This window comes from Syzygium oleosum, unplaced genomic scaffold, assembly GCF_021117445.2.
Source record: "Syzygium oleosum isolate NSW1041296 unplaced genomic scaffold, Sole_v2.1 Sole_v2.01, whole genome shotgun sequence".
Taxonomy (NCBI): domain Eukaryota; kingdom Viridiplantae; phylum Streptophyta; class Magnoliopsida; order Myrtales; family Myrtaceae; genus Syzygium; species Syzygium oleosum.
In genome coordinates, this window is record NW_026607485.1 from 21,753,714 (window position 1) to 21,896,096 (window position 142,383).

Below are 142,383 nucleotides of genomic sequence, written 5' to 3' on the forward strand. Positions count from 1 at the left end.
AAAATAAGAACAAACTAAGTTTAGTAATGTAGAAAAATCCACATGACAAAGCATTGTCGCCAATAAATGACATGAAAAATATGAATTGAGCGTAACATGACGTGATAGCTCGTATTTAACAAGCAAATACTTTTATTAAGGAAAATAATTACTTTAGAGGGATCCATGACACGATGGTGCAAACGTTATAAATACATGATGTTCGAGGATCATTAGAAAAGAGATACAACATGATACTCTCTATTTATAAAAAAAAATAAATGACATCAGAGAGGATCAATAAAAAAAATTCATCACTAAAGAATGACATATCACTTACAGCAGATAAGTGAATATTGCAGATTAAATGAGTTGTTATTAACTAAATAAAAGAATCCATCATCACAGAAAGTTTACAATATATTTTTTTAGAGGGTCGTACGACACTATTGTCATAGATCCCTCTCATTTGCTTCACTAGACAAGTCCTGGAGCCCCATCTTTGCCGTCAAAAATCCTCCAACAAAAGAAATGTGCTTAAGCCAAAAATCACAGAGCGATTAAGATCGCTCTTCAGTCATATGAAGTTGGGTCATCTCGGAGCACTCATACTACATCTTTTCGCCAACTCTGTCTTTTGGCACGTTTAGTATCGACTTTTCTCCAACACACCCGCAACTTTTTCTTTAACCTTTTCTCAGTTGAGTGTCACGGACTTCTTTGATTACTTTGTGGCATTTTGAAAGAAATTTCCATGCAAATGACATGTAATCTTTTTTAGGTTGAAGGATCTATGTTTCTTATTGGTGGGTTATAAGTTATGGGCATTATCTACGAACAAATTTAATTATATCTAAATGTGAGTGATTTTCATGTACGTAATGAACCAGTTAGCTCAATGGTTTATCCAATCCTCAAATCAGATATTGGTCAAAAGATGGTCTATGTGTAAATATGTACACAATTTCGGGCGATAATTTAGCACTGCGCAAACGAGTGTCCTTTTGAAATAAGTTATGTTGGATCACCTAACTTATTGCAAAGTATGGGCCTTAGGCCCCCAGAAACATGGTCCTTGGGCGTTTTCCACTCCAGATCAGTAGATCACTTCTATTCTCATGATAGGCATTAGGCGTCCTGTACACTTTTCTTTTGCAAAACCTTTTTTCCCTTCCTGTCTTGTCTGTATAGAACCAAGTCATCAGTTTCCCAAACTCCTGGCTTCGGGGTAATGCATCTCTAATGTTAGGGAAGTAACACTGTAGTCATTGTTAGTTGCTTTCTTTACATTAGCTGTAAACCTTTGTGCATTTGCAATTCCGGGTGCACAGTAAGCTGCCTTCTTGTTTGTATATAGTCGCATTGAACAGAACGAGCTGAAATTTAGAAAACGAGCCTTAGTCAGACCCCCTTTGTCACAAGGTTTTGCCACACTGATGATTCCTGTATGCTTTGTGGACATTGCTGTTGAAATGCTACTACTTGTCCTTCGTGTTTCAAGTTTGAGTGGTTTTTCCGCCACATGCCAAGTATCTTGTATAATTAGTAGTCCGTCAGGATATGAACCAATGCTACTGAACTCCAGATCTTGTTACATCTAGGAGTCCATTTAAAAAAGAAAATTACGATTAGGATATGGAATTCATTTACCTCCTCTTTGATTCTCCTCAAACCCTTATCTTTTCACGTGGAGCTTGAACGTAGATATACGTACGCAAGCTGCCTCAGGCAGCAGCAGCACATCAAACTCTGGACACATTCAGTGATTTTCATTGTCCTGCTATTGTTAATATTCTTGTCCTAATCATCTCTTCCGTCTGACTACTGCATGATATCTGATGATGGGCTTGCTTGTTTTCTTTGTAAGTAGGTTAGATCGACTACTTTGGATACATGGCTATTAGAACAGGTTGCTTTTATGCAGTGTAAGAAAATTTGCCATCAACTTGGTTTTTCGATATGCTCTATGACATTGTCGGACTCCTCCTGTCAAACTTGAGAAAATATGGATAGCAGCAAAATCACGTGATTTTCTCAAGGAGCAAGAGTAAATATGAAATGGGCCATTACTTTTTACAATTCAAGGGGTCAGTGAAAAGCGTCTTCTTTCGCTGCTAGCTTGTAAGTAACGCAACTATATTCTTCATTAAGTTAATCATATTTACAGACTAGTTCCATTATCTAATCGCGCAGTTAAGTTGCTTTCCATATTTATGATTTCTTATCTGTATATTCCGTTTCGATTTTCTTATGCTTTATATACATAAACATTTATAGCTCCATATGTTGTGAACTACCGCGAAAGGTATGGGAAACAAGGAGTCCAACAAAAACTGGGAAGCAGAACTTCCACCAGATTATGACAGAAGCGAGATTCAGAAGTTCATTCATACCAAGTACATATCCTGCTCGGCCTTATGATGAATTTAACAAAATGATATGATTTCCTGTGTCTGTTTTGTTTACAACCTGCTTGCTTGTTATAAGGTATCAGGAGAAAAGACGGGTCGTGAAAGATGCACCTCAGCCAGGTTTTGAAGACATCAGTTTGTGCCATATCTCCAATGAGCCTGTGGAAGGTGGGTCAAAAGCTTGCATACCAAGAGGATGAGAAACTTTTCTCTGGAAGAAGAGATTCTAACGTCGCACATGGCACAAGCAGCTCCACCTCCAACAAGACAGCGACTCTCTGAAGAGATTCACTTGCTAGTTTTTCCATGTACAGTAGCACCTTCCGTGCTTCACCTGACCTTGGGCTGATGGCCCCAGTGGTCAACGGGGCAAGGGGAACAACATAGAGAACAGGAAATTCAGAAAAGAGTTAGATCAAATCGGGAACAACCAAAGAATGAAGAGATGAAAAATCTTGCTTGCGGTTGTTTCTTTTAACAGGGTCGTCCATGTGGGAGTCGAGGGATTATCAATTGGACAAGGGACACATCTTCTGCGGATGGTGTAAAACAAAATTTTCATCTTTCTTTTTATGTTTTACATACCAAATCATGAGAAGTAGGAGGTATAGTAGTGAGTAAATATGTTTCTCTTCTAGGCTGTGTCCATCCATACTTGATTGATCACTATCAGTAAGTACTCGTGCATCACCTTAGAGCCCCGATTGCACATTTCGAATTCGGGTTACTCATGCTATCCGAGGACAGTATCCCGTACAGGGAGTCGTTAGTTGATTGCGTTTGTAGATAGATTCCTGCAAATCTACATGACTTAATATATGATTGAGTATATTCTTTCTGGCTTGCTTCATTTCACAGACATGTTTAAATACGAATTTTTCATACCGGACATGGCTAACACAGTGGATCCTTCATTATGTTCCTTTCTGTACAGCTCCCTCTTGACGACTGGTACTTAGGAGAAAAGATAGATATCTCGCTTGCTGACGACTCGGGGTGACAGAGAAAGTATACTCTATGAAAATTTAGATGACTTACATTCGACTCCACATAATGTGGATTTCAATTGCGCCGCTTTTCATGTTCCCGAGTTTATGTTACTAAGTTTTTGGCTATGGTGCATGGAAGGTGGATTAGTTTTATTTTGATGATGCCTTGGCATGCAGAATCAGCTTATGTCAGAAAGATTAACGCTCTGTTCATGTAGAAAACTTTGCCTCTTTAACTCATTGGAATAAACTCTGGAGCACGAAATCGTACTTTTTTTTTTTTGGTCAAATGATACCGTACTTCAACTGTAAGTACTTACTCGTGGGCTGGAATGCGAGCGGCACCTTCATGGCAAGGTTCACTAAATCAATTGTCATCACTCATTCACCAGTAAGTGAAAAGCATAACTGCTACATGGCGTATGAAAAGGTAGTAACTTGCAAGTAATTGACACTTATTTACTAATAACGAAATAGCATTTACTCACAAACTGAATTTCATATATTGTTACATTTGAGATTATACATACAAATTGTAGGAATACAGATAGAATATATATATATATATATATATATATATATATATATATATATATATCATGTCCTCCCCTTGGAAATTGACCTATTAATAATTGACATAATTTATGCAAAAAATCCTCCTTCTATTATAGCACTATAGATTCAATTTCTAGCAACAACAAAAAAAGTCAGCACAAAAACGACGTTACCTGATTTAGCAATGGTTACATAGAAACGATGTCGTTTCAGGAATTAAACGTTCTCAAATATTAAGGAGTCGTGGATGTGTTTAAGGAGGAATTATTGAGATTTCTCATTTATTCCGTGCAATAATTTCTACTTTTTTCTCATGTTGTGTGCACCCAAAACATAATAAATTAAATTTACAAAAAAATTTGTGGCAGAAAAATTTGTATATTATATATTAAACACGAATGTGTATTTCTGATAGCACACTGCATCATATTGTGACCTAGCATCACAAAAACATCGACACAAAAAAAAGGCAGAACGTCGGTCTGATTCTCCCATATCAAGTGCATGTTATATTTATAATGTGATCCCACATTTAGGGATATAGTTTTTGAAATAAAAACTTATCCATTGGGTTTGACCCACGTTTTCTCTTTTAAGTGACGGTTATCCACATACGGTTTTTCCACGCTTCGTACCCCTTCGGTGACAACCGCCCTCTTCAGTAACCGCCTTGATGAGAAGCGGTTTATAAAGATGAACGTTCATTCCATAAGGGTAGACACAAGGTCTAACGCAAGTCCTCTCATTCGGTAATACACCATCAGTACGCGAGGGGATTGGGTTAGTAGAGTGCGCCCGTAATCGCTGTCAAATTAACGTCGAACTACCGTGGATTTTCGACGAACGTAAAGTTGAACAATGGCTGGAGGTCAGTTTATTTTCGATCCTGTTTTCCGCATTTGATTCTAATTGTGCTTGAATTTTGTTCTTCTATGCATGATTAGAATCCTTCAATTTTAGTCTCACATTTGGTATCAGAGCATGATTAGTGTCTCTGCCTTGTTCTTGTTGAATTTTGGTGTATTTTTCGGGACTTTTTGAGATGAATAGTAATTCAGCATTTTGGGGCTAAGAGGGAAATTGCCGATTCCGGCCAAATTCCGGCGACCCACCTCTCGACTTCGGACCGGCACGGTCGCACCGCCATGGAGAAGAATAGCCCTAAGTTAATCTGGCATATCGGTAATCGCTGGAGGCTGTTTGAGCGGCGGAAGTTGCGGGTTAGGGTTTGTGCGTTTTGACGGAATTTTGCTTGATTCGAGCCAATTTCTTGGTTGTTTTCGCCGAATTTTGGGTCCATGTGGTCACGCCGACGTGGTCTCCGAAACCCATAAATTATTTTGGTGTAATATGGGCTACCGGAGGAGACCCATTCGGTCGAAGGCGCGGTAGAACGGCGAAGAACGTCGGAAATTTGGGTCTGATTGCGCTGAGGAAGAAGGCGAGTGCGCGCCACGCGCGCGCAACTGCCAGGCGCGTGGGATTCACGCGGGCGGCAGTTGAAGGCGCGTGCGCCGCACGCGCCCACGCTGAAAGGAAGGCGTGTGCGCGCCACGCGCCCGCGCATAGGGCAGGCGCGTGCCGCTCACACGCCCTGGGAACCGGACCCCCCTTCATTTTTACTCTTCTGCCCCCGCTTTTTACCCATTATTACGATTATGCCCCTTGCCGAATTAAGTTTATTGTTTTGTCCCTCATGCATTTTATGAGTATTTTTTATGCATGCAATTAAATATCCAGTGATCCATATATTTTAATTAATTGGGGAGTAGCCACAGCATCTTTAATTAATTAAATTATATATTAAGAGCATTCGGATCACATTTGAAAATGGACATTGATTGTAATTAATCTTATTAATATGATGAATTTAATCCCACATGAATTTTCATTATATTAATTTGATTAATTAGGTTGAAATATCATATTATTTTCTTAATTTACCCACAGGGATTAAGGAAAGGAATATAATATGATAGTTTCTTCAAGAAGAATTTATGAATCTATTTAAATTAAAAACTTAGCCCACAGGCAGTTTTTATGTTATGTGATTCATATTTTGTGACATGTCTTACATTGGTAGAACATGATATATGTTGATTTTGCCTCAAATTTTGTGACATAAGCATGATTATTTGATATGCAGTTTTGGTACCTGTGAATTTCTCTGAATTTAAGAGTGATGTTCCCATACTGAATGGTGAAAACTATAAAGTTTAGAAGGAGTCAATTCTTCTTTAATTGGGGTGCATGGACATTGACTATGTTATAAGGAAAGACGAACCACTTGCTCCTACTGACACGAGCACTGCAGCTGAGATAGCCATTTATGAACAGTGGGAGAGGTCCAACCGCCTTAGTGTGATGTTCATAAGAACTAAAGTATCTCCTAGTATCCGTGGTTCAGTCGCTCAGCATAGTAATGCTAAGGCTTTATTGGAGGCCATTGATGCGCAGTTTGAGACTTCAGAAAAGGCGCATGCCATGACCCTGATAATGAAGTTTTCATCTCTAAAGCTCACAAGTGTTAGAGGTGTGCGTGAGCACATCATGAAGATGAGGGACATTGCAGCTCAGCTGAAAAACCTTGAGGTTGAGATATCTGAATCATTTCTTGTGTACTACATTCTGAACACTCTCCCACAATAGCATGCACCTTTCAAGATCTCTTACAACACACATAAGAATAAATGGTCAATTAATGAACTTATGACCATGTGTGTTCAAGAGGAAGAGAGGCTGACTATGGAATTGGGAGAAAGTGCTCATTTGGCAACACAAGAAAGGAATAAGGGTCACGGCAAGCAGAAGGGGAAAGGTAAAATACCTCCCCAAGCTGACATTAAGAAGGAATCCAAATGTTTCTTCTGTAAAAAGAAGGGGCATATGAAGAAGGATTGTGTCAGATTTAAGGCCTGGCTCGAGAAGAAAGGTAATCCAACCTCTTATGTTTGTTATGAATCTAATATGGCTGATGTGAGTCACAACACTTGGTGGATTGATTCTGGTTCTACAATCCATATTTCGAATTCCTTGCAGGGTTTTCAAAACCACAGGAAGCCAGTGGGAAGTGAACAAAGCATCTATTCGGGAAACAAGATGCGTTCGCATGTAGAAGCTATTGGGACATGTAGATTAGTTCTAAATAGTGGCTTTGTTTTGAATTTGGAAAGGACCTTTTATGTTCCAAGTTTCTCTAGAAACTTAATTTCAGTTTCAAGACTTGTACCTTTGGGTTACTCTTTTAACTTTTCAGATTCAAACTTCAGTTTATTGTTTAAATCTGAAATTGTTGGGAGTGGTATTTTGTCTGATGGTCTTTTTCGAATTAATTTACAAGACAATGCCTATTATAATGCGATGCATGTTCATGACAATGCTGGTATAAAACGATGTGTTGTGAATGAAGATTCCTCCATGTTGTGGCACCGGAGATTGGGACATATCTCCATAGATAGAATTAAGCGATTAGTAAATGATGGAGTACTCGGTACTTTGGATTTTACTGATTATGATATTTGCGTGGACTGCATAAAGGGAAAGCAGACCAACAAGATAAAGAAAGGTGCCAAGAGGAGTACAGACATATTAGAAATCATACGTACGGACATTTGTAGTCCTGATATGGACTCGTATGGTCAGAAATACTTGATCTCCTTCATTGATGATTACTCACGTTACATGTATCTCTACTTGCTTCATAATAAGCATGAAGTGTTGGATGCCTTTAAGGTTTTTAAGGCGGAAGTAGAGAAACAATGCGGCAAGCAAATTAAGATCGTGAGATCAGATAGAGGTGGAGAATTTTATGGTAGATATACTGAAGATGGACAAGCACCTGGTCCATTTGCAAAGTTTCTTCAAGAGAATGGGATAGTTGCCCAATACACTATGCCAGGTTCTCCGGACCAAAATGACGTAGCCAAAAGAAGAAACCGAACTTTATTGGACATGGTGCGGAGTATGCTTAGTAGCTCCAAACTTCTTAAGTCCTTGTGGACTGAAGCTCTTAAGACGGCAGTGTACATATTAAATCGAGTTCCAACCAAGGCTATCCCAAAGACGCCTTTTGAGTTATTCAAAGGTTGGAAGCCAAGTTTGCGACATGTACGCGTTTGGGGATGCCCGTCTGAAGTAAGAGTCTATAATCCACAGGAAAAGAAGTTGGACCTAAGGACTGTAAGTGGGTATTTCATTGGATATGCTGAAAAGTCCAAGGGATAGATATTTTATTGTCCATCTCGCACTACTAGGATTGTGGAATCAAGAAATGCTAAGTTTCTTGAAAGTGACTTGATTAGTGGGAGTGATCGATTGAAGGACATTGTTTCTGAGAAAGATCATTCAGATACTCAACCTTCCACTTCAAGTACTAGGTTGGTTGTTGTTCATAACGCCCATTCAGTTCAGCCGGCTATTGAACGACAAACTATTGAAATTCCACAACTTGCTGATAATGATCCGGTAGATCCAGTTGTTCAACAATTACCAGAAGCTGTTGAACAACCAGTTGAACAACACGCTCCTCCAGAGAATGTTGATACAACATTAAGAAGATCTACTAGAATGAGGAAATCAGCAATTCCTAGTGATTATATTGTGTATCTACAAGAGTCTGACTACAATATTGGAGCTGAGAATGATCCTGAAACGTTTTCACAAGCCATGAGCAGTGATGAATCCAATTTGTGGTACAATGCCATGAATGATGAGATGAGTTCTATGGCATCAAATAAAGTCTGGGATTTGGTTGAGTTGCCTAATGGTGCAAAAGCCATTGGTTGTAAATGGGTCTTCAAAACTAAGAAGGACTCGTTGGGCAACATTGAGAGATATAAAGCTAGACTCGTTGCCAAAGGATTCACTCAAAAGGAAGGAATCGATTACACGGAGACCTTTTCTCCTGTATCTAAGAAAGATTCTCTTCGTATTGTTTTGGCCTTGGTTGCCCATTTTGATATGGAATTACATCAAATGGATGTGAAAACGGCGTTCCTCAATGGGGAACTAGAGGAGGAGGTATACATGAAACAACCTGAAGGATTCTCCTCTAGTAAAGGTGAGCAATTGGTGTGCAAGCTTAAGAAATCTATATATGGCTTGAAACAAGCATCCTGTCAATGGTACTTAAGGTTCCATGATGTCATCTCTTCATTCGATTTTGTAGAGAATATCATGGATCAATGCATATACCAGAAAGTCAATGGGAGAAAAATTTGTTTTCTTGTGCTATATGTGGATGATATTTTACTTGCAGCCAATGATAAGGGGTTGTTGCATGAGGTGAAACAATTCCTCTCTAAGAGTTTTGACATGAAGGATATGGGTGAGGCATCTTATGTCATTGGCATAAAGATCCATAGAGATAGAACTCGAGGAGTTTTAGGACTATCTCAAGAAACCTATATCAATAAGGTCTTGGAGAGATTTCGGATGAAAGATTGTTCACCAAGTATAGGACCCATTGTGAAGGGTGATAGGTTCAATTTGAACCAGTGCCCGAAGAACGATCCGGAAAGGGAACAAATGAAGAACATCCCATATGCTTCTGCTGTCGGAAGCTTGATGTATGCTCAGGTTTGCACTCGACCTGACATCGCTTTTGCTGTGGGAATGTTGGGAAGATATCAGAGTAATCCAGGGATAGACCACTGGAAAGCTGCAAAGAAAGTGATGAGATACCTTCAAGGTACTAAATGCTACATGCTTATGTATAGACGGACTCACAACTTGGAAGTAGTTGGTTATTCGGGTGTGGATTACGCTGGTTGCATTGATTCTCTAAAATCAACATCATGATACATTTTTATGTTAGCTGGCGGAGCCGTGTCATGGAGGAGTGCGAAGCAGACTTTGACTGCTACTTCTACTATGGAGGCTGAGTTCGTTTCTTGTTTTGAGGCTATCTCACATGGTGTATGGTTGAAGAGTTTCATTTCAGGGCTTAGAATTGTTGATTCTATTTCTAGGCCATTAAGAATATATTGTGACAATTCAGCTGCGGTTTTTACGGCTAAAAATGCTAGAAGTGGCAGTCGAAGTAAGCACATCGACATTAAGTATTTAGCCATAAAGGAACGTGTTAAGGAGAATAAAGTGGTCATTGAACACGTTCGCACTGAATTGATGATAGCTGATCCTTTAACTAAAGGCATGCCACCAATGAAGTATAAGGATCATGTGGCCAGTATGGGAATAGTTCCCATGATGTGATTTATCGTCGTACGGACGACTTTTGTTGTTTGAAACTCTTATTCAATTGTAATGTTATTCTCAATTTCTGGTGTACACATTCAGTTGTTTATGAGAATAACAATTATCCTTGGTTTTGGAATAAACATAGGGTTTATTCATTAAGATGTGTTGTCACGTATGGGTTAACATTAAAAGAATAAGATGCATTGTGATACATGGAAGATATTACTCGCTCTTAGAAGACGTGTTGCCATGATTCATGTGTCTTGTTTCTTTTCTTAAGCATATGATTTTCGTGGATTTGGTTGGGTAATCTGTATGATGAAAATGTTGGGATCAAGTGGGAGAATGTTATATTTATAATGTGATCCCACATTTAGGGATATAGTTTTTGAAATAAAAACTTATCCATTGGGTTTGACCCACGTTTTCTCTTTTAAGTGACGGTTATCCACATACGGTTTTTCCACGCTTCGTACCCCTTCGGTGACAACCGCCCTCTTCAGTAACCGCCTTGATGGGAAGCGGTTTATAAAGATGAACGTTCATTCCATAAGGGTAGACACAAGGTCTACCGCAAGCTCTCTCATTCGGTAATACACTATCAGTACGCGAGGGGATTGGGTTAGTAGAGTGCGCCCGTAATCGCTATCAAATTAACGTCGAACTACCGTGGATTTCTGACGAACGTAAAGTTGAACAATAGCTAGAGGTCAGTTTATTTTCGATCCTGTTTTCCGCATTTAATTCTAATTGTGCTTGAATTTTGTTCTTCTATGCATGATTAGAATCCTTCAGTTTTAGTCTCACAGTGCAGTCTATTGAGTTTCAAAAGTGAAGAGGCTTTCTTCTCTAGCATTAAATAGATTGGAGACAGTTAATAAAGGAAACTCACTTTGTTACGCAATTTGTCAAAACTAGTCGTCCGGTTCAACCATCGAGTAGTGGATCTGTCTGAGTTCCAGTTCGGTTCACGGCACTAAATTGTACTTCAAATCAAACCACATTTGAACGAGTGAACCAATCAAAGCAAGCTTTTCCACCAGGTAGAAAGCTGGTTCAACCCAGTTCTGCTGGAGAAGGATTCAAAAAATCGTGCAGGTGGTGTTCTTAACCCAGGCCTCAACCTTGGGAACGCAATACAGAAAACAGAGACGTGCAATTTTTCGATGATATGATGCTTAATTTAATGATACTTGATTTTATGTACTTAACATAATCAGTAAAAAAATGCAAAACAAGATGATGCAAGATGAGATTCAGACAAAGCATTGGCACAAGGGGGCATACAAGAAGCCACGCCGTGTTAGCTTGGATCTTGGAGATCAGACTGATGCGGAGCAACATAGCGGTTAAGCCAGTTGTTGCATGCAAATCAGTCACTCAAGTGGTTTGTTCAATGGTCCAGTGTTAAAAACATTGGGTTACAAGCTAATTCTAGAGTCTTACATTTGCTGAAGGAATCAAACTGAATAATATCTTCAGCAAATCGGACAACAGAAGACCTACCTGTAATTCACAAAGCTGAATCCAAGTGAAGACAGAAAAGCCTCAGACTTTGAAAAACTTGAAGTGCAGACAGGATGTGGCCCCACCATGAAGGATCACGGTTAGTGGATCAGGCACGTCGTTTTTCAATTTTGATGATACAAAAATTGCCTCAAAGTCGTTTGTAGCACCTGTAATATATCAAGTACACGGAGCATGAAAAGCAGTACTTTACTATAGTCGTAAGATGAGATCTTAGACATCTGAAATGGGAATGAAAAAGCTACTGGTTACCACATTTAAAGAACTCATTTGGCCTCTGGCATGCTATACACAAGGAACAAGCTGAACCGAAGTATGAGATACGAATTAACTAAGTTCTATTAAGATTTTTCACTTCTTCTGACACACAATTCAACTCGAGATACTACTATAGAAAAGTCAGTTTCCCCATCCAGTAGCCTTTCTGATCCCCAAGGCCCCCAGGTACCATATCTAGAGTTCCCTAAGCCCATCTCGAAAAAGACACTAACTCATCTTGCAATCTTGCTCCGCTGATTTCTTACTCTTTCCATTTAACTCTAGCTCTTTCTGTGCATATGATCAACAGATCATCCAAGCCTTCGTTCGACTATAAGAAATTAGCTAGCATTATGAACGGGTTCCGTCGCACTTGCTTCATGCTCCTCACCAATCATTTTATTCGAACTTTCAAGTGGTCCTCGAAATCTTTTCTGTTTTTGTCAAAATCCTTGAGAACCTACTCGAGCAAGGACAACTCCATCACTTTGTACATGAACCAATAACAACATTACAGCGAAAACGGGAATTACAATAAAAAGAAGCAACCTCGGATGCTAGTGTCACGGCTCGAAGAATTGGATCGTTCCTGATGTTTTCTGGACGATGGACCGTGATCGACCCTTGGACGAGAAGGCAGGCCCCGAGTGTTCTAGTACTAGGGTTTTCTTGATGTCTTCTAGAATACTCCTGGGGGCGGGCGATACGGTAATTGTACCCTTCCGTAATAAATGCAGTAGGTGGGGTAGTTGGGGGAGTACGATCTCGACCGTTGAGATCTGGGAGAGATCTACGGATATGGTCAGCCCGATACTTGTATATAATAGGGTCTCCTCCCCTCATTTTATCATCTCTCATTTCTAAGAAGCAATACAAAGTTCAGAGCTTCTCTCTTTAGAGTTTCTCTCTCTAAAGTTCTTGCGAGTGTGAGTGTGGGAAGGCTTACTTGGGGAGAAATTCCTAAGGCCGCACGGGTGTGGGAACGCTAGATCGATCGACCCGTGACACTAGGATATGTAAATGAGCAGCAACAATTAAGCTGCACAACTGCAAATATTAACGTATGAAGCTTGTCAACACAAGAAAATGCATGTAAGAAGGAGACTGATCCTTGTCCAATCTACCACATTGCTTACAAAGGAAGACCACGTCTGGCAGAAACTTCTAAAGATGCACAAATGCACTTATTTATCAAGTTGACATGAAAAGGAAGAAGCAGGGGAATGTATCAACGAAAGGACACACATACATAAGCGCCAACCAAACTAATAACGTAGAACTACTACGATTAGCAACAAGCAAAAAAAAGAAAGGTAACCGTGACGCTTTTATTCGAATTTGTCGAGACAGAGGAACCTTCCCAATTACAACAATGCAAAACTGCTACTATGATCAGATGATCAGCCAAAATAGGGCTTTTATTCGACAGATCTGTCCAGAGACAACATGCTACAACAACGTAGCGAGAGGAACTCTAGAACTACTGTGATCACAGCAAAAAAAAAGTAACCGTAACACAGCATGCAACAATGTAGCGACGAACCGTCGCATGTACAACAATCTACTATGATCAACTATATAGGTAAGACCAGAAAGAATCAAATCCGTCCTCCAAGCCTCCTCCGGCAAGGCAGAGAGCTTCATCTGCAGCACGATCAGAAACGGAGGAGGAACGAGCATCAAAGAACCGGATGATGAAGCAAAATCAAAGAGGAAAAGAAGGCACGGATCCAACGCACCTCTAGGTAGAAGTAGAAGCGGCAGGAGGAGGAGGATCATTGTCCTCTTTCCACTTCCTCTCCTTTCCCGGATGCTTCAGGTCAGCGCAAGCTCCATCGGCGTAAGCTTCCTCGTGAGCTTTCAATTGCTGAAGGTTGCGGAAGAGGCTTCCGCAAGCAGGACACTGGCGCTTGGAGCTACGGTGGACTATGGAGTTGTGGCTTCGGAAGCCACCGTCCGTCAGCCATTTACGGCAGGCGAAGCAATATTTTGTGAGCTCCTGGCCTTTCCCCATTTTTTGATTCAGAGAAAATGGCGGGACTGATTTGATGGGACAAGATCGTGGGTTTCTATTTCTTTATTTATATTTAGGGATAAGTGCACTACAAGTCCTAAAACTTGTCACAAAAGTGCATTTGAGTCCTAAAACTTACAAAAAGTGTAATTGAGTCCTAAAATTTGTCAAATTGATTCAATCGAGTCCTAAACTTAACACCGTTAAATTTACTAACGGAAAATGCTGACGTGGCGCTGATGTGTTATATTTTAATACTTTTATTGAGACACGTGGCGTCCAACAAGAGCCACGTCAGAAAAAGTTAAAAAAATGTAAATTAAATTAGAAAAAGCTATAAAAAAAGCAAAAAAAAATGGAAAAAAAACCCTAAACCAGCAGCTGCCAAGCCCTCGCCGGGAAGCCGCCGCCACAGCCGCCGGGAAGGACCGGCGGAGGTCGCCTGGGCCTTCCCGAAGCCCGGCGACCCTCGCCGGCTCTCGCCTGGGGCCGGCGCGGACCAGCGAGGCCTCGCCCAGGGTGGGCGACCCCAGGCGAGGCCTCGCCGGCCTCCGGCGACCCTCGATCATATCTGAGGCGAAGGTCGCGCCCTCCCCCAGATCGGGGGCTTCATGCTGTCGCCGGGGACCGGTGGGGCCTTGCTCGGGGCTGGCGAGGGTCGCCGGGCTTCGGGAAGGCCCAGGCAACCTCCGCCGGCCCTTCCCGGCAGCTGTGGCGGCGGCCACCGGCGAGGGCTTGGCCACCGCCGCAGCTGCCGGTTGGGGTCTCCTTTTTTTTTTTTTATAGCTTTTTTCTATTTTTATTTTTATTTTTATTTTTGCTGACGTGGCGCTTATTAGACGCCACATCATTGCCACGTGTCCCAATAAAAGTAATAAAATATGACATGTCAGCGTTTTCTGTTAGTAAATTTAACAGTGTTAAGTTTAGGACTCAATTGAATTAATTTGACAAGTTTTAGGACTCAATTGCATTTTTTGTAAGTTTTAGGACTCAAATACACTTTTGTGATAAGTTTTAGGACTTGTAGTGCACTTATTCGTTATATTTATATATTGAGTCGGTGTAGTAGTCTTTTCCCGTTGGGTGGTGGGGTGCACCCGACCCGATCCGAGCGAAGAAAAGGCGAAGGCCAAACAGTGGCGCTCTGCCTTCTCTCCGCGTACTCTCGGTGCCCGTCGATGTCGCGCGAGACCGTCTCGAGCTGCGGGGACGGAGCTTCGTCCGCTTCGGCCTCGGCCTCGGCCTCCGCGTTCGCCGACCGAACGCCGCCGGATTGGCCGAGATCGAACCGGACGTGAACGAAGAAGAAGGACCCGGTGGACCGGTTGGGCCACGATGCAGTAAGCTCTTCAGCTTCTCTATCCCGTTCTTCGTTTGGTGAAATAGAGAAGAATCGAACATGTTCTCTGGGTTTCCTTTCTCACGAATACAATGCTTCCTCCGACAGACAACTCCCTGTTTTAATTTGTGGACGTAGAGCATGTGCATGTTGGTGGTGGAGACGTGATCTGAAGCTCTGTTGGTTGGTGCTGATCGCAGGAGGATTTTTTAAGTGTGCAGAGAGAGTTCGATGGCCACCGCACTTGTCAAGAAGGGGATGAAAAAGGTGATAATATTGCGTCGCAAGTTGTCTTCTTCTTCTTCTTTTGTTCCCTTTCTGTCTTTTGCTCTTTTGTGGGCTCGTTTTACTCGGGGTTAGAAAACTGTGGGGTTCATCAATTTGCGAGCAATATCAATTGATTCCAGAATGAAACTTTTAAATGAAAGAGACGATTTATTGTGTGATTGAATGGAATTTTAATATCATAACATGAATTCCAGTATAACTGGAGAACTTAGTCCATACATACTGATTGAAAGGCAGGTGAATTGCAGATTTGCTAAGTACTAAATAGTTACATTTGCGGTACAATAGTGGGATAGTCTTTTGAGTTTAAAATGTGGAGCCTAATAGTGGCTTGTTTGCAGTAACTTTGCTTTTAACCGTAGAATGATGCCTGCGATTTATGATGCTGACTGCCCACTAGGAAATTGCCCGTGCTGTAAGAAGAATCATCTTGTCCTTTCAACTTTCGGTTGACTCTTGCTGCTTTTCGATCTAGGAACTTTCTGGGGAGCAATTGCGGAAGATATCGCTGCAGTTGAACCGCCGACTGGCTTTCAGGGTACAAATAGTTATGTCAAGCATCCTTTTGCATTTGATTTACAGCTAATCACAGGGATGAGGATGAACAACTGATTGGTGCAATCGCTAATTGCAGGGCTTATCTCATGGCTTTTCCTTCCAGTGGTCGCTGCAGGAATGTACTTAGATGTTCCGGTAATACAAAGGAATATTTAGCTCTGTTAAGCATAGGACAATCCAATCTGCTATGTCTCCCTCTGTTAACCTATCAAATGACTAAGGATAGCCTTGGCTTCCTTTTCCTTCAGGTAGAGTACTTGTACATTGGAGCAGCTCTCTTTACTGTTGTCTTTTGCATCATTGAGATTGATAAGCCTGACAAGCCCCACAACTTTGAGCCCCATATATACACCATGGAAAGAGGAGCCCGTGATAAGTTAATTGCCGACTACAATACCATGGACATATGGGATTTCAATGAGAAATATGGAGATCTGTGGGACTTCACCGTTGTAAGAGATGATATAACCAAAAGATGACTGTTCCTAAAGTAAAGATGGTAATTGTTCTTTAACGATCTCTGTATATGAGGAAATTACAGGTTTATGTCTTTCCTTTCTAGATTGCCTGCTCTGTATTTTCCAGTTTTGCCTTTCGCTCCCATAAAGCTAAAGCGAGATATGAAGGAAGAGAAAGCTTGCAGAAGCAGCTGTTTATAAGCCCTGTGATGATGATGCATGCCGGTGCAAAACTTGCACTGTTAGTTTCATTACTTCAATTTCACATTATTATCCCGGACCAAAAGTAAACTTAACTGCATTGCACGGTCGACTTTAGGTAATGTCTTTCTGTTCGGCGGGATATACACACACTTGGATAGTTTCCTTGTAGAAAAGTTCCGGTTCCTTTGACCATTGGTGGAATGGGCAAGTACGTTTGATGCTAGGTGAATACGCCTTATTACAAGTCATAGCATGAAAAGACTGAGGCTAGTGATTTCTGCTGAAGAGTGAAATAACTATCAAGGATATCCAGTTTCTTTTCCCTTTCTCTTTCTTTTTAGTTTACTGTGGTCTTGGAAAAATGGATAAGCAGCGGCATATATGTCTTTGACCTCCAGCAGTGTAGCGTGCAAAGCTTCTTTGGAAGGCCTAAGTGCTTCATTTGAGCTGCTTTTCAGGTGCCCCAAGATTAAGACTTTTAGTAGCCCGCTTCTTGTTATGCCTCTATCGCTCTGTCCATGCTCGATGAGGACTCTTGCTCACAGTGCAGTCCAAGTGATATGGTGAATTGACGTGCTAAAGATTACTCCACCGAGTTATTCTCATGGTACTATAGATATGTACATAGTTGCAGCTTGTCCAAAAAGAGGCCATGTTCTGGTTATGAATTTCGTTGACCCCAAACTCATAATTGCTTGCTTATCCCCTCCCTAGCATTGATCTTTGTTCGTTAAATTTTGTGCTTATTCTCGGACATTCATGTTTTCGATATGCTTGCTCTGAAAATGTACTATCAGTCATCTGCATCTGATGCATGTAGTGCTTTCAAATGTTGTTCCTTAAACGATGGTTATTACCATGTACCCTTTTTGGAAAACATATGGTAGTTGGAAATTGCGGGTATGCAGGTAGTTGCTTTCCATTATTATCATCATCCGAGACCATTTCAGCTTGCTCTTTTGAGGTGCTCAAGGACCATTCAGATTGAAAAAGAACATGTTTCCATGAGGGGCTAACATTATATCCATAAGTCCAGCAAAACCATGGACTCAAAAGGATAAAGTTTCTCTTTCCTAAGTGAACAAATGGACAAGCATGCTCGGCCAGAAACACCGTGGAAGAGAAACGCCCAGTCGCTGATGGTGACCTCCCCATCGATCCCAATGAACTTGGCCGCATCTACATCCAGCTGTTGTTGTCTAGTGATAATTTCTCAAAAACAGTTCATAGATTTGTCGAGGATTGGCTGCAGAAGTCCAGGGAATAGAGTTAATGTTCAAATTTCTTGGCGTGATTTCATCATGACGTTTTCTGAAGAACGGGAACCATTTCTAAGCTGGGTGAATGTCATTCAGACAGGAGGACAATGCATTCTACTTATCAACTTAGCATGGTGATTTTGCTCCTCCTCCGCTCATGGACATAGGTCAATGGACAAACGATGCAATTCATCGCCTTACTTCATTTATATATTTACTTATGTACGTTCGACCTTTAATATGTTGTACCGTTTTGCACAAGCAAGTATACGATCTTGTCTCATTTCTTTTTCAACATTCCATATGGTCCCAGGAAAATTTAATTTCAAGATTTCATACACAACATGGACTTCGAGAGTTGCTGTAGGTCTGATGCATGCTCTTTGACACGAATTAGGCTGCAAAATGTTTTGTTCAGACAAGATGCTGATTGCGCTGCACCATGCAACTTCACCCCGATATACATTTTGCGGGTGGAATTTAATTCCGTCGTAGAATAACAAAGAACTCCTCGAGCTTGCATTGTCCCCCATGCCAATGCAAGTTTCCCAATTCCCATAGCAGATTTAGTTCATCTTGGACAGTGCTGGCCTGGCTTAGAAAAACGTGTCTTCGACTAGGGAAAACTGATCTCTACCGCATTTTAATGTGGTAGGTTGGAAGAGAAAAGCAACACGTGTGATTCTTAGGATGTTGTAGTAAAAACTTGTTTCTAGCTTTGTGCTGCAGTATAGTAGAGGGTTTTGGAGGTTTTCTATACGCAGTTTCTTGACATCTTCTTTTCCTTTTAGAGAATTTCAACATAATTTGCTCTTATATCTTAAGAATAATAACTAATGAAGAGACTTCTTTTATACATTTTACGAACATGCACTGACTGGGTGAAAGGAGCAATTGTTTTTTTGGGGGTTGTGCTGAGGCGAAGCACAGTGTGGAAATTTAGTTAGATGGTGGTTTTCTCGATACAAGAACAATCTATGTGTATGATATCGTAAATAGACATTTTTTAAGATCAATTTCATTGTATACATATTAAATTTCATTAATTAACAAAAGCGTGACGTTATAGACCGCAGATTTTTCATCATGGACGTATTGGTTTTTCCATAATAATAATCGATTTAGGATATCACAGAGTCGCGAGCACCATAAATGCACACGATTGTGTATTTTTTTTGGTCGAAAGTTATGAATACGAGGTTTTCCGATCACATCACTGTTTGATTCCGAAATCGAAATGTCAAATTCACATCGTTGTTTTGTAGAATTTTGGATGATATTCTTCACAAAACAGGCCAAAAAAGGCCCCAAAAAAAAAAAAAACCGACCACGCGAGGGAGAAAGACGCCCAAATGACCCGATTCTCATTTGACCCGGAAAGAATTATACTAGTTGACTTTCATTAATTATTTTTAGTCAAACTGTTCTATCCATGTGTACGTGTTGGAAGAGTGAAGCCGAGTTGACTTAAAGATGCAACAACGACGTATTTCTTTTTATTGTGCATTTTTCCATCGCTAGAAAGGGCGTAAGGAATTATTAAAATTTTATTTTCTTCAATTCCTAATGTAGTGGAGCAGAAGATTTAGGCCTTTTGTCTTTTTCTAAGGAGAAATGTTACTTACTGATTTTCTTTTATTATAAATAATTTAAATCTCTTATGTGTTTTAAAATATGTCGATATTATGGAGGGCGATACCATCCATACTACTAGCGAAAGAGTACACACACGTGTGCGCGCAACGAAAAAAACGAATTTCCTTTTTTTTTCTTTTACAAAAGAAGATGAAGATTGGATTATTTTCCAATAATATATACTCGTGCTCGCTTTAGGATGAACGACAGCATACCCTTTATTAACACCACCCAAAACATAAGTATGGCATAGTGCCATAGTCAAATATTAGTTCGAGGACGGAGGTCAATGGGAGTCGCTGAGTCCATTCAGGAGCGGCTTAAGTGGCGTGAGCCATGATTAGTAGCTGATCTGTACTTGTCTGCAAATCACGATATCGATCCTGCAAACAGATTATACGCACAACTTGTAGGAATATAAATACAATATATATATATATATATATATCATATATATATTATGTCCTCTTGGAAATTGACCTCTTAATAATTGACATAATTAATGCAATGAAGAAAGAACTCTCTTTCTATCAAAGCACTAACACAAATTAGATAAGAAAAAGGTTAATGATTTTACTACAAGTTGATCGAAGATGTTAGTCCGTGTTAAATATGTCTTGAATTTTATGTACTCGGTCCGGTTCATCACCCGACCCGACATATTTTTTGTGCGACCCAAAAGTGGAGAAAAAAATTGAGATTTGGTTCGTGATACGGAGGGTTGAGCCGATAGGCCCAACTCGGAGCAAGCGAACAAATCTCTATGGTGGTCTGCCTGAGCTGGAGTAAGCGAACAAATGTCTCAGGGGGTTCGGGGGCGTAGCCCCTGAGGAAATTATTTGGGGAGCCCTATTTATACCGTGGCTAGGTTTTCTCATTGACACTGATAGAGAATTTTGTTTTCGGAGAGATTTTTGTGAGCCGTGAGGTTTTGTTAAGTCGTTGTTTCGACTTCTGAAAACCGTACTCTCTTTGATTATAATGGAATCTTGTCTTGCCTCGCCCGTGAACGTAGATCACCTTGTGATCGAACCACGTAAATTCTTGTGTTCTGTATTTGTTTTTCCGCGTTTGTTTCCAACAGTCCGGATAAACTTTACATAAAGTAAAAGAAGCCGGCCTCAGTAAAGTGAATGGGACTAAACCCCTGCGCCATACCAATATCAAGGATCACCACAAGCTTGAAAACGCCAGAGGAAATCCTGAAAGACTATCCAGAGAAGCTGAAAGGACATCATAAATTTGGTTAAAGAAGCATACTTGATTTACGAGCATCCAGTGTCGATCATAATACTTCAAACCGAGGACCGGCTTGGCCGAAAAGTAGAAGTGGAATAGCGCAATGCGGGTCCATATAACATGAGTTGAGGATTCTAGAAATTGTCATGCCATGAGCCTCATTAGCACTTACAGATATGTCAAATTTGAAAGTACAGAGTTAGAGATTTGGATCGCACAAACTGCACGAGTTGAAGGACTGAAATATTCATTTATCCAAAATTTGAAAATATAGCGCTTGTGGAAATAATAAATGACGAGGTGTGTTATATTTTTCGATCACCGAAATGCCTTGATTCATCAAATTGTAAATAACGCTTAAATGTCGTCGATGACAACGTCTTAAGGTCAATGAAAATAGCATGAAGCTGAAGCATTTGATGAAAGGACAAGGTAAATAGTACAATTTTCACAATGATTAATAAGTTCTTTAGCCTCTTGACTCTAAATCCTGGCTTCAAATTACGGCTTACAAGGCAGGTTGGGCTTCTAATTACCAGCATGTTCTCTAACCATCGTGCAGATATTTACTTTTGTGCTTGCATCCGCCGAGTTATTACATAATATTCCAGAAGCAATCTAATCTTGCATTCCATCGTCTAGCTCGGCAATCTGAAAGGTGCAAGAGCCGATATGCCGTCGAGCCCCTTCGAGTAATAGTGCGTCATGAACTCTCCGAGTGTAATTTCGCGGTACAAAGCCGGCCTATCTTCCAACACCAGCTCCTTTATCGGCCCGTACATCTTCGACGCCGGATCTTCATAAAGAGTGAAGAAGCAGGCGATGGATAGCCTCGGGCCGACATCTTTCGACAGCACTCGGTGCTCGACGCTTTTGAAAACGTCGTTCGACATAAGCTGCCAGGAAACAAACAAACAAAGCACATGTAAGTGGACCAATAGAACCTCTTTCATCTATGTCTTGCAGTTTCTTTCTAATTCTAGCCTAAAATCAATATAAGGCAAATCCCGGAAGAAACGGGCTACGGTAGTGTTAGGAGCGGGATCAAGAGCATGCCTGGAGGAGATCTCCAATGTTGACGACTAGAGCGCCCGCGACAGGAGGGACATCAACCCATTGATCCTGGTAATAAACTTGAAGCCCGCCGATATCATCTTGTAGAAGGATCGTGAGGAAGTCGGGATCTGAATGATTGGCAGTGCCCATGGTCAGATCGGGCTCGGGGCAAGCCGGGTAATAGTGATAGAGAAGAGCATGCCCTTTAGCACAGTCCATGTTGCCAAGGTAGTCCGGCTTGAGGCCTAGCGCTTCCGAGAGCAATTCGAGCAGAGTGGTACCGACCGCCTTCACTTGCTTGGAGTATTCCATTATCGCGTCCCTAGATAAGTTTCAGGTACCAAAATTCGAAAATAGGTTGGATAATACAAGACGGACTCTATATCAGTCCACGGTACGAGGCGCGGAGATAAAATCTGTAGCGAGATATCGAGTGGTTTACCTGCAAACAGGAGGCAAGTCTTCAGGATCGAGCGGCTTGGGTTCCATGAGGCAGAATAAAGTGTCCCTCCATTGCGCATACGTCGACTTGTACAAGTCAAAATTACACCAGAAATTCACCCTCCTCTTGCCCTCCCGATCATAGTACTCGGCCTTCACCTCCTTCGGCAGCTCGTGGAAGGCACGCGCCGCCCCAAACGCCCCTTCCAATATGCTGTCCGGTACCCCGTGGTTCACCACCTGGAAGAAGCCAACCTCACGCGCTGCCTCCAGGACTTGCTCCACTGCCCCCGGCCAATTCGTGGCGAGGTTGTTGAGGTCGATGACAGGGATTTGGAGTTCGGTCGCTCCAGATTTGGATCGGTCACGGGCGATCTCTTCGGCTGGCCGGACGAAGATTCTCGGGATTTTAGCGAGGCCGGAATCAGAGAGGCCTTTCACGCCCGATTTTGTCTCGTCGAATTCTCTTAGCTCTTGGTAGCGGTTGTAGGTCGATGGAGTGATGTCGGTTGAATCAGCTGTCACCTCCATTTTCGCACCTTGTTTCGGTCAGTTATCAAGCAAGAGGGATAAGTTACCAGTGATAAGAGGTTGAGGATACCCTTATGTAATGTGTCCCTGATATTTATATAGAGCGAGAAAGAGAAACTAATTCCCTGTGCATGATGCTGTTGTATCTGCACCCTTTGCATCTAGACCGATCTTATGCGTGTCCCAAGTGGGAATCCAAGTACGATCTGCCAAAGTCAATGATCTTGATATACATCCGAATACGTAAGCCATATTTGCAATTATTCCCATTTTACTTTCCATCTGCCAAAGTCAATGATCTTGATATACATCCGAATACGTAAGCCAGATTTGTAATTATTCCCATTTTACTTTCCAAATACCAACAAAACAGATCTGACATCTCTTTCGAATCCTCTTGTAAAATTTGGACGGATCATCAATAGACACGTCATTATACGGATTGCATTTGATACCCTGCACAGTTCATAAATGTAGTTCGATACGGACGTAACTCCACCCGGCCAATTTCCAGCTGAAGTCATTCCTCCTTTGAAAACCTACTAGCGAGAAGGTAGTTGTGATGATCCATTAATGTAGCCAAGAAGGTGTCTTTCGCTACAGAAATGGTGGTCCGAGCCTGAGCTACAAGCAAGCGCAGATAATTCATGCTAGCCCTGTTTAGATTTTCCAACGCAACTATAAAGTAATACATAGCCGACTCTTATTGGGTCGTTGAATAAAGCGCGCTACCAGTTTGTCACGTCACTTAACTGCAAATGACTTTGCTGGACCAGACTTATCGGGCTTGCTCAAGTATATATATATTGAGCACGTGTTTCATTTTACTTTCATGACATTTAATTATTGGTCTGAATTTTGTAAGCATTCAAATATGCCTTCCTCTCACTGAAAACCCGAGTTCCACAATCATACATGCCCATTATCCTTATAAATCACCGGAGAAATTATTCAAAAAATCTTAAACCTATTGTATGGTGATCAATTTAATTCTAAACATGTCAATTATACAAAATTAATCATAAAACTTTTAATGATTTACCAATGTAATCCTTTCGATCAATTTACAAATATCCCAAATCACCACCAAGAGCATATGGACCTGTGAGCTACAGTGAGTGCCCAATGTGTATGGGAGGGGAGGTTTTTACGACCAAATATCCCATTATTAGCCAAAAATTTAAATTGTGGTGATTCGAATAAAAATTGCCACATCTAATTTAAGCCCGTAATCACTCAGCCATCTCCTTGATATTGTTTATTTTCTGATTAGGCTACCATGATACCAATATTTGTTTATGTCTAATGGCAAGACTCGATCCAAACCATTTCAAGTACGGTTTTAAAATGAAATTTCCAGATGATAAGTTAAGTGTTGAAATATCCAACATCACTTATCTATGGGTTTATATGCTCTTTATATATGTGATATTCTTTTCACCTATTAATTTAAGCTTTTGGATGAAACTTTTTAGTACGGTATTAGAGCCAATTTTTGTCCCAATTTACCATTTGTCAAATTTCACGTGTTATTCCTAAACTAACGGGAGTCTTTTTTCGCTTGTTGTGGTGAATAAATCTACTTGCAACTGAAAATTTTGTGAGAACGTTGCCATCGATCTAGCAAGCAAAATGTCCAAGATATGATTCTATGACATCTCCGAGATTCAACGGAAGCTCTCCCCTCCCGATTTAGGTATAGATCTAAATCTGAGAGCTTTTCTCTCTCAATCTAAATCTAGAATTAGAAGTTTCTTAGAGGCATTTGATATATGGTGGTTCAACATGTTGTGTTCGCATGGCAATGGTGTTAAAGACACAGAACCTAGGCGCACACTGCAAATCGTAGTATCTAGAGGGGAAGATCTCGGCGTGTGTCCATCACTAACGGTTTCGATCATTGGCCGTCGATTATTCTTTTATGCTATGACATATCTGGTCTTTGGGATGAGATTGTGCTATAGTTGCAAACTGTACTCTTTGTTTTCTGGGTTTTGTTTTGTTTTGTAGTTCTTTTAGAATTTGCTTTGCTTAGAAGCTTTCTATGTTCCTCTCATGTTTGATTATGATAAATGAATTCAATAAAAAAAAAAACTGGTAAGTTCCATGCATTGCACGGGGTCTGAGTGCATAAACTTTTATATGCAGCTAAAATGGATTTCCTTAAAACACAATATCAATAAAAGCAATGAGCACATCTAGCGCACAATTACAAAAAAAGTACTAAATCTATTACAATTGTGTCAATTTAGTCATAAATATTTCAATTGTGTCAATTGAGTCATAAAGTTTTTTACATTTTACCAATTGAGTTTATTCGGTCAATTTTGGCTGAAAATCACCAACTCGGATACCAACCGTCTCGACATTAACGTGAAATTTTTTAATAATATTTTAATTGTTATGAAATACATGAATGAATATTCATTATGTTCAATGTATCTATTATGGCACATTCGTAATCTACATACATGAATGAATATTCAATGTACCTATTATGGCACATTCGTAACCTACATTCTACGTATGAATGCCCATCTCCCTATTCAATGTATATATTCAATACATTGACATTAATGATATGTGCATCCTTGTTTCCTTATAAATAGGAGCTTATTTTTGGTCATTGGGTAAGAAATCAGATCAGAAGAAGAGAATGAAAGAGGAAAATATACAGTGAAAATAAAATTTCTCCTCTGACTTTCTCTACCATCTTTAGTGTTTATCTACTTCTCTACTTAATCTCTCTCTATTCTCTCTATTATATTCTTGCAGCGCAATATTTTACAACACGTTATCAGCACGAAGATCTACCAATTGAGTAAATAATTTTTGCAAGGTAAGTATATATTCTCTTTTTTTATTAATCAACTTATACTTCATCTTCTTCTATCAATTTTTTTTTCTTTTGCTTGGCCTGAAGCCAAATTTCCAACCTAAAAGTATCCTTCTACTCCTGAAGTGGCGGTGGATATTTGGAAATCCTTCTAATTAATTTAAGGATTCATTTGTTTTGCAAGAATTATGGCAAATATTAAAAAGCCCAAATTCCACATCCTCGAAGTGAGTGGAAATAATTATCTATCTTGGTGCCTTGACATGGAAATGCACCTCCAAGGGCAAGATCTTGCTAACGCAATTACAGAAGATGGAACCTCAAATGCAAAAGATAAAGCAAATGCACTCATTTTTATTCATCATCATTTGCATGAGAGCCTGCAGACTCAATATTTATCCGTTCGAGACCCTCAGACCTTGTGGAAGAGGTTGAAGGATAGGTATGATCATACCAAGACTGTTATCCTTCCTCAAGCACAATATGACTGGCAAAATCTCAGACTACAAGATTTTAAATCAGTGTCTGACTATAACTCCGCTTTATTTGATCTTGTTTCTCGGCTTGAGTTATGCGGTATCAAGCTCACTGATGCGGAAATGTTAGAGAAAACTTTCTCCACCTTCCATGCTTCGAATATTGTATTGCAACAGCAATACCGGCAGCGTCAATTTGACACATACTCTGAATTAATTTCTGTGCTCCTCACTGCTGAGCAAACTAATGAATTGCTGCTCAAAAATCATGATCTTAGACCTGCTGGCTCAAAAGCATTGCCTGAAGCACATGCTAACTCTGAGAAAATTACTGGCCATTTTAAGGGCTACAAGCGCAGGCAAGAATATAATCCTTGAAGGGGTGGCAGAAAATTTAACCGCCCTAGGAAATCTAACTTTGGCCCGAATCATGATAAAGAAAAGAAGCCAAAGAAGGTGACTAATGAAAGTATTTGCCATCGTTGTGGCATGACTGGGCACTGGTCACGTACTTGTCGTACGCCAAAGCACTTTGTTGATCTATACCAGACATCTTTAAAAAATACGGGCAAACGTGGTGAATCTCACGCCATTGAAATTAATCCTGCTGCCATAACCACTGTTGAGGCCAACAATATCTCTGTTGGTGGGACTCCTCTTGCTCCTGAAGTAGCAAATGCATCCCTGGATGTCTCTGATTTCTTTGAGGACCTCTGATTACTTTGATGAAGCATCACACTGGTGGATGACATCTTAGACTTCGAATTTTATGATTCTAATAATTTCTTTTCTAGTTGTTTTTCTTTAAATGTATTACCTTTTATTGTTCTTTAATATGGTTATGCAATGAAATGCTTATGAACTTGACATAATATTTATTATTTTGAAATTTTATTTGACCCTATAACTAATATGAAAATTTTATGATACTTGACACCTGAAGTTGTCAACATAAATGCAAATGGAAAACACCGAGAAAAAGGAAGATGTTTGTTTGCTTGATAGTGCATCAACGCATACCATATTTCGTAGTAAACACTTTTTCTCGAGTATGACATTGCGTAAGACACATGTCCATACAATATCTGGTCCTATTCCGATTATTGATGGTTTCGGGAATGCCACAATTGTTTTGCCAAAAGGCACCATCCTGCATATTGAGAATGCATTTCTAAGAAGTAGATCAAAAAGGAATCTGCTTAGCTTCAAAGATGTACGCCGTAATGGGTACCATGTTGAGACTATTTATGAGCAAAATAAAGAATATATTGGCATTACCTCTTATAAGATGGGCTTGAAGACCATCCATGAGAAGCTAGAAGCTTCTTCTATGGGTTTGTATTGTGTCATGATTAAGGCCGTTGAAACCTACTCCACCATATCCTGGAGATTGGTAAACCCTGATCAGTTTGGATTATGGCATGATCGCCTTGGTCACCCTGGCGCTTCAATGATGCGTAGAATAATTCAAAATACAAAAGGGCACCCTTTAAAGGATACAAAGGTATTATTGTCCAAAGATTATAATCGTGAAGCTTGTTCACAAGGAAAACTCATTATGAAACCTTCTATAACAAAGATTGATCTTGAATCCCCTTTATTCCTGCAAAGAATTCATGGTGATATTTGTGGACCAATACAACCACCAAGTTGACCGTTTCGATATTTTATGGTACTAGTGGACGCATCCTGTAGATGGTCCCATGTTTGTCTATTATCTACGCGCAATGTCACCTTTGCACGTTTACTTGCGCAGATTATAAAGCTCCGGGCACAATTCCCTGATTATCCAATTAAAAGCATAAGGATGGATAATGCTGGTGAATTTACATCAAAGAGTTTTCATACGTATTGTACTTCACTCGGAATCGAGGTCGAGCACCCGGTCGCATATGTTCATACTCAAAATGGATTGGCAGAATCATTGATTAAACATATCCAAATCATTGCCCGCACTCTATTATTGAGAACGAATCTCAACGATACAGCATGGGGTCATGCAGTTTTGCATGCGGCAGCCCTAATAAGATTGCGCCCCACTACTAGTCTCTTACAATCTCCCCTTCAAATGGTTCTTGATTATGAACATGATATTTCACATTTACGCACCTTTGGTTGTGCAGTGCAGGTGCCTGTAGCACCGCCAAAAAGAATGAAAATGGATCCCCAATGCCGTTTGGGCATTTATGTTGGGTATAATTCACCGTCCATCATTAGGTTCTTGGAACCAACTACTGGTGATCTTTTTACTGCCAGATTTGCAGATTGTCATTTCAATGAGACTATGTTTCCATCGATTGGGATACCTAAAACTGACATGGCTGCGAAGCAAAAACCAGTTAAGGTTTTCTCCTGGAATGAGAAAAAATTATCTCAATTAGACCCAAGAACTCCTGAGTATGAAAACGAGGTGCAACGCATAATCCATTTACAGGCTATAGCCAATAGACTTCCTGACGCATTTAATGATGCTACTAAGGTAACGAAGTCTCATATTCCAGCTGCAAATGCTCCAGCTAGGATAGCTGTTCCCGAAGGACAAGCTAAAATGGATCAAAATCCCCCACATTTGAAGCGTGGTAGATCGATAGGATCAAAAGACACTGTTCCTCGAAAACGAAGGGGAAAGAATCAGGAATCCGCTCCAAAAGAGCCCGGTGTTGTGCTTACTCCTAAAGAGCTTAATGCCCCTGAAGAGGCACAAACCCATGAAAAGATCACCAACCCTAGGAATACTGAGAATTCCATTACATATTGTAATGAGATTTGGGATCAGAATGAAATCATCATTGATGATGTTTTTGCATTCTCAGTTGCTCATAAAATTATGGATGATGATTGTGAGCCGCAATCTATTATTGAATGCCGTCAAAGCACGATTGGTCTAAGTGGGAGGAAGCAATTAAGGCTGAATTAGCTTCCTTAGCTAAACGAGAGGTTTTTGGACCCATAACTCGCATCCCCGATAATGTAAAGCCCGTTGGATATAAATGGGTATTTATCCGAAAACGAAATGAGAAAAATGAGGTTGTCAGGTATAAAGCCCGACTTGTTGCCCAAGGATTCTCCCAGAGACCTGGGATTGATTATGATGAGACATATTCACCTGTGATGGATATGATTACATTTCGTTTTCTCATTAGTCTGGTACTCTCTGAAAGATTGGAAATGCGTCTTATGAACGTTGTGACGGCATATCTATATGGCTCATTAGACTCGGATATTTATATGAAAATTCCTGAGGGATTCAAAATGCCTGATGCATGCACTCCCCGCAACTTATTCTCAATAAAATTGCAAAGATCTTTGTACGGGTTAAAGCAATCCGGTCGCATGTGGTATCAACGCCTAAGTGAGTACCTAATTAAGGAAATGTACAAGAATGATCCTATCTGCCCATGCGTGTTTATTAAGAAATCAGAAACCGGATTTGCTATTGTAGCAGTTTATGTCGACGATATAAATTTAATTGGAACTCCAGAAGAGTTAGCTAAAACTGCTGAGTATTTGAAAAAGGAATTTGAAGTTAAAGATTTGGGTAAAACCAAACTTTGTCTTGGTCTAGAGCTTGAGCATAAAGCAAATGGAATAATCGTCCATCAATCAGCATACATTGAAAGATTACTTAAACGCTTCAACATGGACAATGCTCACCCATTGAGCACTCCTATGGTTGTAAGGTCTCTAGATCCTCAAAAGGATCCGTTTCGTCCTAGAGAATCTGATGAAGAGATACTTGGTCCTGAAGTACCATATCTCAATGCAATTGGGGCTTTGATGTACTTGGCACAATGTACGAGACCAGATATCGCTTTTGCGGTAAATTTATTGGCACGTTTTAGTTCTGAGCCAACTCGGAGACACTGGAATGGAGTTAAACATATTTTTCGTTATCTCCGAGGAATCATAGATTTGGGATTATATTATTCCAAGGATTCCACTACCTCTGGTTTAGTTGGATATGCTAATGCTGGATATAAATCTGATCCATATAAAGCTCGCTCTCAAATTGGTTATTTATTTTGTTATAATGGCACAGCCATTTCTTGGCGTTCTACGAAGCAATCGCTAGTAGCTACATCTTCCAACCACTTTGAGATTATTGCTTTATATGAAGCTGGAAGAGAGTGTGTTTGGTTAAGATCCGTTATAACACATATTCACAATTCTTGTTGCTTAACACCGGTTACAAATTCTCCCACTATAATTTATGAAGATAATGCTGCTTGTGTTGCACAAGTTAGGGGAGGATATATCAAAGGTGATAGGACCAAGCATATCTCGCCGAAATTTTTCTATACTCACGAATTCCAAGAAAGTCGACAAATTGATGTTAAGCAGATTCAATCCATAAACAATCTTGCAGATCTTTTTACCAAATCATTACCAACGTCAACTTTTGAGAAATTAGTATATGGCATTGGTATGCGGCGAGTTCATAAGATGCAAGATTAACTAGCCCCAGCAGTGGCTATATAGCTCAAATTGAGGGGGAGATATTGTGAACTATGCATTGCACTCTTTTTCCCTTTTGTCCGGTTTTTGTCCCATTGGGTTTTTCCGACTTAAGGTTTTTAATGAGGCAATTAATGCATCCATAAAAGGGAGAGATCATAAAATTTGTGCCCTGTACTCTTTTTCCCTTTTGTTCGGTTTTTGTCCCATTGGGTTTTTCCGGCTTAAGGTTTTTAATGAGGCAGTATCATTCAATGCACATTCATGAATACAATGAATATTCAAGGGGGAGTGTTATGAAATACATGAATGAATATTCATTATATTCAATGTACCTATTATGGCACATTCGTAACCTACATACATGAATGAATATTCAATGTACCTATTATGGCATATTCATAACCTACATTCTACGTATGAATGCCCATCTCCCTATTCAATGTATATATTCAATACATTGACATTAATGATATGTGCATCCTTGTTTCCTTATAAATAGGAGCTTATTTTTTGTCATTGGGTAAGAAATCAGATCAGAAGAAGATAATGAAAGAGGAAAATGTACAGTGAAAATAAAATTTCTCCTCTGACTTTCTCTACCATCTTTGGTGTTTATCTACTTTCTCTACTTAATCTCTCTCTATTCTCTCTATTATATTCTTGCAGCGCAATATTTTACAACATTAATAACTTTTTTATTCTTTTATTTTTCTTTTTTGCTTTTTTGTACTAAGGACCGGCATGCCCTCGTTGTGGCCGATGAGGGCCTAGGCGAGGGCCACGACGCCCTCATTGGCTAAAGCGAGGGCTGCACCCAATTTGAGCAAGGCCGCGATGCCCACGTCAGCACCGATCTTGCACGTATGGCACGTCGTTATTGGTTGATACTTCCACGTCACGGCGCATGCACATACATATTGTGCCACATGTTGCAACCGCACTTGTTCACACCAACTTTACAAGGATGTATTAGATAAGATTATAGATTCCTTCACCAGCTTAAAAATGTATGATTTTTGTCCTAAACCATGTATATGTATATAAAGATAAATCGATATGACGCTACTCAATTTGCATAACTCTTATTCAATCAATTTTTAGTATCCATGCAATTAATTTGCCTAACCAACCAATATGCTAAATGGTGTCCGTGTTCGATGCAGCAGAAGATATTGTTATATCAGCCATAACGAACCGATCAACCTAATAATATGGAACTATACGCTAAAAAATGTATATGCAGAAACAGTAGTGTACAAAAGAGGGGCAGGCACATTGACAATACATACATTTGTGTACAAAGAGGCATATAACGATCAACAGCTATGCCCTCAAATATCAGTACAGTCCTAATCATTCCATCCTCCTTCATTCTACAGAAATTTTGTGGATTTATCCACCACTGATTATTTGCTTAAAATTGAAGCAATCCAACATTATAGTCCAATGGCTATTGAACCAACCTGAAATGTGTCAAAGCTGAAGTACCGTCGAGTCCTTTTGAGTCATTGTATGTTATGAACTCGCAAAGGGAGGTTTCCCGATACAAAGCCGGCGTCCCGTCTTCTAACAATATTTCCTTTATCGGGCCGTACATTCTCGTCGTTGGATATAGATGAAGAGTGAAATAGCAAGCCACGGATAATCTAGGGCCAACACGGTTTTCCAACACTCGATGCCAAACACTTTTGAAAATGTCCTTTGACACATAAGCTGTACGAAAGTAAAAGAGTACAGTGAATATCCTCATTTGTTAGGTGCTAGCATTATAGCTATGTAAAACTTGGCCACAATAGACAATGATCTTGCCGATTCCTAAGACCTTTAGAATCTAACTAAGGTTTATAAATTCAGACCGTGCAAACCTACCATTGACACTATTTCTCTAACTACATTCATTTAACCAGTAGTGCTGAAGGTACTCTAGACTGTAGTGTTACCAAATCTTCATATGCAATGGTGCTATACCACACATGAAAAATATGACTACTACCATATTGTGGGTCCAAGAGACATTGTTTTGAATGATCAACGAAAATCAGTGGAAGTTTGCCCCAAAACTCAGTGATAAGGAAGATTCGATAAGTGATAAGGAAAGTTTATAAATAGTTTCAGCACATCTAGCAAGTTATTTCAATTAAGCGGATTGACAAAGTTGAGTTGTTAAGCCACAAAACACAGGAAATATTTTATAGTTTGCGTATGTCCGTTTGATTTACTATGATACCATAAAATTGGTTTTCAAGAGTTCGGAACTACCGAGATGCGAGAACAAGAATTAGGAGGTGAGCTCTCAAATCAACTTAGCGGTCAAATTTGATAGAAAAATTTAAACGTACTAGGAACAGGGTCAAAGCTTGACTGAAGGAGATCTCCAATGTTGACAACTAAAGCTCCAGCCACAGGCAGAACATCAACCGATTGATCTCGATAATAAACTTGAAGTCCACCGATATGGTCTTGGAGAAGGATAGTAAGAAAGTCAGGGTCAGAATGCTTGGTGGTGCCCATAGTCAGATCAGGCTCCGGGCAAGCTGGATAGTAGTGACTGAGAAGAGCATGCCCTTTTGCGCGGTCCATATTTACAAGATGGTTGGGTTTCAGACCAAGCGCCTCTGATAGCAATTCAAACAGAGCGATCCCTAATGCCTTAACTTGCTTGGAATACTCCATCATCATGTCTCTGCAATATATATGCCAAATTAGACCGAGACGAGGATCAGCTTGCTCTATTATTTCAATTAACAAACTTGTTTCAATAGTAAAAGCATAGAACTGCATCGATTTATAAAGGTTTCACAACCTAAGAGGTCTCCAACAAACCATTTTCACAGGCATATTGATTTTGCAGTGAACCCACGATTAGATTACTTTGAAGCAGTCAGATACTGAACAGTTCGCCAACGATGTTAAGCCCGTGTACTCCATTTAACTTTCTTTTAAGCAAACCAAACAGAATTCTCTCTATTGCACACCTCAGGTGCAGTTCCAAGTAGAAGATTAATCAGCAATTTATATGACAGTTCTGCCCAAACCACGGGTGCTAGGAATAGATGAGTACACAAAACTCGAACCAACAAAAAAAAAAAGAATTACCCTCTTTTGAATCCCTTACATAACGGACCTATATTCCCGCGAAATTACCATCTTTCTTCCTTTTCTTCTCAAGATTGCTAGAGCATGATCCAGACCGGAGAGTTCTAGGGAGTTGTAAGGCTAAACCCTGACGGAGAAACCAATGCAGACACTCCATTCCATAATCAAAATGTCATCCATGAAAGCAGCCGAGGAAGAACTTAGAACCCCAAATCTAAGTTGGCCAGTGGCAATTCTACACTGCAGACAATGACAGTCTATAGGATAATTACATCTTCTGAAGCATATCTAACCCAGACGAAGAAGCGTCTTCAAAAGTCAAGTGAGCTTTGAAGTAAGAGCACAATGAAATGACAACACTCTCGTCCTCAATCAACAATGGTACTGAGATTCTGGAGGAACTAGTACCTACAGACCAGAGGCAACTCCAGAGGATCGAGTGGCTCAGGCCCCATGACTTAGAACAGATGTCCCTCCAATTCGCGTGCTTCGACTTGTACAGATTGAAGTTGCTCATGAACTTTCACCTTCCTCTCTGCCTCCCTGCTGTAGTACCCCGCCTTCGCCTCCCCCGGCAGCTTGTGGAACGTGCAAGCCGCCGCCAGCGCCCCCGCCAGCGCGCTCTCCGGTGTCCCATGGTTCACCACCTGGAAGAACCCGACCTCACGCACCACACCGCCAGGACCCACGCCGCAGCCACCGGTCAGCCCGCCGCGAGGCTCCCGAGGTCAATCACCGGGATCTCGAGCCTGGCGGGCGTGGCCGGCCCGGAGGAGCCGCTGGGCCGGTTGGCGGCAATGTCCTCTGGTGGGCAGACGAAGAAGCGGGGGAGCGTGGCGATGCCAGAGTCGGCAAGGCCCTTGACGCCCGATTTGGAATCGTCGATTGTGCCCCTAGATCAAACATTTATCAAATCCTACAAGAAAATATTATTTTTAACCCCACCCTTCTCCACTAATGCCGCCACCGCCGCCACCCTGACCACCGCCTGCCAAACATGTGGTAATAGTGACAGTCGTGAAGTTGGGAGCGGTGAACAGTATTGACTGGATACAAGTTCAGCAGCTCTCTCTAAGCTGCAATTAATACACATCTGGGACAAAAGAAAACCATAGCTTGGGCTTATGGCCTAATTTTTTATATCCATGCCATTCTGCACAGGAACTAACTTCAAATCAATTCCTCTTCACAACTTTAAATGATCTATTGCAGGAACTCCGTCAAGACCTTTTGAGTACGTGTACTCACAGATGTTTCTCGATAGACTGGAGGGTTCTGTTCCGATAACAACTCCTTAATTGGCCCATATTTTTTGGGAGAGTTCCCTTGCTCAAAATGTGTTCTGAAGAAACAAGCCACAGAGATTCTCGGCCGTACATTCTTTGCCAATACTCTGTGATAGACGCTTTTGAACTTACCATTGGTGATTAGCTGCACAAAAGATAGCCAAATCTATTAGCTAATCAATCTTCTCGTCATGAGAATTTCAAATGCATAGATACAGGTAGTTTACTGAAGACTACACTTTCAAGAACAATACTAATAACATGCAATAACGAGTCACGCTAATGATATATCTTCATCGTTCAAGCCATTAAGAAGATTGCATTAGTACAAGCACCTTTTGTCATGGATTTGAAACCCTACAACTTATCAGGAAATTGAGCTCGGATATACTGATCCAGTAAGTGACAAAATTGCCTGAACATTCCCTACTCCGACAAGCATAAGCAAGTTGTACAATAACAGTATGCCCATATCATTGAAAAGACCAATGTTGAACTCGAAACTTATTTTCAAGCAGGCAACAGAAAAATTCTTTTATCAGAAAAAAGTGAAGAATGGACAGTTTTCTAGCATATCTCACATCAGCATGCTTCCTTCAGCATAAAAACCGACTTTTTGAAGGGAGAGAACATTTTTGGGACTTCCATTCTCCATATCTTTCGGAAGAAATACTTCTAAACCGCTCCACACAAAGCACCAAGTCCTCTTACTCCTACCACAGTTACACGTCAGAAAATTTTATGAAACACGATAAATGCCGTGATTGGCACAAGCAGAGAACTATTCCAGTATTTCTCAAGTGTTTTTGGAAATATCAATCAATCCATATTCAGTTCTTGGTTAACTTAGTCCAAATAAATCTCTTAAATGTGAAGGCCGAAAGATAGCGAGTTATCACAGGTCATCAAATGCAATAAGAAAGGAATTGAGTACGAGGGAGTTGAGTTCTAGTTGCTGAGCAGTCGCCTCATGCTGAAATGTTGGAAGAAGTACATGCAAACAATCAAACATAGGAAGCCCATTAAGCAAAGAACCTTGTCGAACCAGCTTACCTGCAACATGTCGCCCAGGTTCACCACGAGTGCACCATGAATGGGGTCAACATCCACCCAGTGATCTTCATGGAGGACTTGGAGGCCACCAATTTGGTCTTGCAACACCACCGTGAGCAAGGCGCTAATCCGTGTGCTTGCTTAGACTTTGAGTCAAGTCTGGCTCAGGACATGTTGGATAGTAGTGTCCCATGAAGTACAGTCCTTCGGCACAACCCATGTCTTCAAGATGCTTGGGATCCAGTCCCAGAGCTTCTGAGAGCAGTTCGAAGATGGTAAGCCCCAGTCTCCTTAGTTGATTTGAATATTTCCATTATCACGTCTCTGCAAGCAGAGCACCGTGGAAAATTGATCAAACATCTTACATACACGAATAACTCTGTACGTACGAATCGATCATATTGATAGTCGCAATATGGTGCACCGGCATTTTCGCGAACAGGTTACCTGCAAACCTGAGGAAGCTCTTCCGGACCCGACGGGTGTGGCGCCGTCGCACAGCACAGCGAATCCCTCCAATTTGCGACCGGCGCTCCGGAGAAATCGAAGTTGGTGTTACAGATTCACCTTCTTCGACTCGTCCCTGGAATAGAACTCCTTCTTGAACCCGCGCCATCCTGCTCGTGGAACCTCCTCACGCCGTCGAGGATTCCGCTCAGTACGCCATCTCCGATCCCGTGATTCACCACCTGGAAGAAGCCCCAGTCCTCGCATGCCCGGCCGACTCTGCGGATCATCTCCCCGCGCTTGCCGGGATCTTCGTGAACGCCTTCCAAGTCCACGATCGGGATGCCAAAGCTCGCCCCGGCGAGATCGGAGCGGCCCGGCGATCGGGGCCGGCGGTCGACGAAGATGCGAGGGAGAGCTTGGAGACGCCGGCGTCGACGAGGCCTTTCACGCCGGTCCTCGAGGCGTCGAAGGCTTTCAATTCGCTCTCGCCGTCGTAGCTGGGCTCTGCTCTCGACGAAAATATATTCTTAAAAATAATCACTTTAATATTTTTTGAAATGATTAATTAATAAAAAATATTTTTATCATTGAAAACAATTTGTATTCAAATATTTTTCGCGAACGATGAAAATATTTTTGCGATTCTCTCATTTTTATAAGTGATACAGGCAGTTAATTTTATAAAAATGATTTTCAAAGCATTTACTTTTCGTGAAACAAACGCATCTATAAATTAGAAGCCTCATCCTCTCAATTTGACCTCCATCTCTCTCATAAGAATTCGTGCTGCTTAACAAATTCTTGCTTCAAATACATGATTTCTCTCGTCATTTTCGATTTTAAAATTAACCATAAACACCATGTCACCCCTTTTTGGAAAAAAAAAATATGATTTTATGGCTTATGCTAGTGCTCTTGTTAGTATTTGGCTATTAACGTTCAAGGCAACATTGTTACTTACGTTGCATTTTAGTATGAGTATCAATTTTCAAGCGATGAAGAAGGAAAATTGAAAAGGAAAATTTCTTAAACACATTGATTCACGACAGCTTAGTACGACAAAAGTATTTATTATATTGTGAGTCTCGCAAGTCGAAAAGATAGGATAATATTTGAGCCGGAATTCGTATGGGTGTAAGAAGGGTGTGTGCTTGTGAAGAGTGCGAGAAACGGCAAAAGTTAACTCGATGGAATATGAAGTTAAAACAATAATTGCTAAAGGGAAAATTGGAGTTTTCTACCTAACACGTACTTCAAAAGAAATAAAGGGCACCTTTTTTTTTGGTAAAAAAAAGGGTTAATATCACGAAAAATCCTAAACTGGTACACTTGTGACACATTTACCTCAAACTATTTTTTTGACCATAAAAATTTCCAAACTGGTACACCTGTGACAATTTTACCCTGAACTATTTTTTTGACCACCAAAAACCCCAAACTGGTACACCTGTGACAATTTTACCTTGAACTTACCACAAAAAACTCCAAACTGGTACATATGTGACAATTTTACCATGAATTAAAATTTTAATATTATTTTTTATTTTTTTCGAATTTTTATTTATTTTTTATTCTTTTCTTTTTTTCATCTTCAGACCCTGGCCGGTCGCTGGTCCGGCAACCGGCCAGAGGCGGAAGCCGGCGAGGGCCGCCCTCGCCGGCGTCGGGCGATGGCCGTCCTCGCACGCCCGGGGCAAGGGCGACCCTCGCTCGACGCAGCGAGGGCGACCCTCGCCGAGATCGGCAAGGGTCGCCCTCGTCGGATCTCGGCAAGGGCGACTCGCTCGAGTCGGGCGAGGGTCGCCCTTGCCCGGGCGAGAGAGGACGGCCCTCGCCCGACGCAGCGAGGGCGGCCGACGCCGCGGAGGCGGCCCTCGCCCGACGCAGCGAGGGTCGCCCGACGCAGCGAGGTCGCCCTCGCCAGATCCGGCGTCCGGGCGAGGGGCGCTGGCGCCGGCGAGGGCGGCCCTCGCCGATACGGCGAGGGTCGCCCTCGTTGATCCGGCGAGGCGCCCTCCCGCCGGCTTCACGCCGCTGGCCGGTCCGTCTGGCGGCCAGGCGGAGGTTGAAGGTGAAGGAAAAAAAAAGAAAAGAAAAGAAAAGAAAAAATTCAAAAAAATTCAAAAAAATAAAAATAATAATATTAAAAATTAGTTCGGAGTAAAATTGTCACATGTGTACCAGTTTAGGATTTTTTGTGGTATGTTTGGGGTAAAATTGTCACAGGTGTACCAGTTTAGGATTGTTTATGGTCAAAAAAATAGTTTGGGGTAAATGTGTCACAAGTGTACCAGTTTAGGGTTTTTCGTGGTATTAACCCTAAAAAAGAAGGGCACTTTCAATATATATAAGCATCTATTTGACTTTTCCTTTTTCTTTTTTCAATATTTTAATATCTTAAACAAAGAACAAAGTTTGAAAAATTCGCCATGATTAAAAAAAACTTTTTAGCTGAGATTAAATGTTATGTATGATAAGAAAGGTTCCTAATCAACAAAAAAATGTTTACGTATTTAAATTTAAAGTAAACTATAATATCGAGAATACCAATAAATTTATGTTGTAATAGCATAATAAGTAAAATTATTACCAACTCTTTAATTTCATGCTATATAATGACAAAATTAAAAAGAGGCGACTTAATTCCACATGAAAAAGTTAATCAGAACTGTAATTTATTATTAAATTTTGTAACGTAATCTGTTGGAGGTAACGGCTCTATTTCGAAATAAAAAATAATCTTATTAAAAATACGACCGTTGGAAGACCCACGTGACCGTGGGGAGACCAATGTGACCGTTGGGAGACCGTTGTGACCGTTGGGAGCTCCTTCCTCTACAACCCCATCGTCCTTCCTCCGCTCTTCAGACGCTCCTCTTGACCGTTGGGAGACCGTTGTGACCGTTGTGACCGTTGGGAGCTCCTTCCTCTATAAACCCCTCGTCCTTCCTCTGCTCCTCAGACGCTCCTCTCTCTCTCTCTCTCTCTCTCTCTCTCTCTCTCTCTCTCTCTCTCTCTCTCTCTCTCTGCCGTTTGTCCTCTCTCGCATGATGGGTCTCTGCGAAATCCCTCTCCGGAGAAGATCAATCTCTTCTTTCGTTTCCGTCTTCGATAGATTGCTTTCTCTCGGTCTGATCTTGTGAAGCATCTGGTTTGCAGAGAGACTTGGTTCACTTGCGTTGCGGAGATTCCTGAGTGGTTTCGCTTGGCCTCGACCGATCGGCCTTTTCTCCTCTTCGTTTGGGGATGTCTCTGGTTCAGCTCCTCCTCTGAATTTTTATGGGTTTATCCAACGTTGATTTTTTTTTTCCGTTTGATTGTTTTACGAGCTGCTTCTGAATTTTGTTGTTTGATGAATTCGCAGTGGATTCTTTTTACCTTGGAGCGAGCTGCTTGTCCGAGGATGTTGTCTAAGGGCGATGAATGGGGAGAGACAGGTCAGTTTTTTGTTCCATAAAACAGAGCGTTTGGGCTTTTTTGGAGGACTGAGGATCTTGTTTTGCTGTCTTTTCTTGGTAGAGATGATGAACTCGCGTCTTTTGATAACCTTCTGGGTATTTATTGGTTTTGATTGAAATTTGGTCTCCGGCCTTTTATCTTTGGCAGATGATCATGGGTCTAGTTCCAATTCTTTTACATGTTGCGATTTTGCGGGGCTTGAGAAGTGGTGATCTGTTGCGTTATCTTTGCGATTTCGAGTTGATGATCTTTGACAATTGGATAAGCTACCGCTTTTCAAGGCAGCTAATGGTTTGAATGGAGTTTGTGTCTCCAGTCTTGTTATTTTCCGATTGGTGCGAAAACCAATTCTCTTTCTTTCCGAGGTCAGAGTTTGGCCGATGTGTGAACTGTCATGGTTCTTTCCATGCAACGTGTACGCTCACTTCAGATCATTGCTATTGAAAATCTAAAGCCGGGTGTCCTTCCTAGAAATTCTCCCTCCCTTGTGTCCTCATCCTTCAGTCTCGCGCTGCGTCTTTGATTGTGAATGCAGTTCCTCTCTTGTTTGCTCTTTGCTTGACATCCTCTGCCGAGTACTCTTCAGAGGAGACATGGTTCCTGAATCGCGCGCTCTTGATCCTTCTCCTTTTCTTTCTGTTTGTCATATTTTGTGTGTTTTTTAGTTGAGTGAAATTGAATTTAGCGGACCATTTATTTTGGTTTGAGGTTTTCACACATTTGGTGAGCATGGAGTTCAGTCTTCTTTTTGTAAGCTTTTGATTCTTATCATATTTTGATCGGATGACCAACTTCTACGTCATTTCTATTCTATTTTATTGGTGACGACACTTGCTCAAGTGGAAAAGTCGAGCAGGAAAGTTTCTACTTTTCCTTCTGATTTCGTATGATATTGCAATATTTGGATGGTGATATTAATTCGTATACATAATTTATTTTTACACGTCGAGCATATCTGTTGAATCTATTTATATATAACATCTCCATTTGCAACGTGATCCTTGGTCGTTGATGATTTGTCTGCCAGATATCCTAACTTATGGTTCTAAATGCATCTTTTCCTCAACCGCTATACAAGGGGGAATCTCGTTCATTTTCCTTCTAATTAAAATTATCAAACAGTCTCGTTTGAATTGTTATTGCCCTTTAAGGCACGGATTTTGCAGTATCTGGGTGGTCTATTGCGAGAACAGAATTGGTTTAGGTCCTGATTGAATCTGTATGAATGTCTTCAGGTTCATCATTTTTATTCAGGTTCAAGTTTCCCGCTGATTATTTTAATTAATAAAATTGCTCGAATGAAACGTATGGATTTATTCAGGAGTTGACAGGTGCTTGGTCCAGTCATTATCAAGCTAACTTCTCTTTCATTCATGCCTTACATTCTAATCCTTTCTACTGCTTTTTGTTAAAACTTTCAATATTGCTTTCTCCTTACATTTTCATTATCAAGCAGTCTTTATTCATTGTTCCTAAACGTTCTTGTCAATAAGGGTTTCCTTGGCATCCCTATAAACTAGGAAAAGCAGCATCTGTGTTAGTACAGTCACTCACTGTGCAGTACCTTTTACCATTTATCGTGACTGCATAATTAGAATGTCTTTTGGCAGTAGGTGCCTGCTGTCCAAATAAAGAAGCCAATGACTGTGATATGGTGGACTTTACTTGATCAAACCAAATGCTGCCTATGCTTGTCCATCTTGGCTAAGTAAATGTTGTTCACCGCATCCTCTAGTTTGTCCTTTTTGGTAATTATTGCTGCCTCGATGGTGTGATCTCAACGGTGTTGCACGTAAATGACATCAGTAGCATTCTTGAAACGATAGTCATGTCTTTTTAGAGAAGTCAATGTGGATCGCTATTTAATCAATGCATGATTACTTTGTTGGATGAATTTAGAGAAGTGAACTGTGTCTTTTTAGTTTACTTTTTGGTATGTTTTCGATTGTAGATAGCACTGTGTGATCTTTTCTGCTGGTAGAGATTCCTGGCTTGGAACATTGATCTGGCGACTGGACAGATACACTTTGGGTTCTCAGCTGTTTGGCAGAGTGCCTCTGTCACTTTGATCATCTACGAGGTGACGACAGTTTGCAGCCATCAAATGATGGGATTGCATCTACACTTTGCAGTATCCGTTGGATGCTGATCGAATACATTTTATGGTGGCTTGTTTCTTCCCTCGCTCTTTTACAATTTTGCGGAACAAATACTTTACCTGAGATGTGCACATCACGTGTTGCAGGATAAAATTGGTATACAGCTACAGCAATTGCAATTGAAGCCTTGCTCAGAGTTTCAACTATGTGGTGTATGCTGTATGAATCAATCTAACACGACTATCTTCTATAATAAGCTCTCTAGGATCAAATTCTTCAAATATTTTCTTTATCGTCTCTTTCCTGATCTTTTTTGGGTCTTCCTTCGTACACACACTTCATAAAGAAGTTTGTGCTCCAATGGAAGATGGTTCAAATTGTTGCCAATCTTTCATGGGGCTGCCATCTTTGATTTTTTACTAAGAGAATCATACCTGTAGATACTCGTAATGCAATAATTGTCGCAGGGTGACAACTGTGATATATGGTGAACTAACTTGATCAAATTGTTGTCTATGCTTGCTCTGTCCGTGGTTAAATCAAGAATTTTTAATTTTTGACCATCCTTCTAGTTGTCCTATTTTTATATATTATTATTTCATTGGTGCGATCTTGTTTTAAAAGTGCTCCATTGTCCTGGTCTTATCTGGACTGCTGTCTTTACTTTGAAAGTCGTGGATCTACTCGATCGATGGATGGCTACCTTGTTGGATAAATTTGCAGAAACGTGAATTATTTGTCATGTTCAGTGTTTAATGCTACTCGCTTGTTTCAAATCCAAATTTTGCACTTTTGTGATCTTTTCTTTTGTTAGAGATTCTTCACCAAGAACTTTGAAGTCGGCTTGATATCACTCCTACTAGAGGGGATCCCTGAGTCGTTCAGGTAGCACCCACAATGGTCCCTTCTCTGTGCTTCAAGTTTTTTTCAATCTACTCTGTAAGTTGGCGTCACCTATGCAGAATTTTTTCGGGGGTAGTATCTGTAAGAATTTCCTAATGTGTGATTCATTAATTGAAATTAACTGAATTAGTTTGATCTAATAGGTAAGATATATGGGCTCTTAATAAGTCTCTAATATGAGGCTGGCTAGTGTGGGCCGAGTACGGCCCGGCCCGTAATGAGAGGGCCCGTGGTCGAAGACTCTATAAATAGTGCTCAAGTCCCTCCCCTAACCTGATGATGCACAATTTGACTCACATACGGATTTAGAGTTCTTCTCGTGAGTGGCATCTCATTAGGCCAGTGTTCTAACGAAGGGATAGGGGAGAAGCATTTGAGTTCGTGTTCGGAAACCGTCGCAAATTCCGCGTCAAGTTCGATGGATTCCAAACCAGGTACGCGAAACTACAATTTCTCTCCATTATCGTGTTTCGGTTTCTGATTATGGTGATCCTGGGCGTGCCATTTTCGTGGCCTACATTTGGTATCAGAGCCTGCCATAGATTAGAACTGAAACATGCAGATTAGGACCGTTTTCGTTTTGTCCGAGAGGTTTTTGCCCAGTTTCGAAATTTTTTGTCGGATAAAAGTTAAATTTTATTACATATTTGGAATCTACTCGTCGAGACGAGAAGAATGGTGGGAGGCACGTCGCCGGAAGAGGACGGACGCGCCGTCACGCGCCTACACGAGCCATAGGCGCGGCGGCGCGTGATGGACACGCGCGGCCATGCCAAACCGGCTCGTCTTTCCGCCGGCAACCGCATGCCAAACCGGATCCTGACCCGACCCGGTCGTTGACCCGACCCGGATCCTGACCGACCCGACCGTTGACCTGACCCGAAGGTTGACCCGATCGGTCAACCTGTCGGACCGGTCCGTTGACCAGCTGTTCAGACCGGTTTGACTGGCTGAACACGCGCGCACGCGCCGCGCCTTCCGGCGGCGCGTGAGGGAGCGTCCGACGTCAGTTTTGGACGTTCTTGGTACCGTCGCGCTCGTATTGAGATGCTCTACATTGTGGTGTATTTATTTTATATGTTTGAAGCTTTTACAGATGTGAAAATACGTATACAACCCTATATACGCGTATTTTAGGGTATTTTGCGTATTTTCTTGTATTTCTCTTTGGTTTCGGAAATACATATGGTAGCTCACATGTATATCACCACATAAGGACTGTTCCATTCATTCACATAAGGAAATACATATTGTTCCATTCATTGTCTATCAATGAATGGAACAATATAATGAGCATGGCATGTAATTTCAGAGACATACGCCCCTGTCTTTACGTCTAGCATTACATGCATATAGTAAATGTGATACATAAAGCTCATATCCCTGGTATGAGAGATTTTCAAGGATTCAGTTGGGTTGTGACCGCCAAAGTGGCACACTTGACTAGGTTTGAGAAATATCGGTCTCATATTGTGGTGGGATGTCTCCTAATCTATTACGTGATTATACTCCCAAAGGAGGTGATCTTGTATTAGTTCATGGAGGGGTACATGTATAGCATGTGCTTGAGAAATGACTGATCTTAGTGGTTCATACACCCAAAAGTGGTGATTTCACGAAAGATTAGAATAAGTTCTCATGGTCGCTGTCATGTGGAGAGTGTACAACTGCATGTCATATTTTCTGTCCAAAGGTGATTATGTGATGATGTATGTAACTCTTTGGATAAGTACTCACATGATGCTAATTGTATTGTTTGTTTGTTTTCCAGTCACCTTTTCTGTAAACGGCAATTCCATTTCCATTGAGGTCCTTACTGGTTTGAACTTTAAGAAATGGAAAGAGGATTTTCTATTTGGAATGAAGCTGGCGGATGTTCACATTGCTCTTACAAAGGATAAGCCTGCAGATATCATGGCCACCAGTACTGAAGCTGAGAAAATGGACTATGCTGCTTGGGAAAAGAGCAATCGGATTTGCTTATTGACAATGAAGAAATCCATTTAAGAACACTTGAAAAGTGGTACTGCTAAGGAAATGATGGCAGCCTTAGAGGCTAGAAACCGCATTTCATCTAATGCTGAGGTTGGTACACTTCTTCAATATGAAGAATGATGGTACTGCTGGGGTTAGAGATTATGTCCTTAGGATGGTAGACCTAAAGACGAAGCTTCAAGCTCTTAATGTTTCCATTCCTGATGCTTGTTTTGTGCATCAAGCCTTGAACACCCTTCCACCTGATTTTGGGATTATAAAGACAAATTATAATTCCCAAGATGAGACTTGGTCAGTGAATGACTTGATAGCAAGGGTGGTGGCAGAGGAAGAGAAACTTAAGAAGGAAAAATGGCATCTAGCCTTATATGTTTCTGGTTCCCACAAAAAGAAGGATAAGAAGTTCAGAAATCGTACTCATAAAGGTACTCATGACACTACCGGTCAATCTGACAATATGGGTCCAAAGAAAACATCCTTCAAAAGAGATGGTGGCCACTGCTTCTTTTGTAAGAAGAAAGGTCACATAAAGAAGGACTGTGGAAAGTTTAAAGCTTGGTTGTCCAAACGTGAGCCTACAGGTAATGATTCTTTGGCAATTGTTTGTGAATCCAAACTATCAGAAGCACCATCCAGTTCTTGGTGGCTCGATAGCGGTGCAACTAATCATGTTGCGTTTACCATACATGGATTCATAAACCGGAGGAAGCCAAATCAGGATGAGTCAAGACTCACTGTGGGAAATAACGAGAAAGCTGATGCTGTGTTTGTGAGAGATGTAATCTTGATTCTAGACTCTGGTTTTAGATTAATGTTGAAAGACACTTTTTATGTACCTTCTTTTAGACGAAACTAGTTTCCGTATCGTGTTTGGACATGTATGGCTACTCTTTTGAAATCAAGAACAATGTTATTTCTTTGTTTCTTAATTCAAATAAGGTTGGGTGCTGTTATATGTCCAACGGATTGTACAGATTGTGTTTGTCTCCCAATGGCATATACGTCGCTTATACGGCTGAAAAGGTTGTTTCCAAAAGACCACTACCTAAGGAACAGTCTTATACATTGTGGCATAAAAGGCTTGGTCATATCTCTAAGGATAGAGTAGAAAGGCTGATAAAGACTAACATCCTGCCTGCTCTTAAAGATGACCTAGAGATATGCGTAGACTGTTGTAGAGGTAAAATGACCAAGATAAGGAAGAAAACTGCAGTCCGAAGTTCTGACCTATTAAAGGTCGTTCACACTGATATAAGTGGATCCTATACGGCAACCTTATGTAGAAATTTTTATTTCATTACATTTATTGATGACTATTCTCGATATGGCTATTTGTACTTGATTAAAGAAAAGTCTGAGTCTCTTGACAAGTTCAAGATTTTTCGGACTGAAGTCGAGAAACAGTTGGGAAAGGTCATAAAGGTTGTTAGATCTGATCGAGGTGGAGAGTATTATGGCAAACACGGCGATGCCGGACAGCTTAAGGGGCCATTTGCCAAATACTTAGAGGATTCTGGGATAGTGGCTCAGTTTACTATGCCTGGAAGTCCTGAGCAAAATGGTGTAGCCGAAAGGCGCAATCGCACCCTTATGGAAATGGTGAGGAGTATGATAAGTAGGACGAATTTACCTGTTTTTCTGTGGGGTGAAGCTTTGAAAACAGCTTTGTACATTCTGAATCGTGTACCTACTAAAGCTGTTCCATTGACTCCTTTTGAGTTATGGATTGGACGTAAGCCTAGCTTAAACCATCTTAAGGTTTGGGAATATCCTGCAGAAGTGAAGTTATATAATCCAACATTAAGTAAGTTGGACTCTAGAACCACTCGGTGTTACTTTGTATCTTACCCGGATCATTCAAAGGGATATCGGTTCTATAATCCTAATGGAGGCACAAGAATTATGGAATCACAGATAGCCAAGTTTTTGGAGTTTGATGTGGCCGAAGAAAGTAGCTGCTCACAGATTATTGAGGATAATTGTACGGTGGGTAATGTTGTACCTTTATCTCCTCCCATACAGATAATTGTGGAGACTCCCACACCACAGACTGAACCTGTTGAGGCTCAGGATCCTGTTGTCGAGACAGCTCCTAATGAAGTTCCTCAAGGCTCTCAGGTGCAGGATGAGGCTGTTGTTGTTCCAGTAAGGAGATCCATTAGGGAGAGACAATCAGCTATACCACCGGACTACTTAGTCTATATAGGAGAGCAAGACTACGATATCGGTTCTGTGGCTGATCCAGTGACTTATGCGGAAGCTGTTTCTTGTCCTCAGTCAGAACTGTGGTTGGATGCAATGAGAGATGAAATGCATTCTATGAAGCATAATGGAGTTTGGGAACTTGTTGAATTACGTGAAAGTTATAGACCCATAGGCTGCAAATGGGTGTATAAGACTAAAAGGGACTTCAAAGGAAAGATTGAGAAGTTTAAAACCAGACTGGTAGCCAAGGGTTTCACTCAGAAAGAAGGAGTAAACTATGAGGTAACTTTTTCTCCAATCTCTTCTAAAGACTCCTTTAGAGTGATCGTGGCATTGGTAGCTCATTTCGATATGGAGTTACACCAGATGGATGTTAAAACTGCCTTTCTCAATGGAGACCTTAATGAAGAAGTCTATATGATGCAACCCGAAGGCTTTGCGGCAGATGATTCAGGTACGCTTGTATGTAGACTGAAAAAGTCTATTTATGGTCTCAAGCAAGCTTCTAGACAATGGTACTTGAAGTTTCATAGTATTGTCGCTTCATTTGGTTTCGTTGAGAACAAAGTAGATCAGTGTATATACTGCAAGGTCAGTGCGAGGAAATTCATTTTCCTTATACTTTATGTGGATGATATCCTGCTTGCGAGCAGTGACCTTGGTTTACTGCATGAGACAAAGCAGATGTTGTCAAAGAACTTTGATATGAAGGACCTTGGTGAGGCGTCTTTTGTCCTTGGCATTGAGATTCATAGGAATCGTTCTCGGCGACTATTGGGTTTATCTCAGAGGGCATATGTTGATCGTATCTTAGAAAGATTCAACATGCAGCAATGCAAGCCAGGAATTGCTCTGTCAGTAAAGGTGATAAGTTGAGTCTGTTACAATGTCCTCAATCAGATTTTGAGAAAGCCCAAATGAAGAATGTACCTTATGCTAGTGCACTTGGGAGTATTATATATGCTCAAGTATGTACTAGACTAGATATTGCTTTTGCAACAGGACTTCTAGGCAGATATCAGTCAAATCCAGGACACGATCATTGGATTGCTGCCAAGAAGGTTTTGAGGTACTTAAAGAGGACAAAAGATTATATCTTGATTTGCAAACATGTTCGGGACCTACGCTAGTTGGGTATTCGGATTCGAGACTTTCTTTGTTGTCGGGATGAAAAGAAGTCGACAACAGGTTACATCTTCAAGTTAGCGGGAGGTGAGTATCATGAAAAAGTGAGAAAGAGAAATCAATGACATCCTCTACCATGCAAGCGGAGTTTGTAGAATGCTTTTCGGTAACTACTCAGGCAATTTGGTTCGGAACCTCATTAGGGAGTTGGTCGTATTTGATTTTGTGGATAGGCCCATACAATTTGTATTGTGACAATAACTCTGCAGGTGTTGTTCATTAACAACAACGAGAGGTCTCAAAGGGTCTAAGCATATGGAGATCAAGTACTTGACTATAAAGGAAAAAGTTCGGGATGGTGACATTGCAGTAGAGCACATTTCAACAGATGATATGATTGCAGATCCGCTAACTAAAGGCCTTCGCCCTTGTGTATTTGATCGACATGTCATTAACATGGGCTTAGGAGTATCATGGGATACTGTTAATTAGTGGGAGCTGTTTAGTTTTATGTTGCTCTTATGAAGTTTGTATCTGATTTTGTTACATTTTGTAATATTTGAATATGTATCAACTCTTTTGCATTCAATGAGGTATTTGTGAATGTAGATTTATCAAGTTGAGTATACATATTTGATGAAAATCTCGAGGCATTGTGTAAACCTTGAGTACAGGCTATGGGGCATTCTTAGTATTAGCCTTAACGATATGTCTTGTTACACATAAAGTACAGTTAACTATCAAGGTAAGACATATGAAGGTTCGTTGGAACCATGAAGGATATTCTCTGGTGACACATTAGGTTTTGTGACACTTAAGGAGAGAGAATTTGGACTAACAAAGTGGACAACACATAAAGTATCACTCATTATGAGGTATTGTCCATTTGACACACTACCATATTGAATCCATATCAGTAAAGTTAAAAGCACTCGTGACCATGGAAGGCTCTGCGTGAGTACATGCAGTTACCGCCATGATTCGGTGTTCGAGACTTTATGGGATCGGATTGACTATTAAGAATAATCTCTAGACCAATATAAGGGTGCGCACACAGTTCTGTTTCAATTAATATCGCCCAAGTGGGAGAATGTAAGAATTTCCTAATGTGGGCTTCATTAATTGAAATTAACTGAATTAGTTTGGTCTAATAAAGGTAAGATATATGGGTTCTTAATAAGTCTAATATGAATTTGTTGGTGTGGGCCGAGTACGACCGCCCGTAATGAGAGGGCCGTGGTCGAAGACTCTATAAATAGCGCTCAAGTCCCTCCCTACGATGATGCACAATTTGACTCACATACGGATTTAGAGAGAACTTTCTTCTCGTGAGTGGCAATCTCATTAGGCCAATGTTCTAACGAAGGGATAGGGGAGAAGCATTTGAGTTTGTGTTCGGAAACCGTCGCAAATTCCGCGTCAAGTTCGATGGATTCCAAACCAGGTACGCGAATCTACAATTTCTCCATTATCGTGTTTCGGTTTCTGATTATGGTGATCCTGGGCGTGCCATTTTCGTGGCCTACAGTATCAATCGGTAGTATCAATCTACTCTGCAAGTATTTTTGATAACATGGTTATCGGAAATGCCATTTACTTCTGGAAGTTACTTACGTCCAATTTCTGATACTGACAAACCATGGTAATGCTGAGCACTCTTCCGTGTTTTCGCTATAGTAATTATTGTTTAAAAATGAATGTTCTGGATTAAGTTTGTGTTGACACCAAAATAGTCCCGTCATTGATAAGCACACGTGCCTTATGTGCATGGCATATGAGAGTCACTGCATATATACGAGTAAGTAACATGTGTTAATCGACATTGGTACTTTAATGCCACGTATCCTGTTATCGAAATACAGTGATGGATAGTCGGTGGCCATTGATGTGAGCCTCGTCGGTGGCCACTGATGTGGCCACCGTTTCGAAACTTAAGATTGATGGGCTAGGTCAAAGACATGCATTTTGGAGGGACAGTTGTCACTTGAAAACAACCATCGATCTCCAGGGATGCAACCGTTCAAGAACATGGATGCAAAGTTGGTTGAGATAAGGAAAGTAATAAGGCTATATCGACAGAAAAAAGGGATGCAATCGTTGGAAACCGTCAAAAACCGCTTGTCCCATCAAATGGAACCCCCCTGCACAAATCAAAACTGGAATTGGAACCGCGCGACAGGGAGCCCTGTTCTCTAACCATCCAAGAGGGCTTAAAAGCGCCTGAGGATTTTCTGCCAGAGTCCTTCATTAAGTTACATAGTTGTTTTAACCATCCAATTAGGCAGTCTCGTGAAAGAAGTTCTCCCCCTCAAGGGGGACTTCTTATTCTTTCATAATTTGTGGATCCATCTCACCTCAATAACTCTACCTCCTACCAGTAGGTACTTAGAAAAGTTTCCTTTGAAGTGGATAACTGATGGCTTGTAAGGGGCATACGATGATTTTTTCGCCGTATGGGGAGTTAATTTACCTACTAAAACATCGCCCCCCTCTACCCAAGGTCCCAGCATCACAATTCCATTTTTGTCTAAATTGCGGAGTAAATGGGGATGCGGTATTTCGTTAGTGATCCTTTCGGTCCTTTGCTTGTCACATGAGTCTGAATTTCATATTTCCATATTATCTTCATATACCAGACGCTTGCTAATGAGTTGTTTGCATCTTCAAAATTGTAACCAAAGCGAGTTCGCCACCATTTACCCCGCGGGAACCTGGGGTTTTTTATGCATACAACAAGTATTTTTGTTGGAATGATAACTAATGGTATAATTATCTTTCCCTCGTGTTCGGCTATAGCGTTACCGATTAAAGCTCGATTCGCATCATAAAAAGAACATTGGCGCAGCCATTGTCAGATAGATTCCTTTTATTGGAAGAGAGGGATTGGAAGATGATGCATTTTTCTACGTTCTCAGCATGGTTTCAGTCTGTATGATTCGAATTCGATGGTGTTGCTTCACTGCGCATATTTTTCCATCCAGCGTTGGCGCAGAACCTAAATAATGTTAGTGGGATAATAATGTTAGTGGGAACAATTTGCCGCCACCATAGCGAGAGACGCTGAATCATCAACAGCAAATGAAGGGTGAAGATGTTCTTAGCTACTACTGGGTATGTTCCCCTCACCCTCACCTGCTACTACTCAAACCCCTTTGCAGGATCATAAGTGGTGGTGGAGGTGGTAAGACCTACCCAACAGTGAAAGCTTTAACAAACGGGGTTAATCTGCCTAATCCAATTTTGGCTAATTTAATGGTGAACCAAAATCCTCTATAGAATGCATTGTCAACTGTCAAGAATGCACAACCATTTGCTATTCTTGGAGCTCAACATCCTGCATCACCCGTTGCAATTGTTCCTGGCCAAAATCAGTTGATCCACGATCACGCGATGCAACAATATGGATGTGACATCACACCAGTGTATAAAAAGCCATATCTAGATTGGGTGGATGCAGAAATTTGCTCTCTTCACTGGTGAAGACGATCAATCGACATACGAGCATGTTTCATTGTCTATAACTGCTTTCATGTGGTAACTACACTACCGGTCAATTCTGTTTTCTCTTAGGAGCAAGTGGAAAGAATGTTTCACAATCAGTTTTAGAGAGCTGTCCTTAATGTGTGTCTATGGCATATTTGTCGGTTATGAAGCTGCAGAACAATTAATCAGTCAATCAGTTCATATGTTGATTCAAGACAGCAAGGAATAAATGTTTTGTACCATTACCTGAGAAAACTTTTGCGGACCTCGCCTTCAATGACCTAAAGTAGGACAACCATAGTACGAAAGCCTGCTAAAGGAATAAATGTCTTCTTCAATTAGCATCGATGGCAATCAAACACGAAAAGCCTGCTAAAGGAAAAAGAAATAAAAGATGGCAAAGGTGATTTGAAAATGAGATGCCACAAGTTTGCAACAAAGTAAATCTTAGGTCCTGGAGGAAAGTCTTCATAGGCCCAATGATCAAAGAGAACCTAAAATCAAGGAGGCACTGCAAACTCAAAACAATCCATTTCACCTACAAATTCGCCTCATTTGTAAAAATGTCCCAAACAATGTTCCTGTACCCAAAGAGATCGTCAAATTCAAGAAAAGCTCAGTTATTCTAAGTAATAATTGACCAACCGCATCATATATACCATTCCTGGGACCACATCCTCACTCAAAGAGAATGCTCCAAGAGAAAAGAATCTACTACTAATCTTCTGGCTTAATCTAGAACAGCTCGTAAAACAACTGAACAGAAGGAGAGTGAACACAAACGATGTGATTTATATTCTGCCGATCACAATTGTCATAGTTGTCCTAATATATAAAATCACAAAATATGCTTGACAAAGTAAGAAACTGGCAATAAACAGAAACAGCTCCATGCATCCTGTGCAGGAAGCGTGAATTCCAATGTGAGGTCTTGAGAACTGTTTATCCTGAAATTCGACGTTAGCTAACATGCATAGCTCATACATCATGCGACCTGCCAAAGGAGACAACAGTATACCATCTCTATCGAAGAACAGGCGTAAAAAAGATGACAAAAACATCCTAACCACCATCCACATCATGCAAATTCCCCGCAATCATGATTCTTGCAGATATCGTTAGTGGGTACAAATCAATGCCAGCTTACCGAGGAGAAATCGGTTCTGCTTAACAAGTTCTGGAGAGTAATTGGAGAATCCATGTGCCGAGATCAACTAAACTTGTTGCCAAGATTAAAATCACTTGTGAGGCAAATTTAGATCGGTGAAGATTAAAATAAGAGCATCCAGAGGAGAGCTCCCTGAGAGTGATTACAGAGTGAACCAAACAAATTGAAAGCAGACATGGATTTGGTCTGCCATAATATCAATATCCCCATATCGCTAGTGTAAGATAGAACCATCTGATAAAGATAAGGAACAAACATAGTCAGACCCCGTCTCTAGTCCATAAAGTCAGACTCCCAACAATGTGTGCCACCTAATGACCAAGTAAGCAACAACTAGACTTGGAAGCACGATTCAAAAGCATCCATAGCTTTGGGCACACACAAATGAATTATAGTTTATCCAGTGAATTTCGCAGACAAAGATGAGATACGCAACATGATTTGCAGTCCAACCTACAAGTGAAGAAGTACACATTCCGCGCATCTCCTTTAATCCTTGAAAATAAAGATATACGCAGATATATCCAGGGTTCTAATGGAGCTATAGACAATCCATATTAGAAGGATCCAAATGTCATCTCATGGCTCCAACTAAAAAAGAAGACGATTCAGCAACTCCATTAAACAAGATCGGAATACATCGAAACCTTCTGCTTTCACTCACTTGACAAAATTGAATTCTTTAATCACTGAATCCTATACCATCTTCACGCGACACACTTAGCTGAAGAGATCCCTCCAAACGACCAAGCACCTGTCAACGGCTGAATAACTCCATTCATTTCATGCGAGCGATTTTATTAATTAAAATGATCAGCGGGAAACTTGAACCTGAATAATGTTGATGAACCTCAAGACATTCATACAGATTCAATCAGGACCTAAACCAATTCTGTTCTCGCAATAGACCATGATCATCTCCCAAAGACAAAAGAACTTACGAACAAATTTCAATCAAAACAAATAAATGCCCAGAAAGTTATCAAATTTCAGTCCATCGTCGGTCTAAGATGTGATCAAAGACTACTACTACTTCATCATGTCAACCAAAAAAAGACAGTAAACAGATTCTCAGTCCTCCAAAAAGCCCAAACGCTTTGTTCTATGAAGCAAACTGACCAGTGTCCCCCCGTTAATCGTCCTTAGACAACATACTCGGACAAGCAGTTTGCTCCAAGGGAAAAACAATCAAACGGAAAAAAAAAAAATCAACCGTTTGATAAACCCATTTTTGATCTGCGTCGTCGTTTCTAAAGGGTGGAATTTCGATCGATAGAGCAAACTTTTGGCAGGGCAATCTTTCGCCTTCTTTAGACTACACTACCGCACAACCTGAACATTTGTAACGCAAATGTACTCGTGTGAATCAGGTAATGAGCACAATAAGAAAAGGGCTCGATCCTAATCTCAATTGCTTCCTGCAAAAATCATATCTACGGTGCAAGCTAGAATCCAAAAACGTACTTTCTGTCCCACAAAGCGTTAACAGTCATCAATTCCATGGCAGTTAATTCATTTGGCCACTGGTCATGGATGATAACACTTCCCCTGAACTCATCGCCTTCTCATGAATCACCAGCTACAATCGAAACTTGTAGACTGCCTACATCGGCCCAATCCTTTTGATAATTAGTCAATGCAATCAGCATCTTGTCTGAACAAAACATTTTGCAACCTAATTTGTGTCAAAGAGCATGCATCAGACCTACAGCAACTCTTGAAGTTCATGTTGTGCATGAATTTCTCGATATTCAATTTTCCAGGGACCATATGGAAATATCGAATAATAAATGAGACAAGATCGTATACTTGCCTGTGCAAAACGGGATAACATATTAAAAATTGAATGTATATGAGTAAATAATAAATGAAGTAAGGCGATGGATTTCACCGTTTGTCCATTGACCTATGTCCATGAGTGGAATAGAAGCAAAATCACCATGCCAAGTTAATGAGTACAATGCATTGTCCTCCTGTCTGAATGACATCCACCTATCTTAGAAATGGTTCTCATTCTTCAGAAAATGTCTTGATGAAATCATGCGAAGAAATGTGAACATTACTCTATTCCTTGGACTTCTGCAGCCAATCCTCGACAAATCAATCAACTGTTTTTGAGAAATTATGACTAGACAACAACAGCGGGATGTAGATGCAGTCAAGTACATTGGGATCGATGGGGAGGTCACCATCAGGGACCGAGCGTGTCTCTTCCAGTATGTTTCTGGCCGAGCATGCTTGTTCACTTAGGAAAGAGAAACTTTAGCCTTTTGAGTCCATGCTTTTGCTGGACTTATGGGTATAATGTTATCCCCCATGGAAACATGTACATTTTCAATCTAAATGATCCTTGAGCACCTCAAAAGAGCTAGCTGAAAAGGTCTCGGATGATGATAACAATGGAAAGCAACTCCCTGCATACCCGCAATTTTTAACTACCATATGTTTTCCGAAAAGGGTACATGGTAATAACCATCGTTTAAGGAACAACATGTAAAAGCAGTACATGCATCAGATGCAGATGATTGATAGTACATTTTCAGAGCAAGCATATCGAAAACATGAAAGTCCGTGAATAAGTACAAAATTTAACAAACAAAGATCAATGCTAGTGAGGGGATAAGCAAACAATTATGAGATTGGGGTCAAAGAAATTCATAACCAGGACATGGCCTCTTTTTGGACAAGCTACAACTATGCACATAGTACCACGAGAATAACTTCGTCGAGTAATCTTTCACATCAATTCACCATATCAGTTGGACTGCACTGTGAGCATGAGTCCTCATCGAGCATGGACAAAGTGATGGAGGCATAACGAGAAGCGTGCTGCTAAAATTCTTACTCTTGTGGCACCTGAAAAGCGGCTCAAATGAAGCACTTAGGCCCTCCAAAAAAGCTTTGCACGCTAAACTGCGGGAGGTCATATGACATATATGCCACTGCATATCCATTTTTCCAAGACCACAGTAAACTAAAAACGAAAGAGAAAAGGAAAAGAAACTGGATATCCTTGATAGTTATTTCACTCTTCGGCAGAAATCACTTGCCTCAGTCTTTTCATGCCATGACCTCTAATAAGCCGTGCTCACCTAGCATCAAACATATTTGCCCATTCCGACAATGGTCAAAGGAACTGAAACTTTTCTAGAAGGAATATATCCAAGTGTATATCACACCAAAAGGAAAGACATTACCTAAAGTTGATTCGTGCAATGCAGTTAAGTTTACTTTTTGGTCCGGGATAATAATGTGAAATTGAAGAAATGAAACTAACAATGCAAGTTTTGCACTGGCATGCATCATTGCAGTTTTTATAAACAGCTGCTGCTACAAGCTTTCTCTTCCTTTACATCGCTTTAGCTTTATGGGAGTGAAAGGCAAAACTGGAAAATACAGAGTAGGCAATCTAGAAAGGAAGGACATGAACCTGTAATTTCGTCATATACAGAGATCGTTCAAGAACAATTGCCATCTTTAGTTTAGGAGCAGTCATCTTTTGGTTATATCATCTCTTACAATGGTGAAGTCCCACAGATCTCCATATTTCTCGTTGAAATCCCAAATGTCCATGGTATTGTAGTCGGCGATTAACTTATCACGGGCTCCTCTTTCCATGTTGTATATCTGGGGCTCAAAGTTGTGGGGCTTGTCAGGCTTATCCATCTCAATGATGCAAAAGACAACAGTAAAGAGAGCCGCTCCAATGTACAAGTACTCTCCCTGAACGAAAAGGAAGCCGAGGCTATCCTTAGTCATATACCAGGTTAACGGAGGGAAATATGGCAGATTGGATCGTCCTATGCTTAACAGAGCTAAATATTCCTTCATATTACCGGAACATCAAAGTACATTCCTGCAGCGACTGCTGGAAGGAAAAGCCATGAGATGAGCCCTGCAATTGGCGATTGCACCAATCAATTGTTCCTCCTTGTCCCTGTGATTAGCTGCAAATCAATTGCAAAAGGATGCTTGATATAACTATTTGTACCCTGAAAGCCAGTCGGCGGTTCAACTGCAGCGATATCTTCCGCAATTGCTCCCCAGAAAGTTCCTAGATCGGAAATCAGCAAGGGTCAACAGAAAGTTGATAGGACAAGAGGGGTAAGTACAGCGCAAGTGCCATAACTTTTGTACGGAGGACACTTAAGTGCCATAACTTTTTTTTGGCTCACTTGAGTGCCATAACTTTCAAAAAAAAGATCATTTAAGTGTCACTTACGAGCTGGTCCTGAGGGCCCGAAACCGCGGCTTTTTCGGCCGAACAATGACCTTCCCGGTGAGGCGAGCACCACCAGCTTGAAGAGGGGGTGTCGGTGAATCATTCCATGGCCTCCGTTCGTCTCGAAATTTCCGTTTTAGACTCCGTTGACGAAGGTAAAAATGCTTCGTAGCCACACATTTATCGAGTCGATTTGTGTGACTACGAAGCATTTTTACCTTCGTTAACGGAGGATAAAATGGAAATTTCGAGACGAACGGAGGCCATGGAATGATTCACCGACACCCCCTCTTCAAGCTGGTGGTGCTCGCCTCGCTGGGAAGATCACCGTTTGGCTGAAAAAGCCGCGGTTTTGGGCCCTCACGACCAACCCCTCTGACAAGCTAGTCGTGAGGGCTCGAAACCGCGGCTTTTCCGGTCGAACGGTAACCTTCCCGGCGAGGCGAGCACCACCAGCTTGAAGAGGGGGTGTCGGTGAATCATTCCATGGCCTCCGTTCGTCTCGAAATTTCCGTTTTAGCCTCCGTTGACGAAGGTAAAAATGTTTCGTAGTCACACAAATCGGTTCGATAAATTGTGTGACTACGAAGCATATTTACCTTCGTCAACGGAGACTAAAACGGAAATTTCGAGACGAACGGAGGCCAGGGAATGATTCACCGACACCCCCTCTTTAAGCTGGTGGTGCTCGCCTCGCCGGGAAGGTCACCGTTTGGCTAGAAAAGCCGCGGTTTCGGGCCCTCACGACCAACCCCTCTGACAAGCTAGTCGTGAGGGCCTGAAACCGCGGCTTTTCCGGTCGAACGGTGACCTTTCCGGTGAGGCGAGCACCACCAGCTTGAAGAGGAGGTGTCGGTGAATCATTCCACGGCCTCCGTTCGTCTCAAAATTTCCGTTTTAGCCTCGTTGTTGTGAAGGTAAAAATGTTTCGTAGTCACACAAATCGGTTCGATAAATTGTGTGACTACGAAGCATTTTACCTTCGTCAACGGAGGCTAAAACGGAAATTTCGAGACGAACGGAGGCCATGGAATGATTCACCGACACCCCCTCTTCAAGCTGGTGGTGCTCGCCTCGCCGGGAAGGTCACCGTTTGGCTGGAAAAGCCGCGGTTTCGGGCCCTCACGACCAACCCCTCTGACAAGCTAGTCGTGAGGGCCTGAAACCGCGACTTTTCCGGTCGAACGGTGACCTTTCCGGTGAGGCGAGAACCACCAGCTTGAAGAGGGGGTGTCGGTGAATCATTCCATGGCCTCCGTTTGTCTCGAAATTTCCGTTTTAGCCTCCATTGATGAAGGTAAAAATGTTTCGTAGTCACACAAATCGGTTCGATAAATTGTGTGACTACGAAGCATTTTTACCTTCGTCAACAGAGGCTAAAACGGAAATTTCGAGACGAACGGAGGCCATGGCATGATTCACCGACACCCCTTCTTCAAGCTGGTGGTGCTCGCCTCGCTGGGAAGGTCACTGTTCGGCCGAAAAAGCCGCGGTTTTGGGCCCTCACGACCAGTTCGTAAGTGACACTTAAGTGATCTTTTTTTTGGAAGTTATGGCACTCGAGTGAGCAAAAAAAAAGTTATAGCACTTAAGTGTCCTCCGTATAAAAGTTATGGCACTTGCGCTGTACTTACCCCTAGGACAAGACAATTCATTTACAGCGCGGGCAATTTCCTATTCAGCAGTCAGCATCATTAATCGCAGGTATCATTTCACGGTTAAAAGCAAAGTTACTGCAAGCAAGTCACTATTTAGCTCCACATTTTAAACTCAAAAGACTATCCCACTATTGTACCGCAAATGTAACTACTTAGTACTTTGGCTAACACCAAACTGGAATGAAGTTATGACTGCAAATCTGCAATTCACCTGTATTTCAATCAGTATGTATGGACTAAGTTCTTCAGTTATACTGGAAATGAAGTTGTGATGTTAAAATTCCATTCAATCACACAATAAATTTGTCTCTTTCATTAAAATGTTTCATCCTGGAATCACTCCATATTGCTGGCAAATTGATTTAATGCCACTGTTTTCAACTCCAAGTAAAACGAGCCACAAAAGAGCAAAAGACAGGAAGGGAACAAAAGAAGAAGAAGATAACTTGCAACATATATTATTACCTTTCTCCTCTCCTTCGTAATAAGTGTGGTGTCCATCGTACTCTCCATACTTGAAATCCTCCTGCGATCAGCCCCAACCAACATAGCTTCAGATCATGTCTCCACTAACATGCACATGCTCTACCTCAACTAGAAACGTTAGAACAGGGACTCAAAAGGGGTCGTATCAGAAGCTGCAGAACTTACTTCATCGACGCTGTTCATGGCCCAACGGTCCACCGGGTCCTCATTCAGGTCCGGTTCGATCTCGGATAATCCGGCAGCGTTCAGTCGGCGGGGCGAGCTCAGTCCCCGCGACCCGAGCCGGCGAAGAGCCAGGGTGTCGGGACGCGGCGCTCCTCGCGCGACGTCGACGGGCTTAGAGGAAGGGCGAGGGCAGAAGATTCCGGGCACTGAGTTCGCTGAGAGAACGCAGAGCGCCATTGTTGGCCTTCGGCTTCCTTCGCTGGACCGAGCGTTTTGTTTTTTTATCTTCGTTCTGCGGCTGCTCCCGGTTGGGAGGTGCTAGCCAATGGGATTCTCCCACGTGTTGGTTTGGAAGTCCCTGTTTCTTTTTGGGGATGGCGTGGCATCATCCCGTTGGATGCATAGCTCATTACTGGTAGAACCGAGTGCATGATATGTGACCACACCAACTGAAATTGAACGGTAACGAGGTGATGTCGATGACGATAATATATTTTAAGATTAGGAAAAATAGAAATAAATATACAGAATTTTGAAATATCAAGGAAATCGCTCCGTTTATTTCGTCGAAAATGAATGGTTCAGAAAATAATTTCATAAAAGTAATTGAATGTATTGTTTGGAATAATTAACCAATGAAATATATTTTTATTATCGATAACAATTTATGTCTGAACATTTTCGTGGACAATGAAAATACTTTTCGTTCGTTCATTTTTCTAAACGATATAAACAATAAGTTTTAGGAAAATATTTTTAAAAACATTCATTTTCCAGCTAAAGAACTGGAGGCTTGGTCGCATAATTACCATTGGTCCTCTACTCTTTTTTATTGAAAGTTTTTAGGGAAAATGACACAAACAGTCCCTGATTTTTTACTCAATGTACAATTTGATCCCTAAACTTTTAATTTGTTCAATGTAGTCCCTGAACTTTAACCCAATGTTCAATATGGTCCATGAACTTTCAATTTGTTCAATGTGGTCCATGAACTTTCAATTTGTTCAATGTGGTCCCTAAACTTTTGGTACATGTTCAATATAGTCCCTGAACTTTATAAAAATGTTCAATATAGTCCTTACATTAATTCAAGTTCAGGAACTATATTGTATATTTTCATATAGTTCGGGGGCTAAATCGAACATGTACCAAAAGTTCAGAGACCGCATTAAACAAATTAAAAGTTGAAGGACCACATTGAACATTGGATTAAAGTTCATGGAGTATATTGCACAAATTAAAATTTCAGGGACCAAATTGCATATTGAATCAAAATTCAAGAACTGTTTATGTCATTAACCCCTGTCAATTTTATTACGAACTAGCTTAGGCATTAGCATCAAGATGAAAATGCCCCGCAACCAGACACAAACACACGGCGGAGGCGATGGACGGACATTGAAAAAAATCTTGCAAAGTCCCGCCCGGTCGGCACCGCCCATCGCCGGAGCCAGATTCTCCACCAATGCCGCCGTAGCTTTTGGGCAGTATTCCGAAATAATAAATTAATGGACACATATGAAGTCAGTCCACGTCAGCACAACAGCCTCGTATTGACTTCAAGCACACCCCCCCCCCCCTCTCTCTCCTTTGACTTTCAGTCACACTTCGTTGACACTCTCTCTCTCTCTCACCGACTTACGCTCTCTCATCCTGCTCGCTCCGGCGCGTTCCTCTCCCGGCCGGTGAGTTTCCCTTCCTACCGTCTTCCCCACCTCGTGGGCTGGTTTTGGAATGCGCAGTCGGAATCCCGAATGGTGGTTCCTTCCGTCTTGTCTGATTGTTCGGTACCAGCGGACGCGCGTGCGAGTGGCGACGGAGCATGAAAGTGGGTTCGGGTGATCATCACCCGTCACCCGCCTCGTGTGTTTTTTTTCTTGGGTCTTCAATGGAACACGGATGGCACTTGCATCGTTCGAAGGAATCGATCGTTTTTGCTTTAGCGTGAAGAAAGTGCTCTTGAATCATGAGGCGAAAGATTAGTTCGCTACTGCGCTCGGCGGGTTGGCCGCGTTTTCATAGGAGTTCGATTTCAGCGTACGTGGGAAGAGAAGTCATCGAATGGGCTTGATGTCGCTTGTTGCCAAAACTCAACTCTGCTGGACCGTGCATCGGATGACTTAATTGGTTTCGTGTTGGTAGTTTAGGCGAGGCTTGGCTGGTTCATTCGCAATGATTGGTTGAGAGAAGTTATAGCAGGTTGTGCTATGAGAGGAATCTCGTGTTTATCTTGACTTCTCGTGACGGACTCGTGCGTCTCGCAGTCCGATTTATTGATTGTTTACTTTGAAACTATGCTCCAACAGTCAAGGAGATTGAAGAAGAGTTTTGCTGTTTTCTGTGAAAGTTCATCAGGAGTTAGTTTGTGGCGTAAGAAATGATACTCGTTAATTGTTAGTTAGAGATGAAGCATGATGAATGAACGCCATCGATATAGGTTGTAGGAACCATTGATTTTTGCAACAAGAGTTGTTTAATGCCACGGAAAATATTGGGTTTCTGAGTTTTCTCTTCCCTTTTCATTAGTTGAGGTTGAGAACTGCCACTCTTTTCAATTGGCACTAATTTGACAATAGTTTTTGGATTGCATATTAGAATTTACTACACCCTAACATAGTTTCTTTTCTTTGCTTCCATTTGCACTTGAAAATTCTTAACCTTGTTTGCCGTGGATGTTTCTCAGGCTGTCCCTCACATGGAGGCGCATTTAGGGATGGACATTGCGACTGAAGAAGACTATGCTTCCCAGTCTCGATTACTTAAAGAGTTCACTGACATTCGCAACATTGACAAGGCATGGATATTTAAGTCCGAAAATGGTATCGGTGCTTGTCTCATCTGCTATCTCCATACTTACTCTTCCTTAGATAGACACTTTGATGAAAGTGGTGATTGTATGTGATAAATGGTTATAGGAAAAGGCTCCAAGGGTATGTTTTCACTTAGCCAGCCAGATCTTCTGGCAAACAAGATGAGGAAATTCATCCTATCTGCTCATATCTCCAGCGAAACTAGCAAATCCACAACCTTTCAATGGGCCCCATTCTCCGTCGAGACGGAAAACGCTTCTATTATTGTTCCTTCACCCTCGGGCTCCAAGCTTCTTGTAGTGAAAAATTCTGAAAATGATTCTCCAACTCGATTTGAAATCTGGGGTTCATCTCAGTTGGAGAAGGAGTTCTGTGTTCCCCAATCTGTCCATGGTTCTGTGTTTACAGATGATTGGTAATAAACTATATCAGTCTCAAGCTCCAATGAATCTGCTGTATAATGTCAGTAGAAAACTGAAATGATCTCAGAATGGATAGGTTCAAGGGGATATCTTGGAGCCACAATGAATCTCTCATTGCTTATGTTGCGGAAGAGCCGGCTGCTTCCAAGCCCAACTTCGACAGTTCTGGCTATAAAAAGGGTAACTCAAATGAAAAAGATTGTTGCAGCTGGAAAGGTCAAGGTGACTTTGAAGAGGAGTGGGGGGAAACATATGCAGGAAAAAGGAAGCCAACTCTCTTTGTTGTCAATACTAAGAGGTCCCACTGTGTAGTTTTAAAATACTCTGCTCACTAGCAGAAGTTCGAAATTGCAACTTTAACATCTGAATTCGCCGGTTGTGTGCAGTGGAGAAGTACGAGCTGTTCGAGGAATCACGAGCTCTCTTAGTGTTGGCCAGGTCATATGGGCACCATCGGATGAATATATGGTTTTAGTTGGGTGGTCATCAAATCTAAGGAAGTTTGGCATCAAGTATTGCAACAACAGGCCTTGTGCAATATATGCGGTTAAAAACCCATTCCATCAATCAGAAGCTGATAAAGTTGATCTCAAGTGGGTACATCCTCAATTGGTGTCCTGCTCTTGCAAAATCTTTCTTTTATGTGATTATTATTGATATAACTGTTAAATGTGATTTCAAGAATTCAAATACATTATCCAATTTTGTAGAGCTGATGCTGGTGAAGATTCTCCTTTGTGTAATTTAACGCAGAGCATCGGTAGTGCTTTCTTTCCGTGTTTCAGGTATGCTCTTCTTGGCTCTTAGGATATGTTCTTCATTTGTTATTTTTTCGACTATGAGTAAGAATAAGTTCTTGATTAGACTTTGGAAGCACCTGTCACCTGTCACCTGTCACCTCAGAGAATGAGTAAGAATATGTTCTTCACCTCTGTTCCGTAATTTTGAGCTTCTTTGGTATATGCGTACTCATTTTTGCTGTATTTTATCTTTTTCTGCTGTTTTATGCCCAGCTGGAATTCCCTGGCCCGGGTGGGTGTGTTGCAATGTTTTCATTTCTGAAGCTTATATAACAGTGCTATTATCATGGAAAAAGAGTACTAGGGTTAGCTGTTTGTGACCGACCTGTCTATATACTGTTGCGATGTATCTCTAATATCCAAATATGATAACTATCCAGCTTTTCTTAAACTGCCAGTGCACTATTATGTTTACTCAATAGAAGCAATTTTATTTGAACGATATAATATTAGTGGTAATATGCCTGTTAATCTCAAGAACTGAAATGGTTTTCTAACCAAATGCTTCTATGCAAAATATCAATTCTCAGCCCGGATGGGAAGTACCTCGTCTTTTTATCAGCTAAGAGTGGAGTGGACTCTGGAGCGCATTGGGATACTAATTCACTCCATAAAATAAATTGGCCAATGGATGGGAAACTGAGCCTACACAGAAGTATTGCCAATGTGGTGAGTTTTGTCATTTTTTGTCTTGCCTAATTGAAGTCTGATGGATTTCACTGCCTCACTTCATTTGTTTGTGTCGTATGTATTGCACGAAAGATGATACTATCCTGCTGATATGTCGCCGTCTTAATTCTCAGTTTAAAGACATAGGCACTCAAGCAGGCGAAAAAAACATGGCCAATATTTCTTTGTTGTTTTTCCATCCTATGTGGTGCTTGATTTAATAGAAAAACTTCATTGGATGTAGGTGGTTCGTTGACTAATTAGTGGAGCTTTCCGTGAAATGTGTTTTGCATGATTGGGTTTGAGGATTTGGACCCTCACTTATAGCACTTGCAGTAAAATTTGCGCTGATCTAATCTTTGGTATACTTATGCTATAAGAAACATGATTGGTTCCCTATATTTTGTGTTGTGAATCTGAAGTATGTGGACTACAGTGATATTTACTTTGACAATGGATGCTGCCCAGACTTACTTTTCTTGTGTTTCTCTAATGCGTCTTCTTTGTCGGCTTATTATAGTCCAATCCTATATAAGTGTAGGTCCCCATCATCATGAATGCTGAAGAAGGGTGCTTTCCTGGGCTTTACTGCACCAATGTGCTTGCTAACCCGTGGCTTTCTGATGGATGCACAATGATCCTGACTTCCTCATGGCGGAGCAGTGAAGTGATACTTGCGGTTAATGTGCTAAAGTAATAAATTTTTGTTTGTCACTACAATACTGTTCGATTTATGGATTTTGTTGGTTAAAGATTCTTTGTTGTAATTGAACTTAACAGGTAAATGCTCATCTGTATGCAGTGGCAGTGTATCACGAATCAGCCCTATGGAGTCGGATGCTTCATGGGAAATTCTTGCTCTTGATGGGGACAACGTTATTGCTGGTAACCTGATACTGTGAGTTGCCTGTCTATTGTGAGAAAACAATATGACTTGAAATACAAGTTTATACAATTTGCCTTTTCAGTTTTTAGCAGTCCGGTAGATGTGCCTCAGCTCAAGTATGGTTATCTTATTGATAAAATACCATCAAGTGCTTCATGGAGTTGGTTGGATATTTCAAGTCCAATATTCAAATGTTCTGAGAAGGTCGTAAAATACTTTTTTCGTTCCATATTGGTGTCAAGTGCCTGCAGGTTACTTTTCTACATATGGCCTAATCTACTAAAATTCCTCTCATTACAGGTAGAAATGTTGCTTGCGTCTTGTCAATTTAGGCTAATTAAAATTCCAGTCAAGGATGTTTCTACTTGTACAACAAGAGGTAGCATATGTTATCTGTCTTATTTATGAAGAGTATACCCACCTGTATTCGCTGATGTGACTTTGTTTGTGACTTTGTGGTTGATGTGCTTTTAACATGTATCTATGATTTTCATCCTGAAATATCTAGTAAAAGGTTTTCCCTGTATGCTTGCTTAGTAATGAAGTGATTAGATACTTTTCGTGTTACTGCTTATGGTGCTTTTCGTTCATTACATCATTCTCATCCATTTGGGGATGAAGTAGTCTTGTTTACTATGGAGATATTCTACTCTCTTTTCTTCTTTTTTTCGCATTGTCAGCTTCTTATTGGTGCTACCAGTAAATATCATCTGCTCCTCCATGAAAATCTCGTGTTGTTATTTTGGTTGGCACTTATGTATGTGTGTCCTTTCGTTGATACATTCCCGTGCTTATTCCTTTTCATGTCAACTTGATAAATTAGTGCATTTGTGCATCTTTAGAAGTTTCCTCCAGACTTAAAGTTCTTAGATATGTGTACACGTATGGACAACAGTAAGTTCGATTTTGATGTCTTGGTCAACATAGTCTTCCTTTGTAAGCAATGCGGTAGCTTGGACAAAGATCAGTCTCCTTCTTACATGCATTTACTTGTGTTGACGAGCTTCATACGTTAGTATTTGCAAATGTGCAATTTAATAGTTGCTGCTCATTTACATATCCTAGGCATCTCAAGGTTGCGTCCTTTTATTGCAATTCATGTTTTCGCTGTAATGTTATTATTGGTTCATGTACCACGACATTGTCCTTGCTCAAGTAGGTTCGCAAGGATTCTGACAAAAACACAAAAGATTTTGAGGATTGCTTGAAAGTTTGAATAAAATGATTGGTGAGGAGCATGAAACAAGTGCGATGGAACCCGTTCATAATGCCAACTAATTTCTTATAGTCGAACAAAGGCTTGGATGATCTGTTGATCATGCACAGAAAGAGCTAGAATTAAATGGAAAGAGTGAGAATATGAGTTAGTGTCTTTTTCGAGATGGGCTTAGGGAACTCTAGATATGGTACATGGGGGCCTTGGGGATCATAAAGGCTACTGGATGGGGAAACTGACTTTTCTATAGTAGGATCCTGAGTTGAATTGTGTGTCAGAAGAAGTGAAAAATCTTAATCGAACTTAGTTAATTCATATCCCATACCTCGGTTCAACTTGTTCCTTCGGTATAGCATGCCAGAGGCCAAATGAGTTCTTTAAATGTCATAGCCAGTAGCTGTTTCATTCCCATTTCAGAAGTCTAAGATCTCATCTTACGATTATAGTTAAATACTGCTTTTCATGGTCTGTGTACTTGATATATTACAGGTGCTACAAACGACTTTGAGGCAATTTTTGTATCATCAAAATTGAAAAACGACGTGCCTGATCCACTAATCGTGATCCTTCATGGTGGGCCACATTCTGTCTCCACTTCAAGTTTTTCAAAGTCCGAGGCTTTTCTGTCTTCACTTGGATTCAGCTTACTAATTGTGAATTACAGGTAGGTCTTCTGTTGTCCGATTTGCAGAAGATATTATTCAGTTTGGTTCCTTCAGCAAATGTAAGACTCTATAATTAGCTTGTAACCCAATGTTTTTAACACCGGACCATTGAACAAACTACTTGAGTGACTGATTTGCATGCAACAACTGGCTTAACCGCTATTTTGCTCTGCATCCATCTGATCTCCAAGATCCAAGCTAACATGGCGTGGCTTCTTATATGCCCCCTTGTGCCAATGCTTTGTCTGAATCTCTTCTTGCATCATTTTGTTTTGCATTTTCTTACTGGTTATGTTAAGTACATCAAATCAAGTATCATTAAATTAAGCATCATATCATTGAAAAATTGCATGTCTCTGTTTTCTGTATTGCGTTCCCAAGGTTGAGGCCTGGGTTTAGAACACCACCCGCACGATTTTTCGAATCCTTCTCCAGCAGAACTGGGTTGAACCAGTTTACCTGGTGGAAAAGCTTGCTTTGATTGGATCACTCGTTCAAATGTGGTTTGATCTGAAGTACAATTTAGTGCCGCGAACCGAACTGAAACTTAGACAGATCCACTACTCGATGGTTGAACCGGACAACTAGTTTTGACAAATTGCGCACAGAGGGAGTTTCTTTCTTTAACTGTCTCCAATCTATCCAATGCTAGAGAAGAAAGCCTCTTCACTTGTGAAAGTCAATAGACTGCACTTGATAGGGGGAATCATACCGATGTTCTGCCTTTTTAGTTTAGATGTTTTTGTAATGCTAGGTCACAATGTGATGCAGTGTGGATGAAGACCGCAGATATCTTCCACTCTAAATCATTTTGGGCTTTGCTTTGGCATTCAAATATCCATAAGTCTATGTTCTAATTTCTCCTATCATCAGGAGAATTGGTAATTTGGTATTAAGATTGTGAAATAAGTATTCCTTATTTTACGGCTTTTCCCACTTGGGTAATTGAGAAATTGGTACAATTAGTTTATATGTGTAATTCACAAAACGATCAGAAAGCTAGCAGCTTATACAGAATTTATTAAACGAAACTGACCAAGCTGAATAAAATAGAGGATTTATGTGGATGTGTTTTGGTGTCTGAATCTTCAATTTGTCTTTGTTGTCCTGCCTTAAATAAACTGCGCATTTGAAACTCTGTAATATAATGTCTAAATTTTGACCAAAAAATATTATAATGTCTAATTAAGCAGAAAGTACTATCTTACTTTGTAGATTGCATATGGTATTGGCATGGATGAAATATTACATCCATAGGGCTTCGAGAGATTTTTTGTTTTTGTATAGTAGATTCATTAAGAGTGTTTTAAAATACTTTTTTGGCTGAGAAGTTGTCTCAAAGAATGCTGAGTGGCTATCTCCTTCTAACCGGGGATTCTTGTGGCTCAGAATCGTCCTAGTTGCAAAATTTAGTCTTTTACAAGATCAAGCATGATAACACATAATAACATGCACCGGAGATTTTAGCGTTTCGATTGTAATGGCCTCTGTTTTTCCCTGCTTATATCATGAAATGATTTTTCATCATTGATATTCTCATTTCTTTTCCACAATATCTTATGTTCATTCATTCAGGCTTTTTCTAATGTTATACATGCTTGCAGAGGTTCATTAGGATTTGGTGAGGAAGCATTGCAATCACTACCGGGAAAAGTTGGTTCACAGGTGTCTGCTGTCATTTGTTTTCTTTTCTATTTAATCCTTCACTATAATGGAAGAAAGAGTCCTAAGATTTAATTTACTTCTGCAATTCAATGCATGCCTTCACTTCTGTCATGTGCAGGATGTCAATGATGTACTTACAGCAATAGATCATACCATCGAGATGGGACTTGCCAATCCATCCAAAATAGCCGTGATTGGAATTTCTCATGGTGGCTTCTTAACCACCCATTTGATTGGCCAGGTGGGTGGAATGACAAATAGATGCACAAAACTTGAGGCTTTTCTCTGTCAATCTCATGTCAATTCCTCTTAACCATATAACTGGCACTCTTCTGACCCTAAAGAAGTTTAAATAGTCAGCAGACTGAATCCTACTGTTCTCTTGTGACTTGCATATATGTGCAGGCACCGGATAAGTTTTGCGCTGCTGCCGCAAGGAATCCTGTTTGTAACCTCGCATTAATGGTCGGCACTACAGATATTCCCGATTGGTGCTACGTAACCTCATATGGAGTCAAAGGGAAGAATATTTTCACAGAAGCACCTTCAGAAGAACACTTGAGTCTCCTATATAGCAAGTCTCCCATCTCACATGTTCATAAGGTACACCATAAATGAACCACATTATATGAGACGATTGTTCGACGTGGTCCAGAGCTTTGTAGAACCTTATCAAATTACACTTTATGCAATTTTTACACTGACTTTATGACAAGATAGGATGCGGTCAATACAGCCAGAACCACACCTGTAACCCAGGTGAAACTTTGAGTGAAATACCATCGTTGGCGATGCTTTTTTCTTTGCGTATTTGGACTTAATAACAGTGAATCTATCACCAAGTCTTAATGATTTCTCTTCCATGTTCTTTTTCTTTAAGTGAAAGCTATACTTGATTTCCTTCACCTCTCCTTCCAACAATCTTCTTTTCCTCTTTCTGGCCTGACTTCTTTAGAGGAACAGCTTTCTCCTATGAATGGTTTATCCAGTAGCGATAGATTTATCATCCTTGATAATCATTGCAGGTCAAGACACCTACCCTTTTCCTTCTTGGTGCTCAGGATCTCCGAGTCCCAGTCTCTAACGGGTTACAGGTAGGATTCATTTCATTTTCTTTCAAGATCGGACCATGCAGACATAATCTTGTGGGTTCATTTACTTTTTCAATAGAGTGACAACTTATATATACCGACATAGTGGTAGAGATAATTATCTTCTTATCTGAGCCCGTATGCTTTTTTAAATTTTCTTCACGTTACTTTGCATGGAAGTCTGTCTAATATACTTGCTAACTAATACTGCTCTTCGAACTTTACAGTATGCCCGAGCACTAAGGGAGAGAGGAGTAGATTGTAAAGTCATCTTATTTCCCCACGATGTTCATGCTATTAAAAGGTGAAGGTCCATTTTCCGATATTTAAACACATTTTTGTTTGTCGTAAGCATTCTGTATTAAGTTTGTTGTGTTTCATTGTTCATTTACTCTAAACCGCCGTCCCTCTTTGTGCAGACCACAATCTGATTTTGAAAGCTTCCTGAATGTTGGAGTATGGTTCAAAAAGTACTGCAAATGAGCAAGAGAATGAAGCTGCGCCGTTGCTGTTTGGATAACAGTCCGGATGCCTCAAATGTGGTATTCGGTCATTGTCTAGTAATATTATTTGACAAAATTATTGTTCAATTAAGAAGGACAGAATCCTCAACTCATGATATATGGCTTGCTCCTAATGAGCATGCGTATTGCGCTATTCCTCTTCTACTTTTCGGCCAAGCCGGTCCTCGTTTTGTAGTAATAAGATCGACACTGGATGCTTGTAAATCAAATATGCTTCTTTAACCAAATTTATGATGTCCTTCAGCGCTCTCGGGATAGTTTTTGAGGATTTCCTCTGGCCTTTTCAAGCTACTGGTGAACCTTGATATTGGTATGGCACAGGGCTCTAGTCCCATTCACTTTCCTGAGGCCTGCTTCTTTTACTTCATGTAAAGTTTTCCCGGACTAACATCTTCCATCAATTTTGAAAGTATGACATTAGAGTTCCCTTCATTACTTGATGTGCAATCTAGTCCACCGAAATCAGTCGGTCTCCGATCAAGGATCCAGCCTGCCAACTGCAGATAACCGATCGAGGCGTCCGATCTGTGACGCGGATTGGCCTTCCATTGCTTAAGTCAACAGAAGGTATGTAGAAGAAGGTAAGGTGACGAGACTTGGCAATTTGGGAGTGCATAGCCGACCAGGGAGAACCTGTATTTTGCATAGTAACTTAATAAAAGGTGAAGTTTGCCGCATTTTGGATGGTCTTGTATCCGATGCACGTGGACATGGCTGTTCTCGTGCATTCCAATGAAACTAGTCAAACCGAAAAGTTCGAATACCCCAAATTATCAAAGAGACTCCAATCTCGAAAGCCTGCATTCTCCACTGCTAATCCCAGATGGAATAGCACTGAAGCTGGATCGCTCACCAGAAGTGATGGCTTGTATAATCTAAACATAGTGAGGAGTGGGCAACGACTTCTACACCGACGCTTTTATGTAGCATTACATTTACAAATACTCGTAGAACATGTAAGGATAGATATTTTTTACATTTTACTTTTTTTGCTTCATTTAAATTGTGTAACAGGCGCATTTTGAATCATTTCTAATTCGAAACATATGAAGCATTCAGAACATATACATGTTGAAACGTAAATTCACATATGTTTCTCATAAATTTTTTTTGGAAAAATACCACAAAAAACCCCAAACTATGTCACTTGTGACAAATTTACCTTGAACTTTTTTTTGTGACACGAAAAACCCCAAACTATGCCACTTGTGACACATTTACCCCACAATACTTTGGCCCATGAGCATTTTCGTCTTTTTCCTTTTTTTTTTTTTTTCTTTTCTTCTCTCTTCCCTCCGCCGGCCATGCGGAGGGAAGAGAGAAGAAAGGAAAAAAAAGAACAGAAAAAGGAAAAAGACGAAAATGCCCTTGGGCCAAAGTATTGTGGAGTAAATGTGTCACAAGTGACATAGTTTGGGGTTTTTCGTGTCACAAAAAAAAGTTCAGGGTAAATTTATCACAAGTGGTATAGTTTAGAGTTTTTCGTGTCACAAAAAAAAGTTCAGGGTAAAATTGTCGCAAGTGGCATAATTTGGGGTTTTTGGTGGTATTTTCCCTATTTTTTAAAAATAATTTTTCAAAGTTTGACAGAAAATAAAAGAAAGTACGAAGTATTTTTTCACTATTACTTAATTCTAAAAGGATAATTACTCAAATGGTTTGTGAACTTTGGCTCAACGTGCAATGTTGTCTCTGAATTTTTAGTTTGTACAATATGGTCCTTGAACATTAGCTCAATGTGGAATATCATCCTTGACTTTTTAACCCGTTTCTTGAAAATTTGTTAAATGTTCAATATAATTTCTAAATTATTATATCCCTAAATTAGCTAGTTTAGAGACCAAGTTGAACGTACATCAAAACTTTATGGACCACATTAGATAAATTTAAAGTTCGGGGACGATATTGTACATTGAGCCAAAGTTGACGGATCATTTGTCTCATTTTCACAATCCTAGACAAGCGGGCCTTAAAGTGAAGCTGATTTATTTCTTTATTTTATTTTTACCTCAAATGTTAATATCTTTTTATGATTGTGTTACTATATTATTAGATTTGATCGTGTACTTTAATGTATGTCTTTGAGTTGAATGATGAAAGTGTTAATAGCTAGAATTAAGATTAATTTTTCAACAAAAAATTCTTTTTTTTCGAGAAATACAGGGCAATATAAGGAATCCAGAAATCTATGGAGCCTATAGGTTTCAGATTTCAGGTTCCAAAGTGGTTCCTATAGCCTATACGGTAGGATTTAGGTTTTGCAAATTTGGATTAGATGCCGATAAGGTATGTTCCAAGGTAGTGCAAAAACCATAGCCGCCCTGAACCCATGCACCCATAAACTACATTGATGCCAAGTTTCAACTTCACAAAATTTGCATACCCTTAAAACTACATTTTTTAAGCATGTGGCCATGCAATTAACAACATCTTTTACTTTGACCCCCATATGATTCTTCGAACAAATATTTTGACTCTAATTAATCTTAATAAACCAAGTTGTTTATTTACAAGTAATAAGCCCAAGTTCAACCAAAAGAAATCATTCAAATCATGAATGGACCTAATCATTCAGATACTCAAATCAAGAAAAAGAATAATAAAACATTGAGGTATTGGTTCATGAAATTTCATTTGTGTGTGATTATGATCTCTAACTTTCCTTTGCCTTGAATACGGTCATCGTTTTTGCACGACTGTTAAATTTCAAGAATATTATGGAATCCTTTGATTTATAGTTCGGTCAAGTACAGAAATAGTGACCTGAATTTTCATGTGATCTTTAATGTCCTCACACTTTGTTGGGATTTATTCTATATCGGTTATGGAAAGGGGTGGTTTGAATCTCCATCAACATCCACCTTCATCTTTGGTTTCTTTCTCCAAACCAAACTAGATTCCTTTCTTGAGATATCCACCAAATACCGATACACATTAAAAGTGGGCCACCATCAACCATTGGCTCTAATACCAGTGTTAGGTAGTCTTTGGCCTCTTTTACTCCACAAGCTAGCTCAAAAGATGAGGCTGTCTCTCACATTTATAAATTGACCGTTAGCCCCTTTCACAAATAATATGAGATAAACCCCAATACTGTCACCTTGCATATGGCCTAAATTTGAAGGATATACGTCCGACCTATGGCATAGATCACGCTTACGTGGATATTATATTATACGTATTGATTATTTATTTTGTAAAACAAGGGCTTACTTTTGACCGCACGCAAGAGGAGTGAGAAATTTTTCCTGAAAACGAGGGCGGCTTTATAAAATCGGTCTTGCGTTGCACGCATGATGTTTGTCACCAGTCCAAGTCAACTATAATATTATCAACAGGACTATGCATATTTCTTATTCTTGATATAAATCATTCGGATTCCTAAAAACAACCTCTGCCTCGAAGTCAACTATAACGTATAAAAACCCTTCAGGCTAAGCCTCCATTTGATAGGCGAAAAATATTACATTTTTGAAAAAAAAATTTCAGAAAAATGACAATATTTTTTACTGTTTGGCTAAAATCTGAAAAAGAATAAAAAAAAAAATTTCCGTCGTTTGGAAAAGAAAATCTAATTTTATTTTCCCTAATAGACATCCACTACTCAAGCATTAGTAACTTGCGCACTGGTAGTTGGAAAATCAGGCACGAGCACCCGAGTCTGGCCTCGATGGACCTCGACCTGGGCGCCGGGGACCTGGGTACGAGCATATGAATCTCGGGCATGAGCACGAGCATTAGTCCCAAGTCTATAGAAGCCAGGTCGAGAACCCGATGCCCATGCCCTGCTCCTTGGTGCCTCGGCCCAGGTCCATAGAGCCCGAGCCTAAGGCCTCAGTACTCGTGACCCCTTGTCATCCCAGCCTCGAGTTCACTAAGGCTAATCATTGGACCCCAGTGCTTGGGCCTGGGACTCACGCATGGGTGCCAAGGTCTCGAACTCGGCATCAATGGATCTGGGCTCAGGCACAGGCACGGGTCCTCAAGCTCGGGTGCTAGGGACCCAGCCACGGACACTGGGAGCCCGATTAACGGGTATTCAGGCACGGGCTTTGTGGTCCCTAGCAAGGCCTTTATGGTCCCGAGTCCGGTCTCCATGGACCAAGGCCTGGGCGCCAAGGACCTAAGGCATGGACACTGAGGCCTCAAGTCCAGCTTTGTAGTGGACCTGGGCTGGCCTCAATGGACTTGAGCCCGGGGGCTGGGGATCCAAGTACGGGCACGGGCACTAGGGTTTGGGCCCAACCTCTATGAACTTAGGTTGGGGCGTCGGGGAGTCAAGTAAGCGTATTAGGTCCTAGGCCCGACTTCTGTGGACTCGAGCATGGGCGCCGATGCCTAAGCCCAACCTTTGTGGATACAGGTTTGAGTACCGAGATTTCGAGCCTGGCGTCTTTGGAACCGACCTTTGCCTCTATGGACCCGGCGGCCCCGGCCTCTAGACCCGGCTCTCCTGCCAAGTGTCCGGAAACGAGCGTCGGGATTCCTACACCCAAGCGAAGAGTTTTTACTCTAAACGCCGATAGTTAGTCAATTTTCTGAATTTAAACTTAGATTTTTCGTTGACTCATTTTTTCTGAGTAATCCGAATGTTTGAAAATGATGAGAATATTTTTTTGAAAAACGTATAAAGTCGTTTTTTTTATTTTTGTCGACTAAAGTCCTTCCCATTATCTTATTTTCTTTAGCATAATTAAAGCCCAGATTCCCCACTGTCTGCGGCCTTTTCGGGACATGACATCCTCGGCAAATGGAATCAATCCACGTGAGCTTCGCCGCCCCGAGTTGGTCACCTGAGCTTCCACGACAGCGACGCCGTCGACGACCTCCTCCTCCTCCTCCTCCTCCCTTTCTTCTTCTTCCTCCTCCTCCTCCGCCTCGCCCTCGCAGCTCTCGCTCTCGCTCTCGCTCTGCACTTGCACCTGCGCTTGCTCGCAACTCCCTGCCGCCGCCGGTAAATGCGCTTTGCTCAGTCGTTGTTCCTTGTTCTCTTCGCTTACAACGCTAGACCTCGTATCAGTCGGTCAGTCTGTCAGTTCCTTTTTCCGCCTATGTCCGTCTTGCGTGCGGCAAAGCCGTGTCGAGTTATTCTGTGGCAGATGATAAATTGGGTTATGTGGAGCTTTTGAGAGCGCATTATCGGTACGCGTGGAAAGAAACGCAACCGAATGTGCTTTGATGTTACGCGTCGGCAAAACTGTGTCGAGCTATGCTGTGGCGGATGATGAATTGATTTTCGTTTTTAGATGGTTATGTGAGGATTGGTTGATTCTTTGGCACAGATTGGTTGAGTGGAATGAGAGGAATGTGTTTGTTGTGAAGGAATCAACAACCACCCTGTGCTTCTTATAGTCCGATAGGACTGTTAATTTTAAGGAGCTGGAAGATTTAGTGGGTTAGGTTCCTATATGAAGGTTGTGCTCCAACATTCAAGAAAATTGAAGATGGATTTGGCTGTTTGCCGAGGGAACATCATTGCAATAGGTCGTATGATCATTGCGGCTTAGACTCGTTTGCATGGACGACTTAATTTGACATAACTTGGGGTTATGAGTGTTTTCTCTCCTCTAGATTAATTGAGGTTGAGTGCTGTCACTCTGCTCCATTGGTATTAATTTGACGATAGTTTTTCGATGGAATATTATCATCTAATACGCCTAATTAAGATTTTTTCTTTGCTTGCATTTGTAGTGGAAGATTTTCAGCCTTGTTTGCCATGGATGTTTCTCAGGGCGATCCTTTAAAGGAGGTGACATTGGGTACGGACATGGCAACTGAAGAAGATTATGCTTCCCAATCTAAGTTACTTCAAGAGTTCACTAACATCTGCAACATTGACAAGGCATGGATATTTCAGTCTGAAAAGGGTATGACTGATTAGCTCGCCTTTTATCTCCCTCCTTTCTCATCCTATTTGTACTCAAATCAGACAAACAATTACAGGAAAAGGCTCGCAGGCTATGTTCTCAATTAGCCAACCAAATCTTCTGGCAAATAAGAGGAGGAAATTTATCATATCTGCTCAAATCTCCTGTGGAAGTAGCAATTCTGTGACCTTTCAGTGGGCTCCGTTCCCTGTTGAGATGGCAAATGCTTCTCTAATTGTTCCCTCACCCTCGGGTTCTAAGCTACTCGTAGTGAAGAATCCTGAGAATGATTCTCCAGTTCAACTGGAAATCTGGGGCCCGTCTCAGTTGGAGAAGGAGTTCCACATTCCCCAATCCGTTCATGGTTCTGTATACGCAGACAAATGGTAATAAACTATATGAGTCTCAAACTCCTCATGAAGAGCCTGGATGTTGACTTGTTTTTGTGTGTCCAATTTTATCCTCTTTATTTGCATGTAATGTTACTAGAAGCAGTACTGCCCACTTTTAAGACTAACATCAGCAGAAGAAGCTGAAAGAGTGATCTCCATGTTACCTTGTGAGATTTGTTGAATTAAAAAAACTGAAAGATCTCTCAATGGCTAGGTTCGAGGGAGTATCCTGGAACTTTGATGAATCTCTCATTGCTTATGTCGCTGAAGAACCTGCTCCTTCCAAGCCTACCTTCAACAGTTCTGGCTATAAAAAGGATAGTTCAAATGAAAAAGATTGTAGCAGCTGGAAAGGTCAAGGCGACTTTGAAGAGGAGTGGGGCGAAACATATGCAGGAAAAAGGAAGTCAGCACTCTTTGTTATCGAGATTCAGAGGTCAATTACATATCTCTCTTTTAATACTCTGATAACTAACAAAAGCTCTAAGATGGAACTTTAACGTGAATTTTTCTACGACATTCAGTGGAGAGGTGCGAGCGGTTCAAGGAATTGTAAATACTTTGAGCGTCGGCCAGGTCATATGGGCACCATCATCTGTAGGCACAAATCAACATTTGGTTTTTGTTGGGTGGTCATCAGATCAAAGGAAGCTTGGCATCAAGTACTGCTACAATAGGCCCTGTGCATTATATGCAATTAAGAATCCATTCAATCCATCAGAAGCTAATGAAAAAGATTCCAAGTGAGCACATCTTTCGTCAGTGTCCTGCTCTTGCTTATATGATTTATTTTTTTGTTACCAGTAGATGTCGGACTAAACACAGTAAGGTCCTTAAAGTTTCGAGGGTGTCTGTTTTTAGTCCTTAAATTTTTCTCTGTGACAATTATGGTACTTAAGTTTTATAAATTGCGCAAATATAGGATAACCATGGTATTTGCATTGCAAAGCAAATGAAAATATGTAGCTGGCAGCTGTTCACCCAAAGGAAGTCCATAATAGTTGAATTTCTCTCCAGAACGTTTAACCATAAGATAGCTTGCTTTCTCAACGCGTGCGCTGAGGATTGATTAGCCTTTAGGAAATAGGGGGTGCAGGCGTGCTGTGCTTCTCTTCATTTGTCGTGTTTGGGAGGGAATTGGAATGGTTGGGTTTCCACAAGTCGAGGGATAGAGAGGCTTCACTACCAAAGAGAAAGAATCCACAAATATTCTTCTTTTTGTATTGAAAGTTCAGAAAAATTATCTTATACTTTTTCTGTGTTGTGATGAAAAATCCAACTATTGTCCTACAATTGCGCAACTTAAGCACCATGACTGTCACAAAGTAAAGTAAGGACATCAAAGAATACACTTGGAAGTTTATGTATCATAAGTGCAATTAATTAATGTAACCTCAATGTTTGAAATGAGCTATCATATTTTCAGAGGTGATTCTGGTAAAGGTTCGACTTTGTATAATCTAACTCAGAGCATCAGCAGTGCCTTCCTTCCACGGTTCAGGTATGCTCCTCCTAGGACACGTACTTCGCTTATTCTTACTCCTCTACTTTTTGGTTCATCAGTACGATATGCTCTTAATGAAGTTTCGGAAACACTGAGACTTCTGTTTTAACTTTTTGCTGTTTCAAACTTAATGGTAATTTACATAACCAGCCTGACAATCCTTTTGATAATTTGGAGTTTCGCTGTCTCCTCTGTAAAGTATATGTGAGTGCTTTTTGCTGTATTTCTCTTTCTCTGCTGTTTAATGCAGCTGGAATGTTCAGGTCTGGAATGTTACCTCTGAATAATTACATAATTTTATACCGTGAAGCTTGTGTATCAGTGTCATTTATCCTACAAGATGAATATTAGGATTAGCTTTTCATACAATCTGCGTTTATACTGTCGAGACTTCTCTCTATGTCTAAAGATGCATATTATTCAGCTTTTTTTTAATTGCCTGTACGCTATTCTGTTACTTGAAAAAGAAGCAAATGAGTTCAATGATATTATATTGACCTATTGATCTCAAGATGAGAAATGGATTTCTAACCAACTGCTCCCATGCAAAATCACCATTCTCAGCCCAGATGGGAAGTACCTTCTTTTTTTATCTGCTAAGAGTGCAGTGGATTCTGGAGCACATTGGGCTACTAATTCACTCCATAAAATTGATTGGCCAGTGGATGGAGAGCTGAGCCTGGATCGATGTATTGTTGATGTGGTTAGTTATCAATTACCTTTGGTGTTTTTGTCATTTTTTGTTTGTTGACGGTCTATGTATCTGTTTTTTGGGAATGTTGACTAACTGTCGCTCTGTCCCCTGCCCCTTTGCCTCCCCTTTTTGGTAGAGGTATAGACCAGCCGGATATTGTGATGGAAATGATCCTATCTTGCTAATATGTTGCTGTCATAAAATTCAACATGTAAAAAACTTGGTACTCAAGCGAACTTAATGGAGCTAATATTTATCAATTCTTTTGGGAGAGAGTATTGCTGGATTTAACAGTAACTACAGTTGATTTAGATGGTTCATTGACTAATTCATGTAGCTCATGTAGCCAAAGTTTCCCAACAATGTGTTTTGCATGATTGGCTTCTAGGATTTCACCACATACCACTTAGCAGTAGAATCTGTGACATTCTAAGCTTAAAGTGTTGACTCTGAGTACTTTGTGTTATCATTTGGAAGTAAGTGGCTTTAAATGATAGTTGCTTTGACAGTTCTAAACTTCAGTATTGACTCTGAGTACTTCTGTGTTATCAGAAGTATGTGGATTTTAATGATGTTTGCTTTGACAGTGGATGCTGTCTAGATTTACTTTTTTTGTGTCCTCTCGATCTTTTTTTGCTTTGACAGTGGATGCTGTCTAGATTTACTTTTTTTGTGTCCTCTCTATCTTTTTTTGCTTGAACCATCGTTATTGCAGATCCCTGTTATAATGAATGCTGAAGAAGGGTGCTTTCCTGGGCTTTACCTTTCCGGTCTCCTTGCTAACCCGTGGCTTTCTGATGGATGCACGATGATCCTGACTTCCATATGGGGTAGCAATGAAGTTATACTTGCAGTTAATGTGCTGAAGTAATAAAGTTGTTCTATATGGCGATTTTTTCAATTGAGATTCTCTCTTCCTTTCATTTGGACTTACCTTTTAACTTATTTATATGCAGTGGGAGTGTATCACGAATCAGCCCAACTGAGTCGAATGCTTCATGGGAAATTCTTTCTCTTGATGGGGACAATATTGTTGCTGGTAACCTGAAGTTGATTTTTGCCAATGCATTGTAAGAAAGCGATATGACTCGAAATATAAGTTTATGCAACTTGCCTTTCAGTTTCTAGCAGTCCCACAGATGTCCCTCAGCTCAAGTATGGTTATCTTATTGACAAAACAATATCAAGTGCTTCATGGAGTTGGTTGGGTATTTCAAGTCCCATATTCAAATGTTCTGAAAAGGTCATTCTATATTTTCTTTGTCCTTCTTTTGGTGTCAAGAGACAGTCTGTTACTGAACTCCATATGTGTCCATCTCGACTAATACTCCACTCATTACAGGTTAAGATGCTGCTCGGATCTCTTCAATTTAGTATAATTAAAATTCCAGTCAAGAATGTTACTGCTTGTACAACAAAAGGTAACATGTGCCATTTGGCCTATTTACAAAGGGTCTACCCACTTGTATTCACTGATGTGATGCCAGCAAGCCTTTGTGACTTTGTTTCTTGTATGCTTGCTGGAGATTTTTTGTTTTCAATTTTAACTTGTTGTACCTGTTTCATCAGATGAAATGTCACTTTTCATGATAGAAGTGGGTGGAAATCAACTTTGCATTTATCATCGTGTTTTTCATTCTTAACTCTATCCTCATTCATTTGGGGACTAAACATTCTTTTAGTTTGGAGACTCCTTTTCTTTCACATTTTTAGCTTTGTCTTGGTGCTGTTCTGTTTGCTCTTTGAAAACTCGAGGTTTTCTTTTTTCTATCCGACTCTTACATGTGTCTCCTTTCAAATGGTATTCATGTTTCTTCCTTGGTTTGTTGCCTTGATCAGTTTAGGTTGTGCGTTTGTGCATCTTTAGAATTTTTTACTGGACTTAAGTTTCTTAGACACATTAATGCTCATGAGCAAGAAGCTGCGATGAAATGGATAGGAATCAAAACCCATTTGACCCTGATTCAGAAATGAGTTTAGTCTTTTCGAGATGGGCCTAAGGATCTGTAAATATGATAAATGATGACTAACTTTTGGGATTCAAAAGGCCACTGGATTGAGAAAATGGCTATTTCATAAAAGGATCGTGAACCTTATTATGTAGGAGAAGTGTTAAGATAAATGCTTGATATGTACTGTGGGCATGTTTCTTGATAGCTTAAGGTTTTGAGAGAAACGATTATTCAACATGGTATTTGAGCTTTAGATCAATGGTTTGAATCTTAACACTCCTTGTTATGATCATTATGTCTGTCACTCCTGTTTGTCCTCTTCTTATTGTTTGGTGTGGTTACATCTAGATCCTATGTTTTATGTGTATGGTTCAACTTACATGTGCAAGGGGCTGTTGAGATTTAGGCTTGATATACTTGTGGGCTTGTTTGCGATAGCTTAAGCTTTTAGTGAAAGGGGGTTCAACAAGAAAAAAGAATTGTTATACTTGATTGAAATCTCATAGTTTGGTTCAATTTGTTCCTTTCAACATAGCATGCCAGTGGCTGAATGTCTTTTAAAATTATCAGGAGTTGTTTTTTTAATTTCCATCCCCAGAAAAATCTAAAATCTCATCTTTTGGCAATGGAAAAATTATTGCTCCTCATGGTCCATATATTTGATTCATTACAGGTGCTTCAAAGCACTTTGAGGCAATATTTGTATCAACAAAATCAAAGAATGAGGTGCCTGATCCACTTATTGTGGTCCTTCATGGTGGACCTCATTCTGTCTCCATCTCAAGCTTTTCAAAGCCCTGCGCTTTTCTGTCTTCTCTTGGGTTCAGCTTGCTATTTGTCAATTACAGGTATGCCATAATGTTGCCTGATTTACTGAAGATAAAATCAGTTTAGTTCCTTAAGCAAGCGTGAGACTCTTTTATTAGCTTGTTACCCAATGTTCTCAAAGCCAGACCAATGAATAAACTAGTTGAGTAACTGGTTTGAGTTCAACAGTTCAATTGGTTCAACTGGTAAATTTTCATTTGGAGTATTTATCTCCAAGATACAAAACATCACAAGGCATGGCTTGTTGCAGCCCCCCAAGTCTCAAATAGGGTCAATATGATGTTGGCTTTTTTTGTTTGATTCTATCAAATACATTGAATTGAGCATCATGGCAGGATAATTAGCATTAAGTTTGAGGAATAACTATTCAATTATTGCTTCCTGCTTGGGAGGTGAGAAATTGATATAAGTACTGGTTTTCCTCACATATATTGCCTAGGGAATAACTATTCGTCTATACTTGTGCAAAACAATCAGCAAGCTAGTAGCTTATTAAGAATTTAGTAAAGGAATTTTGGCAAGATAAATACATGGAGGAATTTAATCAGGTATGGAAATAGAAGAACTTTTTATTAGCTAAGAAGTTATCTCAAAGAATTCTGAGTTGCTATCTTTTTCTTACAAAAGATTACTTGTGGTTGTCCGAGTTGCCTGATTCCTTGGAACTTTAATTTAAAATGTAGTCTTTAATGAGATTGAGCAGTATAACAGGCACGTAAAAGTGCCAGTTTCCTTGGAGACTGCCTGTGTGTATCATGGACAGACCTTTTGTGCTTATGTTTTCAATTTTTGTTTTGCAAAGTTTAGTTCTTCATTCAGGGTTATCCTTTCATTATTAATGCTTGCAGAGGTTCATTAGGATTTGGTGAGGAAGCATTGCAGTCCCTACCAGGAAAAGTTGGTTCACAGGTTTCTACTCTTCTTCTGTTTCATACTTCATTAATGGAAGAAATAATCTCCAGATTTAACTCGGTCGGCCATTTAATGCATTCTCCTGTCTTTTGTAGGATGTCAATGATGTACTTACAGCAATAGATCATGCTATTGATTTGGGACTTGCCAATCCATCTAAAATAGCTGTAGTTGGTGGTTCCCATGGTGGCTTCTTAACTACTCATTTGATTGGCCAGGTGAGTGGTTATCCTCAATGCAGCAAAGACGAGACTTTTCTTTCACTTTGTCATGTTCAGTTTCGAGGATAGTCATGCGTTGTACCTGTAATTGGAGTCCTCCTAACTCTAGGAAGCTTCTATGTCCTTTGAGTTTGTTTTTACATCAAGTTAAGTTGTAGCATGAAAGGCTATATAGTCAGCAGGCTGAATCCTAGTTTTCTGTTGTACCTTACATCTGCAGGCACCCGATAAGTTTATCGCTGCTGCTGTGAGGAATCCTGTTTGTAACCTTGCATTAATGGTTGGGACTACTGATATTCCTGATTGGTGCTATGTGGAATCTTTTGGTCGTGAAGGGAAGAATCATTTCACAGAAGCACCTTCAGCTGAACATTTGAGTCTCTTTTATAGCCAGTCTCCAATCTCTCATATCCATAAGGTATGCTGTGACTGAAGGACGTTATATCAGGAAATTGTTCGACATGGTTAAAATCTTTGTACACCTTAACTAGACAATGCCTTATGCCATTGTTACACCAACTCTATGACAAGATAAAGGTAAACCTCTAGCGGAATACCAATAACAGATGAAAGATGCATGCATTGCAGAACCTTTTGCTTGTGGATTATTATGGAGATAACTTTGAGGTGGGAGGGACAGGTTAAACGGTCGACATGGAAATGTTCCTTCCGTTGCATTATAGCGATCTAGTTCCTTAATGTCCAGTGTGTTTTTCAACATATTCTTTTGCTCTAAGTGAAAGCTACATTTGATTTTATTCATCTCTCTTTCTGATAATCTTCTTTTCCTTTTTCCGGCCATCTTTGTTTAGAGAAACAATTTGTTCCCATTTATGGTTTCTCCTGCAATGATAGGAAGTATTTGTCTTTATAAACATTGCAGGTCAAGACACCTACCATTTTCCTTCTCGGTGCTAAGGATCTCCGTGTTCCAGTTTCTAATGGGTTACAGGTAGGAGTCATTGCAATTACAGATCGGACTACGCTGACATTGATTATATTAACTTATCCATAGAGACTGAACTTTGGTACCTTCGACTTAGCAGATTGCATGGATGCCAATTGTGCTGATTTTTATCCTGCTTTCTCTTCTCATTTTACCCCTTTCTGACTTCTCTATAGTTTACTTTGCATGGAATTCTGGCTAATCTACCTAATTAATACTTTGGTTCGAACTTTACAGTATGCTCGGGCACTAAAGGAGAAAGGAGTTGATTGTAAACTAATTGTATTTCCCCAAGATGTTCATAGCATCGACAGGTATAGGGCCATTTCCCATTTCTGCACATTCTAGCTTTTTGCCATAAGTTTTAAGTTCGAAGTAGCATTCTAGTTTTTAGGCTAACCATAATCCCCTTTTATGCAGACCACAATCTGATTTCGAAAGTTTCCTGAACATTGGAGTGTGGTTCAAGAAGTACTGCAAATGAGCCAGAATATGAAACTTGCATTGTTGTATGGGTAACAATCAGATGCCTCAAATTTGATGTTCAATCATAGCATAAATACAGGCCAAAAACAAAAAATCATTGTGTATATTTGGGGGCGAAAAATCGAGGACCCGCAAAAAGAACATTCCACATGCTCATCAGGAGCAAGGCCTATTTTACAAGTTAAGGGTTCTCGTCTTCCATTTGAATAATGATGCCGGATTCCTGTCAATAAATTATGTTTCTTTGGTCAAATTTTGCAATGTTACCCAATAACTAGTATGGAACAACAAACCCACGTAAGTCCATTTTCTGAGAATGGCCGATTGGGAGAAGCGAGCCTCTATTGTATTTTTCTAATCTTCGTAGCTTAACGTGCTGTATATGTAAAGGGACTTGGATGGGGGATAATTTGCAGTCACTTGAAAGCTTGGAGAAACCGCATTGAGATGATAGTAGGTAGATCATTTTGCCATTGTGGTTCTGCCCATTTTTCTTAATGGGAATATATCCGCGTGTTGCGCAGGGTCATATGTTATCTATTTTGTGGGAACTATTTTTAAGGAGAGCTAGATCAAAATGTTATGTTCCCATCATGAGGCTCAAATCTCAAACTACTTAACAATAGTTATAGTCTAGAAATAATCAACGTATTGGAAGATTACCTTACTGAAAAAGCATAAGCTATTTAAGATTCTCCACCAAATGAAATCAGTTTGTCTCCAGTTCTTTCCTGTGTTTTGGCTCGAATCCTTCGTTTCTTGCTTAAAAACAGGGGGCGATCCAAATGTTCCCGAAAAACTCAGTTAGCAAGTAATGACAGAAAGAAGATAAAAATTGATGTGCAACAGCATCTCCATTCTCCAAGTAGCATAAATGATTTCTGGGATCATTGCATGTCACTGTATCGATCAGAGTACATTATGTAAACTCCACCAGGTACCAACTTGTACATATATCATACAAAAGATTTGGGCTCCATCTGTTATGTCTTTTGAATGGCCTCTGTTTCCCACGTCAAAGAAAGTGTAACAGTCTTGAGGGAAAAAAAATAGTCTAGGTTCGTGTAAAACTTGCTTTCAAAAATGAACTCTTCGATCTGCAGGCAACGATTGCGTGATGTGCGTGTAATTTCTTCAGCATTCTCTATCATGTGCTACCCTTTTGTTACATAGTTTTTCACCTTCTTGTACAGAGTTTCACAGAGCATAACTTTCCTTTTATGTAGTGAACAGCACAATGAGGTGGTTAATGAATTAGAGGATATTTCTAGGTGCTATGAGGATATTTCTAAGTGGCGAGTATCTTATATGTTGCCATGAGTATATTTTTGGACCACAACTTCAATAGTTTCTTGCAGAGTAGCGCCACCCGATTGCTGGGGTCTGGGTTATCCTCCATTCCTAGATTAGTGCAGAAGGAGTAAGTACAAAAGGAAAAAGGAAGAGAACAGAGTAGTAGAAAACAAAGAAACAGAATAGGTGAAGAAGAAAAGGTTCAATGACGTTTAAAAAGCAAGCGTTCCTAGACAGCTACCAATGGAAACCAGGGTAGACAGATTCTTTAACAATTCTGTAGAATATCTGGTTAGAGCTCAATCCAGTTAAAATCGAATTGTACCTGGCTGCTTATGATGATGAACACGTTGTTGCTTTGTGTCAACTGAGAGGATTTAAGAAAGGCAGTCTAAATGTGAGATATCTAGGACTGCCTCTGATTTCTAGCAGTCTAAGTAATTCTTAGCATTACTTCGACAATGGAAAGCTGGAGCTCAACGCACTTGAGTTATGCAGGAAGATTGCAATTTGAAAAAATCTGTGGAATCTACCTCGTTAACTACTGCTGCCAGAAGATTGTCAAAGAAAAAAGAAAGCGAGTGCTCTGCCTTCTTGTGGAGTGGATCCTCCACCAATGCTCATGGAGCAAAGCTGCATGGAATGAGGTTTGGGATTTGAGTAATCTCACGGGCTCTGCAACTCTGCTTGCATCCTGAAGAAGTTTGTGGAGTCTGTTGCTTCAATTTGGATCTTCAAAGCAGCTTGTCCTTTAAACTGCTTGATACTGAATCACTGATTCATTCCTCAAACAATGGCCCATCTTCCTTATCTATTATTTAGTTCAGATTGAGGTGGAGGCTGATTAGTTGAATGATCCGAGTGACAAACACGTACGCACAAGATTCAAAATTCACGGAAAGTGGCATGTCCCCTCCTAAGTAAGAGGTTAAATTGCTTTGTCTGGCACCTCGTGCGGACCTCGACATCCCTTAGACATTAAACACACACAGAGTATTCCCTTCCTTTGGAGAAAATAAAGATACAAGGGGAACAAGAGGACTGGACATGCGGGTACCGGCACGTTAAAATAAGGCAATCATGTCAGCCTGCCACGTCTTGGTTGGTGCTTCAGCACCTGCTCTATGGTGAGGATTCTCTTAACCACCAAGAATCCACGGAGTGACAAACATGTATGCACAAGATGTATGCACAAGATACCTCATACAGTGGCCCATCTTCCTTATCTATTATTTAGTTCAGATTGAGGTGGAGGCCGATTAGTTGAATGATCGAGTGACAAACATGTATGCACAAGATTCAAAATTCACAGAAAGCAGCATGTCCACCTTCAATTGGCGGGGTAAGATGAGAGAGAAAGAGAGAGTGTGTTCTTCCATTGCTCATTTTCTTCAACAGAGGCCATGAGTTTTGGTATGTTGGTCAATACATACTAAGAACAGAGACTGGTAGAATTTTTTGATAATATAATTATGTACGCTAAAAAATTGCCTCACTATAAGTAGTTATTTATATTTAATATTTTCTTGTAAATTAACAATTAATATTCCTTATAACTTATATTTTCATTTAATGCCATTTAACTACCTGCATTTAGGAACCTTTATTTCAAATGTCCTATGCACAAATGCTTAGAGTTAATGGTTTCCAAATATTCACGATCGTATTAATCAATTAATCTTTCTCTCACGCTTTTTCATTATGGTTGTCATACATCTCTTAGTATGTAAAACGTAAAATTTAATTAACAATTGTAAGAAGCGAATATAATTAAGATAAGAATAGTAAATTTTGCCTCCAACCAAGATTAACACCAGAGGATCACGTAAAACAGGAGATTGAACATGAATCGGCTTAAATAGAACGTTGATAATACATCCATGGCAATTTTTTCGCAAAAAATAAAATAAAATTACACGGTATATATATATATATCTCCCTTCCTTTTTCAATCTCATTGTCATAATGCAATTTACTCGACTCCTTCATCTTCGTAGTATGCATAATGCTAGATCAGTGAAGATGTTCAAAGATTATTTCAAATTAGCCGATATGAGTGACCAAGAAAAAAAGAAGAAGCCGAGATGTATTTGCTCTCTGTGATTTACCGAACAAGCATGATTCCAAGACTTACTGTGAAGATCGGTGTTTCCACAGGCTGTTAAAACCCCTCTCCTCTTCTAGGGGTGATGGGAGCTCCCCTTTAGACTTTTGAAATTTGAGTTTCCTTTTCGGTCTTAAGTCTTTCAAGGCGGTGAACGTCTTAATCAACCAATCCGGTATTCCTACTTTCAACATTTATGGCACGGCCAAATCTCTTGTGGTGTCATGTCATAGAAGCCAGATATTGCCCATCCGATAACTCATTAGAAGCTAACTTCGCATCCAAGCTAACTGTCTTGGAAATCCATCCTAGCCATACTTAAAGGAGCAACTCGAGTTACCAGTACTGACGGCTAGCTAGGACTGTTCTCTATCCTTTACTTTTCGGCGCAAATGTTTGTCACCTTCGTTCACAGGATGCGGCATGCTGTGAAGGATCAAATTTCACATTCAATGGGTTCATAATCCTGAATTGCTCCTCGGATACTAAGGATTTTACTATCAGCAAATTATGGATCTGGGATATGGTCTTCACACTACAAGATTTAAATTTATAGCAAAAATCTTTAATCATGAACGCTACGAACAAATTGTTACCACCATATATACAAAATTAAACCCCCCCCCCTCCTCTTTCCTCAAGATTAGTCCCTCCCACCCACAAAATTTTTTCCTAAATATATTCATCACTTCTCATCGTTCCAGGAACTTTCATCCGCGTCGACATGAAATTCATTGTCAAAAATCGAAAACCCGGCCTCTCTCACCGCCCTTCACATTGCTTCGTGCTGCCACGACTGCACAATCTCCTCGAGCCCCGACTTCCAATCGCCCCACTGAACCTCCTCAAGGCTCGCTCCGCCATACCCGACCGCCCTGACCTCCACCATCAACAGCGACTCCGCAATCTCCGACACCTCCACCGCCAGAACCGACCCGACCCCCTTCCCCAATCCTATGCTCCCCCCCTTCCTCGTCTCCACGCTAAACCCTAATTTGCTCCCGACGTCCTGGACCTTCTCCGCTATCGCCTCCACCGACGCCCTCGACGTGAATCGCTTCCCCTTCGTACCACCCGTCGCCTCGAACAGCCCCGACAGGTCCAGCCCCGAGGACAGCGAGATTATGTCGAAGGCATTCATCGTCCCGACCGCATGGTGTTTAGAAACTTGCATATCGGGTTCGGCGATCGGGGCTTGATGGGACCGAGGCTTCGGATTCGAGGATTTCTTGAACCAGGAAGCATTCATGAGAGTCTCAAGGCTCATTCTTGAATTGGGGTTCGGATCAAGAAGCTGGTAGATTATGTATCTCGCGGGCTTGGAGATCCAATCTGGAAAACTGTAGTCCCTCGTGTGGATTTTCTTGTACATGGCGACGAGGTTGTGGTCGTCGAACGGCATGAAACCGGCGAGGAGGACGAAGAGGATGACGCCGCAGGACCAGGCGTCGGCCTTGGAGCCATCGTAGCCGCGGCGGCAGACCACCTCCGGGGCGGTGTAGGCCGGGGTCCCGCAGGCCGTGTGGAGGAGCCCGTCCCGGAGCTGCTCAGGAAGTGCCGAGAGGCCGAAGTCAGAGACCTTGAGCGCGCCGGCAGCGTCTAGGAGCAGGTTCTGTGGCTTGATGTCGCGGTGGACGACGCCGCTCTGGTGGCAGAAGCGGAGGGCAGAGACGAGCTGCTGGAAGTAGCGCCGGGCCGCGGGCTCGGTCAGGCGGCCGCGGCGGACGATCTTGGAGAAGAGCTCGCCGCCGCCGGCGAGCTCAATGACGAGGTAGATCTTGGTCCGAGTGGCCATCACCTCGTGGATCTTGAGAATGTTGGGGTGGCACTGGAGCCGCCGCATCGCCGCCACCTCCCGGAGTATCTGCGGCTCCATGGCGGACGTCACGGGCTTCGTCTTGTCGATGATCTTGATGGCCACCGGGGAGCCGTCGGCGAGCGACGAGGCCCGGTACACCTTCGCGAAGCTGCCCCGGCCGAGGAGCTGCCCCATCTGGTACTTCCCGAGGAGCGCCGCCCCCGAATCCTGGCGGCCCAACTTGCCGCCCCCCGGGAGGAGCTCGGGCCCCCCGGCCACCGCCGCGGCGGCGGCGCCGCCGGGGGCCGGAGGAGGAGGAGGGAGAGGAGCCGCCGCGTCCATGGACCCTTCAAGCGAGAGAAAGGGTGGCCGGCGACGGAGAGAGAGGGTGCGCCGGCGCGCGTTGTTATATGTACAGGGAATGAGTTACCGGCGGAGGGCGGAGGGGTCTGCGCGAGCTTTTTATACACGAGCCTTCGGGGGGGGGGGGGGGGAGGAAGGAGACGACGAAGACCCAGTCGGTTCGGGTAGGAAGTTACGGGAATGCCCCTGGCCTTCCTTATCGTCTAGTTGTCAGCTGGCTGGTTTATGGTAAATCCCCGTCTCTGATGATGCAGTGTTGACTGGACGTAGTAATCCTTTATTTTATTTTATTTTTTTAAAACTCTTTTTAACTGCGTGAAATTGGAAGAAAATTAGATAATATCCAGGTATATTCGGGTTTTAATTCCGCGTAATTACTGGTCTCCCTTCCTCGTTGACTCGTGCCGTTGGTGGGGCTTTTGACTGCCTCCAATTCCCTAATTAAAATTTTCTAGAACCCCCCCCCCCAAAAAAAAAGAGGAAAAAAAAGGAAATTAACGTATTTACAAAAAATCCCTTTTCTTGTGTGCTTTCAAAGTTCGATCTCGATTTGAAATCGAGCTGGCAAAGATAATCGAATCCAAATTACTCTCAAGTTCCCCATTGTCATCCCCTAGGCACGGTAATTTTGTTTATGTAATTATCGAGGTCATTAGGAAAATGCGACGATCCATATCGAAAATTCCCTCCCCCCTCACCTGTTTACGAGTATTCGTCAGTGATTTCGCAATGATGATTCGTTTAATTTACTCTGATTATAGGTTTCGACAAGAATTGCACGATGATCGCATTTCAATTCCATAGATAAATTACTCCAGATTGAGCCTTCAGATTTGGGAAAAGATGATAATTATCCCTTTTTTGTAGTTACCATCGGATGATTTTCCATGATGATATTGCATTTAATTCCATGGCCATAATTAGTCGCATAATCTTCCATTCCACTTTTCATAATTCGAATCCTTACTACCCCATTTTTTTCTCCTTCATTTAAATTTAAAAAAAAAGACATTTGTATAACTTGTTTATGGCTATATTTTCATTTCGCTAAAATTCTTTCGAGCCGTGTCCAGGCTAATTCGGGCCTGCTCCGGCTCAAACCAAAATATAATACGGAGTATTCGGTCCGACCTTTCTTGCTCCTGGTCTAATTTTTTTTCCCTCGTCCTTCACAATTATACGCTTAATTGACATCGCCTGTACTCGTAAAGAAAATATGAACTTTCGAAAAGCTCGTGACCGTGGATCTCACGTGATTTGACGACTCGCATAAAAAGGATATCAACATAGGTACATAATTCTTTATTAGGGAATATTCTGTTAACTATTTCACTTGGTGGGGACATTAGCAGTCCAATTTTGTCGGTAATTAACGCGACTAGAGAGAGAGAGAAAGAGAGAAAAGAGATGAACGGTAGACAATTTCCGAGAAAGCAAGTTGTCGAAAAAGAGCAGGTGCATGAAAAGGAAAGAAACGTACGACAGAAGACAGCTGCTGAAAGTTACTGCCGCTTCTGAAAACATATTCAATGACAGCGACGCCAACGTTACACAAAATATCCTTAAAATCGGCAGATCTTCGATAGATTCCAACGTCTGATGATAGGTTGGCGGCAAGATCGGCGAATCACATGCCCGCCTCCAAAGAGGGGGGAGGAAATTTCAAGAAAAGGGAAAAGGGAAGAAAACACGAGGCTTATGATGTATCTTCTGTCGTCTTCCCCACGGATTTTCCCGGCCGAGAAAGAACGAGGAAAGAGACGTTTCGAGGCAGCGTTTCCAGGCTGGTGTTTGAAGGGCCGTCGCTTCAGAAGACCGACTGGCCACCACTAACTCCATTGCGCACAACATGCGCAAAATACTTTCCCATCTGTCAAAGCTGCTGCTGCAACTTGGAGGTAGGGTTTCAGGTCAAAGGTCTAAACCCCTCCTCTTCGAGTTTCCGGGAAAGTTCAGCTCGCGGGGGGTTGGTGGCGCCACCTCCATCGCTGCACCGATTGCTTTCGCATGGAGAAACATGCTGGCGACGCGCTGACTGATTTTCATAAGCTGGATGTGCATATTTAAATGAATGATATATATATTTAAATGGTTTTAATAAGTACAGAAGTTCTTTTACGTGAAGCTTACGGAAACAATTCAGGTGTGCTGACTTGATGCGGGTGATACCGTGACGTATCACGTTCAAATGTTACAAGGAATGAGAGTTCTCGAATTATATTGATCAATAAACAAAAATTGCTTCATATTGTTTATACCAAGTGGGACGAAGAAACTAGTTTCTTGAAACTTAACCTAATAAGTTAGAGTCGCCCCTGTAGAAACTAGCCCCCGAATCGCTCATGTCCTCGCGTCCTAAACAATCAGCCCAAGATTTTGGAGGGAGCACGTCGGATCTTTCTCCAAAATTTACAATCTGAAAAAGGAGATTTTGTTAACACAAATGATTAACCTTTAGTACACAGGCTAAGTAACTTTTTTTATTCATAATCACAAGCCACCTCCATCATTCTTTAATGGGGTTAGTGATGCTTTTACTAATTAGCTAACATTATAAATAAATGGCCATAAAATCTAGCTTGGGTTAGAAAATTTACACTCCCAACAAACAAAAGAGCCATCTTTCGCAAAGAAGTTCTTACACACCTTTCATGATAGAAACCCATCGAGGGATGCTTCACCTAATTATCAAGTTCACGATATCGATTAAATAATATTAGCACCAAAATTGTGGGACATGGATTGCACTATTCCAATTAATGAATCATTTAGATGTTCAACTCATTCAAGACGGTCCAACCACTCTTTTTCTCTAATTTTTTTTTTCTTCTTATTTTTAACCTTTTGCAAGATAGTGTCTACATCGCAATGGTGACGGAATGAACCATATAAAAATACCCAATGGAAAGACATCAAGGCGTTGTCGTCATTGCTTAGCCGTCTTTGTAGAGAAAGAAATCACTCAAAATGGGAGTTACGAAGCTCGTTCACGTCCCTTTCTTGCTTTCTTTTTTCTTCTCTCGAGTTTTATGTGAAGTTGTCCTCGTGCTTATTTCCGGTGGCTGCTGAAAATACTCCGCTCGGGTACGTCCAAATCCGAGAAGAGAAGTAAAGAAATTGACTACTAATACTACTACTACTAATACTATTATTATTATTATTATTATTATTATTATTATTATTATTTAAATTTTATGGGAAGTGAAGCATATGCTAATATTACGTGGCTACCAATAACCGGTGAAGGAGTATCGACGCATGAAATTCGAAAGAAGAAATTTCTTTTCCTAGAAGGGAAAAATTGAAAACGTGTTGCAGTGATTTAAGTACGACATAAAATAATGTGTTTAGAGTTAGTTCTTTTAAGCGTAAACCCTCTTTTTGGCTAAACCCTTCTTCACTTAAGCCCGTATAGCGGACAAAAATTATGAGAACCCATCCTCGCGATGCTTGTCGATTACATTTTTACATTTTTTATCGCTTTCGGAGTTGCTACTTATAGCTAGTCATATTTGCATTAGAGAAGGAATAAAGACAGGAGGACCATAATAAATTAAGGCTCAATTTATTTCGTCGAAAATGAATGTTTTCTTAAAAATGATCAATTGTATCGCTTATAAAAATAAACGAACGAAAAAAAATTTCGCCATCCACGAAATTATTTAGACATAAATTGTTATCGTTAAATAAAAATATTTTTCATTGACTAATTATTTCAAGCGATACATGTGATCTTTTTGAGAAAAATATCTTCCAAATCATTCATTTTCTGTTAAACAAATGGAGTCTAAATGGCATACCATGTATCAAATGCATCATCAAATTTGAGATTTATATATGCAATGTGGATCTTGCAACGACTCTTCTTTTCAAACTTGAGTGGTTTCTACACTAATAACGTTTTAATTATGTATTATTTAGCGCACTATACTTCAAATGTATATAACAATTACGCACGAATCACATGCTGTTCTGTCACGCTCACCTTTATATTACAATAGACTTTACTATAAACTCATCTTTATTCCTTTCCTTTTCTTGTATCACTTCTTTTCTCTCTATATACTCATATTCCTCGAGCCTCACATGAATCATGATGGACTATATAAGAATCCTCGGTCAAAATTTAGGGTAAACTATATTATCTTTTGATACGCGTATAATGCTTTTCTTCTCCTTTTCCATTTATTTTCCAATTTCTAATGACAAAGCAAATGGGGACGACCCAACGGAAAAATCTTCAGCGGCTGTCGCTTTTGGGAGCAAAAGCGACAATCCCACTTATTCGATATTGATGATACATACATTAGAAAGAGCGCACAAGCATAAATCAAAGTGCACAAGTGATGTCCAACTAATATTAGCATAAAAAAAAAAGGAACTTGGAGGAGGCAGGATTATAATAATTGTGTAGATTATCGCAATTATCGTCCCTTTGTCCACTAGATATTTTTTATTTATTTTTTCTTCTAAATTAATTCCAACGATACACGTAAATTGTCGTGTCCATTTGCATAGAGCGCAATTCATTGAATGGGGTAGATAACACTTAAGATTAGCGCGAATGAAGAAGCTGTTATTTGAACACGAGTTTTGTCGCATCCAAAAGAAACCCTAAATTAATCGGAGATTTTGATGCAAAATTCTTTCTAATCATAAATCACCATCAATCTTACTGGGTTTCTCTCGTCTGGTAATGTGTTATAGGCTAATACAATAAATACAAAATTCAACCAAAAATGTAGATAACTAAAGCCCGTCGTTATTAAACAATTTGGGACTTTTTTGGCATTTTCTGGTTAATTAATATCAATGATACACGTATATCGTCCTGTCCATTTGCATAGAGTGCAATTCATAGAATGAGGTAGATAACACTTATAATTATCGCGAATGAATAAGATTTTATTTGAACACGAGATTTGTCGCATCCAAAAGAAACCCTAAATTAATCGGAGATTTTGATGCAAAATTCTTTCTAATCATAAATCACCATCAATCTTACTTGTTTCTCTCGTCTGGTAATGTGTTATAGGCTAACACAATACATACAAAATTCAACCAAAAATGCAGATAACTAAGCCCGTCGTTATTAAACAATTTGGGACTTTTAGTTGGCATTATCTAGTTAGAAGTACGTATAGTTTTGGTTAGTCTCGCGAGAAAGGCATGATGATGTAGACAATAGAAATGAAACCGTTTTCTTTGCTGAACTCTACTGATCAATTCGATCAAATATGAAAGGTTCTTGTCGATTAGCATTATAAGAAAATTGAGCTCTACCAACGAACCAAATTCATTGGTAAAACCAACAATTTTGTCACTACAGATTTTCGCGACGAGAAAAGCTTTGTCGCCACCTTTCGTCGATCGGTGAAGCTGCATCGGCATAGCTCTTGGCGACGAGTTCATATCGTTGCCATAGCGAGGTGAAAGTAAGATACATTGCCAAAAGCTTGTCTATAGCAATGAAAAGTGGCGGTGCAAGTGACTAAGACCGGCAACGATATTAGATTATCGTCGTTAAGCCTTAAACCATGAAATATATAGTAGTGTAGGTAAATAGGGGCATAGAAGAATTTGAGCTCAGAAGCTTATGCTCTCATAGTCATGGATGAAATTCAATTGCTTTTCTTGGATCTCTAGTGGCGAAATTACAATTTTCACTTAATACTTGGTTCAAACAGCGAAATTACAATCTCACTTAGTAGTCGCGGCTCAGTATGTTTAAATCGATGTAAAGAAGTAAGTGCAAAAAAACATGTGTATTATTGTGACAAGATTTGGAAATGAGATTAAATAATTTATTTTTAGATCTACATTAATGTACTTAAGATAAAACATTTTAGTACTTTGTATTATATATAATATCAATACTCTTAAATCTGTAACATGTGGAGAATCAAGCACATTTCGGAAACTATAGGAGGACGAGCAATGATCTCCACACACATTCAGCAGAAATATAGAAATTAAAATTTCACGGCTGATAATTCTGTGTTCTGTAAAATTTAAGGGGGCAAGCTTCAAGCCTCCAACACTTGATATGGGGATTGCAAGAGCACAAAATACAGTTGACTATTTATGAAATTCAAACAAGAACTTTAACGAAAAAAAATTGAGCAAATTAATTTGATAAAACATTTTTTTAACCGATGAGACAAAAATTTCATATTGTCTGAGGGAGTCATCAAACTATTATATCCATGATTAAGATAAAGTGGACATCACAAGAGGTGTACCGCTGAATGTGGTAGTCCAATGATAAAAGAGGCGAACTGTCTTTCACGTGATTACAAATTCGAGTCATGTCGTGAGCGAATGGCCAGCTTGTACCTTGGAAATTTGTTGCCTCCTGCAGAGAGATTTACAGGCTTATGGCACATTGCACTCCTTCCAACCCTTATTACCAATAAAAGAACAAAGAAACCAACAGTTATTTCTCTTTTTTGTCTTTCACTTTTTTTGTTGTGTCTAATATGAGAGTTTCCTCACTGGAATATTCCAAGCATGCGAGGACATTGACTCCAAGAAAGATATTCTACCAACGAAATTGCCGGGCTTCGATTCCATTTAGGGCAGTGGCCAATCGGCTCGGGTGGAAACTTTTGAATATTATAAAAGGATATACTAATTTAATTGCTTATAGTATAATAGACAAATTATTACTAAGGAAATTTTGGAAGCACTTTATGCTTGGAACCATGGGCGGATGTCACATTAAAGAAATGTTCCTGCGGTGAAAATATCTGCAATATAATATAGTTTTTATCACTATGGTGCAAGTTGCAATAATCATCTATACTATTTTATCGAAGGCTAATCATTTCGACGTGAATGATTGGATGTTCTTGCAATAAACCACCCGCCTGGGTGGCGCTGCTGGAGCGCGCACTCTTCCTCTCGCAAAAGGTTGAGTGTTCGAATCCCGGGTGCCGCAGGGTGACTTAACCGGTGCACGTGTGTGGTGGCTAGCACGTGTCGCCCCCAGGGTTTACCTCCCGGCTGTCGGCCGTGCGGGAGTTCCCTGGGTCATAAAAAAAAAAAAAAAAACAAAGACACCAATAAGTTGCCAAATAAGCCTTAGTCGGGCCACTAGATATAGAGTGTAAATTTGGGTGTCAACATCACACATGGCTTGTTGGCAAGGAGGGAGACCGTCTGTTGCCTTCGGCAATCGTATCAAGGTCAAGTTTCAATCTTCATACATCATTTAAAAAATCAATTTGATTTGTAGATTGTTTTGATCTATCTCCACTCCCACATTGTTCTTCAAATGATTTTATTCTAATTTGCATGTATAAAAGATTACGAAAAAATCCTATATCACTTCAGATTTGTATATATATATATTTTTTGGTAATCCAGGGAATCCCCGCACGGCCGACAGCCGGGGGGTAAACCCTGGGGGCGACACGTGCTAGCCACCACACACGTGCCACCGGTTAAGTCACCCTGCGGCGCCCGGGATTCGAACGCTCAACCTTTTGCGAGAGGAAGAACGCCCGCTCCAGCGATGCCACCCAGGCGGGTGGTCAGATTTGTATATATTTGCTACTTTATCTATCAACTTTAACTTTTTGATTGATCCCTCCCGCAATTGCACTATTGAGTAGAAGAGGAAATTTAATAACTAAGTGATCATGCCCAAGTATTATGAAGAATTCGATTAACATGTCCATCTAATATCATGTGAAATATGGAGCTTTGTAGTTTACAAATAAACTAAGGAAAAATTACCGGCGACGTCACGTGTTTTTCACCAGTTGATTGATTGCACCGACTTATTTATGGTTCAATAAAATCTCTGATAATTGGTTAAATGTGTATGTGAAATTACATTAAGGAAAAATTGGCTCAAACACTTGCGATTTACTTGAGGTTGGTCATCACTTTAGGTTTATGCTAAATATCTATAGTAATACTTTTTCGGGTTTGAGATTTATAACCTAATATTTTGTGGTAGGCAATGTATCGAGCCAATTCAAAAGGAAGAAAATATGAGAAACTATTGCTATTGCAATAATGCAAGGGTAAACATCATACCTCAGATGACTAACCGTGAATTAAGAATAGAACTAACTTTCATGTCCCTCTCCTTTTCGTGCATGAAAAGACATCTTCAATTTAATTAGAGGAATAAAAAATTAATGGCCCCCATTTGGGACAATTAATGCCGGATAGAGTCACTTTCCTAAATCAGCAAGCAACGTTTGATTCCCACTTAAATCTAGTGTCAATAAAGTAAATAGTCAGTCTCTATTTAAACATTGTTGGAAATGACTTTTGCTTCTGTTTAAGGGTCAAGTAGAGATCTTCCTTGTCACTATACCCAAAAGGAAAAGTATATAGTCCTTGTCAGCATGATTAAATGTGCGAATCTCTATTGAAGCATTATTCGAAATCCTTGGAGTTCAAGTTGAGTAAAGTGCTTTATGTGGCTACACATTACTATACTTTATGTTTTTCTCTGTATTTCTGAGACCTGATTTTTCTGTATGTATGATAAATATGGATAGAAGTGATTATTTCAAAGTGATGAAAAGCGAACTTCAATTTAATCATCATCCCTCATATGAATTAAGATAACGAAAGTGAATGAAAATGATTAGACTGCGTTTGATCATTTGGAGAAGAATTAGATTTGAGTAGGATAAAGATTTTGGGGGGCTCATGATAAACTATCTTCTATTTGGTAGAACACAAGATGTCACAATAAACATAGTAGTGGTCAGTCCAATGACAAAAACAGGGATCGAGAACTTGAGAATCTAATCGTGCTGACCACTGCAAGCCCCTGCTGTCGCAGTGGTTAGCCCAACGACTGGTTGTGTCCATCACAATTGTTGCTTGAGACCCCCACAACTAATATAGGGAGCCAAATCAAGATCTAGGTCTTGATGTGAACTTGACCTGCACATACGACTGCCATCACGGTGGCCACCTATCAACTGCGACCACCGTCATGGGGTTGCATGTCAAGGGAAACCACTTCGACAGTGGCCTCATGTGTCATCATGGCCGTCGACCACCAAGATGACTTTGAAAGTGGGGACAAAACTAGGGCGAGGCACCAAGAAATGACTGCAGCAACAGGGTCGCCGATGGTGTGACCAAAGCGCTTTGATCGCCAACGGCGCCATTGCCCTTTTGTTTTTTTTTTTTTGAGGTTCTTTTAATCTATCCATGTGGTATTATTTTATCCCATCCCTAGTGCATGGATAGGTTATCCGATATTTTATCCGGACTTATCCGAGCTTATCCAACTATAAGTGTGCATCCAAACGCCGGATATATAATGTCTATACTATTTGGCTCTTTATCCAGGCAACTAAGCACGGTCTTAGTATTTTGCATAAGGCTATAATGTTCAAAAAGGTTTCCAATTGACGCAAACAATAAAAGATCAGAGTTTGTGAGATTGTTTGGGCTGGGCTTGGCCACCTGTTTACATGAACCAACGCATTTGAAAAAGCTCGTCCTGAAGAAGTCTTGGCCCACCTATGTACATGAATCTACATTGCATATCATGGTTTAAATAGATTGATTTTGTTAATAGAAAGCAGGCATTGGCAGTAAACCTAGTACAATAAATGTGATACAATGGTACCCAAAAGTATCAAGAATGTTCGCTGCTTATTTCAGCTGATGACCCAAAATGAAATATTTTTGGGAGCAATAAGATTTTGTATTCTAGGTTGATGTGTGCATGTTCTTCTCAGAGGCTGAAACAACATAAAATGCTTGACAATCATTTATAAAGAAAAAAATGAAATGCATAATTGTGATGGTAGATATTGACTTTTTCATAGCATTTTTCCCGATAATTTGAAAATCTCAAGTCATTTACAGACCATTGGGATGATCTTGCTCCACCACCTGGCCCAGCTGAGTACCCATAAGTCAAGCCCACGAAGGTTTTAGCAGCCACTTCTCGTCCTTTTGCACGATGGAAAGGGATAATGACACAAACAATCATTGAACTTTAGCCCAATGTGTAATTTGATCCCTAAACTTTTAATTTGTTCAATGTAGTCCCTGAACTTTAGGCTAATGTTCATTTTGGTCCCTGAACCTTCAATTTGTTCAATGTCAATCCTGAATTTTTGGTACATGTTCAATTCAGTCCCTAAACTATATGAAAATGTTCAATGCAATCATTTCCATCAATTCAAGTTCAGGGACTATATATTGAACATTTTCATATAGTTCAGGGACTATATATTGAACATTTTCATATAGTTCAGGGACTGAATTGAACATGTACCAAAAGTTCAGAGATGACATTGAACAAATTGAAAGTTCAAGGATCAAATTGAACATTAGCCTAAAGTTCAGGGACTACATTGAACAAATTAAAACTTCAAGGATCAAATTGCACATTGGGCCAAAGTTTATGGACTGTTTGTGTCATTTTCCCCACTGGAAAATTATTGGAAAGTTTATATTCTTGAGTATGATATCAAAAGAAAAGGCAAATGCTCTGATGATCCAAATATGAGTCTTGAGCAAGAAATATAAACACGCTTGACATACGAGCATCTATGAAAGGTGTTAAGAATTGCCAAGCTTGGAGTCTATAGATAAAAGGCTTCGTGGAGGCTACAGATTGAGAAGCGCAGTAACGGACGCGAAGTTTTAACTTGAAAGGGGGCGAATTAAGGAATTCAGCAAAATCTAAGTTTAGGAGGATCGAAATAGAAAAATCTCACATGATAATTTTAAAGGAGTGTAAAAAAATATGAAGAATAGCGTACAAAGTACATGGGTTAAATAATGTGTTAAATACATTAGATGGGCGGAAATAATTCTTCACGTCATAACGTTGTTCAAAGACATGGGTTTTTATGTGAACCTACGAGCATTGGATGGGCCTTATTATAATCAATCTTGGCAGGAAGTTTGGGCAACAAGTTCGAAATGTGCGAAAGCCTATGACTAAACGATTTCAAAATTCCCTTTTGCAAATTCATGTTAACTTTTTGTATGATTATATCTGTTGAGAGTTGACTGGTTGACTGTCCAATGGTTGTGTCCATTAGATGTGAGCATGGTTCCCGAGAAAAACCTGAAATCGGAGACTGGTGAGAACCTATCGGGTTTTAGGTTTCATGTTTCAAAAATTGAAGAACTTGTTTTGACGGATATATTCCAGATTTTAGGTAAGTGAAACCTGAAACAAGTTTTTGTGTTTTTCTTAGTCTATGTTTTCGCGTGATCCTGTGGTATTGCATGACGTTCGATGATGAATATATAATCCGGAATCACTAGTCTGAGCTTCCTTTTTATGACTGAGACTTTACTTTATTAATAGTTTATATTATTTGTGTGTTTAAATATAAGTTGTGGTCAGTGAATTATAGCTCAAGTGATAGTCATTAAAGGTGATGAATCACTGCAATCGTTCAATTAATATTGCAGGTGGAACCTGGATAGACCCTAGAATAGATCATGAACCTGTGACAGGATAAGCTTCAGGTTTTATGTGGAACCTGTATGGAACCTAGAACTGCTTATTACTAGTGTCCACTGAATTATTCTAACCTTATATAACATATTTCTGCATTCAAATGTTGTATATAAACGTATTCCTTCATTCAGATGTTGTTCCCTCTTTCCTGTATGTTTACTTTGAGAGAGTTTTGGGAGGCTGACTTATATCTTGGGAGTTATTTGCTTGCATCTAATAGTTGAGGGAAAATTGTCCAAAAAGTCATAAATCTATTGTATTTTTGCTAATTCAGTTCTAAACCTTTCAATTTTGCTAATAAAGTTCGAAACATTTTCACGTTTTGCCAATTAAATCCATCTGATCAGCTGGAAATCGCTGACATTAACTCCAGTAGTATCATGTAGGACGGTTGGTGACGACCTAGGCAATTCTTTATAAATTTTATAAATTTTTTATTCTTTTTCTTTTTCTTTCTTTCTTTTTCTTTTTTTCCTTTCAAGTCCGGAGAAGGTCACGCCAACCCTCGATAGTCACGGGCAAGGGCCATGGCACCAGGAAAAGTGTCAAAAAAGTCCTAAACCTTTTGCATCAGTGCTAATTTAATCCTAAATATTTTTTTGGTGCCAATTCAGTCCTAAACCTTTTGCATTGGTGCCGATTGAGTCTTAAACTTTTTTTTGGTGCCAATTCAGTTCTAAATCTTGTGCATTGGTACCAATTCAGTCATAAACCTTTTGCATTTGTGCCAATTCAGTCCTAAACATTTTGCATTTGTGCCAATTTAGTCCTTCGACACGTGAATAGCTATTAGCTGGAAGGACTGAATTAGCACCAATGCAAAAGGTTTAGGACTAAATTGGCACAAATACAAAAAGTTTATGACTTTTTTGACATTTTTCTCCCACGGCGTCCTCGCTGGTGGCGGCAAGGGCTTCGTTGCCCTCGCCAAATCTAGGTGATGGCTGCGACCCTCACCTATAGCTAGCGAGGGTCAACTGGCCCTCACTTGTACCGGCTTGGGTTGGCCAGCGGCCCTCGCCAGGCTTGGAAGAAGAGAAAGAAAAGGAAAAAAAGAAAAAAGAAGAAAATAAAAAAATTGAAAAAATATTATAAAAAATTATCTACGTTAGCGCTGGTCAGGACGTGCCATGTAAGATGGCCGACGTCCACATTAGTGATTTAAGACTCAATTGAAAAAATTGGAAAGTTTAGAACTAAATTGACGAAAGAGTAATAGATTTATGACGTTTTAAACAGTTTTCCCAAAAGTTGATGCATTTATTGCCTTAGGAAAATGATTTTCACACGTCTCTTAGTCAATAACAGGTCTTTTTGCTACTTCCTTTTCTTACAAATGCTTAAGTATGTGGAGAGTGAAGATTAACACACCACACTCACGTATGTCCTGATTTTAGCTATGGTTAGTTAGTCCCTTAGACTCGGAAGTCTAAGGTTGATGAGCTTGTTATCTTGACACCTCTAAAGTATGAAAGTTTCTACGCACAAGGTACATCGTAAATGATCGAGACAAAATCTGATCTTAAATTTATTTACGACATGGCTCAAGCTCAAACTTGTGACATCGTTGAACACAAGAGATTCTTTCATCGTTAGGGTCGTCACCCATGGTGTTCGACTGTTGCTGCATGCATCAACTCGTGCTTTCTTGGGCCCCCCTATATACTTGTCTAACTAGACATTTGGCCCCCAACGAAATTTATTTCCCTCAGAGGATGTCAGCTGTTTGTCTGGGCAATCTCTTCTCTTCAAGATCGACGGCTAACATGTAACTTCAAATCATTAGCCTTTTTCGGTCATTATGAGCGATTCCAACCCAACATTGGGAAACACCAAAATATAAACCCAAAAGTTTCAAATCCATTTCAAGCGATCAATAATCACTCGTTCTGTCCTAAAGCTACTCACATGAACATTTGACAAAGAGAAAACTCGTAGCGCATGCAAACACTACGTACACGCTAGTGATATCATCTCATTCATTGCTCTCTTTCTTTCGTTTCTCCGAATCATTTGCTTGGCCTCAATGCAAATGAGACAAACGTGGGATGTTTCTTGCTGTCTAGTATTTTCGATCCGAGTGGACCAGAATCCATGGTTCCAAGATGGGCCACTCGTAGGGATGAGTAAGATGGACTGCCCAAATCGAGACCGGACCAGATCGATCGGTGTGGTCCTGTTCTCGGGAATATCGGTCCGGTTCCCGGTTCCTAAAAGTAGTACTTGTTTTCGGGCGGTCCAGTTCCCGATTCTAGGGTGGGAACCGGACCGATAAATATATATATTTTTCTAATTTTTTCATACATATATCTATTTACTTTTTAAAATTTTTTTAAAAAATAAAAAACCTAATCTAATTTCACAAATTCCCTCTTGCCTTTATCAATAAGTGATTGGTCTCATTGGAATTGGTCCACGGTCCCAAGACTAGGCGGTCCGGTCCCCGATCTTAAAAACAGGGAACCGGTCCTCCCGATCTGATTTCCGGTTCTTGAATTGGACCGAACCGGATCGGGAACCGCTCACCCCTAGTCACTCGTGCATGTGAACCAAGAAGTCCCAGCTGTTCTGTGGCTACGAATTGGCAAAACTTTTGTAGGTTGGAAGCTGGAAGTTATGTGCATTAAATAGAGGGTTATGGTGAAAAACCTTTGCTTATTGGGCTGATCAAAAGATGATGCTGAGAAGTACACGCATTCGTTCGACCGAGGATCCATTTATATTCTTATTTTAGTTGGTTAGTCCTTTATTTAGACATTTATTGCTTTGGGAAGAGGTCAATTTCCAGTTTGTTTTCTCTCGTTTATTGTGTGTTTGGTCACTGAGTGAGAAATGACTTTGCTGCTGCGAAGTCAAAAGCCAGCTGGGGTTGTCCCCGAATTGAATTTCTCGTACCTGTCACCAACATGCATCGCCCAAGCGATACATCAAATAAATGTACGGGACACTTTACAGGGTATAACGTGAGAACTTTGTCTTTTTTGGTCAGCCCGTTTTTGGATGCATGTCATATTCGTGTACTGAATCCCAAATCATTAATTTTGCTTCCAAAACTAGCTTCTGTCCCAACATTTAAGAAATGCTTAGCAATTGACTTTTACTTATTTCAATGAATCTTGCTAAAATACTCGAGTGAAATTTAGTGGAGAAGCTAATATTTCTAGCATTGCTCGTCGGAGTAGTCAGCCTTATGAAGCGAATGCGATTGGGGTGTATTTCGTGTATGTAATGCAGCGGTCATTAATACATCATGATATTATTCAAGATAAGTGTTACTTACACCCAAAACAACATATTGAAAAACCTTTTTGTCTCTCCTCCGACCCCTTTCTCACTCTTTTTGCATTCAACGCAACCTTGCCGTTGCCTCCACCCCCATCGTTTTCATTATAGCTACTCCACCGTTACTATTACCTTCATCACTGCTCCATGCTGGCATCACCTTCGTTGCTTGCCATTGGCGGCTACAAATTGACCTCAATCTAGGGTCTCTAGAGGGCCAAGAACTTTGTTCCATGACCTTTATGGAGAGAGAGAGATTGAATTGGCCGCCGTATGATAGATTTACGATTTTTTTGGTAGTTTTCCCAAAAAAAATTCGTTCTTGATGGCTCAGGTCACTAAACTTGCCAGAGCATGTAGATATGTCCTCCAAGTTACATCCCAAATTGAACCAAGTTTTCATAGATACATCTAAATTGCATGCACTTCACCCGAAATATTCACAAAAAACAGCCACTTTCAATTTCATAAAGCACATAACAAATATCCACGATGGTCTTGCAGCCCAAATCTTGTACAAACCCAAAGCAAAACCCAAATCCAATTTCATACACAACATGAAAGTGATGGCTTGGATATAAATATCACGCGAATGCGTAGTGCACATGCACCCACTTGTTGTGTTAGCAGTTGCGCACTAATCCACTGGGGACACTTTCGTGTCTAAGTAGGCATTAGCCAGCTTTCCCATTGATGAGAAGTGGGAGGATCATGGCTGGTTCACATTGATCTCTCCTCCTTTCTTGGGGTAGGAACTAAAGATGGAGGGGGCTTTAGAGACTCGTTTGCGTAATTAATTTTCTAAACCATTAGGCCATCAACATCATTTGAGCGGAATTTTCTCTTCACCAAAGACATTAACTTGGACGTGGATTCTCTAAATTTAAAGGACTTACATCTTAAATTTACATTCTTGAGAAATTGACAGTTCGCCAAAAAAGTCATTGGACTGCTACGCCCCCGGCCTTAGGTTAGGGCTCACTGGCCTCGCGTTAGAGCTTGCAACATCAGGTCATAAGCCGCAAGCTCAGATCCAACTTCGTTGGCCTCGCCAATTGCGGCGGTCGCAACCACCATGAACCCTTTTGCCTCTTTTTTTTTTTTTTTTGGTAACCCAGGGAACCCCCGTACGGCCGACAGCTGGGGAGTAAATCCTGGGGGCGACACGTGCTAGCCACCACACACGTGCCACCGGTTAAGTCACCTTGCGGCGCCCGGGATTCGAACACTCAACCTTTTGCGAGAGGAAGAGTGCGCGCTCCAGCAGCGCCACCCAGGCGGGTGGTACCCTTTTGCCTCTTTGATAGAGGGAGTGACGGAGAAACGGTGACAAATGCGAGACCCCATCAAGGATGACTCGTGGGGGCTGAATGGTGCAACAATGGGAGGGCTGTGACGGCAAATCGGCAACGGAGGTGGGGTGCGATGACAGAGGCCGATGGTTGGTGGAGAGAGAAAGACAGGACATAATACTAATCTTCATGTTTAGAATTTTCGACGTGAATTCTGAAAGAAAAAATAATTATGAGCGATTTGATGGTTCTGATGTAATTCCTAACTAGAAAGGATTTCAACCCATTATGAACTGAGTTAATTGCCCATATAATTTGGTTCAAGTCACATTCATAAAGGAGGGAACCACACGAGATGCTTATCCAGCGGAAAAGAAAAAATAATCTTTTGACAAATCTCTTTTCTAACAAGCATTTTTTTTTTCACTTTTCGAGTACACTAGACATTCACTGTGGTGTAAGAAAGTTTTCTCGCATTAAATTCAAACACATAACAACTTAAGTATATCAAAAACCCTAATTCTAATTCGTTGTTGAAAGAATCACATCAAGTGACCTCTTGTAATAACAATGATATTCACATCCAAGAACTCACATTTATTCACGGGAAATTAAGGTGTTGCAAATTAGTTGCGTCCTAATTTTTCATTTTGGAGTAATTTGGCAGTTAATAATCTAAACATTAACATGCGTTTTTTTAGGAGGTGTGGTGTTGCAAATTAGTTGCGTCCTAATTTTTCATTTTGGAGTAATTTGGCAGTTAATAATCTAAACATTAACATGCGTTTTTTTTAGGAGGTGTTGTACAAACATTACATATGAGTTACCCACCTGCGCATGGCCGAGTTGGTGGGCGCTTTCCTTCCCTTCTAGAGGTTCTGGGTTCGAATCCCCGCTCGGCTCCGTAATTTAAGTGGGGGGCCTGGCGGTGGGTTGCTGGGTTAGTCTCCCCCGAGGTATAGGCGCTCCGATTAGCCGTGCGGGCTCGTCCCCGGGGAATGGTGGCAAATCATCGGTTACCAAAAAAAAAAAAAAACATTACATATGAGTTGTCCAATAAACGGTTTGGTACGATTCGAGCCATCAAATTCAACTGCACAAAAAAAATCGCTCGATATGCGAGGCCACTCCCTCCCTTTTCTAATCCTTTACACCTCTCACATGGCCTTTGTCTAATGCTGCGTAGCCACGGACCATAGAATGATGGACGGTTTTCAACGTTAGAAATCTAGTCTAGGACTCAATTGAACTTCTTTTTTTGCATAATACTAAAGACTTAATTGATCAAAATAATATCCGAGACGTGAATCGATCCATGGCCGAAATGTTAAGAATTGATTCTACACTTTTCCCCTCACCTAAACCTAAGTGTGCGATCTTGTCCCATGACTATGACCCATAAGCACATGATGGATGTGGGGAGGAGAGGCATCATCGCCATGGTTTACGTGATCGAACTTCTAATCTCGAGCAATTTCGATGGGGGTGGTAATCATGCATCGTTCAACAACACATCACCCCCAACCAACTCGTACTGACCAGTACCGATGCGACACGTGGACCAGCTGCCCCTCTCTTGCACGAAATTATTACGCATTGGCTTACGCGCCTGGATGTCAAAACGGTGATGACGTGGTGGTCCGCTGGTCAAACCCGCTGTCTCCCCAGGTTGTCAAACTGTTCAGTATTCAATGCCCACTGCTTATCTAACAAATTAATTGTCCGTTGAAGTGGTTGCACCCTCTCTCTCAAATATACTTTACTTTTGTGAATTACTTGACAATAAAAAAAAACTATACGAGAGTTTACTATGAAATTGGAAAATGTTAATAAGGTGCCCTAGGGCAAATGATAACGATCTTTAAGTGTACTTTTGAAATTTACATTTTTATATTTGAAGTAGGGGATTTCTTGATATGTGTTTGTTTCAAATTATCCAAATGCTTGGATATGGGTTTTATCATTTGCAGCGGTCGTAACTAGTGCCCTTGAAGAACTTGTTAACAAAACCTGTTATTATTTTTATACAGATCTGTCAAAATATAATTTTAATATGTAGCGGATACAGTTACAATATAAAATTAATTTCTTGCCCTGCTCTAATAAATAAATATCAAGTTTCAAGTTGGTATATCCAAGTTAGAAGTTTCGATTCCGATTTCTTGTATATCCCTTTCACCCACCTATGAACTACATTCTTTATATACACCTTGGATTTTAAAATCCCTGATCTCTAGGTCTTAGAATTTTAGGATCACACTTTTGACCTTTATCGTTAAATCGATTTTCACATGAAAAGAAGTGTTTTATAATATCAATATATTCCGATGCAAATTCGGTTGCTGAGAAATTTTTTGGAGCATTCAAATAAGCTGAAACATAGGCAGCAACCCCAGGAGAAGGGAGTTTGATGAAGATTTACGTGCGAGTTTTCAAGAAGATATCGAGATGTGATGGATATTTTAGAATAGATATTTAAATATAGTTTTGATATCATTGTCCAGAATATTGAGTTTAGGGAATTTTTATTTGAACAAAGGGCTTTTGATTTGCTACTATTTCGAAGAATTAGGGATTCGATAGTTTGTCCTTTTTAGGGCACAGTTTTCTCTATTATAAATAAGTGCTATAAATCAAGAATGGATAGCTTCTTCATCATTAATCAGTATCCATTCGAGAGAGAGCTTTTTCTTGTGTTTGCGAATTTAGTTTTCTTCTAAATTAGTATTTCCTACATTTTTACCGCGTCATATTCTTCTCGTCATATTTTGAGAGAAAATACACCGGTAGACAACAATTTCAGGAGGTACATAGGTTTTCAGCCCATGGCAGCCTCCCCATTTAGAGTCCTCTTGTAATGGAAATACATAACAACCTTATTTATCGATAGAATTCTCAATCCGATTTTCCACACCTTCTTACAATTTTTTTCAGTTTCCTTCTTCATATGCATTGTTTCTCAACGACACTTTACCCGCGGAGCTCGCTAGCATATATTCGAATCCACGTCATCAAATCGATTCTCTCGCGAGAGGAAATGTTGAGATATAGAAAACCGTTTTTTACTTCCTAATCTGATAGCTAAAACTTTTGGAGCAAACCATTATTCCTATGATCACAAATGGTACATTTTCCACCTAACCAACGTGGGGCCGTGGTCATCCAACCGTCGCCACAACTAGCTGGACACATGTACCAAATTACAAAGGTATAACTTCTCATCTCTCAACAGGTGTTTGACCTAAATCGATCTCAGCAATACGCGTATCATAACTCCTATACGCTTCCCACGCACTCTATTTAAAGCCACCCCAAACACTCCCTATCTTCCCCATGCATTGCTAAGACTCTCTTCTCTCTCTCTCTCTCTGCCATTTCCCTCCGTTTGCTTTCGAGACACCAAGTTCTCGTCCTTTGTGATTCTTCAGGAAACCCCTCTGAAGAAGACACACAGGAAACCCCCCGAAGCTACACAAATCTTGTCTTTTCCGCAGAAATGGCCGACCCACAAGAACAGATCAGTCGACAAAACCCAGATCAGACAGTCCCCGTCTCAGTCGAACCTCGAAGCCAAGACTCGAACAGACCATCGAAGCACAAACTCCCAAACTTCCTCTTGTCAGTGAAGCTCAAGTACGTGAAGCTCGGCTACCACTACCTCATCTCCAAAGCCATGTATCTACTCCTCGTGCCACTCCTCGGCATCTCCTCCGCCCACCTCTCGACCCTCACGGCCCGAGACGCGGCCCAGCTCTGGGACCAACTCAGGTTCAACCTCGTCACCGTCGTGCTCTGCTCGACCCTCATGGTGTTCCTGGTCACTCTCTACTTCATGACCCGACCCAGAAAGGTCTACCTCGTCGACTTCGCCTGCTACAAGCCCGACCCGGCCCGGATATGCACCCGCGAGACCTTCATGGAGCGGTCGGAGCTCACGACCGCCTTCACCGAGGAGAACCTCGCTTTCCAGCGGCGGATCCTTGAGCGGTCGGGGCTTGGGCAGCGGACATCCCTACCCGAGGCCGTGCTCCGGATCCCACCGAACCCGTGCATGTCGGAGGCGCGGGCGGAGGCTGAGGCCGTCATGTTCGGGGCCGTCGACCAGCTGCTGGCCAAGACCGGGGTCAAGGCTAAGGACATAGGGATCCTCGTCGTGAACTGTAGCCTGTTCAACCCGACGCCATCCCTGTCGGCGATGATCGTGAACCACTACAAGCTCAGAGGGAATGTGTTGAGCTACAATCTTGGTGGGATGGGTTGCAGCGCTGGATTGATTTCTATCGACCTTGCTAAGCAGTTATTACAGGTTTGGTTTCTTTTTTCCTCTCTCTTTTCTATTCTTCAAAGAATAAGTTTGATAATAGGAACTTTTATGAAGAACACCCTCAGTGTTAGCCAAGCAAACAAGGAATGAAAACTTTCATTTACGAACGAAATGCTGAATATAAATTGGGTTATAGGAATTTTATTAGGTTCACTAGTGAATAGCAGGCCATTTTACGTTGATAGTGTGTCCTGTAATTTAAAAACATTTCATAAAAAATTAGAATCATGACCAAAAAAACTAACTTTATTTAGGTTGTGCAGACAATGAAACTTAGGTATTTTATTTACCTAGTTTACGCTTTGGTTGGTTGGGAAGTGGGAGTTAGTCAATCCAAGATTTATTATGCCACAGAATATAGGTCACCGGATTTAGGAAAGAGAGAGTTCTTGTCCTGTTGACTTGCCCTCAGCATTAAATTCACGAGATTGGTGGCTTTGGGCACCTACCTTTCAGTGAGCTAGAGCCTTAAATTGATCGTCAACTCCCAACTGTATCTGTTCCTACCTACATATATATCGAGAAATGCAATAAGCAGGACAGTAATAAAGCCAATGGTATATTGGCTTAGCTAGAGTTGAAATAGGACCTTTCGAATTTAAGAAATCTATATATGACAACGGGATTGAACATAAGCTTTGTACATTCTCAATTTACTATCGGTTCTATCTACTAGGTACAAAAGTTTCTAGGTTTTCTTACTACGGAAAGTTAATTTTGGTCTCATGAAAATGAAACTACGGCCTATTCTTATTACTTCTCTTATGAATCAATCACTAGGTACAACCTAACTCCTATGCCCTAGTGGTGAGCATGGAGAACATCACCCTGAACTGGTACTTCGGCAATGACCGGTCGATGCTCGTCTCGAACTGCCTCTTCCGGATGGGCGGTGCAGCGATCCTCCTCTCCAATCGGTCCTCTGACCGCCGCCGCTCCAAGTACCAGCTCATCCACACCGTGCGAACCCATAAAGGCTCAGATGACAAGAGCTATGGCTGCGTGTTCCAGCAAGAGGACGAGAAGAAGAAGATTGGTGTGTCGCTCTCCAAGGACTTGATGGCGGTTGCCGGGGAAGCCCTGAAGACCAACATCACAACCCTTGGCCCATTAGTGCTCCCAATGTCGGAGCAACTCTTGTTCTTCACGACCTTGGTCGCGAGGAAGGTGTTCAAGATGAAAATTAGACCGTACATTCCTGACTTCAAGCTGGCCTTCGAGCATTTTTGCATCCACGCTGGAGGCCGAGCTGTTCTCGACGAGATGGAGAAGAACCTCGAGCTTACCGATTGGCACATGGAGCCATCACGAATGACTCTATACCGATTTGGGAACACGTCGAGTAGCTCATTGTGGTACGAATTGGCCTACTCAGAGGCCAAAGGAAGGATTAGGAAAGGTGATAGGACATGGCAAATTGCTTTTGGGTCCGGATTCAAGTGCAACAGCGCAGTTTGGCGGGCATTGAGGACCGTTGATCCGGCGAAGGAGAAGAACCCATGGATGGATGAGATTCACGAGTTCCCTGTCCATGTTCCGAAAGCGGTGTCCATAGGATCTACCGCGAAATAAGCATTCAGTCGGGATTTTGCCACTATAGGCGAGGTTGATCTGGAAGGATACGTGAACATTAATTATCCTTTTGCCTTATGTTCATGCACAAGCATCATTCCAAATCTACTAAAGATTAAACTATTTTTTCGCTTGGAATCGATTCCTGGAAGAAGTGTGCAATCAGCTTTGTAATTGTCCATATGACCGGTCAAAGCAGGTTTTTTATAGCTGGATTACTTGAAGAAACTATTGTGTAGTTCACCTATATTGAATAGTTAAATTGAGACTTTGAACTTTATATTCCATGAAGACTTTTAGGTGTTACTACCTCTTGTCGCGACCATTCTCAAGATGAACCACAAAAACGAAAACTAATGGATTACTAAGTCTAGAGATTTATATAGCACGAATTTTTCCAAGCTCATACTAACTTTCGGATTTTAATTTAATCAATTTAAACATGCGATTCAATTTATCCATGAGTTGCTACTAATTTATTGTGAGTTGATTAAAAGGAAAGTAAAGTGTTGCTGCGAACATGAATTAATTTAAATAATAGGGCTATGTGAATTCCATGAACATGCATTAATGAACTAACATGAAATTTAAATGACATGTATGCTATGCAACCCATATGCAATACTGATGAAATGAAAGTATGATTAATCATGAAATAAACCCTATTATTTAACTACGCGTGAGACTATTTTTTGTGTTTTCTTTTTAATAGTTGAAAGACTAAACTCTAGGACACTAAACATGACCAAAGTGACTTTTATTAAAAGACGACTTAATGATGCAACCTTAGTTATTTTTGGTATTTTCTTTTTATAAGAATTAAACTATATGATGTGCATGACATGCAATTATTAATTTACATGATGTTATCATTAAAATATTGACCCTAAAACGTGCGGCTTACTAAATGACGCGCACTACGTGACATGCACATTATAACACCCATTATTTCTATACCTAAATGCAATCTATATGGTTTGAATGACATTTTAGTTATATGAATTCTAAAATTAACATGCATTGCCCTACTGAGTTATGAATGTGCCTTAAGTTCTAAGCATGCATGTGACATATTATATGTAATATATACGTGATATTAATGAATTTCACGATGCATTGAAATGTCTTTTTTTCCATAATTTGTTTATATGATTTAATGACAAATTATTTTAAACAAGCTAAGTTTATCTAATCAATCACGCTTAAAAAAACATATGCGATAAACCACCTATCATGCATGAGGTAATAGAACCACATGAAAGACCCAGAGCAACTATAACAAGAAATTACCATACCAAGGTTGCTTGGCTTCAACCATGGGGAGGACATTGCAATTACCAAGCGAAACAATAAAACCGAAACTTGATGTGCCCAGAGAAGTGAGTGACCATGAATAATCAAGGCAGGAAACACGTTCCGCGTGTAAAAGGGAAGCCTCAATATTCCAACATGCAAATCTTAAAATAAGCACAAAATTAGTCAAGAACAAATTGACCTAATTTTAAAGTTCCAACATGCAAATCTCAACGTCACTTCCATTGAATTGAGGAATCAAACCACGGCAAAATCAACGCATGGAATTCAACTATTTTAAGAATTGAAATCCAGGAGTTTGATCAAAAAATAATTCAAGATAACAACTCCATTTGTTTCACAGAAAATGAATCGTTTAAAAAACATTTTTTTAATACTTGTATTGCTTATAAATTTGAATGAATGAAAAATATTTTCATTTTTATGAAGACATATAGACGTAAATTTTTGCCGATATCTATTGACTAATTATTTCAAGCAATCTTAATGATTAGTTATAGGAAAATTTTTTCCAAATCACTCACATTTTTCGCGAAACAAACACAGTCAAAGTACTATTTATTCTTCCAGCACAACCACGGATTGATGACGGCGGCTTCAGTTTGCCCAGCAGCGACGAAGGTGTTCAACAATTCAGCAATGATAGTCGTAGGGCGGCCATCGCGCTGCGATTCAGTAAGAGCGGCAACTCGGCTTTGGACCGCGAAAGGCGAGAACTTGGCACGCTGGAGAGCTGCTGGTTTCATCGAGGACTGGCAGGCTGCCGTGGTTTGTGCTCGATCGGTGATTGCCTTACGGAGGACTCCTTGAACATAAATCGATGATGGTGCGACTGGAAATCATAGAATGTTGCAGAGAAGAAAATCTGAAATCAGTGGATATATTTTCGCTATTGAGGATGATTCCTTGTCGTCCTCCTTTTTGCAAGGTGTGCCTCCGCCATTGTGTATCGTGTGCATTTTTGAGTCAATATCTATTTCGAGTGTGGACGATTCCTTTCCTGCGTCTCTTTCTCTGCTTCTTTTCCAATGCGTGTCTTGTATCGTATGAATTCAGCCCCACCTCCTCTGTATTGGGTTGTGAAATATTAGAGAAAGAGAGAGTGGGAGACCTCATGAGATCTGGGAATCCGTACGTATTTTGGTTCTACCATTGTGGCCATGTTTTCCTTTTTTTATATTTCTTTATTTGGCCGGGAATATCACTCTTATATGGCCAATTGTGATCTTGTCTTGTTTTCTCTTTTTTCGTATTCCATCTTTGGCCACCGTCTCTCTCTCTCTCTCTCTCTGTCTCTCTCTGTCTCTCTCTCTCCCCTTTGTGCAACGGTCTATCTCATGCTTTTATGTGCCCAAGTTCTTCTTTTTCTTTCAATCTTTTCTTTCCTATTCGAGATTGATTAGATGTTACTCTTACCCTATTAAATCATAGAATATGATCAAATATATATACCCTTTTATGTATTTTGTGAACCCTTGCTCCTTAAGTTACTTTCCTAATTTTGAATACTACCCATGTGTCTTTCACACGCAACTCTCGGCTGCTATAATCTTCAATGGGTTGGGTCAAATTTTGTGTTCTTTGCGGGCTTTATCCTAAAAATTCAAGACCTCTCTGCTTGACTCCATCAACTCCATTCCAATGTAATTTATGCGGGCCTATTGTTACTAAGGCTATTAAATGACAAATGCTCCTATTATGCAATTTACTTATATATTTTTTTGTCGGGAGTTGAGACCGACTCATAGTTTTCTATGTAATGAATGCCTAATTGGGTCGTCGAAATTTAGGGTGTCAACACCTCTTGAATGAGAAAATTGCTATAAAAAGTCCTAAACCTATTGCACTTGTGCTAATTTAATCCTAAACCTTTTGACCATTTGTCAATTCAGTTCATCCAATCAATTTTGATCGGAAATCATTAATGTGGATGCTAGTCATCCTACGTGGCATCGTCGATACTGTCGTGGACAATTTTTATAATTTTTTAAAAATATTTCTATTTTTGATTTTCTTTTTTCTTTACATTCTTTTTTTTTTCATTGTGGCCAGTGATGGTTGCGCCCCTCGCCCAAGCCATCGCTAGCCGTGGGCAAGGGCCACCACGCCCTCGCCCAGGCGAGCCCTTGCTAGATCCGATGAGGGACGGCCCTTGCCCGGCCGTGGGGACGGAGCCTTCGCTAGGCGATAACCTCATAAAATGCTCATATCTTTAAAAGTGGATTTTTGCATGATATTTTGCCTATCTAAATCACCAATTTCTGTTTTAAAATTTATCCAGACAGAAAATTTAAAAAATTAATGTGGAATTACTTGAGTTTGCTAAATGAGACGTGTCGGGATGATGAAAAGAAAACCTTATGAGATGAGTGGAAAAATTTTATGGCCCCAAGGTAAAGCGTTTTCTCGCAAAAGGTACACACACCGAAATGATGAGAGGCATTTCATTTCTCTATCCTAAACACTATAGGTAAACCGTTGTTTAAGCAATTTGAGCCTGAGTATTTGGAGAATTCTTTTAAATTACTCATGTCAAGAGCCACCCCGCATTGAGGCAAAATGGAGGTATAATTGACATTACAAGGTGAGAAAAATGGATAAAACTTTCTTGCCCCCACTTGAATCATTCTCCAAGTATCTTTATTGCAAATGAACTCAAATGAGAATTTAAGTACTTAAGATGTGAAGAGCATTTCTTTTTCTATTGTACACTCTATTGTCCTTTGTACAACCCAATTGAGCCTTGCAAATTCATTTCCCCACCCAGTTGACGATCATCCTCAACACTGGGGCAAGGCACATGAGTTACCACAATGACTCAGCATAATCTAGAGCGTGGATTGAAGATGAAGATCCCGAGAAGCCAAAGCGCTGAACTGTTCATGAGCCAATCGAAATGAAAATTAGAGTCTGATAAGTCTTTGAATTTTCTGCGAGGAAATGTGTAGCAAGAAAATTCCAAAAAATGATAGAAAAAATGAGAGGAAAAAAGAGAGAAAAATGAAAAAAAAAATAGAGAGAAAAAAAGAGTGGAAAAATGTTGATATAGCCCAATTGTCAATGGAAATGAAAAGTCAAAGTGTTTGTCAAGAGTGTAAAGATCGACCCCAATGTGAAGGTGGTGATTTACAAAGTCTCAGAAGAATCAATGTTGGACTCTTGTGGCCGATGAAATATCTACACAAGAAAATAATCCATAGTGAAAATAATAATACAAGATCACTAGCTTCAAACCCTTAAAAGTGTTGGACTTTGTTAGATTGGTAAGGTTGTACCGTTTTAAAAAAAACACTAACCTTTGTCGACAAGATCAAATGTTTTTCACTTTTTCCGATTCAGTGGACGGGACAAAGCAGCCTTTTAAATGAGAGTGAGGGAAAAGCCATTTTTAACTGAAAGTTTCTCATTTAGCATTTTTAAGAATTCCACTTTATGAGTGAAAATTCTCTTAGTGTAAATTCTCCCAAGTGGAATTTGTGATGCAGACGTGGTGAAATCCTTATACATAAACCTCAATTAAATTGAATCTTGAAATGTGTGTTGTAGAATAGTCTTAATTGTATATTTTTTCTATGAATGCATATATACTTGTTGTAATAATATCTGACAGGTAATGTTTCCTTGAAGATCAAATAGTTCCCACATATGCCTGGTAAGTATACCGTTACCTGGACTTCAAATTAATAATTCTATAGAAACTTTTAAATGCTTGTGGATATCAAGTGTGTGAATGTTTCAAGTACTTGTGGTTATTTAGGTGCTTCCTTTTCAAGCCTTGTCGCTCGTGCAAGTGCTTGTTTATAGTAATTTTCAAATACTCGTGGTTATCCGGGTATTTAAATGTTTTAAGTATTTGTGGTTATCCAGGTGCTTCCTTTTCAAACCCCATCGCTTGTATAGTGTTTTATACCGAAATTTTTAAGTACTTATGGTTATTCATGTGCTTGAATGTTTTACGGACCCGTGGTTATCCATGTACTTTCTATTTAATCCCCATCCCTATGTGAGTGCTTGTTTCATGAAATTTTCAAATACTTGTGGTTATCCATGTGTTTGAATGTTTTATTTTTTTTTCTTTTTTCTTTTCTTTCTTCTTTTTTTTCCAATTCCGGCCAACATACAAAAAATAATAAAAACTTAGAAAAATTAAAAAAAATGGAAAAATTGTCTGCGTCAGCTCCAGCTATGTCATGTGGTACGGTTGGCGTTCACATCAAAACTTTCCAGTTAAAATTGGCTAAAATGACTACATTGACAAATCGTCAAAAGGTTTGGAACTAAAGTGACATAATCGAAAGATTTATAACTAAATTGACCACTGTACAATAGGTTTATGACTTTTTTGGTAATACAAAGTTTCATTCTTGATGGCTCAGGTCACTAAACTATGTAGATCGGGTCCTACAACTTACATCCCTAATTTAACCAAGTTCTCATATATACATATAAATTGCATGCACTTCACTTGAAATATTCACAAAAGACAAATCACTTTCAATTTCATAAAGCATGTAATAAATATCCGCGATGGTCCATGCAATCCAAATTTTAAACAAACCAAAAAAAGAAAAGAAAAGAGAAATACAAAGCAAAACCAAAATACAATTCCATACGCGACATGAAAGTGATGGCTTGGATATAACTATATACACACGCGAATGCATAGTGGACATGCACCCACTTGTTGCGTTAGCAGTTGCGCACTAATCTGCTGGGGACACTTTCTTGTCTAAGTAGGCATTAGTTAGCTTTCACATTGATGAGAAGGGGGAGGATCATGGCTGGCCCACATTGATCTCTCCTTTTTTGGGGTAGGAGGAACTAAAGATGGAGGGGGCTTTAGAGACTCGTTTGCCGTAATTAATTCTCTAAACCATTAGGCCATCAACAACATTTGAGTGAATTTTCACTTCACCAATGATATTAACTTGATGTTAATCCACAATTAAACAGTTTAGTATGAACGGACATGAATTCTCTAAAGAAGGATTTGCGTTTTAAATTTACATCCTTAAGAGATTGACACTTTACCACAAAGCCACTGGATTGCCATAGAGATTGCCCCTATCCCCTTTCCACTTTCCCTCCCCTCATGTTGACACCTGAATTTTCGCCGACAAGTTCAATAGAGTAAAAACTCAAGACTTTGGAATCTTGATTGCGATGGAGTCCCTTTTTCGACCAAAAGGAGTTTTTTTTTATGTCTGTCAAGTGCTATTTCATTTCATTTATATATTGACATCATTTTCTTAATAAGTTAAAGGTTGACTTTTCGGTCAAACCGAGAACTCTGGCCCTCCACTCGAGTTACTAAAACACTATAAGTGTTTCCCAAGCCCCAATTACATCCAATAACTCGCGCAGTGTTTATTCCAATAATTCCTTATGAAATAATCTCTCAATCTCACGAAGGAATTGTACACAAATCTTATCATAAGATTTAATCGCTACAAACACTCGGATATCTTCATGGTGAAATTCCCTAGCAGAAACTCCTCTTTGATAATTTTCACAAATAACATCCCTTACTTATTTATAAGCAAGAATTGGATCCAAATTAGGAAACCTCCTTTTAGGAAACCTTCTCCAATTAGGAAACCATATAATTAGGAAACCTATCCAAAATATGAAACCTACTTGAAATAGGAAACTTTCCTATTCGAACTCAAACTCGATACAAATTTTCAACAATATCCACATGTGCTCGACGTTTGAGCCAAATTACAATTGCTTCGTTGGAATTTTGCTACTATTCTCCCACAGCCCCAATGGGCTCAATCACCATAGATATCTTCCAAGCCCAAGCCTCGCCTATCGCATATATTTTCGAAGTGTTTCATGAAATTAAGGTTTTTTCCGCATTTGATCCCTAATAGATGAAGTAGCAAATTTGTTCAACTTTAGGGATCACGAACAAGGGTAGCTCAATTGGTTAGGGCGTACTTTGGATTGTGTGGTTAGGCGCACTGGTCCCAGGTTCGATTCCCCAGTTGAGCACTTGTGATTTAAGTGGGGGGCCATGGCGGTGGGTTGATGTGCTAGTCTCCCCCGAGGAATAGTCGAGGTGCACGCAAGCTGGCCCGGACACCTCGGTTACCAAAAAAAAAAAAAACAAGAATTTTCCTATTTCTCTTCCTACAAAAACACTTTCAAAAAGCATATGATAAGTCCCGATGTTCATCAATTCGGTAATTTACATGCATTCACGTGGATTAGTCGACTTTGAAAGTTCAAGCACTTCATGTTTCATATAAAAAAATATTTGGAAAAATCAAGTCCTTTCATTTTATTTTATTTAGGACGTGAAGGTTCTTTAGATGAATATTCCAAGTCCGTAAATTATCGTACACGATCGTCGCAAAAGCATGTATTGATATATATCAAAGGGACAAAAATGACTCAACTTTTCAAATGTATTCGAAAAAGCACTTACTCTTAATTGAGCGATAAAAATGTGTCATCGTTGCTTTTTCCATCCAAAAAAATTACGTGGCAATTGACATGACAAATGGTGCTTACATGTATGCTAACGTGTCTTTCTTATCAATAAAAAAAGCAAAACCAATTTGACCTATTTAGAAAGTGAAATATTTATCAAAGAGAGTAAAAAACAAAAAACTTGACATATTTAGAAAGTGAAATCAATTTGACTACCCTTACCAAAAAAAAAAGAAATCAATTTGACCTCTCTGATGTAAATACATGATTTTTTTTGTCTTGATTTGGCCCACCATTTATGTGAGAACACCAAACGACACTCCATCCCACCATGAACACTGGGCCCCAACTCTCTTCCTTAATAACTTCTTGCGTCCTTTTTTCTTTTTTTTATTCATTATACTCTAACTTTCATCTCACTCTCAGACTTTTATCCTGCCTCTATTCCAAATCCCCTGAGAAGGCAGGAAATCGAACTCCCCATCTCCCCCTTCCCCAGTAAGAAGGATAGCCACTGGGGTAAACCCCAGTGGTTAATAACTTTCTATGTCCAAGTCGCAATAGAATGGTTAATAAAAAAAATGAAGAAAGAAGGACATTAAGGTCAGCTGCCGTCAACAAGAAACGACCGACTCCATCTCGGCTTGAGTTGAAAAATGTCCCCCTTCATCATTTCGTTTCCCTCTAATATTTCTCGATTAGTCAACTTCTTAATTACAACTTTGATGATAAAGTTGTGATTTTACGATGCCTTGTTTTGTTTGCCCTTGTTCGACGGTCATTTGCAATAATTTATCTCGGCAAATGGGACAGAACTACGTGATGATTTCTGTCCTCATCAATTTCCACTAATATTATACATTTCTCGGTTAATCAATATCTTAATTGCAAGTTGTTTGTTGATGAACAATGAGCATGCGGATTTGTGTTGCACATGAGAGAGAGAGAGAGAGAGAGAGAGAGAGAGAGAGAGAGAGAGAGAGAGAGAGAGAGAGAGAGAGAGAATTAATTCGAACACTTTGCTCAAAGTCAAAAAGTAGAGTCAGTAGAGTTTAGTGTAAAAATGGCCTTGCGACTTCCCAATCCAAGCAAAGTAGAGTGGAGCTCGGTATAAAAATGGACTTGCGCCATCCCAATCTATTCGAGATGAATAGAAAAGCTACATTAAAGAATTAACAATCTAAGCAAAGTCGTATTTTATGGACCAAAATTACAAACTTAACGATTTTAGAAAATTTAATCCATCGTAATTTACAAAAGGTGTGGTTAACTAATGTTCAATTGATTTTCAAACAGAGTAGGATATTTTAGTCAATTAACAATAAACATAGAACATGAAGAGGAGATGAGAGAGAGAAAAGTAGGGTCAATTGGCGATTGATCTTGTTTCCGAACATAGAAGGTTATTTTGATCAATGATAATAAAAGATGTGTATCAAATCAGGAAGAGGTGGAAATAGTCTTGCACTATTTCTTTTATTTAAAATAAAGTAATAGGAGTTTAACTTTTACTTGGTGTAGTGTTGTCCTCTAATTTATAATTTCTCACATTTACATATAGCCATTTTAAAGAAATTCTTTTTTAAATTACAGGGGACATAGCATCTGCTGTGTTTGCAACCTCTCACATACTCAAATCCAAGTGGGGGATGGTACAAAAGTCAAAACAAGTACCAGCTATCATATGTTGTTTTAAAAAGTATTTATTGCTTTCTAGCAAAATTATAAAACTGAAAGAAATTATTTAAGCTTTAATTTTTTGGGAAAGAGTTCTAAATAATCCTAACTGTTAATATTTAAAAGAATCGACGGGTGTTGAACTAGTATGCATGTAAATGTTTCTTCCGCATGTTTTGGATTTAAATTTGAATACTCATTCAAATTTCTCTCAGAAACACTTTGAGAACAGGAGAAGAAAATGAAAGAAATTTAGCCTTCTATTGCAGGTGGTAGACCAGTAACGTGTTGCCTGTCCACGTAAAATCATCTGCAAATTGTCCACGTTGACCAGTAACGTGTTACTCGTAGGGGTGAGCGGTTCCAGGTTCCTTACAGGTTCCACTTGGAACCTGGAACCTACCCTCGAGTACATGTTCCTTATTTTTTGGAACCTGGAACCTACCCGTCGAAACGTGGAACCTAGAACCTACCCTGTCACAGGTTCCAGGTTCCAGGGTCGGTTCTAGGTTCTAACAGGTTCTTTTTACTGGACCATAACAAGGATAGAGCAGAAAATTAAATTTTGGCCTTCCACTGGACCATAGTAAGTGATTATTTACGCAAGCATAAGAAGTGAAAAAGATCAAATCAGCTAATAAAAATTTGTCATCTGAATCTCAATTATTCAAAGTACCACATGATCGGAGAACCAGTTACCGAGACCCAGTAAAACCACAAAAGACATAGAAACTGTTTCCACAACTTCAGCCTCATTTGTCTTCCAATGCTTAGCGATATTCTCATATAGCGGATCATTGGGGTTTGGAGCTCTCAAAAAAGCTTGAATTCTGCAGAACAGTACATCAGAAAACACTTCCATCGGCTATTGTACAAAAAATCCAACATAAACATGCCGAACCTCAATTCCAAATACAGTAAACTTACCATTTTGCATGACAAACTCAAACAAATGCTATGGCATTAGGCTCCATAATAAAAGCACAAGATAAAGGGAGAGGGATGCCGTGAGCCAGCAAAACTAAGATCTACATCTATAACAATTTGGTAGAACTTTTGTGCTCCTTAGCTGTTTAGATTGTTAGAATGCCAATGCAGCCTATTCAGTCCCTTTCCAGAAGTCTCAAATATGCAAAGGGAAATCATTAATATACCTAAGAAGTACAGGTCGAATCTGTAGTGCAGGACTCCACTTGTCTTTCAGGATGTTGAGGCAGATCCTACCAAGCTGATTAAAAGAAAAATCACATTAAGGCTCCGTTCGTTTGGCGGAAAACATTCTTCTTTTGGAAAATATTTTCCCGGAAGTCATTTTCCTGGAAAATATTTTCCCGGAAGATAATTTTCCGGTGTTCGGCAACCAATATGAAAAAGTTTTGGAAAATATTTTTCGCCGACGAACGGCGGCCGTGCGGCGGCGGCGGCGCCGACCGGCGGCCGGCGACCGGCGGCCGGCGATCGGGCGGCCGGCGACCGGGCGGCGGCGGCGGCCGGGCGGCCGGCGACCCGGCGGGCGGAGGCGGCGACCGGCGGCAGTGGCGGCGGCGACGGGCGGCCGGGCGATCGGGCGGCGGCGGCGGCGTCGGAAGCGAGCGGCGGCGGCGGGTGGCGGCGCTGCGGCTGGCCGGCGGCCGGCGGCGGCGGCGGGCGGCGGCGGGCGGCGGCGGGCGGCGGCGGGGCGGCGGCGGCGGCCGACCTTAGTGAAGAAGAAGAAGAAGAAGAAGCTCCGGAAAATGATTTCCACTTTTGAAGAAGCGGAAATCATTTTCCATAGACTTAGGCTATTTTGTGAAGGGGGAAGGAAAATATTTTCCCACGGAAAACGTTTTCCGCCCCCCGAACACCGGAAAACCCGGAAAATATTTTCCGGGAGAATATTTTCCGCCAAACGAACGGAGCCTAAGAATCAGATGGATATTCCAGCCAAAAAAAGAAAAAAAAAGTTGTAATAGTATCTTTTCAATATTGAGATGGTATACTTTTGTGAGAAACCTAACAGGCACAAGTAATGATTAGAAGCTAAACCCCACGAATCACCACTATTTTTGAATAAAGCAGTTGAAAACCTCAGGACAAATAAAAACTTCAAAAGTACTTAAGTGAAGACCCAGGTGTAACGACCCGGTCCGACGAGGGCGGGGAGTGGTTGCCGGGGCCAGAGGGCCTGGACAAGGAGCGGCTCCTGGCAGGCTTCTAGGATGGCAAGGGGGGCATGTCTCTTGTCCCACATCGCTTAGGGGGGAGTCCTGGGCTAGTTTATAAGGCTTGGGTTCTCTATTCTGTGTAACGCGTTTTAAAGCCGTGAGGGTCAATGGGCCCAAAGCGGATAATATTACACAGTGTAGACCCCGGGTCCTTACAAATGGTATCAGAGCAGACTCCCGACCGCGTGTGGGGCCACAGCGAAGACGCTGTGCTCGAAGGAGGGGAGAATGTAATGACCCGGTCCGATGAGGGCGGGGAGTGGTCGCCGGGGCCAGAGGGCCTGGACAAGGAGCGGCTCCTAGCAGGCTTCTAGGATGGCAAGGGGGGCATCTCTCTATCCCACATCGCTTAGGGGGGAGTCACAAAGCCTTGAGGGGTGTATGATCCCCAAAGAGGACAATATTGGACTGGGATGGATTGGGGCCCTACCCCAGACAACGCGTTTTAAAGCCGTGAGGGTCAGTGGGCCCAAAGCGGACAATATTACACAGTGTAGACCCCGGGTCCTTACACAAGAGTCAGCAACGCTGGCAATGTCCAGCTTCATCTGAGAGTTATCTAAGCAACCATATGCATATGTTCGCATAACCAATCAAATCAATCAGAATAGCTAATAGATGAACCGTAAAAAGAGTTGCTTGGACAAGCAACATGCAGACTGGAGGGAGCCACTCAGCAGTCAGAATGAAGCGAAATCCAATATGACCTACAACAGTAAGCCAATCAATTTTTTTGCCTGCCACCTGAGGCAAATCCTACTCCACTTTAAACATGGTTCACTGCGGACAACTAAAGCTGCCCAAAAATCAACAATCCCTTGGAACCATCTAAGGAAGACCAAAACGATTCATAAAAATTGACTGTGATTGCTAAACTTTCTAGATAGCAGAAGTGAGCAAAGAGTCGAGACACAGTTCTGACAGAAATGCAAAGGCTCTAGAAACAAGAGGAAAGCCATTACCCCACCATGAAACCGAGAAAAAAAGAAGAAGAGAGTTTGAAACAATTATAAAGGGAAAGATGAATCAATGTCCTATTCATCTATTTTTTTTTGGGTAAGCAATTACTGTCTTTAAACTAGCATGTAACTTTCATTGTCAACACCAAGGCATAAATTGATTATGTAGCTTTCACAACCCATTTACAGAGCACTTGCAATCTAGCACCTCTACTTGATTGAGATTCTGTGCTGGAAAGAACCAAGCAGCAGATACCATGACGATAGAAGTTACTATATATTGAAAGAAAAGATCGTGCTTAAGTGAAAATTACCTAAGGAGCAGCCATAGGATATTCTTCAGGCAAAAACAACTCTAGTTTGAAAACTCCTCGTGCAAAAAGATTGCAAAAAGACAAGCAAACAAGTTAATTAAGAAATTAGTTATGACAGAACAAATTTTTTAGGAACCACCGGTTTGAGTGCAAGTTAACTAAGTTAGATTCTCCATCAAATTTTTATTTAAAATTTTCACCCATACTTGCAGAAAACACAATTTAGAAAGAGCTTTCCAGCACCTGCTTCATATTTTCCATTTTTAGTTCATTAATCACGGCTATATATTCACTTTTACATAAATGGCTACCATGAAGATAGACATGCGCAATAAATTTAAGGGGAACAGAACATGTAACTCACAATGAATGGAATGAATGCTATCCAGAAGTATGTATGCTAGCCTGCACAGAGAAAAGTAAAAAGCAGAGGTCACGTGATAACAATCACAACATCCGGCCACACTCAAATACATAAACTACGCAAAAGGCACTGGTGAGAAAATAATGTGCATTTACAATAATAAATTGGACCTAACAAGTCTATGGTTTTCAACATGGCACTTTTATACACTCAAAGCAGATGAACCTCAAAAGCATCACTAAAAGATTAAATAGTGGCATGCATATCCATGAAGACAGGCATGGCGATAAATAAACAATTTCATTAATGCAGATTGTTATAAAAGAACACTTCTGGCCATTAAAGCAATAAAATAAAATAAGTATTAGAAAGCCTCACCACATATATTCATTCTTCAACTGGTAAACTCTATTTACCGACGATAATGTCCTCATCAAGACAATCCATATTTAAAAAAAAACGAGACTAAATTAAATATTCACTTATTAGATATATAAAATGAATTACAATATATAAAGATATAAACATCACTTACCCAACTCAAATTTTTCTGCATTCTCGATGCACTCTTCAACATTAATCGACACACGAACGGCTCTCAACCAATCTTGAGTACAAATCAAAGCTTCCACTACTTTGGGTGTCAAAGAATTTCGAAAGCCATCAAGCACACGACCCAATGTACTAAAAGTTGACTCCGAAGCAACAGTAGTTACGGGAATAGACAAAATATCTCGAGCCATCAAAGATAGGATCTTATATTTTGAGCCGCTAGTCTTCCACCACATCAAAAGGTCAAGATCAAGAATATTTTCATTTTTATCTTGAAGATACCGATCAAGCTCAGATTTGTTGTCATCGCACTCTGTTTGATTCGAGTGCATAACGGATTTCCGAAAAGCTTGGGGGTCATACTTCTTCTTACCTTTGTTACCACCGACATCGGCATTAGAACCACTACTACTTGCACTCAAACCTTGGACACCAAAATTTCAATCACTTGCAGCAAGAGAAGATTGCTCATAAAATTCATACAAACGCTCCAATGCATCCTTCACCTTATAATGCATCATTAACTTTTGATTCATCATCATAAATGTGTCCATAAAAGAAATTCACATAATTCAACTTGACTCTAGGATCCAACACAACCGCAATCAACACCACCATATGCACTTTATCCAAACTCCCATAATATTTGTCAAATTTTTCTTTCATTTTCCTATCCATAGTTTGAAGTTTAGGATCCGAAGCATCCGGCGCCACATCTTTCAGATATTTATACAAAAAAGCTATCCCATCAAAGTAATAATTTGAAGTAACATATGAACTCCCCGGCATCCGATTGGTGGCATCATTGAATAGTTTTAGAAATTCCGAAAGAACAATGGCATTTTTCCAATCATCATCTTTAGGAAGATCATCATTAAGCTCACCCACAAAAGATGGATCGTCTTCTTCCATCCTTTCAAAAGCTTTTCTGAATTTTATGGCGGTGTCTAACATGTGATAAGTGGAGTTCCATCTAATGGTGACGTCAAGAATAACCGAACCCTTGTAGGTGATCCTTTCACCCTCAATGTGTTGGTCCTCATAGGAGAACTCCTCACATACCTAACCACATTTCGGATACGTGCAATAGATTCACGTACCGTAGTCAAGCTATCTTTAACAATCAAATTTAATATATGAACGGTACACCTCATGTGTAAAACACTACCATCTAAGATCAACAACCTTTCTCTTGAAAGTCTTTCCTTCAAATAAGCAATTGCAACATCATTCGAACTACCATTATCAACGGTGATTGTGGACACCCTTTTTTCTATTCCCCACTTGAAAATGCATTTCTCCACCATTTTCTCAATTTCCCTACCCTTGTGACTATGCATCACCACAAAATTGATGATTCTTTTATGCAACTTCCAATTTTCATCAATAAAATGTGCAGTGAGACACAAATAATTCAGATTTTGAATGGAAGTCCATGTATCAGTCATGAGTGCGATCCTAGAATTAATCTTACCAAAGTAAGTCTTCAAACAAGTTCTTTCACAAAAATACAACTTCATGCAATCTCTAGCCACTGTAAAGCATGATAAATGTTTGAAGAGAGGTTGTAACTTAGTGACAAACTCACGAAATCCAACACGCTCAACCAAGGAAAAAGGTTATTCATCAATTATGATGAACCGAGCAAGCATTTCCCTAGAACGTTCTTGATTAAACGACCATGTCGATAAGACACTATCAGTACTCGAATCTCCCACTGCCTTACTAGCCACGTCTACATTATGTGGTGTAAAGAATTTTTGCCTTTTATCTACATTGCGAGGAAATTTCTTGGACGTTGTCAAGTGCTTCCTCATTGCGGAAGTACCGTTAGCAACACGGTGCTTTAACACAGACTTACAATGAAAGCACTTCACCTGATATGTTTTTCCAACATTATCTTTGATTCTCTCATAATGATTCCAACAATCGGATGTATACTTCTTATCACAAGGAGGAAGACCAAGTACCTTGTTTCTCACACTCATGGTATTGGATGTCTCTTCTTCATTTTCATCGCCCGACAATTCCAATTCTGTGATCGGAGTCATCTCCTCACATCCCTCCACCCCCATTGACATGTTATCTTGATAAGTCAAGCAAACAACACTAGCCAAGCAAACAACACGAGAACAAATTACCATCCGCAACATCAAAGAGACCGGCACACATAATGAAAATCGCAACTATACACTAAAACTAAGATAGGAAGTTGAAGGAAGAAAAGGGCAATGCTGACGGACCTAATTCACCCAATTCAATCTTAATTTTCAACCCACTCAGAACCACCGAAAGGGGTAGCAGTTCAACCAGAACAGAAATCTGCAATAAAAGATGTCAGATAAACATGAGAGAGAGAGAGAGAGAGAGAGAGAGAGAGAGAGAGAGACAGAGAGAGAGGAAGGGAGCTCTACCTCGGGGTTTTATAGATCTACAACTGAATCTGATATAGCATCCTTAACCGCTGCAGCTACGACTTCAAAGCATTTGTGGCAGTCCAACAAAGGTAGTAAATTAGAACCATCAAATTTATCTTTTGAATTCTTCAGCTCTGTCTCTTCAAGTCCTCTTCTATTATATCCAACTACAAACTAGAGGCCAATGGAAGAGTCATTCAATTTATGAGCAGACACATTCACAAAATGGACCAATTTATAAGGATGCATAACGAGATTGTAATAGCTCTAATTCGATTGAAGGGAGAGGAGAAGACTTCGTGTGACAAGGTAATCTTACCACAGATCCCTAAAAATTTAACCTTGATTAGACATAATATTTCCAAAGATTAAGAATATTACTACTTGTAGTTTCAAAATATCAAATCCACAGTATATTGCTAGAAATGATCATCACTGATACAAGTGATTGCAAGCGTAACAACCAAGTAGGCTCAATCTGTAACCTTTACTTTACATGTCCTTTCATCTTTATACAGTTTTCCTTTACCAACAGATTATAGCCTGTAGAGGAGTTGCATGGAAAAGAAGACAGCTCTTCATCTGTATCTAAAGAGTATAGATGAATTATGACTCACACTTTGATCTAATGGGTGACTTCACTCCTCAAATCAAAAGCTCGTACTAATGACTAAGGCAATAACCTGATTTTTCTATGGTTCATCAAAAGATACTTCCTATGGGACAATACAAATATACTTTAAAAAGAAAAGATCAAAAGCATGACATGAGGCAAAGTGCTAGAAGGAAGAGATTCTAATCAACAAATTGCCCTTCCATTCTTCTGTCTGTGCTAGTGTCTGCTTTTACAACCAAAGTGTTTCAGCTTTTACAACATCTTTGGCAAATATCTCAAAGCTCCAATGACATGCAAAGGCAGCACCTTAAAGCTATTTCTAGGAAGTTGCTCCAGCCAACCAGTTCATCACAACACAACTACATCACAAAGAATTTCAGCATGGCTATTTTATTACACCAAACAGACCATGTAGCTTCTCTCAAGAAGCAAACATGGAACTTTGATTTTCTCTCATCAAGGGGGAAAAAGTCCACGACTTTCAGTTTTACTACAAAGATCAATAACTTGGAACAACAGATAGACCATGTTAACAACTACATAGGACATACTTCCATCCAATACTCGGATGCTGTTTGGTATCTTTGAGGTCATACAGCTATGAAAGTGTTGCACTGTGAAGTATTTGCTCTCCAGCTTCCAAAAGCTGCAACATCCCTTTCTAAAGATGTAGGTGATGTTGGGCAGTCATACCAAACATCCAACTAAGATAGCTGGTGACAAGCTTACAGGAATCCTGCACAGTAGGAAAGCAGGGCTGAAAAAATCCATAAACACAAGCAACAAGTGCAAGGGAGTGCTGATCACTTAAAAATTGGAAAGCATGTGTGCTACATAGAAGAAATAGCACAAAGATGAAACTAAGGCTGGCTTCAAGCCAGTCTTGAAGCTCGGGCTGAACCTTTTGACTAAATGTTGAAGACAAACTAACAGGATTTTTCCTTTTCTTTTTCTTCTTGTGGATGAACTGGGCCTGTCTAATAACCTTAAGGTTTACCAAAAAAAACAAAGACAGAGCCGCTCATGAACACGATACTGTAGTTACTGCATGAAAGGAATGAAACTATACACAAAACTCAATAAAGCCATTAAGCTAGCTACTCATACATAAATAAACAAGTGGTACAAGCAGATCGTGAGCTTACATCTCGTGTTCCAAAGAAATGCACAAAGTGCTTTTTCGGGTCTGGAGTTTGGTGCCAATCCTCTGGCCTGCTAATCTGAAGACAAAAAAAATCATCATTCATGGAGCAACCATCATACAAAAGATGCGCACCACATCACAATGATTAAATCCAGAAAGGTTCACTTCCAAAGTGTTGGGCAGAAACAGTACACAATGCGAGCAAGTAAGAAAATCCAAAAAGACCAGCCTCCCCAAACGTAACGGCCGACCACCTATTCACTTCACAACATAAATTAAATCAAACTAAACCATTTTCCAACCGCGAGAAGGCAAAAAAAGAAGAAGATAGAAAGTAAAAACTTGCGCTTGAACACCCAAACAAAAATGAGAAAAACACGCAACAATCAAAGGGAATACAGAGCAAAAAGCGCTAACCTTGGTAGGCCAAGCAGGGTGGCCCTTGACTTTGGCAAGAACGAGATCGCCCAAACTCAACTGACGCTTACTCTTGTCCTTGCTCGCTCCCTTCTTGCGCCCTCTAGCCAGAATCGGAAACCCTAGAAAAAGCAGAGACCGCGAACGAGCCGGACCGCAGTTGATGAAGATAGAGGAAGAGCCGAGGCGGACACCGAATGGAGCGAGGAGAGGCAAGATGGTCTCGTCGAGTCGTGGGTGTTGGGAGTGGGAGAGAGAGCGCAATGGAGGAGTGACCGAGCGTGGGGAAATTTGGGAATAAACTAAGGAAGTTAGGGTTTTTACTTTTTAGTAAGAGAGAGAGCCGGTTCCTAAAAAATTGGAACCGGGAACCGGAACCTCTCACCCTAGAACCGGGAACTGAACTGGATCCGCCGGTTCGGTTCTTCGATTCTCGGTTCTACCTTGGAATCGTGCTCACCCCTAGTTACTTGCGTGCGCCGAGTGCAGTAACTGTACATTCTTTCTTGCATGCATTGTGCCTCTCTCTCTCTCTCTCTCCCCCCTTTGGTTTTGTTTCGCTGTTCTCATTGTTTTATCACTTTGCTCTTCCTTTCTTTTCATTCATCCAGTGATTAGTTCTATTCTCTGTTCAGTTTCCTTCGCAGAGATTTGTTTAAGCAATTAATCATAGGAGGCAACAACAAAAGGAACAAAGGCGGGGGGAAAAAGGAATTTCTAGAAATTAAAAGAAGAAATTATGGCTGAGGCAATTGCTACCTCCACTGCATCAAATCTTGTGTCGAAACTATGTGAGTACCTGATTGCTCCCATTGGACGCCAATTTGGGTATGTGCTGTGCTACAAGAGCTACCTTGAAGATCTCAAAAATGGAATCAAGAAGCTGGAGACTGCGAACGAAAGGGTGCAACATTCCGTCCAAGAAGCCAAGAATAACGGAAAATCTATAGAAAATGATATTATGATTTGGTTGGAGAGCGTGGAGGATAAGGCTAAGGAAGTACGAATCCTGTTAGAACATGGTGAAAGTGCAAACAATGCTTGCTTTGGTGGGTGCCTTCCCGACCCCTTGGTGCGCCATCCAATTGGTAGGAAGGTGAAGAAGATAACTCCAGTCATTCAAGGACTCCATGATGAAAGCACGAGTAGTAACTTCCAAAAGGTCTACTATGAGAATACTCCAATAGGAATTGTCCCTCCTACCACTTCCACTACAAGATCTGTTGACAAGAAAGAAGATGTCCTGGAGTCGAGGGCTTCAATCACAAAGGATGTAATGAAGGCTATAGCTGATGACAAGGTTTATGTGATTGGGGTGTATGGACCAGGTGGGGTTGGCAAGTCCAAGCTTTTGGAGGACATCGAAAGGCGAGCAAAGGAAGAAAAGTTGTTCGGTGTGGTTGCCATGGCAGAAGTATCACGCAACCCAGATCTAAGAAGAATCCAGGGAGAAATCGCTTATGCATTGGGTTTACAGATAATGAATGAGGAAACTGCCCGTGGGAGAGCAGACCTTCTGCGCAAAAGGTTGGAGAGTGACTCTAAGAAAAATATTCTCATAATTTTAGATAATTTGTGGAAGAAAATAGAGTTGAACGAAGTTGGAATCCCTTGCGGATACGACAATAAAGTAAGAGGCTACAAGCTATTGATAACATCTAGAAGACGAGAAGTTTTGCGCGCTGATATGGGCTCTGATCGAGAATTCCGACTCAATGAGTTAGAGGATGGAGAAGCACGAAGACTTTTTGAAAGGATAGTGGGGGACAGAGTTAATGATCTTGATATTAAACCCTGGGTAGATGGAGTAATCAAGAATTGTGGAGGCTTGCCACTTTTGATTGATTCGTTGGCAAAAAGGTTGAAATACGGAGATTTGGCTGCGTGGAGGATTGCTTCGACCCATATGGACGTGTCAGATGCAAAATCAATAGTAGAACTAAATTACAATGACTTAGAAGATGAGAGAATCCGATCATTGTTCTTGATTTGTGCTCTAGACTCTGGGAGTATTCTCATGAGGTGTATCCTTGCCTACTGTATGGGTTTGGGTTTATACAAAAAAATTCAACAAGACCATCGAAAATGCAAAAGAGATAGGTTGATTATGGATTTACATAGCCTACAGGACTCTTCTTTGTTATTAGATAGTGATGACATGAAAGAGCTTAGAATGCATGACATATTTGTGGACGTGGTGTTGACACCTGATTTTTAACTTTTTTTTTGTATATTCAAAAATCTCAAAATTAGGATTAGGAATCTTGGTCAAGCCTAGAAACCTATTTCTAGACCAAAAATAATTTTTTTTAGCATTTTCCTGAATTTTTCTTTAATTTCTTTTAGTCAAAATGAGTGAGAAAATCAAGAAAAATAGCAAATGGAATCATAAAATTCCATAAAAATATTCCTTAGTCTTATTTTAAATCCAATTTCATCAATACATAATCAATTTTGGAAAATCTCAATCGGGTATGTGTTTTTCCCAAAATTGGGCAAAATCAAACCCAAATTGAACCAAAAATACAATTAAATATTTTCTAGTCATTTTTAAGTCATAGTGTCTTCACAAAAAATGATTCTGGGACCTTGAATTACATAATAGTCATTCCAATTGCACAATTTGTCAGTAAAATAAAAAATCCCCAAAATTCAATTGGAAATTAGGAATTTTAAGCCCAAATTGGGAATCGTGTCCAATTCGAAATTGTTGAACCATAAGACTATCATTTATAGGGTTAATAAGATGTGGGTAATTCAATTTTGGCATTAATTTTTCCTAATCAGATCATTAAGACATCGAATTGAACAAAATCCCAATAACCCGAATACAACAATTTGAAAATCTTGGACATGGTTATGTCAAAAATTGGGGAAAATCACATATTTGGGTTTAAAATGTGACGAGGAACTCAATTTTGGAGTTTAATTTTGAAAATTTGGTCGAAATTGAGCTTAATTTGAAGTTTTAGTCTAAACCGGAACTGCCGGGTCAGTCGGGTCGACCCGACCCGACCCAGGTCAGTCTTCTTCCTTACCCGGTTCGCCCAGAACACAATAAAACCTAGAAAATTCCAGTTCGTGCCCGAGACGCGCCTTGTCTCAGCTTCACTCACTCACAGGGTCACGTGCCAACGGGTCTCTGTTGCGGATACCAATTCCAAGGACATCAGATCCATGCTCAAGTCTCAATTGGACGTACTGGCATGTTTGGCCGTAGGCCAGATTTTGGCAGACCGGGCAAGGGAAGCTGGTGTGTGCACAGCTTCCTATACTCCAAGAGACAGGGACAAGTTTGAAGGAAAAATCATAGCAGTAGTTCAATCTCTGATTAACAGTGGCATCGATACTAAAGTTTACCTTAACTGATTTTCCCACCTTGAGCATGATCTTGTTTATGTGCACAACTTCTTGTAGGAATATACTTACATCTTTGATATTGATTTGAGAATACGCAGGATGGTAGAATTGGTTCATTTGCTGGTTAAATATAGATAGTAGTGAATGTTTGTTCGACACGAGCAAAATCCGATTTTGTTTTTGCTTTGTCGAAATATTTACCTTCTGGATTCTTGAATGAGCATTGTGATAGCTATCAAAGTTTCATATATCTTTCTCTAATTTTACATGGCGTTGATATTGACTCTGGCTTTTGAAACGTTATGGATGTCCATGCCATGATGATTAGTTCATCCAATCTTCTTTTAGCAGACAATTATTTACAAGGTTAGGTCCCCAGGTCTTGATAGTCCGAAGCACTATTATCACGTGGATTGGCAAGTAATATCCTACTCAAATATTCATTATTTAAGTTATTTTAGTTGTTTACTGTTCAACTTGAGTTCGCAGCATATAGATATAGATAGCTATTACTTTGTCCACCTTTATGACTTTATAATGAATAATTAATTAATATGTATGATGTGGTAATTGTATTCTTGTAGAAAATTTGTACACTATATATACAGTGTTATTTAGTCAGTCTTTGTTCTATTCTCTGAGTTTGACTATTTAGACAAGAAGTAAGGCTCATTGAAAGATGAATTCATCTGATCTGCTACTCTTTGAATTTTAATTATAGCCGATTTACTTGGGTGGAAACTAAAAAAACATTTAGAAATTTTTGTCCACTCTATAACCTGTGTTTTTTTACCTGAATAGAAGTATCGATCATGCCGAAGTGAGTCTCTCTCTCAATCGCAATGAGCTCAAGGTAAAACATTGTTGGACCATCAAAGAGAGAGAAAAAGGCCTTGGATCCAGTTTTTTTGTAATCCGACTCTAAAAATTGTTTCAAATGAGTTCACAAAATTTGTCAAATAGGTCACATAATTAAAGTACCACATTCATTTCCAGGACATGTTTGTATTGACACTTAAATTTTGGCTCACAAATTAGTCGTTCATCTCCTAAGAAAAATAGGGATCGAATTTCGTTGATAATGATATAATTTGACCGCTAAACAAAAATATCGACGTCGCATAATTTTACATTTTATATTCTTCATTGCATTTAGACATTAGAAACATTTAGGTTTAGCTATACTGCATTTGCATCAAGGGAAGCACGAGGCCGATCATGAACTCGTTTCTAATCGACCCGATAAACGGCCCTACATTAACGCGAAGTCTAGGCCTATTCTGTCATTTAAAGTCGAGCCCACAAGCTCGGTCCCCTTCTCTCTCTCCAAATTCAAGCACTTTCTGTTCCCTCCATTTGTTTGACCGAAATGTCATTTAATCATGCCAAATATGACTCCATTCCTTGCCGCCTCGGAATCTCGGACCATTTCAAGCAAAGCGGGAATCAAGGCATATGAGATAATGGGGATGCTGAAATTGACGAAGGAAAGGATTAAACTTCGTGTAGGGGAAAGATTGAATTAGGTTTTGACTGAAATTAGGAGGAGGAAGCTGGAGATCTCGGGCAGAAAGCAAAAGGAAGAACAAGGCCCTCACGTTTTCTTAAAATACCTGGAGCATCGCCAGACAAATGAGGATCTCCTCACTTGGTCTTTCACCAAAATTCCTCGTCTGCAGATCTCCCTTCACCCATTCATTCTTCACGGGAACTCAAATGGTGCCGTGACACAAGAAATACTTTTGTCGGTTTTGTAAAAGGAGAACGCCAATCAGCATCGTAAAAAGAAGGACCGAAAGAGGAAATGGTAAAAGATATAGGAAAGGAAATGGAATTGGTGGCTCAGCAGAACGTGAAAAAGGACAAGAAGGATGTGGGAAGGCCGTGGGATGATGTAAACAAGAACAAAGATGGAAGGGAGTGGGACAATCGGTGGAGGTGCACAATCGCTCACATTCACGCTTTCGTATCCATTCACTCAATCTTGCGCATCAGAAGCGGAGGAGACTCAGGCAAGAACGAGCAGCGCTTCCGTCGTCCACCGTTGTCCCTGGAGTCGTCTAAATTCCTCAGTTTACTCTGATCGCGTTTAACTCGGTTGAAGCCCAAAGTCATCTTCTCCAATCACGAAACTGACTGGTAGACTATGTGCGCATGTCTGAACCCCTGTTTGTTGATCCTAATCAGTTGTTCACTGCCGTTTCTTCATTGGGTTTGGCAGTTGAACCGCGGACATAGCGTTTGCAATAATCATGGATTTCTCTACATTAACACCTAGACGATTATGATGTCGCGCACTTGGAACACCTCAAGCTCACAAATAAATCAGGAGGCTCTCAGTTTAGAGGATAATTCAGCCACGCTCCCAAAGCAGTATTTAATTCACTGAGAACAAAGTAAATGGAAGCACCAAGGTATGAACTCTAGGCCATCAAAGGATGAAGCATCAATTCGCAACATATGATCAGTACATTGAACAATAACATACAAATCACTCCTACGCAATCCCAAATTGATCAATTAATTCATCATTGTCATCTCCGAGGCAAAACGTCGAACAGGCGGTGAGCATGAAGGGTGAGGTGTTATACAAACAGGAATTCCTATCAATTGGCTGAAGATGACAGAGAAAGCGATTTTCTCGGTGTGTGCGTTGTGTTCTTGCTTCGCTCAGTTCCTCAGCTCTCGCGCGCGCACCAAACTTTAGAGAGTGCGTTGTGGTTGTTGTTGTTGTGAATGAATTCTGCTGCAGAGCGTGAAATTCATCAGCTCTAAAGGAATCTCCATCGCGTTAGACGACAGAGAGAGAAAGAGCATAAGAGAAGTTCGATCGGTGGTGGTGATAAGCGTTGTCGCTCTGCTCCGTTACGGCCGAGGCTTTGGTGGTTAGCGACGGAGATGTGACGGCGGCTGTTACTGATCGGAGATGGTAGACGATCAAGTTGACGGTGATGGAGCTGAACTTTATGGGTTGATTCATGCATATTTATTTCAGCACTCAGTTGACTTTCTTAGTTCAATTTCGTGTTTTGAAAATAATAATAATAAAATTAAAGGAAAAGGTGAAAAAAAACAAAATAAATAAGAATAGATTGCATCTCCATCGAAAAATACATCTAGGATTGCATGTGAGGGAACGGAAGCAGATTGCTTTACATTTAGATAGTATCAATTAGATTCTTATTTCTGTATATCATAGTTCATTTTAGGGAAATAATTTATTTAGTATTCATACAGTACCTCTTGTTTGCATAATTAAGTGGTGGTTTATCTTGGAGAGTTTATATCGAGTTTCCATTTATAGCTCATGAGAGTCGTGTCCGGGCCTTAACAATAAGGCTTTATGAATTTTAACGGATATGATTAGGGTTCTTTATTTTTTTGCACCTCTATATTTTTTTTTGGTTAATATTTATTATTGCTTGCTTGTTATTTTTGCTGTTCCAATGCTATGCATGATCTTCTTTCACTTATTAGAGGATTTAGGGAAACAAAATTGATGAGACCGAGTGCAAACCTTTTAATTAAAGGTACCGAAAGAGCGTTAGATTAATCTAGCGTAATCAAGTGCCAGACTTGTGAATCTTCAGATCGTAGGCCTGGCCTTCTAATTAATCCATAATAGGTTAGTGGCGACTCCTTAGTCTAATCTTAAATGAATAATTAATTGGAACAGCTAACTTGTGGCAAAAGGACATTATAAGTGCCATAACTTGTGTACAGCGATCACTTTAGTGCCATAACTTTTTTTCGGATCACTTTGGTGTCAAGTCGGAGGAAAATAGATCACTTTAGTGACTCCGGCCAAAATTCCTGCCAAAAAGCTGACCTGGCATTTTTCATTTAAAAAAAGAGTGTGTCGTGGATATTGGGTTCAACATTTGATGTCCACGTGGACGAGCAAAACGACGTCGCTCAGTCCACTTGGACAAGAAGGACGACGTCGTTTCATTTAGGACAGCAAACGATGTCGCTCAGTTCAAAGGTCTTAGCATCGCGTCGCTCGTCACACCTGCTCTGTCTCCCTCGTCCAGTCGTCGTCGCCCGTCGCTTGTTGCTCGTGGCGCCCTCATTTCGTCGCCGTCGCCGTCTCTTGCCTTCCCCTCGCGGTCGGTCGGTGTCATGCCCCGAACCCTATCGAGCTCGCGACATCCTCCTCTGGTCGATTTGTGCGACAACCCAGGAATTATGGCCGACCTCATCCTAACGTCAGAGATTTAATTGCGCACACGGAAACCATAAATACCTGGACAAAATTAAACTGGGGAGAATTGGGAGAATCTACATTTCCAGTACTCGATCAAACTTATTCCACCATATTTACAATAGAACAAACCTTAGTTTACCAGTACACACATTCCTAAAACCTTCGAAAGTAAGAACAAAAAGAGACGACCTGGCATACTAACTTCCAAAAATGTTACCCTTCTGAAACCCACCGGAAACTCTGCCACATCGTACTCCGCGTGCACTGGTATCCCAAAACGTACTGGCGGCGGTGGTGGAGGATTCATGGTTCCTGTCGGGGTTCTGAAATTGTCGGTTGAAACAACCGTGAGAACACTTCTCAGTAAGTTCACCCCTAAACCCAACCTAGGCTATCACGTACCTCCAGACAATTACGCAATCACACACATTCACGAACATCAAGTAATCACATCACAGGCACATCAATTAAGACGGTCAGGCTCAATAATGCACACATCAGCATTCAAACTCAATCATGTCAGATGTACACACGCACATGTATCATTCTCATCCCACTGTTCCTTCCATCCTCATTCCTCTTTCATATTCCTCGCCAGTGACCCGCGTCGAAGTACACGCCTCAGGCACACTGCGACAATTCATTTTCCACAACACTCGCCAGTGACCCGCGTTGAAGTACACGCCTCAGGCACACTGCGACAATTCATTTTCCACAACACTCGCCAGTGACCCGCGTTGAAGTACACGCCTCAGGCACACTGCGATCATTCACCATATCCGGGCCGCGAACCCGTTCACGCCTCAGGCCTCAATCGTGACCTGAGCATTACACGCCCCAGGCCCGATCCCAACTCAGCCCGCGCCAAATGCGACAAGCCTACATGATTGGAACCCGAGCTTATGATGCCTCGGTCCAATCCCGATCTCACCCGAGCTGATCGTGCCTCGGACCGATTCTCAACCTTGCTTTTTCAAGCCTCAGCCTGTGCCAAATGCAACAAACCTACATGATCGCTGCCCGAGCTTATGATACTCGGCCCGATCCCACTACTCGCAATTCCACACCTTCACATAAATTCCACAATCACATGCCACACCACATTTCTTCCTTACTCATGCGCATGCTCGACACGCATATACCACACCCAACTGGCCCATCACACGTGGCCCGTGCACGCATCAATTAACACGTAAAACATGCTCACTCAGCATTCGACATGGCCAATTTCAACAATTAATTTAATCTGGCCCACGCGTGCACATAATCAAACACATTTCAACCCATCAAATCACAATTCAATAAACACACAAGGCCACTCATGGACCCACAAACACAGACACGTTCATAGGCATAATTTCGACATTTTCGAGCATATTAAACACCACAATCCAGCCATACTACCACACACCAAACCAACACCATTTGGCCTTAAATCGAGCCCTAGGCTCGCCAATTCCATCCCACAACATCCGACACTTTATTCAGTCTCACTCCAGCCTCGAAACATCCTCATTTCATCCTCAAGTTACCTCATATAACACACAAACAAATACTCAATTAAATCAACCCCATCCAGAATAATTCAAACATGCCCAAAACACGTAAATTGCCAATTTTCTCCGACCAAATGGCGTCGGATTAATTCCGATCCTTCACGACACTTTCTCGCCATTAAATGCCGGTTCTAAAAATCCAACTTGTGTCCCGAACAAATCATCACAGCCCCGTGAACAGTAAATCACAGCTTGTGAACAGTAATTCGCAGCTTATAATTCACCTCAAATTGTTCTCCAAAAATTTCAAAAATAATCCTCAAGGCCCGCCAAACAATTCCAATCATAAACCCCAATTTTTCGCACCCGCATATTGTAAATTTCACCATCCCAACTCAATTATAATTAAAACACACGTAAAACACATAAATTTCTATTTTTCTCCCGCCAAATGACGCCAAATTGATTCCGGTCCTTCACGGGACTTTCTCACCATTAAATCTCGGTTCTAGAAATTCAACTTGCGTCCCGATCGGACCATCACAGCCCCGTGAACAGTAAATCACAGCTCGTGAACAGTAATTCGCAGCCCCTATTTTTCTGAATTTCCAATAATTAATGCCCGAACTAAATCCCAAGGCCCGCCATAAAATTTCCACTACCAATTCATACAATTCCGCACCTAACTTTATATAGATTTCGCCCAAAATCGCCCGTCGATACCCGAAGTCCTAAATTGGGTTTAGAACGCGACTTACCCGCGTTCTAGACTATCGCGGCTAGAACGGAAAGCGGTGGCCCTTAATCGAGAACGGCGGCGACGACGGCAAAGGGAGAGAGAGAGAGAGAAAATGGGTCCACGGTGGGGGGGGGGGGGGGGGCTTACGGCCAAAAAGGGGGAATTTCACGATGAGGAAGGAGGAAGAAGAGAGAGAGGAGAGAGAGAGAAAGGGGGGTCAAGGGCTTAAAAATCAATTTTGACCAACTTTTTGGCAATTTACCAAAATGCCCTTCTCTCACACAACTAACCCTTTATTAATTCCCAAGGGTAAAATGGTCACTTCCTCCGTTTCTTGTCCAAATCGAATTTTTCCGAAGGAATTGAGCGCACCAAAAATTCATACGTGACACGTGCAACGTCGTCCTAACGTTCCGTCGTGACTTCCTAATTTTCCGGTGTCCAATTTGGGTAAAATTCCATAATTAAATTCTATTAAACGCAACTCGAGCGTTTCTCGAGCTAACGGGCGGCTTGCTGGGGAAATTCGCGAAATCGACTCATGACTGATACTAAATCGAGTCACGTGCAAGTCCGTTCGGTGCGTGACGACCTCGATTGTCATTAAAATCGCGAAGATCAATCACTTAATCCGAGGGGTATGATCGTTCGGTATAATTTCAGAATCATTCGTCAAGTCGTTTCGTGGTCCAACGGAATCACCCGCGATCCACTACTAGGACAGTGGCGAACTGACCCCTAACTATCCTTGGATCGGCCAACAGTGGCTCAAAATATCACTTCCGCGATTTAATGGTCGAAATCCATTCACCATCGAATTTTCTTTAGTCGCGCGAATTTAATTCCCCTATTAGCCTTTCCCTAATGGTTAGCATTCCCAGGAATGATCAGTTCCGGGCGAGAACTGACTACGAGTACATTCATAAAATCCAGTATTTCATAAATCCCAAATGGACTAATTTTTCAGGATGTCACAGTCGGCGTCGCTCCCTCATCCCGTGGACTAAGCATCACTCGTCCCGTCGGAGTCGGTCCCGTCTCCGTGGCAAATTACGAAGGTCGATCTTCAAATAAGGGCTGTTAATTTCTATTTTGCTGAATTGATCGACACATTGTGCTTGATTGTCCTATGTTTCACTCAATTAATTGGTAGATTAGGGCTGCCTTCGGGAAATTAGGGTTTGAAGTAGGAAATTAGGGCTCGAACTTGGGAAATTGGGGCTCGAACTTGAAATTTGGTCTTGAACTTCTAAAAATTAAAGCTTGAACTTCATAAATTATGGCTAGTTGTTCGGATATTAGGGCTTCAAGTGGATTCGATTGTGTTGGTGCCGGGCTGAGTATATGCGATAGACTGTGGTCCATGTGGGGACCTCTGTCATTGTCACCCATGTGATCTGATGGTAGCTTTTTCAATCTTGTCAACCATGTAGGGGACCTTCATGTGAAGCTGTGCTCTTTTTCCTATGTGGTGTGGTCCCGAAAGCTAAACTATTGAATTTTTTGGCTTTTTTCCTTCAATGCAGGGCGATATGGGGGATAAAGACACAATTATCGGCATCATTGTTCGCTATGGAGGAGAATTTGTCATCGGCACTGACGAGTGGGAATACTTTGGGGGACTTGAAGGTACTGTTTATTTCGATAGAAGCAAGCCAGCATATATTAATCTCATGAGGGGATATAGTTCAACAATTAAGATGTAAAATATGAAATTTGCATTATTGTGTTCCTGGAAGCAGCTTGAAGGACGGTATTAGAAACTTTGATGATGATAATGGTGTTAAGGATATCATCTACCATTATCTTCATGGAAAAGAAGCTGTTGTGTACGTTGAGTCCTATAGTGATGGTGAATTTGATGAAGGGGCCGAGGGAGGAGACGTAGGGGATGGTGCTGCTTTACTTAGTACTCATGTTGGTGCTAGTTCTATTATAGATGAAGCTGGACATGAGAGGGATGAGAGGGAGGCAAGCCATGCAGCGAGTGAAGAGTTCACTGGATTTGAGTTCACTGGATTGTCGTGGGAAGTTGCTGCATCTAGTGAATCAGATGATGAGGGTGTGACAAATGTAAATTTACCAAGTGAAGATGATGATGAGGAACTTGCACAGTCAAGGCAAAAGCAAAGGGAATTTGGAAAAAAATCAACAGCTGCACTTGGAGGATTGCATGAAGCTGAACCAGGACATAGCATTGATGGAGCTCCAGCTGAAGGTAATGACACTGATTATGAAGAAAGTGGCTCTGATGAACAGAATGATAATTCTGAAAATCAGCATGAAGATGATGATCCCGTTGTGTGCAGAAGGAAAGGTAAGTATCCGTTATACGATCCTGGCTCTTCTTCTTCTGTGTTGACTGTAGGTCTGAAATTTTCTGATGCCAAACAATTCAAAGAAGGTATTATCAAGTATTCAATAGCTGAATAGAGGACTCTTCAGTTCACTCGAAATACGCAGGACTATGTTAGAGCAAAGTGTTCTCAATCTAGTTGTTCGTGGAAGATATATGGCGCACGTTCAAAGAGGGACGGGTCATTCCAAATTAG

The 142,383-nt window shown here is 40.6% G+C and overlaps 11 protein-coding genes, 3 long non-coding RNA genes and 1 pseudogene across 16 annotated transcripts; 8 read left to right on the forward strand and 7 right to left on the reverse strand.

The window, feature by feature from the left end:
• The first annotated feature begins 6,184 nt into the window (after positions 1-6,184).
• LOC115692450 (uncharacterized) lies at positions 6,185-6,583 on the forward strand. Its single transcript, XM_030619288.2, has one exon. The coding sequence runs from the start codon at positions 6,185-6,187 to the stop codon at positions 6,581-6,583; it is 399 nt and encodes a 132-aa protein (XP_030475148.1).
• Positions 6,584-15,112: 8,529 nt separating this feature from the next.
• On the forward strand, positions 15,113-18,232 carry LOC115662998 (photosynthetic NDH subunit of subcomplex B 5, chloroplastic-like). Its single transcript, XM_030585068.2, has 5 exons — positions 15,113-15,127; positions 15,474-15,540; positions 16,037-16,099; positions 16,196-16,254; positions 16,368-18,232. Exons 1-5 carry the CDS (start codon positions 15,113-15,115, stop codon positions 16,596-16,598), a joined length of 435 nt encoding a protein of 144 aa, XP_030440928.2. The 3' UTR covers positions 16,599-18,232.
• A 3,097-nt stretch (positions 18,233-21,329) lies between these two features.
• Positions 21,330-22,942, reverse strand: LOC115662997 (1-aminocyclopropane-1-carboxylate oxidase homolog 3-like). Its single transcript, XM_030585067.2, has 3 exons — positions 22,413-22,942; positions 21,971-22,292; positions 21,330-21,810 (listed from the first exon to the last, which is right to left on the reverse strand). Exons 1-3 carry the CDS (start codon positions 22,940-22,942, stop codon positions 21,553-21,555), a joined length of 1,110 nt encoding a protein of 369 aa, XP_030440927.1. The 3' UTR covers positions 21,330-21,552.
• Positions 22,943-26,041: 3,099 nt separating this feature from the next.
• Positions 26,042-26,632, forward strand: LOC115663000 (uncharacterized). The gene has a single exon (XM_030585069.2). It carries the CDS (start codon positions 26,042-26,044, stop codon positions 26,630-26,632), a length of 591 nt encoding a protein of 196 aa, XP_030440929.2.
• Positions 26,633-31,769: 5,137 nt separating this feature from the next.
• On the reverse strand, positions 31,770-37,565 carry LOC115662999 (1-aminocyclopropane-1-carboxylate oxidase homolog 1-like; annotated as a pseudogene).
• Positions 31,850-33,391, reverse strand: LOC115663002 (1-aminocyclopropane-1-carboxylate oxidase homolog 1-like). The gene is made up of 4 exons (XM_030585070.1): positions 33,052-33,391; positions 32,176-32,425; positions 31,998-32,085; positions 31,850-31,915 (listed from the first exon to the last, which is right to left on the reverse strand). The coding sequence occupies exons 1-4, from the start codon at positions 33,389-33,391 to the stop codon at positions 31,850-31,852; spliced, it is 744 nt and encodes a 247-aa protein (XP_030440930.1).
• Positions 37,566-39,717: 2,152 nt separating the features above from the next.
• On the forward strand, positions 39,718-40,530 carry LOC130138245 (uncharacterized). 2 transcript variants are annotated; one of them, XR_008816635.1, is made up of 3 exons: positions 39,719-39,852; positions 39,962-40,358; positions 40,429-40,530. It is a non-coding gene; the product is annotated as an uncharacterized LOC130138245 (long non-coding RNA). The 2 variants fall into 2 exon arrangements; XR_008816636.1 differs by having other exon boundaries at positions 39,718-39,852; positions 39,962-40,530.
• Positions 40,531-56,292: 15,762 nt separating this feature from the next.
• Positions 56,293-59,829, reverse strand: LOC115663557 (photosynthetic NDH subunit of subcomplex B 5, chloroplastic-like). The gene is made up of 5 exons (XM_056312517.1): positions 59,566-59,829; positions 59,380-59,440; positions 57,026-57,088; positions 56,871-56,929; positions 56,293-56,757 (listed from the first exon to the last, which is right to left on the reverse strand). The coding sequence occupies exons 1-5, from the start codon at positions 59,800-59,802 to the stop codon at positions 56,527-56,529; spliced, it is 651 nt and encodes a 216-aa protein (XP_056168492.1). The 5' UTR covers positions 59,803-59,829; the 3' UTR covers positions 56,293-56,526.
• Positions 59,830-61,130: 1,301 nt separating this feature from the next.
• Positions 61,131-70,558, forward strand: LOC115694300 (acylamino-acid-releasing enzyme-like). 2 transcript variants are annotated; one of them, XM_030621424.2, is made up of 18 exons: positions 61,131-61,250; positions 62,249-62,384; positions 62,481-62,790; positions 62,874-63,095; positions 63,184-63,390; positions 63,508-63,582; positions 64,128-64,266; positions 64,808-64,959; positions 65,069-65,151; positions 65,235-65,356; positions 65,453-65,531; positions 66,858-67,032; positions 68,638-68,698; positions 68,817-68,939; positions 69,104-69,301; positions 69,724-69,792; positions 70,017-70,093; positions 70,209-70,558. In XM_030621424.2, the coding sequence occupies exons 2-18, from the start codon at positions 62,261-62,263 to the stop codon at positions 70,270-70,272; spliced, it is 2,280 nt and encodes a 759-aa protein (XP_030477284.1). In that variant the 5' UTR covers positions 61,131-61,250; positions 62,249-62,260; the 3' UTR covers positions 70,273-70,558. The 2 variants fall into 2 exon arrangements, with proteins under 2 accessions (XP_030477284.1, XP_056169235.1); XM_056313260.1 differs by lacking the exon at positions 61,131-61,250 and adding an exon at positions 61,268-61,764.
• Positions 70,559-75,030: 4,472 nt separating this feature from the next.
• Positions 75,031-84,448, forward strand: LOC115694299 (acylamino-acid-releasing enzyme). The gene is made up of 18 exons (XM_056313251.1): positions 75,031-75,267; positions 76,045-76,180; positions 76,257-76,566; positions 76,787-77,008; positions 77,097-77,315; positions 77,999-78,073; positions 78,641-78,779; positions 79,486-79,637; positions 79,727-79,809; positions 79,892-80,013; positions 80,113-80,191; positions 81,396-81,570; positions 82,399-82,459; positions 82,558-82,680; positions 82,904-83,101; positions 83,567-83,635; positions 83,867-83,943; positions 84,050-84,448. Exons 1-18 carry the CDS (start codon positions 75,064-75,066, stop codon positions 84,111-84,113), a joined length of 2,508 nt encoding a protein of 835 aa, XP_056169226.1. The 5' UTR covers positions 75,031-75,063; the 3' UTR covers positions 84,114-84,448.
• A 3,535-nt stretch (positions 84,449-87,983) lies between these two features.
• Positions 87,984-89,724, reverse strand: LOC115694298 (CBL-interacting serine/threonine-protein kinase 4-like). Its single transcript, XM_030621421.2, has one exon. It carries the CDS (start codon positions 89,650-89,652, stop codon positions 88,285-88,287), a length of 1,368 nt encoding a protein of 455 aa, XP_030477281.2. The 5' UTR covers positions 89,653-89,724; the 3' UTR covers positions 87,984-88,284.
• Positions 89,725-109,054: 19,330 nt separating this feature from the next.
• On the forward strand, positions 109,055-111,898 carry LOC115662539 (3-ketoacyl-CoA synthase 11-like). Its single transcript, XM_030584679.2, has 2 exons — positions 109,055-110,023; positions 110,822-111,898. The coding sequence occupies exons 1-2, from the start codon at positions 109,214-109,216 to the stop codon at positions 111,611-111,613; spliced, it is 1,602 nt and encodes a 533-aa protein (XP_030440539.1). The 5' UTR covers positions 109,055-109,213; the 3' UTR covers positions 111,614-111,898.
• Positions 111,899-121,588: 9,690 nt separating this feature from the next.
• LOC115668543 (uncharacterized) lies at positions 121,589-122,265 on the reverse strand. The gene is made up of 2 exons (XR_008818739.1): positions 122,197-122,265; positions 121,589-121,872 (listed from the first exon to the last, which is right to left on the reverse strand). It is a non-coding gene; the product is annotated as an uncharacterized LOC115668543 (long non-coding RNA).
• Positions 122,266-129,255: 6,990 nt separating this feature from the next.
• Positions 129,256-130,421, reverse strand: LOC130140741 (uncharacterized). The gene is made up of 2 exons (XR_008818738.1): positions 130,030-130,421; positions 129,256-129,688 (listed from the first exon to the last, which is right to left on the reverse strand). It is a non-coding gene; the product is annotated as an uncharacterized LOC130140741 (long non-coding RNA).
• A 193-nt stretch (positions 130,422-130,614) lies between these two features.
• On the forward strand, positions 130,615-132,247 carry LOC115694301 (probable disease resistance protein At4g27220). Its single transcript, XM_030621426.2, has one exon. The coding sequence runs from the start codon at positions 130,769-130,771 to the stop codon at positions 132,245-132,247; it is 1,479 nt and encodes a 492-aa protein (XP_030477286.1). The 5' UTR covers positions 130,615-130,768.
• The last annotated feature ends 10,136 nt before the right edge of the window (positions 132,248-142,383 follow it).

Excerpts from the sequence above, each read along its gene's own strand:
- LOC115663557 (XM_056312517.1), bottom strand. The coding sequence starts at position 59,802 with ATGGCGCTCTGCGTTCTCTCAGCGAACTCAGTGCCCGGAATCTTCTGC. Across the intron at positions 56,930-57,025 it reads ACCGCCGACTGGCTTTCAGG|GGCTCATCTCATGGCTTTTC; the intron begins GTACAAATAGTT and ends CGCCAATTGCAG. Across the intron at positions 56,758-56,870 it reads GAATGTACTTTGATGTTCCG|GGAGAGTACTTGTACATTGG; the intron begins GTAATATGAAGG and ends CTTTTCGTTCAG.
- LOC115662539 (XM_030584679.2), top strand. The coding sequence starts at position 109,214 with ATGGCCGACCCACAAGAACAGATCAGTCGACAAAACCCAGATCAGACA. Across the intron at positions 110,024-110,821 it reads TTGCTAAGCAGTTATTACAG|GTACAACCTAACTCCTATGC; the intron begins GTTTGGTTTCTT and ends ATCAATCACTAG.
- LOC115694300 (XM_030621424.2), top strand. The coding sequence starts at position 62,261 with ATGGAGGCGCATTTAGGGATGGACATTGCGACTGAAGAAGACTATGCT. Across the intron at positions 65,152-65,234 it reads TGGGGACAACGTTATTGCTG|TTTTTAGCAGTCCGGTAGAT; the intron begins GTAACCTGATAC and ends TTGCCTTTTCAG. Across the intron at positions 70,094-70,208 it reads GATGTTCATGCTATTAAAAG|ACCACAATCTGATTTTGAAA; the intron begins GTGAAGGTCCAT and ends CTCTTTGTGCAG.
- LOC115694301 (XM_030621426.2), top strand. The coding sequence starts at position 130,769 with ATGGCTGAGGCAATTGCTACCTCCACTGCATCAAATCTTGTGTCGAAA.
- LOC115694299 (XM_056313251.1), top strand. The coding sequence starts at position 75,064 with ATGGAATCAATCCACGTGAGCTTCGCCGCCCCGAGTTGGTCACCTGAG. Across the intron at positions 80,014-80,112 it reads TATTCAAATGTTCTGAAAAG|GTTAAGATGCTGCTCGGATC; the intron begins GTCATTCTATAT and ends CACTCATTACAG. Across the intron at positions 81,571-82,398 it reads TTGCTATTTGTCAATTACAG|AGGTTCATTAGGATTTGGTG; the intron begins GTATGCCATAAT and ends TAATGCTTGCAG.
- LOC115692450 (XM_030619288.2), top strand. The coding sequence starts at position 6,185 with ATGGACATTGACTATGTTATAAGGAAAGACGAACCACTTGCTCCTACT.
- LOC115694298 (XM_030621421.2), bottom strand. The coding sequence starts at position 89,652 with ATGGACGCGGCGGCTCCTCTCCCTCCTCCTCCTCCGGCCCCCGGCGGC.
- LOC115662997 (XM_030585067.2), bottom strand. The coding sequence starts at position 22,942 with ATGGAGGTGACAGCTGATTCAACCGACATCACTCCATCGACCTACAAC. Across the intron at positions 22,293-22,412 it reads GACTTGCCTCCTGTTTGCAG|GGACGCGATAATGGAATACT; the intron begins GTAAACCACTCG and ends AAACTTATCTAG. Across the intron at positions 21,811-21,970 it reads ACATTGGAGATCTCCTCCAG|CTTATGTCGAACGACGTTTT; the intron begins GCATGCTCTTGA and ends GTTTCCTGGCAG.
- LOC115662998 (XM_030585068.2), top strand. Across the intron at positions 15,541-16,036 it reads TCAAGAAGGGGATGAAAAAG|GAACTTTCTGGGGAGCAATT; the intron begins GTGATAATATTG and ends TTTTCGATCTAG. Across the intron at positions 16,100-16,195 it reads ACCGCCGACTGGCTTTCAGG|GGCTTATCTCATGGCTTTTC; the intron begins GTACAAATAGTT and ends CGCTAATTGCAG.
- LOC115663000 (XM_030585069.2), top strand. The coding sequence starts at position 26,042 with ATGGAAATGCACCTCCAAGGGCAAGATCTTGCTAACGCAATTACAGAA.
- LOC115663002 (XM_030585070.1), bottom strand. The coding sequence starts at position 33,391 with ATGATGATGGAGTATTCCAAGCAAGTTAAGGCATTAGGGATCGCTCTG. Across the intron at positions 32,426-33,051 it reads AAGCTTTGACCCTGTTCCTA|CTTATGTGTCAAAGGACATT; the intron begins GTACGTTTAAAT and ends ACTTTCGTACAG. Across the intron at positions 32,086-32,175 it reads TCAGCTTTGACACATTTCAG|AATGAAGGAGGATGGAATGA; the intron begins GTTGGTTCAATA and ends AAATTTCTGTAG.